This window comes from Polyodon spathula, chromosome 11 (genome assembly GCF_017654505.1).
Source record: "Polyodon spathula isolate WHYD16114869_AA chromosome 11, ASM1765450v1, whole genome shotgun sequence".
Classification (NCBI taxonomy): Eukaryota; Metazoa; Chordata; class Actinopteri; order Acipenseriformes; family Polyodontidae; genus Polyodon; species Polyodon spathula.
In genome coordinates this window covers 28,922,327-29,066,505 of record NC_054544.1, presented here as the reverse complement: position 1 = coordinate 29,066,505, position 144,179 = coordinate 28,922,327, and the positions used below count along the sequence as shown (strand labels likewise).

The 144,179-nt window shown below is 42.0% G+C and overlaps 4 protein-coding genes across 14 annotated transcripts in view; 2 read left to right on the top strand and 2 right to left on the bottom strand.

Moving 5' to 3' along the window:
- Positions 1-3,026, bottom strand: part of LOC121322655 (claudin-16-like) — a 4,375-nt gene extending 1,349 nt beyond the window's left edge. Inside the window, exons 1-3 of the mRNA XM_041262847.1 lie at positions 2,913-3,026; positions 919-1,021; positions 428-592 (exon numbers count right to left, since the gene is read on the bottom strand). Of these exons, the coding sequence (XP_041118781.1) occupies positions 428-592; positions 919-1,021; positions 2,913-3,026 (382 nt within the window). The remainder of the gene's footprint in view (positions 1-427; positions 593-918; positions 1,022-2,912) is intronic.
- A 3,192-nt stretch (positions 3,027-6,218) lies between these two features.
- Positions 6,219-11,930, top strand: LOC121323700 (claudin-1-like). 2 transcript variants are annotated; one of them, XM_041264904.1, is made up of 5 exons: positions 6,219-6,316; positions 7,544-7,808; positions 9,639-9,803; positions 10,487-10,571; positions 10,824-11,930. In XM_041264904.1, exons 2-5 carry the CDS (start codon positions 7,586-7,588, stop codon positions 10,987-10,989), a joined length of 639 nt encoding a protein of 212 aa, XP_041120838.1. In that variant the 5' UTR covers positions 6,219-6,316; positions 7,544-7,585; the 3' UTR covers positions 10,990-11,930. The 2 variants fall into 2 exon arrangements, with proteins under 2 accessions (XP_041120838.1, XP_041120837.1); XM_041264903.1 differs by lacking the exon at positions 6,219-6,316 and having other exon boundaries at positions 7,330-7,808.
- A 16,506-nt stretch (positions 11,931-28,436) lies between these two features.
- LOC121323343 (prolyl 3-hydroxylase 2-like) lies at positions 28,437-74,590 on the top strand. Of its 2 annotated transcripts, none has more exons than XM_041264349.1 (15): positions 28,437-29,084; positions 56,520-56,672; positions 59,162-59,351; positions 62,414-62,545; positions 65,266-65,408; positions 65,930-66,019; positions 68,920-68,960; positions 69,197-69,288; positions 69,441-69,568; positions 69,766-69,861; positions 70,263-70,413; positions 70,802-70,919; positions 71,394-71,469; positions 71,696-71,836; positions 72,323-74,590. In XM_041264349.1, exons 1-15 carry the CDS (start codon positions 28,659-28,661, stop codon positions 72,404-72,406), a joined length of 2,061 nt encoding a protein of 686 aa, XP_041120283.1. In that variant the 5' UTR covers positions 28,437-28,658; the 3' UTR covers positions 72,407-74,590. The 2 variants fall into 2 exon arrangements, with proteins under 2 accessions (XP_041120283.1, XP_041120284.1); XM_041264350.1 differs by lacking the exon at positions 28,437-29,084 and adding an exon at positions 56,231-56,399.
- Positions 74,591-78,926: 4,336 nt separating this feature from the next.
- On the bottom strand, positions 78,927-120,527 carry tp63 (tumor protein p63). Of its 9 annotated transcripts, none has more exons than XM_041263724.1 (13): positions 120,502-120,527; positions 119,865-120,000; positions 96,172-96,429; positions 87,077-87,263; positions 86,688-86,803; positions 86,462-86,571; positions 85,808-85,944; positions 85,481-85,563; positions 85,226-85,350; positions 81,191-81,399; positions 80,591-80,741; positions 80,081-80,174; positions 78,927-79,741 (listed from the first exon to the last, which is right to left on the bottom strand). In XM_041263724.1, the coding sequence occupies exons 1-13, from the start codon at positions 120,510-120,512 to the stop codon at positions 79,445-79,447; spliced, it is 1,914 nt and encodes a 637-aa protein (XP_041119658.1). In that variant the 5' UTR covers positions 120,513-120,527; the 3' UTR covers positions 78,927-79,444. The 9 variants fall into 9 exon arrangements, with proteins under 9 accessions (XP_041119658.1, XP_041119659.1, XP_041119660.1 ...); XM_041263725.1 differs by having other exon boundaries at positions 85,820-85,944; XM_041263726.1 differs by having other exon boundaries at positions 78,928-79,741; positions 81,191-81,345.
- Between the last annotated feature and the right edge of the window lie 23,652 nt (positions 120,528-144,179).

The following is a 144,179-nucleotide window of genomic DNA, read 5'->3' as shown; positions in this document are numbered from 1 at the left end:
TCACATGTACTGCTGTATTAAACATGCAGGGATCAATGCGGGAAACAGACAGTCAGCAATCACATGTACTGATGTATTAAACATGCAGGGATCAACGCAGGAAACAGCCAGTCAGCAATCACACGTACTGCTGTATTACACATGCAGGGATCAATGCAGGAAACAGCCAGTCAGCAATCACACATACTGCTGTATTAAACAGGGGCCCGTGTATCAGCTAAACGTATACTAAGATGACATTTATTTTAATGAGTCGGTTACAATATTTATCACAGTGTAAATGTTTATGATCTAGACAATATATAATGTTGTTTTTTTAGAGTTCAATCGAACATTCCACGAGTACCAGTCATTAACCACACTGCTCTCTCTGCACAACTTAACAGCACAAAACCGATCTGAAAACGATAATAACTAAAAGCCATACCTGCCAGCAGTAATATTATTCCAGCAACTAAGCAGATCCGGATCTTAATATTTGGTTCTTCCTCCAGAAATTTTATGCAGTCCAGTCCGAGGAGCAGGATAACAAAGCCGAACCCAGACAGGATATCAGCCATAATCATCAGAGCTCGGGTCACCACCAGCTTCACTGGAAACACACACACAGTTAGCAACGCATTGGCATCTCAGCATATTGAACTGAATGGACAGGCAAAAGCTGGACAGGAACTGCAAGCCATAGGGTTCAAAAAGGAACGTCTCAGCATTCAACTGAAGAGCAAGCTCTGGAGTGGAGAGGCAAGTCCAGGTCTTATGCTGATGTCAGTGTTATTAACTCATCAGCTGCTAGGAGGAGATCTATCACAAGTTACTGCAACGGTCCCCAGAATGTTACTGAACTAGGGGGATTAAAAGGGGGATGCCAAACCTTTCTTGGGTTCCACTACAAAGCTTGCAAATAAGCTGCATACTCACAGGAGAGGTCAGCCAATATGGAGTCGTATTCGTCGCAGGTCGTGACCCCATCGAAGACGTGGGTCACACACTCCCACCACAGACCTCGGCAGCTGGAGCTGAACTGAGCACAGGAGCGCAGGTGAGAACAGACATAGGTAATACAGCTGTACAGGAGAATGACATTCTGCCATTTCTCCCCACAGGAGAAATACAAATAGCAAAGCTTTAGTTTGGCACGAGGAAAGCAAGGAAAGCGACACAAAGGGCCCAAGGCCGATTCATCGATTAATGAATGCTGAATCGAGGCTTGCAGAAATAAAAGCCACTTTGATCAATAATTGATTAATCAATTCATTGTTGCATCTCATTTTCCCCCAATCTTCCGCAGGGAGTCCCTTTCAACGCTTTCTCTACAACTTTTCCCTCTGAGTGTCACCTTAGCTGGCTCGAAAGAAGGTCCTGCCAACTACCGCCAGTATCACCGGAAACAGGGCTAAGAGAAACAATTATTCCAGCGCACTGAGAGACGAACTGAGGGAGTTGTATCCTGAACACAAGGCAAGCTGTTAAACACCTCATCACAAACCCAGAGAGCTCATGCATATCAACTAGACTTAGTGGCAAAGAACTAATTGTTGTGGCCTTCCAGGTGCCTGCCCCAAAGGAATCTGTCTCTATTTAGCACAACTAAGAGCACATTAAGCAGCTCATTAGAATTGCTTATAGGCTGTTGGTAGGGTTAATCATTACTTTAAACCCTGATACTTGAGTTTTCAAACTGCACTAATATTGTACATAATTCTATCTGCAGCTATACCTTCTACAGTATATGTTATTACCTATCTCTGTCACCTTGAGGAAAACACTTTGTTAATGTGATAAACTATTGTACACTTCATGACAGAGGATCAGGTATGAAAGGGAGCAGAGCACTGCAGGCTATGCTGGAGCACAGTGTGAATGTCTGACCAGTGGAAAGGCTGGTGTTAATATCAAGCTGCTCATTCCAATGGGCTTTCAGTTAGCAGCTCCACTGGTTTCAAATGATTTGTGGCTCTCAACATGCAGAGAATGGATGAAAAGCTGAGTGAAGTCAAGTGACCGGAGGCACTGTATTGTTATATAATATTAATGCCGCTGCACGGGAGGGAGGTGGGCATCGTTGCCACACTGACCCTGCCCGAAGCTTTTGTTTGAGTGCCAGCAGAATATAGAAAAAGAGCAAACATTTTACAAATATATCAACATGAGGCAACATGGACCTACAGTCAGCAACAATAGGAGAGACAATGGATGTACATTCAAAGTAGCAGCACTCTGACAGTGTTGAAGGATAGAAGCAGACCTCTGAAACAGCAGGATGCAGAAGCAATTCCGACGGATTTCATTGGTGACGCGACCATCTCGAAATCTCTTTCTATCAGAGTGTATTCGATGGACATTGCTAAACATCAAGATTAACTATACTGTTCACTTATTCCTATTTATGTACATTTTACAAAAGATGCTCGAGGGCTGTCTGAAAGCTGATTTTATTGAACTGCCCGAAAGCCCACAGCAGCTCTGAGCTCTCATGGGACTAACAGCTTGAACAGCACCCTATACCATGATATTCCACACCTATCTCCAGACTGTCATCAGTATTCACCATCCAGCAGCTCTGAGCTCTCATGGGACTAACAGCTTGAACAGCACCCTATACCATGATATTCCACACCTATCTCCAGACTGTCATCAGTACTGACCATCCAGCAGCTCTGAGCTCTCATGGGACTAATAGCTTGAACAGCACCCTATACCATGATATTCCACACCTATCTCCAGACTGTCATCAGTACTGACCATCCAGCAGCTCTGAGCTCTCATGGGACTAACAGCTTGAACAGCACCCTATACCATGATATTCCACACCTATCTCCAGACTGTCATCAGTATTGACCATCCAGCAGCTCTGAGCTCTCATGGGACTAATAGCTTGAACAGCACCCTATACCATGATATTCCACTCCTACCTCCAGACTATCATCAGCATTGACCATCCAGCAGTCCGTCCAGGTGGCCACAATGAGAAAGCCGGACGACACCAGAGCGAAGAAAAAGGCGCCGTACTCGAGTAGAGTCCTCATACTGCAGTAGAGGCAAGTGCAGGATCAAAGCTGTGCTGCTGCCACTCAGGGACTGAATCTCCCTACCCCACTGAGCTCAGATTCCTCCTGCAGCCACTGTCACCACACTACTCAGCAGCCGTGAGATACATAGGTGTAGAGAGGCTGGCTCCCAGGCAGGCAGGCTCCCTGGGTCTGGGGTCAGGGGGAGGGTCCTTCATCAGAGATCAGGCCCAGGAAACTCAAGGTGACCTGGAAGGATCTCCATAGACGTGTAACTGCAGTTAGTCTCTCGAATATGCTAATGTCGGGCTGATGCACAGTAGTGTGGTTCGGTGAGGTGCAAAGTGTTTTTGCATGCACTTGTTGAAACCTCTGGTAGTAAAAAAAAGTTTTGAACTGAAACCAAGGCTATGATATAAAAAAAAAATTCGAAAAGTACTAACACAAAACAGGCGTTTCATTTTGCCAATTCATTTTACACCAAAACCAGGTGATCCTTTCAAACGGGAGCCACCCTGGTGAGCCTGCACGCAGCCAGTCTTGTTTGTATCGCCACTCCTGATAAATGTTTCCTTAAAACTATGTCATAATTGTGCAGTATTGAACCATTGGAAGTCTCTTTTCTGATGAGTGTCTCTCTCCTGGTTGGAATTACAGCTTAATTATGTACAATTGGTTTGCATGATGATGATGATTGCTATTATTATTAGTGGTGGTAGTAGTAGTGGCAGCAGCAGTAGTCGTAGTATACATAGTGACTCCTGTACCTTATATATATTTTTTATGATATAGTGTTATTTTTTAGAGAATGCCTATATGCAGGTGAAACCCTTGCTGCCCCTGTCATGACTCTCTCTTTTCAGTGATGGAAATAAGACTCCTCTTGCATAGCAGTTTCACCCATTCCAGGTTTACTATGAGATTGACCAGCCACAGTGTACAGGTAACAAGCTCAGAAGCATATGATTAAAATCCTAATAAAACCAGGAATGGATCAAGCTACTTTGCAATGGGAGTCTCATTTCCATCCCTGCTCTTTGTCTGTGAGCTCAGTGATTTGCAATGGGAGTCTCATTTCCATCCCTGCTCTTTGTCTGTGAGCTCAGTGATTTGCAATGGGAGTCTCATGTCCATCCCTGCCCTTTCTTTTCCTTTCCTTTGGAGTCCGAATGTTATATTTCGATGTTCTAATCACAATCAGAACATTCCAATTTTATTTATGCATTCTATCAAAACCAAGCTAGACACTTTTTTTATGCAGAACTAGGGACTGAATATATCTATATATACACATACACAAACACAAACACACACACACGCACACACACAAACATTAGATTGTTTCCAGTCTATATTGATGGAGCTGCACTGTGCTGTATCAGTTTGTGAATCTCATTATGAGATTGTTCCAGTCTATAATGACAGAGCTGCACTGTGTTGTATCAGTTTGTTACTCTCATTATTAGATTGATTCCAGCCTATATTGATGGAGCTGCACTGTTCTATATCATTTTGTGACTCTGATTATTAGATTGGTTCCAGTCTATATTGATGTAGTTGTGCTGTGCTGTAACAGTTTATGACTCTCATTAGATTGTTTCCAGTCTATATTGATGGAGCTGCACTGTGCTGTATCAGTTTGTGACTCTCATTATTAGATTGGTTCCAGTCTATATTAATTGAGCTGCACTATGCTGTATCGGTTTGTGGCTCTTATTAATCACTCTGTATTGTCTATAGGTCTCTCGGCTCTGGTGGCTACATCCTGGTACGGTGACAGAATTTCACAGGATTTCAACAAACAAGCAAGGACATGACATCGGTGTCCCCCCCCCAGCCGAAACCCATGAGAAAGGAACAGACTACTCTTGCAGAACAATTCAGAACATGAAGCACACCGGGAAGTTTCGGTTGCTGGAGTGCAAATATTCCAGTTATGGCTTTCTGTTCCCAATGACACAGGTGCTATTCTTAAAATAAATGATGCCTGATCTTTCATAAATGAATAACAGGCTATTTTTAAACTAATCAACCGATCCCCATAGGTGCCCTCTACTGTTAAACCACCCAAAATGTCAATAAACTGTAGAAACCACTCATTAATTATTTCAATAAAAGGTGAAATACATAATTGTCACATTTAGGCTGTATAATATGACATAGGTATGAAAGTATGTATGTGTGTGGATAATTGATATGTGAGTGTGTATATAATTATATATTGTATATCTATCTATGTACATATCTATACATTTATGTGACTTTGGAAAATAAATTAATCAATGTATTTATGTTATTATCAATAATATGTTATTTTACATTTGTACATTAACTGAATATTTTACTGGAGAATTCGAATTCAAAAAAAAATAATTAAAAAGAAATCAAAAGAAAAACCATAAGAAACTGTCAAATAAACACAGGGTTCATTTCTTTAAATTTCCAAATCCTTTCAATTATTCAGTAGAAACTTTAAAAACCTCATGTTAGTTTTTAGAAGTCATTTGAGTGCTTTTATACACTGTGTAGGCACTTTTATTGCCCAACCCTACATTGATCCTAGCCACATGCTGGTCAATAAATACAGTATATAACCTCTGAAACATTAGCTATGCTAATATATTTCCAATCAACAAGAAAGAATGCAAAGCAATCGCACAACATTGAACAGAACGAACTGTCTGACTAACGAATTTGACAAATGTATGTGTATGCAGTGTTGAACTCATAACGAAGAGGCAGATACCCCTCCAAGAAAAGAACTTCACATAAAAAGTCTACATGACGTGATTGTGTATAGAACTGGGAAATTCCACAAGCTGACTGTACTTGCCTCGGCAGCCCGATCAGGACTGAACCAGTTTTCAAATCACACTACCTAAGTCTCGTTTTGCATTTGGCAACTTTAATTGCACAACATTGCACAAAAACAAGCTTCGTTTCCATTCCAAGCAGTGGTTTCTTCTTCACCAGAAAACAGTGTTAACAAATGCTTCCCATAATAAGAATTACCCTCAGTGTACTGTAATTTGAGGTTTGCCGCTGAGAAGTTGACAGCGCCATTACGTGTCATTAATTCAGTGGTTGTTTGAAGTTGCCGGTGACACAAGAAAGCATTAGATTGTTTTGTTGTTGATGATGTAACTGTTATTTACAGAGGCGTCCTGTGTATGAATCTACATTGTCTTCATTATGTATGTATGTATGTATGAATGAATTTATTTATTTATTTATTTTTGTGTACAGTGTGTTTTGCCTTCTCTCCCTCGGCGTTTCTGCTTGCTTGGCTCCAGTGAGTTTCTGCACAGGTGAGTTTTGGGTCCAGAACACCTGTGGATAGTATTTAATTCATTTTTTTTTTTTTTTGGTAAATAGTAGTTACAAGTTAAAAATAAACAGCAGTGTAGCCCGATCTAAAAGGGGAGTGTGTAGTGAGTATGGAATTGGGAGTAGAACAAATATCTGTGATTATATATATATATATATATATATATATATATATATATATATATATATATATATATATATATATATATAGAGAGAGAGAGAGAGAGAGAGAGAGAGAGAGAGAGAGAGAGAGAGAGAGAGAGAGAGAGAGAGAGAGAGATAGATAGATATACAATTTATTGTTTTTATTTGGTGTAAGTGTATTTGTAAATAATGTGCCATGTAACAATACATTACAAATGAAATATGTATTAATAATTAATATCCTTAACAAATGTTTTGAGATAATCATATACAATAACAATGGGTTTTTAATTTGTGTCCACACAGGGAATAGGTCTATAATAATAATAATAATAATAATATAATAATAATAATAATAATAATAATAGCTTAATTCAGATGGTGGTGTGTTTTCTTTAATCAATTAACCACAGCAAAAACCCTTTTTGGGTTCTTATGCATAAATAAAAATTTTATTTGTTTGTGAGGCAATGGAGCAATTTAGTGCATAAACTTGACTGGCGTAACAGTATTTTCATAAAAACTGTTGTGGTGAAGTAGTTTTGACACTACGGTGAGTTTAAAAAAAAAAGGAAAACACGTGCACGTTAAATGTTACAACGTCGTATATATATATATATATATATATATATATATATATATATATATATATATATATCACAACACCATTTATGTTTTTTTTTCGTTTATATCCATTAAAAATTAAAACTATATTTTTAATGTTGTGTAGATATACAAAACATCTATACTTTTGTGAAGACGTTTTGAGGTGTCTGTGGACTTTTTGGATGAAACCACCAGAGGGCGGTAGTGAGCGCTATCCGCCAGTTTAAATTTGGGAGCGAGATGTGGGACAGTCATTCATTCAGGGAATCTTCATTCACCAACTGCAGAGAGACACTATTTAAATTTGGAAAAAAAAGACATTTCTTTCCTTCATTAGGAAAACACAACTTTCAGGAATTACATCTTTATAGAAGCTCATTTCTGAGAATTTGTGTTAACTTTTTACTTTTCATTTCATCGAAATTGTGTTTCTTTTTTTTTTTGTCCCCCCCCACAAGAAAACCGCTTTTCCTTTTTGGGACCAGCACTTATCAAGAAAGATGGCAAACTCGGGACTGCAGTTGCTTGGGTTTGTCCTGGCCTTCGTTGGCTTTGTCGGTCTGATTGCATCCACGTCGATGCCGGAATGGAAGGCATCATCGTATGCGGGGGACAATATCGTGACAGCTTTGGCGATATACGAGGGGCTGTGGATGTCGTGCGCGTCACAGAGTACTGGACAGGTACAATGCAAATGGTTTGACTCGCTACTGCAACTGAGCGGTAAGTAAAAACACTCATATTTACAATGAGAATACTGCTTCACAGGACTCTGCACTATGCAGTGATTGCGAGTCGTGCTCAATGTTTTTTTTTTTTTCTTGTCTGAAATTGGAGAAAGTAAGCACATTTGTAGCATAGTATGTGGACAGAATTTGAAAAGTCTCTTATATAATAAGAATGGGTCAGCTGGCTCATGAGACTAACAAAGATTATTAACTACAAAATTCTATACTACTAATACTACTATCAATCAATTAATCTTTCTTTTATATAGCGCCTTTCAAAGTGGACCACCTTCACAAAGCTCTTTACAAGATGCAGTAACAACAAGAAAATTCATAATACTTTAAATACAGAGAAATGCATAATACAAAAAGAAAATACATACACTCTTTACATAATGTATTAAATTTTACGTATTATGTACTACATGACTTACAGTGATGATACTATGATGATACTATGATTATACTATTATTAATCTATATAACTACTACTACGAATAATAATAACAGTTATGTTCATGCTACTTGCTGCAGTAGGAGATTATCATCTCCAGCACAGTGAGCTGTTTTTTGTCCAAGGGGTGTGTTTTTGTTATACTGATAACATTTTACAGGAAACAATTCCATTGTCTTCCGACAGCTGTTTTTTCAACCCGGTTCAACAGTCTTCTTAAATACGTACCAAAAATTAAGAACACAAACAACAGTTTTTTTCTGGACGCATGCGTGTGCGTGTGATTGAACGCTGCCTCCTGCTGCTGAGAGGGAATAGGCTTAGGGAACAGGAGCCGAGTGAGAAGGGGTGTGTAAGTCCAGGCAGTGGCTTTTCCAGATGCCTGTCTCCAATGGATTCCTCATCACATTCAGGAATGTACTCTTCAAGTTCAGCCTTGCCATAAAATATCAACCAGAGACATGTTCAGTGAGACAAAGGCTGACTAGATTTTTTTTTTTTGACAATTTATATAGCATCTCCTCTCTCAGCCTATCCTGCCAGAAGCAGTGTTATAAACCAGAAGCAGTCATGAATAGCAGAGTCAGAACCGCGTGTTCTGTAATAAAAGGAGACCGGAAGGCTGTTGAATACCCAATCTTGAGCTGGAAGTGGGTGTTCTGGACCCACATAGTGATAAGCACAGTCTTCTTAGCAGCCTTGTTTGTCTCCATGCGATTTATTGTTTGCAGAAATGTGATTTGTTGATGTTCCGGTACCCCACTAGGTTCCCCTATCCCATTGCATGTGTCTACCTGTCCAGGACACGTCTGCTGTAACTACGCCCAACCGAAACCACCTGACACCCTCTCACGAGGCAGTTACATACCCCCCCCCCCCCCCCCCCCCCACTTGACTTGCACATGAGGATCTGATCTACTGTACACCTCCATCAGATATGAATCACCTTGTTTAACTTGCTGGAGAGTAAATGTAGCAGAACACACTTTCAGTCAGTGGGGAAACTGAACAGTTGTGATCCCAGAGTATGTTTCATCACTGGCATGTCCCAGGGCCCTATCGCTAGCTTCAAACCAAAAAGTAACCTGTCATAAAGCTGCATTGCATCTATTGCTAATTTTGGATCAACATAAATCCAGATGCTGCAGGTCAGGAAAACATAAGCAAAACCACTTAATGGCACCCCTGACTAAATCAGGCAGGGTTGTTCATTGGCACAGTGCCTCCAAGTGATCTTATATTGCAGTTGCAGTGGTTATTGTTTTAAAGGGAACTTCAGCGTTCAGCATCGCACCGCTTCTCCGCTAAATGATCTTCAGTGGAATTCCATTTGGCTTCTTTGTGATCATGTGTTTTGCTCCTGTCTTGTAGCCAGTGTCCAGACCACAAGGGCTCTGATGATCTTGGGCATCTTCCTGGGGTTCTTTGCCATTCTCATTGCGTCGCTGGGTATGAAGTGCACCACCTGCTTCGCCGACGACAAGCAGAAAAAATCACGCATTGCCACGACCGGGGGAGCCGTCTTCATCACGGCAGGTACAGAGTCAGGGGACTGACAGTATAATTGAGGGCAGCACTAACAGAACTGTAGCTATAGACCTATAAACCCCAATATGTTTTTTACTGTGGGCTTTGAGGAGTTAAACGTCACTCAGGAGGTTCCATTGCTCTTGCACAAGACTGGGTCCAGTATTGCATTGATTAGATTGTAGGTCATTATTTAGTGGCTGTTTTGCAGATGCCTTGCCCTTACACAAGTTCACCACAGTGAAGTGCAGTGAAGAATAGTGAAAGTAAGGGTAAGCTATTGTAAATGTATCGTATAACTATGGGAAAAGCATAGCCAAAACAGCCAAAGAACTGTTCAAAAATACTGTGGTAAACGTTTATTAGATTGACGGAGCTGCGCTGTGCTGTATCAGTTTGTGGCTCTCATTATTTGATTGGTTCCAGTCTATATTGATGGAGCTGCACTGTGCTGTATCAGTTATTGACTCTCATTATTAGATTGGTTCCAGTCTATATTGATGGAGCTGCACTGTACTGTATCAGTTTGTGGCTCTCATTATTTGATTGGTTCCAGTCTATATTGATGGAGCTGCGCTGTACTGTATCAGTTTGTGACTCCCATTATGAGATTGGTTCCAGTCTATATTGATGTAGCTGCACTGAGCTGTGTCAGTTTATGGCTCTTATTAACCACTCTGTATTGTCCACAGGTCTCTCGGCTCTGGTGGCTACATCCTGGTATGGTCACAGAATTTCACAGGATTTCTACAACCCATTTACTCCGACCAACACAAAGTAAATGATTCTATTAAAAGTCCTGTACTACGTGTGGAGTTTTACTGTGACATGCCGGTTTAGTAATGTGGCTGCATGCATTATGTGGATTACCATGCTGTATGCCACAACACAAATCTAGTGATTCAAATACTGTATTGCTGTTGTTCATGTTTAAATGGTGGAATCGCACCCCTCAAAATGAATTTCTGATTCAGCTCAGGGTGGCTCTGATGTTTCTGACCTGTTTCCCCTCATTGTTCTGTTCTGCAGATACGAGTTTGGCATGGCTCTCTTTATTGGCTGGGGGGCCGCAACACTCTGTATCCTGGGGGGGGCCTTCCTCTGCAGCTCCTCGTGTTCCAAGGGGGGGCAGGCAGGCTCTCAGAAGTACCCTAAGACTAGATCCATGCCCTCAGGAGGCAAGGACTATGTGTAGAGCCCCGAGGAAATCAACCTGAGTGTGAGCAGGGCTCGATTACAGTGAACTGGACATTCAGCATTCAGTATCCCACCATCCGAAGAGACAGCGTCCAGTTTATAGACTCTTTGAGATTCAGAAACCAGACCTTTACTACATATTCACACTTGTGCACGCTGGCGCAGCGTACATTCTGATAGGATAATCACTCTTCACACGAACAAATCATGCAAAAAGCACACCATTGTATCTGCTATTAACTGTTCTTTGTATGGATGTATGTTGATTTTAGACAGGTAGGGGTCTGCAGTGTGTGCAATTAAAACTCATTTCAAATATAGTCTGTATATTTAATATGTGCTTTTTTTTTTTTTTTTTTGTACACAGAATTTTTTGATAACTGTTAGGTCATTTTTAATGTTTTCCGCTGGGTAAAAGCAACTGCCAATGAGGAGGAAAGCTCAGGTAAAGTGGCTAGTGTGTATGTTGATACAAGTTGCCGTTTATGTTAGTTAAGAAATATGTGGACTGTAACAGTTAACAGAGCAGCACTGAACCTCTCTACCAGACTATATTATTGTGTACAATACTTGGGAGTGTTTGTATTTTTGCAATAATGTATTATACTGTAGTATTTTGTCATGAGATGGTTTTCTTTCTTGTATTTGAAATGTTGCAACGTGCAGTTGAAATGCCAGCCTGCATGATCATGGCTTGGAACCTGCCATTAAAAACGCCTGCAGAGCACAGGTGTTGGATTGGGATACACCTCTGTGAGACAGAGACGCCAGAGTCATTCCAACAGATGTGCATTTGTAAACAAGGTTGAGGTCCAGTCCTGTTTTTCCATCTCAATTCCCAATTCCAATCCTCGAACGACGCAGCGTGTCAGTGTCGGACTGAAAATGACTTTTGTTAATTTCATTTTTTAAATAAATGGGAAACACTTTTGTAAAGATCATGTGGTGTTGATTTTTTTTTTCAAATTTCTTTGTGTTTATTTTAAAATATCTGTGTTTTTTTCCACGCGTAACACACATTTCTATTTTCAGTTCCCAATAACCATTATCAGTGCAATTTCTCGTTTCTATTTCAGAATAATTTTCTGAAAGAAACTGGGCAGTATTACTGTAGCTAAAATCTTTTTAAGGGATGTAATAAAGAATTCATTTCCCCTTCATTCGCCATTTTATTATTGAAGTTGTAGATTTTTTAAAACTCGTTATGTGAACTCTATGGAGTACGAGAAGTTCTGCAGTACAGACAGAGTCCAAAGAAATCTATATCTTCAAATTATTTACAATTTAAAGGTGACACCAAAGGTTACCATAGGTTGTTACCTTCGTGCTTTCCTGTATAAAGTTATCAGTGGAAGAGGACATTTTGAACAATAGAACAGGGCTGCAATTTAACACCCTGTCTTTCTGTAGTAAAGACAATGAATTGGTTGTGATGCAAGGCAGATGAGGGGCACGTTGAAGCATGACAAAAAACGCTCGCAAATTCCTTTCACTCAGGTAATGTTGGGTTAATGTGGATTTGAAACAGTGAGTGTCGAAGGTTACCTGATTTTTTTTGCATTATTATTTAAATGTATGCCTACCTTGAAAAACAACTCCAAATCCTCACAATTCACAAGTTCCTGTTACAACCAGCCCATTCATCACAGCACCTTATTAACTGTTAGTTCTTTATATATATATATATATATATATATATATATATATATATATATATATATATATATATATATATATATATATATCCTTCACATCTCACGTCGTCTGAGACTTTAGACTTGTGTGATCTTGTATTGAGAAGTCATGTATTTGCTTATTAGTAGCTGTTTTGACTCAACAGCACTGAATGAGAGAGAGGCAAGGAATTGGTTACCAGCACAATGTTAGGTCTGCATACTGTATATATGGTAAATGTTTGCCATTTGCCTGGTAAACAGTTTTTAAAAGCAGTTTGTCACATTACAAAATTTAGTTTAGCAGATAAGCTGATCGAAGACTGCGTTGAGTCCAGTACAATACTTTAACCCTATATTGCCATTGAAAAAACATATTTTTATGTTATTACATTTGTCTGTAACATGCCCAGAAGCCAATCAGATACCAACGTTTGAGGAATAACATAATTGCAAGCAAATATGGTCAGTGTGCCATAAAAATACTAATTCTTTCATGCGTGCGAGTGTTGTAGTGTTGGAGTTTATTTGCATTTTGTAGCACAGAATGATTTGTTTTTCCTATAGGCTGAAGTAAACAGGACCATAATTATACAATGCCCCCCCCCCCCCCCCCCCCCCCCCTTTCTTTTACATGCTTGTGTGACTAACATAATTACAGTGACAGCGGCGAACCCAAAGTGCTACATACATCTCTGTGCAAGAAGGGCTTGAACTGCGATAACAAGCCCCACGCAGATATCTGTGTTGCGTAATGTTTTTTCACATGTCTAATTGCAGGCTTGTCTGTATAATCCTCCATATCATTTTAGTTTTTTGGCCAGTAGCTAACACCCACTGATACAATTGTTTTTGTGTATTAAACTAAGAACAGACCTGTGTTGTTTGGAGTCTAGACATTCATCACAGTTAGCTGGTACGATTGTAAGCATGCTTGTATGTTAAGATAGATTTTTTTGAAAGAAAATCCTTCAAAACTTGCCTTGAAACCAGGTTGCATTGCGGAGTTTCAAGCAGCGAGTGATCATTTTTCCGAAAAGAATCCTGTTTCACTGATTAATCTATATTATCTTTTTTTTTTTTTTTTCGAACTGGCTAATATGAATACAAAATAAAACAGCCTAACCAAATTTTTCTAGCATAGGTAAATCAGGCTTCTCTAAAAATGAAAGACCAGGTTTTGAAATGTATTTGCTACAATGTGTTATTTGCACATTTATAGTTCTAAATCTTTTAATTTATGACTAAGTTTTTTTTTTTGTTGTTGTTTTTTTCTAGAGTGTTAAACATTATTGGGGGTGTTTTTTTTCCTTCCTTTATTAAGACCTAGATTCTTAAAACTTTTTACTCCAAATGTTCATTAGCACAATGTCTGCACAAGTAAAAAACACCCAGTGAAGCTACCAATCCAGAGATAAGCACCGCAGGCATTACATGAAAAGATGTGTAAGTTGTCAAGTTTGTTCTTCGTTTTAGAATTTCAATGAGCATTCTGTTTTGTTTCTGGCACAAAAGAATGTGCTAATGATAAGCTGGAGTAAACAACTCTGATAATGCATCTCACCCCAGGGAATGGACTCCATGAAAACATTTTCAAAATGATATGATCAGCAGATAATGAAAACAATAAGGTCATTAAGCTAAAAACTATGAACTCTGTGACTCTTGACTATAATGTATGCAGCGCCCCTCTCAGCACTGTGCGTTTCTTTTTGAAATATGCCTGGATTTCACACAGTGGCTCTTCAGAAGGTGGTGCTGGAAGCCATGGTCATGGTCCTTATCCACTGCACTCGGGAACATATCCCACACACTGAGAAACAGGAACCTACACACTGAGGAACAGTATCCCACACATTGAGGAACAGAATCCCACACACTGAGGAACAGGATCCTACACACTGAGGAACAGTATCCCACACACTGAGGAACAGTATCCCACACACTGAGGAACAGGATCCTACACACTGAGGAACAGTAGCCCACACACCGAGGAACAGGATCCTACAGACTGAGATACAGGATCATATACACTGAGGGACAGTATCCCACACACCGAGGAACAGGATCATACACACTGAGGAACAGTATCCCACACACTGAGGAACAGTATCCCACACACTGAGGAACAGTATCCCACACACCAAGGAACAGGATCCTACACACTGAGGAACAGTATCCCACACACTGAGGAACAGTATCCCACACACTGAGGAACAGGATCCTACACACTGAGGAACAGTATCCCACACACTGAGGAACAGTATCCCACACACTGAGGAACAGTATCCCACACACCAGGAACAGGATCCTACACACTGAGGAACAGTATCCCACACACTGAGGAACAGTATCCCACACACTGAGGAACAGGATCCCACACACTGAGGAACAGTATCCCACACACTGAGGAACAGTATCCCACACACTGAGGAACAGTATCCTACACACTGAGGAACAGTATCCCACACACTGAGGAACAGTATCCCACACACTGAGGAACAGGATCCTACACACTGAGGAACAGTATCCCACACACTGAGGAACAGTATCCTACACACTGAGGAACAGGACACACTGAGGAACAGTATCCCACACTGAGGAACAGTATCCCACACACCGAGGAACAGTATCCTACACACTGAGGTACTTTTCCTAGGATGTCGTTGTGACTACTTTAGCAGTATCCCACACACTGAGGAACAGGATCCTACACACTGAGGAACAGGATCCTACACACTGAGGAACAGTATCCCACACACTGAGGAACAGTATCCCACACACTGAGGAACAGTATCCTACACACTGAGGAACAGTATCCCACACACTGAGGAACAGTATCCCACACACTGAGGAACAGTATCCCACACACAGAGGAACAGTATCCCACACACCGAGGAACAGTATCCCACACACTGAGGAACAGTATCCCACACACTGAGGAACAGTATCCCACACACAGAGGAACAGTATCCCACACACCGAGGAACAGTATCCCACACACTGAGGAACAGTATCCCACACACTGAGGAACAGTATCCTACACACTGAGGAACAGTATCCCACACACTGAGGAACAGTATCCTACACACTGAGGAACAGTATCCTACACACTGAGGAACAGGATCCTACACACTGAGGAACAGTATCCTATCCCGCACACTGAGGAACAGGATCCTATACACACTGAGGAACAGTATCCCGCACACTGAGGAACAGTATCCTACACACTGAGGAACAGGATCATACACACTGAGAACAGTATCCCGCACACTGAGGAACAGTATCCTACACACTGAGGAACAGTATCCCGCACACTGAGGAACAGTATCCTACACACTGAGGAACAGTATCCTACACACTGAGGAACAGGATCCCACACACTGAGGAACAGTATCCCACACACTGAGGAACAGTACTGAGGAACAGTCAGTATCCCACACACTGAGGAACAGTATCCCACACACTGAGGAACAGTATCCTACACACTGAGGAACAGTATCCCACACACTGAGGAACAGTATCCCACACACTGAGGAACAGTATCCCACACACTGAGGAACAGGATCCCACACACTGAGGAACAGTCCCACACACTGAGGAACAGTATCCCACACACTGAGGAACAGGATCCTACACACCAAGGAACAGAGGATCCTACACACTGAGGAACAGTATCCCGCACACTGAGGAACAGGATCCTACACACTGAGGAACAGGATCATACACACTGAGGAGCAATATCCCACACACTGAGGAACAGTATCCTACACACTGAGGAACAGGATCCTACACACTGAGGAACAGTATCCCACACACTGAGGAACAGTATCCCACACACTGATCCCACACACCGAGGAACAGTATCCCACACACTGAGGAACAGTATCCCACACACCGAGGAACAGTATCCCACACACAGAGGAACACACTGAGGAACAGTATCCCACACACTGAGGAACAGTATCCCATCAGTATCCTACACACTGAGGAACAGTATCACACTGAGGAACAGTATCCCACACACTGAGGAACAGTATCCCACACACTGAGGAACAGTATCCCACACACTGAGGAACAGGATCCTACACACTGAGGAACAGATCCTACACACTGAGGAACAGTATCCCGCACACTGAGGAACAGGATCCCACACACCGAGGAACAGTATCCCACACACTGAGGAACAGTATCCCACACACTGAGGAACAGGATCCCACACACTGAGGAACAGTATCCCACACACCGAGGAACAGTATCCTACACACAGGAACAGGATCCTACACACTGAGGAACAGTATCCCGCACACTGAGGAACAGTATCCCACACACAGGATCATACACACTAGGAACAGTATCCTACACACAGGAACAGGATCATACACACTGAGGAACAGTATCCCACACACTGAGAGGAACTGAGGAACAGTATCCCACACACCGAGGAAACAGTATCCCACACACTGAGGAACAGTATCCCACACACCGAGGAACAGTATCCCACACACTGAGGAACAGTATCCCACACACTGAGGAACAGTATCCCACACACTGAGGAACAGTATCCCACACACCGAGGAACAGTATCCCACACACAGAACAGGAGGAACAGTATCCCACACACTGAGGAACAGTATCCTACACACTGAGGAACAGTATCCCACACACTGAGGAACAGTATCCCACACACTGAGGAACAGTATCCCACACACCGAGGAACAGGCACTAAGGATGAGTGACTACTGGCCATAGATGTCGTGACTCCTTGAGGAAACATAGTACATGTGGTGACTACAGTGTTGAGGAACAGTGACCACTGTCATAGGGTGTGTGACTCCTTGTCATAGGGTGTGTGACACACCTGTCATAGGATCCTTGTCCTAGGATGTGTGACTCCTTGTCATAGGTGGTGATTCCTTGTCATAGGGTGTGAGCTCCTTGTCACTAGGATGTGACCCACTCCTTGTCATAGGGTATCGTGACCTTGTCATAGGGTACCACACTGGAACAGCTTGTCATAGGAGGTTACTGACACGGATGGGCCTACACACACTGAGGAACAGGATCCTACACACTGAGGAACAGTATCCCACACACTGAGGAACAGGATCCCACACACTGAGGAACAGTATCCCACACACTGAGGAACAGGATCCTACACACTGAGGAACAGTATCCCACACACTGAGGAACAGTATCCCACACACTGAGGAACAGGATCCTACACACTGAGGAACAGTATCCCACACACTGAGGAACAGTATCCCACACACTGAGGAACAGTATCCCACACACTGAGGAACAGGATCCTACACACTGAGGAACAGTATCCCACACACTGAGGAACAGTATCCCACACACTGAGGAACAGGATCCTACACACTGAGGAACAGTATCCCACACACTGAGGAACAGTATCCTACACACTGAGGAACAGGATCCTACACACTGAGGAACAGTATCCCACACACTGAGGAACAGTATCCCACACACTGAGGAACAGGATCCTACACACTGAGGAACAGTATCCCACACACTGAGGAACAGTATCCCACACACTGAGGAACAGGATCCTACACACTGAGGAACAGTATCACACACTGAGGAACAGTATCCCACACACTGAGGAACAGTATCCCACACACTGAGGAACAGGATCCTACACACTGAGGAACAGTATCCCACACACTGAGGAACAGGATCCTACACACTGAGGAACAGGATCCCACACACTAGGAACACCCACACACTGAGGAACAGTATCCCACACACTGAGGAACAGGAGGAACAGTATCCCACACACTGAGGAACAGTATCCTACACACTGAGGAACAGGATCCTACACACTGAGGAACAGTATCCCACACACTGAGGAACAGTATCCCACACTGAGGAACAGGATCATACACACTGAGGAACACCCACACACTGAGGAACAGTCCTACACACTGAGGAACAGTATCCCACACACTGAGGAACAGTATCCTACACACTGAGGAACAGATCCCGCACACTGAGGAACAGTCCTACACACTGAGGAACAGGATCACACACTGAGGAACAGTATCCCGCACACTGAGGAACAGTATCCTACACACTGAGGAACAGTATCCCACACACTGAGGAACAGTATCCCGCACACTGAGGAACAGGATCCTACACACTGAGGAACAGGATCCCACACACTGAGGAACAGGAGGAACAGTATCCTACACACTGAGGAACAGGATCCTACACACTGAGGAACAGTATCCCACACACTGAGGAACAGTATCCTACACACTGAGGAACAGTATCCCACACACTGAGGAACAGTATCCCACACACTGAGGAACAGGATCCCACACACTAGGAACAGTATCCCACACACTGAGGAACAGTATCCCACACACTGAGGAACAGTATCCCACACACTGAGGAACAGTATCCCACACACTGAGGAACAGTATCCCACACACTGAGGAACAGTATCCCACACACTGAGGAACAGTATCCCACACACTGAGGAACAGTATCCCAGTATCCCACACACTGAGGAACACACACACTGAGGAACAGTATCCTACACACTGAGGAACAGTATCCCACACACTGAGGAACAGTATCCCACACACTGAGGAACAGTATCCTACACACTGAGGAACAGTATCCCACACACTGAGGAACAGTATCCCACACACTGAGGAACAGTATCCCGCACACTGAGGAACAGTATCCTACACACTGAGGAACAGTATCCCACACACTGAGGAACAGTATCCCACACACTGAGGACACCTACACACCGAGGAACAGTATCCCACACACAGGAACTATCCCACACACTGAGGAACAGTATCCTACACACTGAGGAACAGTATCCCACACACTGAGGAACAGTATCCCACACACTGAGGAACAGGATCCTACACACTGAGGAACAGTATCCTACACACTGAGGAACAGTATCCCGCACAGGAACTGACACTGAGGAACAGGATCCTACACACTGAGGAACAGTATCCTACACACTGAGGAACAGGATCATACACACTGAGGAACAGTATCCCACACACTGAGGAACAGTATCCTACACACTGAGGAACAGGATCCTACACACTGAGGAACAGTATCCCACACACTGAGGAACAGTATCCTACACACTGAGGAACAGGATCATACACACTGAGGAACAGTATCCCACACACTGAGGAACAGTATCCTACACACTGAGGAACAGGATCCACACACTGAGGAACAGTATCCCACACACTGAGGAACAGTATCCCACACACCGAGGAACAGTATCCCACACACTGAGGAACAGTATCCCGCACACTGAGGAACAGGATCCTACACACTGAGGAACAGTATCCCACACACTGAGGAACAGGATCCTACACACTGAGGAACAGTATCCCACACACTGAGGAACAGGATTATACACACTGAGGAACTGGATCCTAAACGCTGAGGAACAGTATCCTATGAAGAGAACCCCTCACTCTCTGCCACACTCTCGAAGATCTATCACCAATTGACTGGGTCGAGGGTATTGTTTATTCCCACAAGGATATTTCAGTTCCCATTTCCAGCTCTGATAAGCGAGTCGTACAATTATGATTGGAAGGGAATACCTTGTGAAAACTCATTACCCTGCTTCCCATAGCGTTTCCCAAGTCACCATGGTCAAATATTGTTATTACGGAAACACCAATGTAATTATAACACACACAGGCCCACAGTCGGTTTGCAGCGCTGTAAACAGCTTCTTAATGCATCCAGCATTCATCACATTCACTTCCCAAGACTAGGGAGTGCCAGCCCATGTAACACAAACAGATCCTGAACGCGGACGTGGGTTTTAAAGCTGAGTTCCTAAAAAAACAAACAAAAAACAAACCAAAAAAAAAGTGTATTTCTTATTTTATTCCATTTATATATTTGCCTTTTTGTCATGATAGTTGTTCATCTATATCAGCTAATGCAAGTCCTCTGAGTCAATCTTACCAGTGACACATGTCAAAACCAAGTCATTGTTTATCCTGTGACCTCCAGTGTTTACAGACAAAGACTTTGAAATCAGACAAGTTTTGTTTGAATTCAGTTGCAGAACATATAGCACATCTACCACAGTGGACTTCAAAATGTCAAGAGAGCAGTCCTACTGTTGCACAGTTCAAGGCCATGTTGATATAATTTAACAAATGTGTAGCGCTCATCAAACTAGAGCCTGGGCAGCCACACTGCTCTGACATGAGCATACAGCACACAGTACTGGCATTCAGCACCACAGGGAACCTGCTTGGGCTATCTGGACAGTGCTGCAGACCAGATCAAAACAGAGAGGGGCCCGGGATCACCACTGACATACAATATCATTGTGAAGCACTTTGAAATAGGAGAGTCTACCCCAAACTCACTATAGCAAGTGCCAAGAAAGCTTTTATGACTATCAAATCTGGTTTCAGTAATCAGAGCATTGTTTAAATACAGTGAAGCCATTCACAGCCCTTCTCCTCTTACTAAACATCTAAACAAGAAGACACCTGTCACATTCACCAAGTGAGGCACATTTACACCTGGAATTATGATTAAGGGTTAATCAAACTTTCCATGATTGACTGACGTCAACGACCTAAGGTATGATGTGTCAAAACAAGCACGTTGAGTTTTGGTTCACTAACCACCTACTAAGGTCACCAACATTGACACGTGACTGGCCAGCGTGTGCCTTGGCTAGTAACTCTCCCATACATGCTGCAGACTGCTCTTTAGAAAGAACTTGGTAAGGAAACCTCCTGCCACGCTGCTCTAAATAGATTTAGCCCGGTGCTGGGGTGATGGCTCAACACGGCAGTGAGCCACGTTGAATTCCTCTACAGTCCACTGTTGTGTTGCAAGCTCTGGGGCAGTCTGGGGCAGCGTGACTCCACAGAGGGCTGGATTAAGGCCTTCCTCTTTCTCTTACACACTGAAATAACTTTACCACAGCAATGGAAAACACTTTCCCATAGTTTTCTTGAACTGAAATAAATACATTTGCGTGAGACGATATGTAAGTTGATAAAAGTATGATGAGTAATTAATACAAAGAGGAATCGTTGCTGTGTCTCTCTCCACTCTTCACAAACCAGCCTTGAGGGGACACTGAGTTCTTTATCAAGGAGAAGCTTCAAAAGCTCCAGGAAGGTAAAGGATCCAGGTGTGGCAGAGTGAAGCACATTTCTTCTATCCCCACTACCTGTAGCTACATGTCCAGGTGGGAATATGGAGACTAAAAACTGTCCTCACCTGTCTTAATGCTTAACTCCCAGATACTCCTACAACCTCACTCTAAAACCTCACTACAATCTCACTCTATAACCTCACTACAATCTCACTCTAAACCATCATTCTACAACCTCACTCTAAAACCTCACTCTAAAACCTCACTACAATCTCACTCTAAACCCTCACTCTACAACCTCACTCTACAAACTCACTTTAAAACCTCACTCTACAACCTCACTCTAAAACCTCACTTTAAAACCTCACTCTACAAACTCACTCTAAAACCTCACTTTAAAACCTCACTCTACAACCTCACTATAATCTCACGCTACAACCTCTCTTGTTTAAAACTCAGCTGAACTTTCTAAAACAGGCATTTATATTTGGAAAATATGACGATGGAATTCAGGTATTATTATTATTATTATTATTATTATTATTATTATTATTATTATTATTATTATTATTATTTTGTTATTATTATTATTATTATTATTATTATTATTTATTATTATTATTATTAGTAGTAGTAGTAGTAGTAGTAATATGATTATTATTTGCACAAATGCACAATTGGCATTTACTTGTATACAAGGTTTGCACTTTTTCTTTCTTGCTTTTTTTGTAAAAGGTAAACAAACTGGTATTGCTGACTAAAGAACTACAATGAAACAACCAATGCTGGCTAAATGCTAGGATATTATGGAAAGCTTAGAATGAGACAAGTTAAATCAAGGTTTATTTTCAGTAATCTATGTGTTAAATAATTATACACAGTGGTTTAGACAATATATAATACTGTTACAAAATTCAAGATCATTATTTTCTTTTATTTCTATTCTAGTCTTTATATGAGACATATGGAAGATGCAAATGTATCCCCAGACTAGGAGACAGTGTTAAAATTTTTTTTTTTGTTTGTTTGTTTGTTTATTTTATAACTCAATGTATAAATATATTTATTATAAGCCGAAGGGCGTTATAGCGAGGGTGTACTGTATGTGCAAAACTATTTCAAATGTTGTTTATTTATCAGCTATTTTTAACATTTATTTAGTTCTTAGCAGACATATGTCATGTATGAAAGGGTTAAACCGATAAAAACAACTTTAAGGATTTATAGAAAGTTGTTCCTATAGCGCCATCTACTGTATAGCAACAAAGACTTAAATGTTGATAGCTGCATCAGTGGCCATTCTTGTAAAAGTAGTTTGCAGATTACCACTGTAAATAAAGCACACCAGGGTCTGGTCTAAAGACAAATACATTACCAGAACACAGCCTTCAAGAAAGCAACTGATCATTCTGTGCCTCTGATAAAAACAGGACTTGTGTTTAATTTGAACAAATATAATAATAAAATATATACAGGTTAGGTATAGACAAAGTCCTGGAACTACGCTGGCTGTAACGTTAAGCAACAAAGTGGTACTTTGGCGTCTACAAGAACTGTGATCACCGCCGTTGCCGATTTAAGATCTTTCTCGTATGTATCTGCGCTAGGAATAAATGTACAGCGCCATCTGGTGGCTTTACAAGGCAATGCTGTTTGATCATGGCTCTGCAGCACCGATAGAGGGTAACAAAACCACAATGCTTACAAAAAGAAAGATAACTTTACCTGGGAGCAAACTCTTAGAACATCTAAGGTTAACCAGTGTCAAGTATTTTAATAAACATGAATACATAATTACAGGAAATTTATTTTAGAAATGAAGAATTGTGCCTTATAGTAATTAAAAAAATCAAAAAGTCAAAAGTTTAATAATAATAATAATAATAATAATAATAATAATAATAATAATAATAATAATAATCTTCGTTTTTATGTAGTGCCTTTCATAGTGGACCGCCATCACAAAGCTCTTTACAAGATACGAGACTAGGGTGTGTGAACTATGTATCAGCTGCAGAGTCACTTATAACAACGTCTCACCCGATAGACGGAGCACAATGTGGTTAAATGACTTGCTCAGGGTCATACAATGCGTCAGTGACTGAGTTGGGATTTGAGCCCATTTCTTTAATGACTGTACCATACAGCCTCCTTAATGTAAAGTCCAGCCTATTTGTACAGTACTATAACATTATAGACATTGTTGTTTTTCTTTTTTCACATAGATATTTTCTGTGCTTACATGTTTGGGACTGGCGTAGTTATTAATATTGCCACTAGAGGACTCCAATAGCTTTGTTAACAAAAGCGATAGCAGCTACAGGATGACAGCAGCCCAAACTGTATGTATTTTCAAGCTGTATCCATGTATTTCAACCACCAGGGGACACTATTACAACTTTCACCGTCTCTAACACATTCAGTGCAAAACATCCTCAGTTATTTATCTTGCAGAAAAAAAAAAAAAACAACCCCCCCCCCCCCCCCCCCCCCCCCCCCCCCCCCAAAAAAACAACAACTATATGTATCAATTTCCAACATCTTGGCTTCTTGGCATGTTTATGACTTTGGATACTTAACAACTCAGATCTGCATCCCAGACTGCATCTGTAATCAGGGATCCAAGCACCAAACGTTATCTGTCTTTAGGACCGATTGGAAAGATGATGGCTGCAGAGGCAACATTTAAACCTTGTCAAATAGAAACTGGCACCAAGTACTGTACTGTACACTATTTTCAAGCCAGTGGGAAGCAACAATATTGAATTGTTCACTGTTTCAGCAGCTTGCTAGACATCTGAACAGAGCAGAGTTCCTTCTTCCAAGCCTGGCGGACAAAGACCTCACTCACACTCTATAATTGGTAGCAAATGGTCCTCTATTTTTGGTAATTAGCTCCCACGTACAGTACAAATAAAACAGTGTTTCACTGTCAGAGTAAGCTACTGGACATCCACACGTCTCTGGTATGATTATGAACCAAATACAATTTCGGGAAACACCGCCTGCACTATTTAAGAAGTCTGGGTTTTAACTTGGCACACATTTCTTTGTTTTGTTCTTTTTTAAAAAATTTTAAAATCTTATTTTATTTGTTATACCCTGAACAATTTCATGTCGTTTACTGATTCTTCAAAATTAAACTGAATTGATACAGCAAGTATTAGGACTGCAACTTACTCAGCACAGACCCCCTACACACATTCACCATAGTAAAAACTCAGCACAGACTCTCTATACACCTTTACCATAGTAAAAACTCAGCACAGACCCTCTATACACCTTTACCATAGTAAAAACTCAGCACAGACTCTCTATACACCTTTACCACAGTAAAAACTCAGCAAAGACCCCCTACACACGTTCACCATAGTACAAACTCAGCACAGACTCTCTATACACCTTTACCATAGTAAAAACTCAGCACAGACCCCCTATACACCTTTACCATAGTAAAAACTCAGCACAGACCCCCTACACTCATTCACCATAGTAAAAACTCAGCACAGACTCTCTATACACCTTTACCATAGTAAAAACTCAGCACAGACTCTCTATACACCTTTACCATAGTAAAAACTCAGCACAGACTCTCTATACACCTTTACCATAGTAAAAACTCAGCACAGACCCCCTACACTCATTCACCATAGTAAAAACTCAGCACAGACTCTCTATACACCTTTACCATAGTAAAAACTCAGCACAGACTCTCTATACACCTTTACCATAGTAAAAACTCAGCACAGACCCCCTACACTCATTCACCATAGTAAAAACTCAGCACAGACTCTCTATACACCTTTACCATAGTAAAAACTCAGCACAGACTCTCTATACACCTTTACCATAGTAAAAACTCAGCACAGACCCTCTACACACATTCACCATAGTAAAAACTCAGCACAGACTCTCTATACACCTTTACCATAGTAAAAACTCAGCACAGACCCCCTACACTCATTCACCATAGTAAAAACTCAGCACAGACTCTCTATACACCTTTACCATAGTAAAAACTCAGCACAGACTCTCTATACACCTTTACCATAGTAAAAACTCAGCACAGACTCTCTATACACCTTTACCATAGTAAAAACTCAGCACAGACCCTCTATACACCTTTACCATAGTAAAAACTCAGCACAGACTCTCTATACACCTTTACCATAGTAAAAACTCAGCACAGACCCTCTATACACCTTTACCATAGTAAAAACTCAGCACAGACTCTCTATACACCTTTACCATAGTAAAAACTCAGCATAGACCCTCTATACACCTTTACCATAGTATAAACTCAGCACAGACTCTCTGTACACCTTTACCGTAGTAAAAACTCAGCACAGATTCTCTATACACCTTTACCATAGTAAAAACTCAGCACAGACCCCCTACACTCATTCACCATAGTAAAAACTCAGCACAGACTCTCTATACACCTTTACCATAGTGAAAACTCAGCACAAAGTACTAAAGCATCAATCAATCAATCAATCACATCATTTGTATACAGTGCCTTCATGGCAAAGTCATATCAAAGAGCGCACTAAAAGCCTTGTACAGCTCACAGGTATGGAAAAACCAATTTGAAAACATGGCACACAAAGGTCAACTATGGTAAATGCATAATATAACCATGGGAAAAACTTATTTACTGCAGTAAATGTTTATAAGGGCAGTCTTTAGCCTAACATACATAGTCCTAATACCTGTTGCAAATATTTCTGTTATGAAAATAAAGTCTAAGAAAGTAAATGGCAGAAGAGAAATTGGGTTGAAAGCTTTGGTTAGTTATTTGGTTCTTACAGAATTATGTACATTACAAAATGCATGCCAAAGAAAACTCATGCCTGATAAGGTTATTTATACCTCAGTCAGCCTAAAACTATTGTGATTTTCTAGCATGCCGAAACCCATAGAACCTTATCTCTGAGATATTACCACAGGGTAGCAGCGCCCCTGATCTGTGAGGTATTACCACAGGGCAGCAGCGCCCCTGATCTGTGAGGAATTACCACAGGGCAGCTGCGCCCCTGATCTGTGAGGTATTACCACAGGGCAGCAGCGCCCCTGATCTGTGAGGTATTACCACAGGGCAGCAGCGTCCCTGATCTGTGAGGTATTACCACAGGGCAGCCGCGCCCCTGATCTGTGAGGTATTACCACAGGGCAGCCGCGCCCCTGATCTATGAGGTATTACCACAGGGCAGCCACAGCGCCCCTGATCTGTGAGGTATTACCACAGGGCAGCCGCGCCCCTGATCTGTGAGGTATTACCACAGGGCAGCCGCGCCCCTGATCTGTGAGGTATTACCACAGGGCAGCCGCGCCCCTGATCTGTGAGGTATTACCACAGGGCAGCCGCGCTGTGAGGTATTACCACAGGGCAGCAGCCTGATCTGTGAGGTATTACCACAGGGCAGCCGCGCCCCTGATCTTTGAGGTATTACCACAGGGCACCTGCGCCCCTGATCTGTGAGATATTACCACAGGGCAGCTGTGCCCCTGATCTGTGAGGTATTACCACAGGGCAGCAGCGCCCCTGATCTGTGAGGTATCACCACAGGGCAACAGCACCCCTGATCTGTGAGCTGTTACCACAGGGCAGCAGTGTGTGGTGGTGCTGCGTCCACTCCTTTAGTTTCCAGACTTTCACTCTGCAGAAACTTGATATCCACTGCACCCCCACGCCATGCAAGCCCTTTCCTTGCAGCAGTGAGCCCAGACTGAGCTGTGTGCTTCTGTAGCCCTGAGCACCTCACAATGGGCTTGCCAGGTAACTCCAGGACTACATTGTTCTCTATGATGGTGTAAATACTGGACTAATCTACTGTGGCGCCAAGTCCTCTTCCCAAGGATGGAGGCTTTCTTTCACAATTATCATCTATTTGTGATATACTAGCCAGTTGAGAGGTAAGATAGCCTGGGCATTTTTTTTGTTGTCTTGCATTGATGTAAACTTCCAGTTTTTATTAGAGTAATGTTTCTACATGTAATGTTAATTACCTGATGATGTTAGGCAACCAGTCAGTGCTTATTCCTGCCCTACCCAGGATACTATATATATATATATATATATATATATATATATATATATATATATATATATATATATATATATATGTGTGTGTGTGTGTGTGTGTGTGTGATTACATCACCTACAAGCCCTGCTGCTGCCTTCCCTGTGTGCGCCTGCGCGGACGGACGCATTTTGGATCTAAGATATATATTATATATATATATATATATAGATATATATATATATATATAGATATATAATATATTATATATATTATATAATTTGTTATCATTTCGTATTTAATATAAGGAAATCTCAATTATTTTTAGTACCCAATATCCTTGGCTTTTTGGTCTGTGTGATGTGCGTCTCCAATGGGAGACACAAGGATGTCTGTGTTCCTACCAAAGACTACCTCCTGATGGAGGAATTGGGAAAATGAACTGGGGGCTACTTGGCAACAACCCCCCCCCCCCCCCCCCCCCCCCCCTTCTCAGAAAACTGCAAAACAAGTTGTGTAAGGATTCCTATTTGACGTTGGCTGTTTTTTGCTGGGGAAAAAAAAAAAAAAAAAAACTCAATGGAAAATAACCTTCTTTCCACCTCAAAGCAAATGCCACTCAATCGTACCTATGCGTTTATGACTGCTGGCAGTAGCGGCCCGGTTTCAGTCCGTCAGTTTTGAGTTTCACGTTTTCCTCAATTCATTGTAATCTCCCACTCGGGACTCCGCTGATCAGCCTGGCTCGCACTGAAAACAGGGTTTAGTGAGAGTCACACTGCGAGCGAGTGAGTGCGTAGCAGCAAACCAACTAATGTAAAAGATGGATTTTAACTTTCCCCAGTCTGCGATTTTCGCCGGAATCTGTGTATTGCTCCAGACACTTGTGTGCACAACCGCAGCAAGTTTGGAACCGTACGACCTGCTGTACGCAAGTGGCGTTGAGGCATTTTATAGACACGATTATGAGAATGTGGCGCTGTACATGGAGAAAGCCCTCTCAAGCTACACTGAGCTCCGGCAGACCAAGGTCCGGTGCAGACTCGGGTGCAATGATCAGCATCCATTTGATGCATCCTTTTCAGACTTGGCGTTCTTCAGTACGGTGCTCAAAAGGGCAGCTTGCTTTAACGAATGCATGGAGAGTAAAGTGGGGAAACAGCTGTCTATGCACCTGATCAGTGGGGATGTTGTTCAAGACTTCAACAGAAGGGTCCCTTATAACTATCTCCAGCTAGCTTACTATAAGGTAAGTCCCTCGGTACCGTATTCGTGTGGTACAGCCTGTGAACTTGTTAGGTAAAGTGTTTTACAAGGTATTAATTAACAGGCGAAGACTGTCACCGGTGCGGCAGTGACAGGACCATTAAACGTTTCTCTGTTGGTAAAAGTTGACACAAACTAGAAGGAACATGCGAAATGCGGCTGCGCATGTGATGTTACAATGAAATACAGATTATGTTTAATTACATTGAAACAGACATGTATTACGTTGTGGTTTGCCAATTTAAATGATTGTGCTGTATGGTGAGAGTGTGTATTTATGTATGTATGTATTTGTTTCCCTGGACTGGACAGCAAATAGCCCAATTTTGTGTGTATTCCCACAAAGCGCTCAGTCTGCAAGGAGAAGGACGCGTAACTGTTTCGACTCACCAGCGACGGCGCAGGAGAGAAACTTCCAGCAATATCTGCGTGGTCCTTAGAAACTTCCAGCTATAGGAGAGATGCTGGCTACAGTATTTCTATCAGCTGCTTGCAGCTGTAGCAGTACAATGTATGCTAATGGTGGTTGAAGTTGCAGCAAAGTGCTTGCCAAGGAAATTAGTGATTCTTAGACATTTTTAGGAAAGTCTACACACAGGCTCATCTGAGGTCTCAAGAGAGGGGTCCTGGCGGATGATCGGGCAGTTACCCCTGTCATGCAGTCCATTACCACAGGACGCAAGGTGATGCTGGTAAGTTTTAGTGTGCATTGGTAGTTCAACTTTCCAGGACTAAACTATCTGCACTTTTTCTCTTCAGTGTCCTTTCTGCATTGCCCCTGCACCTGATGCTCCACGCCCCTTCTCACCTGCGCCACAAAATGCTGCCTTTTTTGGGCGGGGGCAGGTTCTAGGAACTTTCTAGCTAACAGTGCGGGGAGGATAAGAGACGGATACCCTCTTTGTTTTCTTGCCAAGGAATTTGATATTTGTATTCCACCTGAAGAACTATTTATTATGTATCTGTGCCAAGCCTTGGCAGAACCTTGGAAATTGTTGCACGTTTTGGCCTCGCCACGCTGCCAAATCCAGGATTCTGGTGTACTGACCCAGTGAACAAACACACTTGCCTTGTGTCAAATACCAGGCAAGGGGATTTGAAAATGGGGAGAAAAACCTTGGTTTCCCTACAGTGTACGTCCCATAGCATTGATGGAAATGTCAAGTTCACTTGAGTATTGTTTCTGCATGTCACATTAATTACTTGATGATCCCAGGCAACTAGATAATAGTTATTCCTGCCCAACTGTGCATGCTAATATTACAGTAATTAAAAACAATTCCAGCATCTATTTATTCCACAGTGACTGGAAATAGATTGCAGGCGGCTTTATGATCAAAGTGGCTTATTAATGAGTCGAAAGCTGTACTCGTTCAAAAGGGTAACATTGATAGATGGCCCTGAAGGCTTTGACTGGAATTAGACCCAACCTGCCACCTCCCAGTCCAGAGGCATTGGAAACAAAAGCCACTAGACCCTTTGCTTGGCACAGAACACACTCTCTTAGGTGAAACTTACCAGAATATCTTCTGTGCCAGACAGTTATTTTAAGTGATAGATTTTCCCGTGAAAAAATAGAGGTGTTACTTTAATTAAATTGTTATAGAACATATAATCGCCATTGAGTGTTTTCTTGCTCTGTTTTAAAAACGGTTGTAAATGATCTTTCACTGTCAGCTGCAACTACTGTTGAGTTTCTCAATGTAATAAAAAAATAAACACAAAGTGAAGAAGACTGTCTTCGAGCAGCCTGATGGAGTCCCAGTTAAAGCAGAACCCATGCTGGATATGATATTCTGGTAGCAACGCAACATTTAAAGTGGTTTAAAGTGAAAACCACACCCAAACGATCTGCACTAGAACGCCAGCTTTGCTGTCCTGTGTAAAGCAGTAGTAGCTGCAGTCTAGTCTTACTCTAGAGCTTCCAGTTGCTGTACTGGATCCTGTGCAACCCTTTGGAGAGGAGGTACAGTACAGGGAGATGAATGCGAGCGTAATCTGTAAGAGTTTGATCACAAGGTCCCCATGTAATGTAGATTTAAAATAAAAAAATATAAAAATGAAATAAATCAGACTGTGTCTATAGCAAACTAGTTACCGAAAAAACCCACAGCGTTCCTTCTCTGTTTAAAAGTTACAGTGCTGGACTCGGGCTCGAGGGCACAGGCACGGACTGTTTTAGAAGGGAGGTCCTTTCAAGTTTGGCTGTCGTTTTATTTGGACAAATATTTTGTTTTCCTGCCACTGCTCGAATAAAAGCTCCTTGTGAATGTTTGAAAGGGCAGTATTATGTGGGCCGGAAGCCCCCCAATTATCTGATCACCTGGTCACCTCTCCAGCCCGCAGCCAGCATCAAAGGGTCTTGTTAGCCAAATCCAATGTGACCAATTATAGATGTTGTATAGGAGGCTGTTCATTGGAATGCTCTGAACCCAATTGAAAAAATATTTATTTTCTGTAAATTAGTTGGATGTTCACAGCAGTACTGCGTCCTACCAGTTAATTCTCAAAGTTCCTTCAATTGTTGCTTCATTTTGGTTAGCTTTTTCTTTCGATTTAATACAATGAACTCTCTTGTGACCTTTTTGTTTGTCAGTTTGTAAACTGTAGCCTGGTTCAATAAGAGAGCTGGCAGTTGATTACAGCGGCATGCAAATTGCAATTATGTCCAATCCTCATCAGGAATGTTTCAAGTTTGAGTTAGAAAGCTGGATGCTGCCGGAAATCTTTTACTCGAAGCCTGTAGACTGCAGAGGTTGACGTGGCCCAGGATCCCATATGACATGTAGCATTGATGCAATTGGCTGTAACGCATACGTCTGGAAACCAAATGTATTCTCATTGGTTGCTACCATGCTGTGTGACCTCCGACTTTATGAAAAGGCTAAGACAGTGTTGGTGTTAATTCTGCACAGTCCCTTTACATGTCTGCATGCTTGGGTTTTAGTGGATTATCGCACAGTAGCAATGCACTTTTGTATTATTTTTTTTAATGTAACATTAATTTGAGAGTTATTTGTTGGCAAATAATGAAATAAATACATAAAACAAATAAATTGGGTGTATTTATTCAGCTGATCACAAAAAAACACCTTCCTTGTAAATCGTGTATGTTGACAAGCAAGACATGTCATTCTGAACAGCCAAGAACACTATGATGGTTCTATGTGAAGCAGCATTGTTATGATGTGTGTGTATTCACATGAGGGTTGGATCAGCTCTTATGACACCTATTGTGTCCTCTGTGGGATGTGAATGAGTATTCGGGTCATTGTGTTCCCATAGAGACCCTTGTAGTTTGGAGCAGAGGTGACCTTCTCACTTTAACACTGTATTGTCAGGCATAGTATCCTGAAACAACCATTCCTTTGCTGCACCATCCAGCTTCCTGTATAGACTTGATCGTGAAGTGTGTACCCGGGTATGTTGCATTGAACCAGCATGCTTTCATTTAGTACAAGGGGATGGATTAGCAGGGACCGGAAGGATATTGTTTGAGGAATAAGACCACTCGAGTGTCCAGAAGTGAATACAAGTGACTGCCAAAAACACGTGGGTTTAATTTGAAAAAAAACAAAAAGCAAACCTGCAGCCTACAATATGTTGGATTAAAAAAAATAACTAACTCGTACGAACACATGCACACACACGTGCAGACACACGCACACACAACCATCCAGCATTATTGTGCATCTCTATTTTTATACTCTGACATCAATGTAAGTGGTTTGATAACTTGGGGAAATGTAAGGACTGGCAAAATCACACAGTGATTAATCATTACTTCAGTAAGCACAAACTCACTTGAACTTGATTTACACAGGAGAAATAACATGTAAACACGGCAGTAGTAATACAAAGAAGACTAAGAATAAGAGTACAAAACGTCTGGGAATGAAATAGACACTGGTAGTGTTTAGCAGGTGTTCCAGACAGGATGCGTCACTGTTTGTGTGTGTGTGTGTGTGTGTGTGCGGGGGGGGGGTGCTGCAGCATCCCCCAGGTCTGACACTGGGATGAGAGAAACCTCTAGAGAACAGCCAGGGCCTGCTGGTTTCATGTTCCAGACCGCAAACGAAGAGCAGCTGGAGGGAAACAGTGGGATGAGGAAAGGGGGGTGGGGGGGCTGTGTCTCGCTGTGTCTCGCAGGTGTGCTCCGAGAATATCACTCTACTGCAGAGGAGGAACATGTGTACAGTACAGCCCTATCAGCACTGCTTTCATTAGAGCGCAGCACGGAGCACTTGGATCTGCAGTGCTTTGCTCAAACTGCAGTGACATGTACCTGATCTCTAACCGGTTTTGAGTGACTGTTTTCAGGCAGTGGGCTAGGGGCTGTCTGAATTAAAGATTTAGTTTGTAATGTGATACACATGAGGTTAAAAGCTTGGCTCTCTTGCATTGTGGTTAAGAAGCTCGCATATGGTGCACAGGGTCACTGGTTCGCTCACAGCCTCGTTCCTGTATCCTATTGCCAACACGGGCCTCCAGCTAATGCAAACAAGATATCCTATGTGGGGATCTGAGCGTGTTGTATTTGCATGTACCATATTGCGTCTTCACACAGATTGTGGAAATAGGGCATTTCCTAGGGCTTGCAAATTGGGATGTTGGCTCACTATGGACCTCTCTGTCTGGGCAGTCTGTTTTCAGATCATACAGTACTCCATCTATTCATCATTCACAAAAAGTGCTATATGGTTGCTTTTGCTACTCCTTTTAGCCAGTCTCGTTGACTCAATAGCATAGCTGATCTCCCTTTAATTCATGGTATCTAACTGTTAATTAGAGTTTACAGTTTTTAAACAGCAACAACAGTCACAATGTTTTCATATCTTGCTAATGGCTGTTGAGTAAATGTGCTCTCATCATTTTCTATAGTATACATCTGCTTTGCTGTTGTTTTTCAGCAAATAAGCAAACGTGAGAAATATGATTTGGTTTTCTTAGTTTTTTTTATTTGTCAGAGATTCACTGTGAACATGTTTACCCAAGGTGTGGGGTTTATTCGGTAGACTGAGGGAAGGATGTGGTAAAGCAGTACTGTGGTATTGTTGCTTGGTTCAGTAGAAAATAATCTAATGAGCTCCGGAATTCGAGTCTCTTATCAACCACAGGCCAGGTCTGTTCAATCAAGTTGACTTTTATCATGAAAACATCGCAGGTAAGCGCCTGCTTAAAAAGCATTTTCTCCTTTCTCCACGCACTCACCACTTTATCAGCTTACTTGCTGTACTGTACTGTAGCCAACATCAAATTTAGTCATTATCACTGTCCAGACTCTACCGTTGGCCTGCTCATCACCCTTTCTCTCTCCTGATGTCAGTACCAGGTAAACTGTCGCTTTTACTAGAATCTAGATCTTCAACAGCATCCACGCCAAGCCCCTTCCTTCTCTAAACACAAGTGCTAGACTGCGGTCCCAGTCAGGTTGAACATACCTGAGTTCTCAGGTTACCCAATGGACTCCATATCCGGCTGGACTGCCCTTGTATTCACTCTAAAAGTAAAAAAAGAAAATCGGAAAACAATGTACTATTGTCTAGTCACTCTAGTGGTTTAAATTGGACAACACTTTTGAATCCTGCAGTAGCTTCCTAGATAGGCAGATGTCTACTGGTGAAGCTGGTGCTTTTTTAAAATGTTATAATTTTTTAATTTTTTAACTTGCATAGCAGAGCTGTAGGGTTAATATAGGTTAATTTGGGTAATGAACAGCTGCATCTGCTCTGTGATTTTCCCTAGCAGCTCCAATTCTTACTGCATTTATGCCAGTATATTAGGAAGAGATTTCTGTTTTGAATATCAGCTAATCCTTTTATTTGTCTTTCAAGTAAAAGCATGTGCTACAGTATGCTGCCAAACAGAATCCGTCATTTTGTTTGGGCTCTGGATTGAACCCCTGATTGAAGCAATGTGAGCTGCTGATAATGGCTTTGCCAGCCAAGGTTGGCTTGCTGAGATTTATATTTCTTCACAACGAAGGCTCTGAAAGGAGTAATAGGCAGATTTTGGCAGCCACACCACAGTGAAATAGATGCTATTGAATTGTCCTAATGGACTGTGTTTTTTGATTGGATGCTGATTGATCGGTGGCAGCGACAGGATCCTTCTTTTTGGCAGTGCTCCTATTCTGGCAGTGCATCGTTGCTAACCTCCACTCCCCTCCGCTGATCACAGACTGGAGTCTCCTAACTTTCTTTTCCAGCCTCCTCTGGGTGAATGATGAGGATTATTGCTCATTCCTGCTCTACGTTTTTCAGGGTCTTAATGCTCTGTAGCACAATTCCATTGCAGGTCTGGTTCTTGTTCTATTTCCGATTCCTTGTTAAACTCTGTGTATTCCCTACTGTACTTTCTACTCCGCATAAGTTGAGTTGCTGTTCGGAAGCTGTTGAATGACCTGTTTCATTGCCCCCCCCACCACCACCATCACCCACACATACACGCATCCTTTTTCTGGAAGCTTCTACTGTTTTATAAGAATGATCTACTGTATGCAGTGACTCTCCCCATTAAAAATATTCCACTCAAAAATAATGGCGGTACCAGCTTACTGCACAGAGTTATCTGGGTCCTAGTTCCTTTAATACTTCTGCTTAAGTAAAATAAATGATGCTTTCTAACAGGGACTTTAACTTAAGTAGACTCCTTGTAACCCAATATACATGCATAATTGTGTGGCATGAATTTGCTTTATCTCTTACAGATCTGAAGGGGGGGCAGGATAAGCCTTGCTGTGAATGATGGGGCTCCCTTACACAAGGCCGTGAACCCTGCAGTCCAGGCCGTCAGGAAATTCTGCCATTTATACTGGTTTTGAGACATGCTCATTGTAAATCTGCTTCAGTTAGGAAATACATGAAGGGCTGTTTTACATTTCAGTTTACTGTGTTCTCCGGTGCTAAATCAGGCTGATCTAGAAAGTGTGTCAGTGCTATTTCTCCAGTGGTTCAATGGCAGGGACAGGACGATTATTTTGCAGTAAAAAAATAAAAAGCCGGAGTTGTCGTCTACTAAAGTATGTGCACACTTGTTTTTTTTTAAATTGCTCACAGTGGTTGTTTGGTGGTTTTTGTTTTGTTTTTGTTGTAACTTTTGGCTTGTTTTCAGAAGATTATTTTGACTGCAGGAAGCTGATACTCGGCCACGAGTTGAAGGGGTTCCCAAGGAAAACAAAGTAATTTACCCTTGCAGCTATGGGGGCTTGTTGTACTGTACAGTAACTGAATTAGGTACTGCTTCCCCCTGCATTCCTGCATTCAGTGACACAGAACATTGGTTTGGCATGCTACACAGTGTCATTAAACTGAAGGAACACAAAGCCACTGTTTCAGGGACAATGGCTTGAAACCTACTACCAGGAGACCTAGTTTGGCACGATTTACCAAGAGTCATCTGGCAGCTGTTAACAATGGTAAATGATGGCCATGGATTAGTGTTGACCACGTAGTTCATATATCATAATGAAAACGTAATGATTACAGTATGTTACAAAATTAGCACCGGTACTTAACCCTTTCATGCATGAAATATTGCTTTTCACAATGGGGGGGGGGGGGGGGGGGGGGGCTACCATGCACCCGCGTCTTCTCTATATTCCCATATAAAGACAAGAAGAGAGTTTTGAGGTCACTGGGCATGGAAGGTCATTTTACAAGCGGTAACCAACGACTCTCTTTGAGTTCCGAAATGAACCTTTTGACTTCTTGCATTCTCCAATATGTTACAAAGGTCACTTTGCGAGTAAAGACCTTCGTAAATCTGGCCACAACGTAGCTCAATCTAAAGCAATTTTGAAATTTCTGAGGCTGTTATATTTAACGCCTTCTTGCTGTGAAGAAGATATTGGATTTTGTGAGACGAGCCTGACTATTTTTTAAGTGTATGTTGGGTACCGTCTAAAGTTCAGAAGCCTCATAGGCTGACTGTAATTGCCATGCATGTTTGTCCCCTTCATTTAGTGTAGCAGTCCGATTCCTGAGATCTAATCACACCCCTCTGCTTAAACACTCGCCACATGTGAATGCTGGCGAGTCTTGAGCCAGCACAGTACTACAGGAAAGGGATTGTAGCCAATGCTTGCAGATTCATTTGAAGCTTCGTTGTTCCAGTGATGACCTCTACCTTTTCATCTTGTGTTGCTGTAGTTATGATATACAGCTTGGGGCTGCCATGTCTCTGTGGTGACACCTCCTGCCTGTTTTGCATTAGTTAAAACTAATGCTGTCATCATCCTCTGTGTGGTTATAAGTTATGACTCAGGTATTCTGGGCGGGCAGCTGTGGCCAAAAGTTTGGCATCACCCTGTAAAATGAACTCGTTTGGCTTCATAAAGTTGAATGAAATCTGCTGAATAATGTTACTTTAATATTTAGTTACATACCACGTTGTATTTTTCCATTTACTTAATGAAAAAACTGACAAATAGAAAAATGTGACAAAATCTAACATGAAATATTGTACTTCTATTGTGGCTTCCGGTAGAGTTTAGACTTTATCCACTTTTTGACCTGTACTCCCCACCACCACCACGTTAAGCACCGTGATTGCCGCACACTTGGATACATGTTACAGAATTTGGACTGAAGTTTTTTCCCCTTTGTCAATGTGGTTCTTACCTATTGGTTGCAATGTTGCTTAGCAATACATCTAAATTGTGGGGGTGGTGGTGGTGGTGGGGGCTTTTGAAAGTGTGATCATGAGTGGAAATGCAGTGACTTCAGGCAGCGTGTCACCAGAGAGGAATTTTTACAGACTGAGACCAGCAGATGTTTGCCAACTGTTGATGTCTGGAGAGGAAAAATAGTTTGGGCTGAGAGGGTTGTGGGACCACAGACTGTCTGGATCTCGCTGTGGGATTCACTTGCCCCCCTTCCCCTAGCTGGGCATGTTTTTATTTAAGTGCTGCCTTCTTACAACAAAACAAACACATTCTCAAACTGTTGGCTATCGACTGAACACATTTTACAAGCTGAACTCTTCAGAACAGATGGTCTGACGTGAAAAAAAGCCTTGGCACAGCTGTTTGGTTCTGTATGTGTAGGGAAAAGACAGAGTATATCTCACAGAGCTGGACATACAGTGCAGTTAGACACCTGGGTGTGAGATTTGACCTCCCCTGAGTGGCCAATGTGTTTTAAGTTTTTAAATTTTTAATACTGCATATACTTATAATTTTTTTATTTTTTTATACTGCATATACTTTACTACTTTCCGTTTCAATTCCTGCTTGGTTAAACCTCGAACCCTAGACTATTTCAGATGCATTGCATGTATGTTTGTGTGTGCCATTTCCTTGCCTGCCAAGCTAGGATAGTGTATCTGAGCCCTTTCAGTCTGTCCTCGAGTGGACCTGCACTGCAGTGTGGCAGCTTGGAATGGAACGCGTTGCTCCTTTGAACCTGCTGTGCTGATAGGACAGGAAGAGTCTTGTTGAAGGAACGCCCACCAGCAGGGGGAGGGGCAGGGGGAGCAATAGTTCTGATCTTATCTCCTTGTGCTTATTGGGCTCTGATATTTTGGCAGGGATGTGTTGCCATATATGGTTTGTGAAAGGATCCTATTATCCCACCTCACCGCGCCCTCCTGCTCTAAACTTGATACCTTCCTTTTCTTTATGGAGCCTGGTTTAAATCAGCCAGATTCACATTGCGGAGGTGTTTGGTTGACTACAGGAAAATTAATCACGTTATTAATCACATTTCCAGCTTGTATATTTGCCTTTGTTTTACACTCTCCACAAATTCCACTCAGGAATTCAGAATTCACAATATAAGGCTGGTAAGAATATACAGTAGTGTTTTAAATGCCATCAGACCTCTTCCACTCCCGCAGAAGCTTCTGTGTTGACAGTCTATAGAAGCAGCTCCTGACACGTAAGCAGGAGTGCTGATTTGTGTGGTTCTACAATAGTGCTGTGTTGTGTGGCTGCAGCAGGCAGGCACAGAGTAACGCAGATCAGTACGGTTCACCATGCTTTTGTGGGGGTGTGCATGTTGAGGGCGGCTTTCCTGCTTGGTTTTATTTATCATTTTTGATGCACCTCTTTTAAAGCATTGCATGTCCACAAAATAAACTGTCGTGCATACTGTTGTATAGACACAAGAATGTCATCATCACCGGGGGAAAGGAAAACAAACACACCTGTCCAATTGCATTTGCTTTCAGTAAGAGATGAATTCTGCTGTATAGGTACAGTACATGATTGTGCAGTTACAGGCCTTGGTCCATAAAAAGCATCTGCTTTGAATGACTGTAGAACCTCAGACAATGGCTGATGCTTTTTGAATGGGGCCAGCTCCTGCAGCTTACTTACTTACTTACACCTGATGCCCCGTCTGGGGTATAGGCCGCCAACAAACGCTCTCCAGCCATCCCGGTCCCGAGCCAATCGCTCCAGCTGTCCCCAGGTGTGGCCTGTCCTCTTCATGTCTGCCTTCAGGTCACGGCACCATGTATTCCTTGGGCAACCTCTTTTTTTTTCCCCCTGCTGGTTCCAGGTGAGGGCTTGCCTTGTGGTGCTGGATGCAGGCTTGCGAAGCGTGTGGCCGATCCATCTCCAGCGTCTTTGGAGGATCTCTTCTTCTGCAGGCTGCTGTCTTGTCCGCTGCCACAGTTGTTCATTACTAATTCTGTCTGGCCAGCGAATTCGCAGAATCCTTCTGAGGCAGGTGTTGATAAAAGTCTGGATTTTCTTCATGGTGGTGATGGTGGTTCTCCAGGTCTCGGCTCCGTAAAGTAAGACAGGCTTTACGATGGTGTTAAAGATCCTGATCTTGGTGTTGACTGTCAGGTCTGTGGATCTCCAGACGTTCTTCAGTTGTTGGAAACCCGCCCTTGCCTTGCCAGTTCGGGTTCTAACATCAGCATCTGTCCCACCCTGTTTGTCAATGATGCTGCCAAGGTAGGTGAAGCTTTCCACCTCTTCTAGCGCCATACGTTCCAGCCTGATGGGTGTGGTATTTGCTGTGTTGACCTTGAGGATCTTGTTCTTCCCCCTGTGGATGTTGAGGCCCAACATCCGCAACAGTGCTGGTCTTTTCCTGTATCTGTTGCTGGGTGTGGGAGGGAAGGGCCAGATCGTCTGCGAAATCAAGGTCGTCCAACTGTGTCCAGAGAGTCCATTGGATGCCATTCCGCTTTTGGGTTGTTGTTGACTTCATAACCCAGTCTATCGCGAGCAGGAACAGGAAAGGCAACAGCAAACATCCTTGTCTCACTCCTGTCCTTACTTGGAAGGCGTCGGTGAGTTGCCGGCCATGGACCACCCTGCAGGTCATCCCCTCGTGGGAGTTTTGGATGATGTTCATGATCTTCTCCGGCACACCGTAGTGTCTCAGCAGCTTCCAGAGGGTCTGTCTGTTTACACTGTCAAATGCCTTTTCATAGTCAATAAAGTTGACATAGAGGGGCGAGTTCCACTCCAGTGACTGTTCCAAGATGATGCACAGTGTCACTATCTGGTCAGTGCAGGATCTATCCTTGCGAAAGCCAGCCTGCTGATCTCGGAGCTGGGGGTCGACAGTGTCCTTCATCCTGTTCAGTAGGACTCGGTTGAACACCTTTCCTGGGATGGACAGCAGCGTTATCCCTCTGTAGTTGGAGCAAGAGCTGAGGTCGCCTTTTTTCGGGAACTTGATGAGGTAGCCCTCTTTCCACTCTGAAAGAACTTGCTCCTCTTCCCTCCTCTGGCTGAAGAGTGGGTAAAGCATCTCCATGCTGGTCTCTGTGTCAGTCTTCAGCGCCTCTGCCGGAATGCTGTCTGGTCCTGCAGACTTGCTGTTCCTTAGTTGCTTGATGGCCATACGGATCTCCTCCTTAGTAGGTATACTGCAGTCGATCGGCAGGTCGCTATCAGCCAGCTGGATATCCGGTGGTTCCTGTCTGGTCTGTTCAGCAAATCCTCAAAATGCTCCACCCATCTGTTTCTCTGCCCCTCTTAATCTGGTATTGTCCTCCCTTCCTTGTCCTTCACGGGTCTTTCTGGTTTGCTGAACTTTCCTGACAGCTTCTTGATGGTGGCGTACAGATCCTGCATGTTTCCCTGGTGTGCTGCTTCCTCTGCTTCTGTTGCCAGCAACTCCATGTAGTTGCTCTTGTCTTTCTTGATGCTTCTCTTGATGCTCTTGTTCACTAATGCTCTTCCTGTGCCTTGGCTTTTCCAGCTCGCGTGCGACTGTTGTTGACTGCCGCCTTCTTCATTTTCCTCTTCCTCTAGCAGATCTTGTAGGACCTGAAACTTGTTGGAGAGTGAGATGGTGAACTCTTATAACTTGGTTGGGTCTTTCAGGAGCGTGGTGTTGTAACGCTGGCGTTGGTTGGTCCCTCCTATCCAATTCCTCTTTAACTTAAGCAGGAACCAGGCAACAAGGAGATGATGGTCCGAAGCAACGTCTGCACCTCGTTTGACACGTACATCCTGAAGAGATCTTCTGAACTTCTTCTCCTTGCACACATGGTCAATCTGGTTCTCCATCAACAGGTCTGGTGATACCCAAGTTGCCTTGTGTATCCTTCTGTGATGGAAGAAGCTTCCTCCGATGACCAGGTTGCCTGTGGCGCATAGGTCAGCGAATCACTCCCCGTTGTCATTCATCTCACCCAGCCCCTGCTGCCCCATGACCTCCTCATAGTCCCTATTGTTGCTGCCGATCTTGATGTTGAAGTCTCCCATGACGATGATGACATTCCGTCCTGTACAATGGTAAGCAGTCTGTTGTAAAAGTCCTCCTTGTCCTCCTCTTCACTGTCATTCGTTAGTGCGTAACATTGGATGACGTCCATGTTGATCCTCCTGTTTTTGGTATGGAAGGAGGCTGTGACGATCTGTGGGCCGTGTGCCTCCCACCCAATGAGTGCTCCCTGGGCTGTCTTGGATAACATCAAGGCGACTCCCTGGGTGTGCAGCGCGTCTTCTTCCTCATGCCCCGAGAACAGCAGCAACTCCCCTGTGGCAAGCCTCCTCTGACCGGAACCAGTCCATCTTGACTCACTGATTCCAAGGATGGCAAGGTTGTAATTCCTCATCTCGGCAGCCACTTGTGCAGTCTTTCCTGTTTCGTACATGGTGCGCACGTTCCATGTTCCGATGGTGATGGTGGTCCTGGTGGAGATGATGGTCATCGGCCTGGCAGCTTCCAGAGACTGGCTTTCACTACCCGGTGTCATAAAACCTCCAGCTGGAGATTCATCCTCTCCTAGTACCGAAATGTTTGTTGATGTATCTGTTGGCGTTTCTGTAGCAGTTGGTTTTTCTACGGGGAGGGGTCGCTAGCCCCTCGCCCAACCCTCCTCCTTTCTCATCACGGGCTTGGGACCGGCAATGGCGGAGTTAGCTCCTACAGCAGCAGAGGTTATTTATAGTTCCCTGTGTTTTGCAATTCGGCATTTAAAGCTAAAACATTGGATTTGTGACAAGGAACACCTAATACTCGTCTTAATGAAGTCATAAGTCATTTTTATTTTCTACTTTGCTTTTCTGCTGATTGCCAACATATATTATTGGAAGATAAATTTAGTGGAAACAAAGCAAACCATTACACAGTGAAGCAGTGCATATTTGTAATGGGGTGTATTTAAAAACAAAGTCATTTATGTTAATTTCACTTAGTATATTTAAACTGTTGACAGAGTTGACTGAAATGGATCTTGTGAAATCTTTGTGGCAGGTGAGCAGGGCTAAGCAGACAGTGGTTGAAAGTGTAACACAAGACATCATGGGGGGCATGTGAAGCTCAGAGTAGGGACTTGCTGCAGTTTTAAAATGGGAGGTAAAGTGGCTAAGGAACTAAGTTCAGTAGGCAAATGTGTCTAATTCTAATGCTTTAAGGTAAAAAGACAACCTGTTTTGCTAGGGCCTCATCTGTGTACAGATGGATATATTGGGAGTTGAGAAGGGGTTAAACTACACTGGAGATGAGGGGTACAAGATGGCTATTTTTTGAATACCTATCCGCCCATTTACTGTGAATAATTGAAGCTGTCCAATGTTTCAACCACGTAGGATCTGAGACATTGGGGTCGCCCTTGAACAATGAAAACCATGGGTTTTAGGTGGTCTCTCGGGAATGTCTTTAACTCCAGTTTCCTCCACGCCGTTACATCATGACCCATGTGTGCAGACTCCGCAGTGAGTGTTTTTTCCAGGGCTGTGTGGATCAGAGGCTCTGCTGCCAGTTAGGATGTAAACAAACGTAGAAGTTACAGGTTTGAACCCCCTGTCCTGCTGGCTTGACCGGTGCAGCGCCTGGGAAATCAATTTGATTTTAGTTCCCAGTTTCAGACGTGGATATCTTGTCTTTGTCTGGCCTGCGCTGATTGATTGTAATGCAAGGCAGATGGAGAAATGATTAGTTGTCTGCCTGCCTGGTTTCTCTGTTCTTTACAGTGCCGGCATGTGTTGTAGCCAAGAGAAGCAGGCCTTGTTCCACAGTACAGTAGAGTCAAGGTCGAAAATGAATGCTAAGCATTAATACAGCCCATCAGTACCACCTATGATCTGTTGTGTGCATCATCTGTCTCGTCTGTTTTCCTCTTTGTCAGCACATCTGTTTTATCCATTATCTGTTCTATTTATTTTGTGTCTGGTAAACCCATCTATCTGTGTTGTTGTTGTTTATTTTATAGATTCATATTTTACTGTTGGGATTTGGGGGAGATTGTTTGATGTGCAAGTAATTGTTGTTAAAAAGGTCTGGATTCAAAAAGGCTTCTCTTAGATTTATTTAATGGTCTCATTTACATTGTTTTGGAAACGTATTCAAAGCTGATGTGATGCTTGATAATGATTGTGTTTCCTGTGTTTGTTTTGTCTGTTTGCAGGGTGTGTGAACTTGCTTTAAACCCTGTGTGGCTCATTCTTGTTGTGTGTTTAGCTATTGGAACTGACCTAAATGCCAAGCCTATCGCGTAATGCTTCGTATGTGAAGTGTATATTGTAGTGGGCTCCCTGCTGCTAAAGTGCAAACCTCATCATACACAACTACTGTGCTGAGCACTCTATTACCAGTCTTGGCAGACACCGCTGCAGAAATCCCTTTATTGTAGTAAATACGCCAACTGGGTGACCTAACTAGGAATTGTTGAAGCGTAAAATTACAAAAACACTGTCTATTTGAATCAGTTCCAACACATCACTGATCAAAATTGCAATTAGCAGTATTCTGTTAAAATTAGCTTTTCACAGTGGCAACAAATTACTTGAATTTAATTCACTGTTGTTCAAGTTACGTTCAAATGCAGTTGAGCAATCATAGCAGTGATGATGTTTACAAAATAGCAACTCTAATTGCAATTCCTTTGAATAAACTGGAATTGGGAATTGATTAAAAAAAATAAAATAAAATAAAATAAAAAGGAATTGATCTCAACCCTGGATTCAAACTGGAATGTTGAATCTGCTTCCCTGCTGAAAGGTGCTGTTTGCAAGTCGGATCGGAGAACTTGCTGGTGAAGCAGAATCTCTGGTTTCCTTTACTGTTTACTGTTTGTTTAGATGACAGTCACTTGTTTACATGAAGGAATAAACAGAAAAAAGAACAGTTCCTATTTATGGGCACTTTTCTAAGTACGGTGTGATCTAGAAGTGTACTTTGTTGTATAAATAACTACATGAGGCAAGCTTTAGATCATGGTGCCTCCCTTTTAAAAAGCTATATGGTGATGGATGTTACAGGGCTGAAATAAACCTCAGATAGAGGGGTGTAGTTGTAATATGAGAGGTTTGGTCTTTTTTGTGGTGGAATAATGATACGACTAAGACTGTTCAAGAGAAGAGGCCTTCGGGCCAGGGACTGATGAGGATGATGTAAGAAGGTTTAATGTCTTAGTCAGACGCATGTTTAACTTCAAAGCTAGAAAGGCGGGTATGTCTAGGATTACTGTGAGGTTATGTGCTTGCTTTCCCTTCCTGCAGTAACAGAGCGGTTTCAGTGATAAGCCTTTTATTATCACCTTTCTTTTTTTCTTTTTTTGTTTGCGAGTTCTACGCAATATTGCAATAGGAAATTGACACGTTTTGGGATATACCTGCAGAACTGTGAATTTTACCTAATTTACCTAAATGCCACCTGATAATTCTACCACTGCTCTAAAAATCTACCCGGATCTCTTTGCTCTTTTTAAAATAAGTGGGTTTTGACGATGGAAAGCAGTAAAAGACTGATCAGTCCTAAGGATAACCGGTAGCTAATTCTACCACGGGAGCGAGGGAAGAGAAGGAGCGAGCATGGGAGGAAGGAGAGTGAAGAGAAGGCATAGCAAGTCGGCCAGTAGAGGATGAGTGGAGTGGGCGAGAGGAATATAAGGAGACGCGGGATAAGAGCTATTGAATTGCCATCAGTCACTGGTCGTGCGGGGCTCTGTGTGCAATGGGTGGTCCCCACACCCCCACCCTCCCGGGCTTCAACTCCACAGCTCTGATGGGAGAACACATATCCCTGCTAGAGGCTTCTCAGTGGCACTGCTTTCAGTGCTCAGCAATCCCAGGAATCCCTGCTAATGCTCACTTTGGACAGGCTGCTTGTGGTTGTCTGTTTATCGTCAACGATTGCTTGCTGTCTTCTGTTTTTCCTTCTCTTAGGAGAAAATGTGCCTTTTCGATGCCAGAACACAATCTTGGCCCCTTTTGATATACAAATATAAAAATAGCCTGACATAGAAAAGAAGTGATGAAACCAGAAAATGTGGAATATATCTATATATTATGTCACGTTTTCTGGTTTTATAGTTTATTTTGATTTGCACTTTTCTGTACAAAATGATTCTTTGTCTAGCTACAATAGATTATACAGCAGGTTATGTACAGTATAGTTACTGCTAGTTAATATTACCTGTGCATTTCTTGCAATTGGTGTCTGCGAGATCCATATTGTAAAACACATGAATGGCATTTCAATGTACAGAAATGAGTCAATGTCGCTGAAATGTGCCACCTGGTCTAAATGCCAACTCCATACTTTGTTGTATTCACAGTTTCATTAATGTAGCCTAAGGGCTGCAGACAGATCAGTGATGGATAAAAAAAAAAGACTAGGCTACTATACTGTATAAGCTGAATGCTTTTTATATATATATACAGTACAGCAATGACAGTGTCTAGGTAGGATTGTTTCTAACTTTTTATTTATTTATTTTTGCGATCCTGCCTTTCAAACGCTGTTATAGAGTATTTAATATATGTATTTTGTAAAAGTGAAGAACTGACTACTGTGTATCTCAATCTTCCTTTATAGTCAGTGGCCCCTATGTCGTCATTTTGTTAAGACACGCCTTCTCTTCTGTGATAAGGCACGTCTTAATATGCTAACGATTTCCATAGCACGCATCTTAATAAGCGGCATTCACATTAGTAAATACCAACTTATTTATAGTTTCAAGACGCGCGTCATATGGCTACTTTTAAGAACCTTTAGTAAATGAGGCCCTAATGTTCTTTTAAATAGGAACATCTGTTTTCTACTGGTGATTAATCATTTGGTATTTTGTTTAGTCATCTTATTTACAGACATACTTCCCCATCATTGGGGATATTCCTTTAATGCCTAAAATGACTAGAAGAGTTTGAAGGTATTAGTCTGGGCTAGCAGTCTGGCACACCCTTGTGGTGGCTAGCCTTGTGTTTCAGAGGCTCTGTTCGATCCTCCACCACTAGCCTGCCCAAGGAGCCCCCCTGTAACGGATACAAAAATTCCTGGAAACCATGCAGGAGTTTCCTTTTTTTCTAGGAAATTAACTTAAGAATTCGTGGGGGCCCCCCTGACCCCCCCCCCCCCCCCACACACCACACACACCCCCCCCCTCCCTCCCTCCTCGCCCCATCTCTTAATAGGCTTGCTAAAGATCTCCTTTGTAGTAGAATGGTTAGGCAGCTCAGGCCTTGCAGAGCTGCGACTATGTTGGGAGAACCACTGTGAAGTCTCTTTTCACAGGCCTGGAAACCCTTGAGGCTACACGCTATTATATCACCCCCTTGAGGCTACACTGCTCACTATTAAATCATCGCAATGAGGTGGTAAATCAAACGCTTGCCCTGAGGGCCAATTGCTACGAAAAGGAAGAAAAGGAAATGTAACTACAGTACAAGGTACCTCTGTGCCCCGGGCCCCCAGCTGTTTGTTATCTTAAGAAGAGAGGGGGGTGGGGGAGAAAAAAGTGTTAGGTAAGTCTGAAGCAAGGGACTGCAGTATCGGTTGTAGTGTTGTAGTGAATTGTCCATATAAATTCAGATGTACTGTATTCCATATTACACAGCGTGAGGATGAATGTTCTGCAATATCATAGCCATCTGTTTCAGAAATGGCCCGGACAATCCCTCTGTTTTTCAGTGCACTGCACAGTCTCTCTTCTCCAGTGACATCCATGGTTCTTATGCAGCTAACACACTGATTACAATGGCCACCTGTAGCATTAGTATAAACTCTTCTAGAGAGACACATCAGACCATCCCTGCATTTATTTTACTCTGACTTCAGTCAAGGGCAGTGGAAAGCCCTGGCACAGGACCGAGCAAGCAGCCTTTCCGAGCCCAGTCCTATGTTAACGAAAGGTTTCTTCCTGTGAAGACGGCCTAAACCCGTAAACGCACTGCAGGCCTGTTCCTGTAATCTGCTTAAAGTATGAAGAGTTAGCTGTTTGTGTCGAAAGGTTTCTTCCTGTGAAGACGGCCTAAACCCGTAAACGCACTGCAGGCCTGTTCCTGTAATCTGCTTAAAGTATGAAGAGTTCTGGATTTTCAGCCTGAGAGACCCTATAGTTCCACAGAGCAGGGATAACAAAAAAACTACTGGTATAACGACACGCTAGTGAGTCTGTGTCACATTCATTCGTCAGTGTGATGGGACCGAGTCTACACCAATTAATTAAGCAACACTTTTGCGGGGTGAATTTCTGTACACCACTCTGCTCTACTCTGTCAGGCATATAATGAAGCTGTTTCTGGTCCTCAACCAAAAAAAATAAAAAAAATGCATGAAATAACTAGCATAGCAAAGCAATCAAGCAGCTACTGGAAACATATTTAAAAGTATTCAAATCACTTCCTTAGTTATCGTTTTACTCTTGATGTGCCCCTGTTTTTTCGCTTTGCATTTCTTTTTTAATGAAGTGCCTTTGGCTGTTTTATGCTGTATTAACTTTGAAGGGCTGTAGGAGGTCAGTGTGTTGGGACAGTGTTCTGGAAAAAGAAACATTCCAGTTAACTCTTTCTTGCAAATGTCCTGTCCTCGTGAACTATAGGCTACTTCTTATATAGTTCTGGCTCCCAGAGAGTCCCTGCACGTTTTTTCCCCCTTTTTGTGGGAGACTTTCTGGTTTGGGATTTCTTCATATTTTTAATGCTAACTGCTGCCAATAAAAAAAAAAAAAAGCAATAAATAAGAGTTTCTGCCAACAAGCTGTATTATATTATATTGTATTATATACATACACACAGCTCTGGAAAAAATTAAGAGACCACTGCAACATTATCAGTTTCTCTGGTTTTACTATTTATAGGTATGTGTTTGGGTAAAATTAACATTTTTGTTTTATTCTATAAACTACTGACAACATTTCTCCCAAATTCCAAATTAAAATGTTGTCATTTAGAGCATTTATTTGCAGAAAATGACAACTGGTCAAAATAACAAAAAAGATGCAGTGTTGTCAGACCACGAATAATGCAAAGAAAATAAGTTCAGATTCATTTTTAAACAACACAATACTAATGTTTTAACTTAGGAAGAGTTCAGAAATCAGTATTTGGTGGAATAACCCTGATTTTCAAGTACAGCTTTCATACGTCTTGGCATGCTCTCCACCAGTCTTTCACATTGATGTTGGGTGACTTTATGCCAATCCTGGCACAAAAATTCAAGCAGCTCGGCTTTGTTTGATGGCTTGTGACCATCCATCTTCCTCTTGATCACATTCCAGAGGTTTTCAGTGGGGTTCAGCTCTGGAGATTGGGCTGGCCATGACAAGGTGTTGATCTGGTGGTCCTCCATCCACACCTTGATTGACCTGGCTGTGTGGCATGGATCATTGTCCTGCTGGAAAAACCAATCCTCAGAGTTGGGGAACATTGTCAGAGCAGAAGGAAGCAAGTTTTCTTCCAGGACAACCTTGTACTGATTATTGATCCAACCGTGCTCACTGGGATATCCAAACATTTGGATATTATTTTGTACCCTTTCCCTAATCTATGCATTTATATTACTTTATCTCTAACTTCTGTAGAATGCTCTTTGGTCTTCATTTTCCTTCAGATTCACAGCCTTACCAATGATCCTTCAACAGTGGGGTTTTTATCCAGAAAATGTGACAGCAACTTTAATGGTTCACAGGTGGAGGCCAATGGTAAGGTAATTGTGTCATCGTTAGGGCAATTTCTTTCATCGGTGCAAACTGGGAGCTTCCACAGCACAGGGGTTGAATAGCAAAATATTTCAGTTTTTTATTTTTCTTAAAAATATTTCCCAACATAAAACCAATGTCACCTTACAATAATTGAGTCTGAGTTTCAGTGTTTAAAAATAAAATATCAAACAGAACGAAATTTCAATGTACCATTTGTAATTTGGTAATATGAGAAAATTGGTCAGGAGTCTGAATACTTTTGCAAGCCACTATATATATATATATATATATATATATATATATATATATATATATATATATATATATATATATATATTATTGACACCACAAACACATGAGTCAGAGGCCTGTTTTCATTAAGCACTAAATGATAAGACTGATTGGTCTTGAATGATATGTAATACATTGCAAAGTAGTGCATTGGAATTGCAGAAAATTGTGTTGGATTGGTTTGTGCTGTGTTTAGAGCCTGGGAGTGAGAGTTGACCTCACAGCCTCTCTCCACAATACTAAAGGAGAATTGCATCCTAAAACCTCTGCTGGTAGGTACCGCAAATGATGAGCAAACAAAACCAAGTATAACAAAAAGTCGCTTTTTACCAAACACCTTAAATCACTTTGAATACATTTTTGCTGAAACGGCTGTCTGTGTTTTCAGAGCTGTAAATGTTAATGCAAAGGTTATATTATGCCTAATATGTATAAGGAGACAGGACTTGGTTTGGCGTGCAGAGTACACAGTACAATCAACAATGCGCCTTTCATCCTCCAATTCTTTTTTTTCTATTAATCTTCCACGTCTTCAGACACATTGGGGCTAATTGCTCCTGTGGGGTTCTCATTCACCAGGGTGCAAATTGCTCTGTGGTTCAGGAGCACTGTGCCAAGGTACAGCCTGCAGCCTAGGGCTGTTAACAGTAGCTGCCAGCAATGCTTGCAGTAAGGTAGCGGGGCAAATTGAGGTTGGGCTTCACTGCCAGAACCCTGGTTTGGATTACAGCCTTTTTATGTCTGTAATGTAAAACCCAGCTGAGGCAAATTTAGTTGCACAAAAAAAGTCTGCTTCTGAGATGACATTCTGCATTATGGTAGAGTAGTTTACTTTTAATGAAATCTGGCATTTTAAACGTAATCTATGTCAGCTACCACCTTGTGTTATAAACAGACAGGGTTTTCAGTGCTTGTATGCAGTTTACTTTTTTCTTTACACCAGTTAAAGGAGAAATGGTAAACAGGTTCTTGAATATTGCTTTCCGTCTACGCTGTTTGATTAGTATGTGCAGCACAGCACAGCCATCTGATTTCTTTAAAGTGCACCAAAGCACCTTCAGTGCTCTGTGCTCTTCTACAGACTTTGCATCTCACGGCAGGCAGTGTCATCATCATAGTCTAACAAGGCATGGGCTGTTACATGTTTGGCACCAGTGTCTGACAATGGGTGAGTGTCTCAAATATTAAAATGCTGTTTGCAAGGGGAAACTAGCCTTCTTTTCTCAGCCTCCTGTGCTTGCCAGTGGTTTAATGCAGAGGCAGTTCAGACATTTTAAGTGTATTAAAATATTCCTACTGCATCTATAAAAACCGAGGCTATAGGCATGCAGTGTGCAAAACCAAACAGAAACCTCTTGGAATCCAGGCAAATTGATTGCGCTGTTCAGTTTTAATGCGTACATTTTACATTTCCCCAGAGAAGGGCTAGTGAGTAGAATATGGTTCGCAGTATGAATAGTGGCATTGTCTGGGTATGGAAAGTGCAGTATCTCCTTTGTAGCTTTTTAAAGGCCGGTTGTGTGTGTGAACAAAACTGCTTTGGAGCCACCCGAGACCTGGTCACTTGGGGCCTTTTTTAAGTTCTCATTTTTAGCTGTCTTAATCCATGTGTTTTTTTAAAAAGATACCGGCTTGTTTGCAATTGATTGAGTCAGAGTTTGATCTTAATCCCTCAATGAGGGCTCTTTTTTTAATGGCAACTCGCATCTCTTACAGTGCAATATGCCTATTTAGTGTATTTCATTCTGTACAATATAACATTTCAGGGAATAGTTTTTTTTTTTTTAAATTTTCTGCATGGCAATGTTAGAGGATGGTTACAGAGTCAGTTGACCATTTTTTATTGAGGGATCCCATGATGAGGTCAATGCACAGTAGGTTGTATAGTGACACATTGTACAGTATTATACAGTGTGCTGCATTACATTTATCCTTGATCTCGTGCTAGTTGGTAGACCATGGGGAGAACCTCTAAACACCTTGGAAAAGGTTAAGAATCAGCTTTCTGATTGCACCCTGGCTTGGGACTGCTGTACGTACAGTGAGCCACAGCGATCTTCATCTTTACATCATCACACAGAGGGCAGGGCTAGTAAAGCTTGTCTGTGTGGTAGAACGCAATCATGTTCGACCTTTATGTGGGCTGAAGGGACAATGTATCCTAAATATAAATAAAGGATCATGTGTGGTTGTGCTGACGGTTCACTGTGAGGATAAAGAGAGAGAATCCAGTGGAGGGCGTGTCCCTTGTGGGAGGACCTCATTCCTCATCGTGAGAAGGTTGTGTAGGAGCTGGATCTGAGCCATGGATGCTGTCTTTGTTGGTATGGATACAGATTGAGGGATTGTGGGTACAGACAGTGATTGGGTACAGGGAGGTGGGGTGGGTTAGATTTGTGAATGATCCTGATGTTTGTCCGTTCTCCATATTTAATAAAGAAGTTGCTTTGGGAGATGGAACAGTCACCATCCTATTACTGGGTAGCTTTACATAGCTGTATACTGTAACTTTCCAATGTAGACAATTTCTGTGTCCAAGACATCTTCCCATAATCATGTGAAATCTGGAGATATGGCAGTGGCGGATGCCCTTCTTATCACATGTCAGGTTCTCCTAATTGTACTCTAGGAGGAAAGGATACAAAAATCCCTGATACAATTGTGCTATTTCTAGATTAGTACCTTTTTTGGATCTAGCTTAAACTGTGTGCTTCTTATGAACAGCTGGGGTGGCTGTTGTGATTCTGATAGAGTGGAGAGAGACATAGGGGGAGAGAGAGAGCCTGCAGGCTTGCTTCAGCTTCCCAGCGGTGCTCCCGCTGTGGGAGGCTGGTGAGGTGTCTGGCTTTGTGCCCTCCCAGCTGTGTGGCTGTGACAGCCAGACTATGGCACTAGAACTCTGACAGTTTTTATTTTATTTTCTTTAATTGCGGTTATAATTTGTTTACTACAATTGCGCACATTTTGCAAACTTTAACTAATCATGTAGTTTGTAAATTACTTTTCTCCTTGTGCACTACAAGAGCTCTGCTATTCAAGACAGCACTGTCTGGAAAGCGTGCCTCTCAGGGCTTACCTTTACTTTTCAAGTTTGAATAGTCCAGAATCATGATTTCTAACTGCTTTTATTATATAATGTATTGTCTCGTCTCTGCCTACTGCAGCGTAGCTGGTGCGTGAGGCTTTCTTTTGCCAGGTCAGAGTTAGTTTGCTGTGTGTTTTAATTAGAACCAGAACTTCAGGAAATGAATTACACGTGCTTACTAAATTACCTGTTGGACAGCCAAGCAAAACTCATTTTCCAGCTCCAATTGCAGGCCTGCTCCCCCTAGGTCTGGAGCTGAGGTGGGGCCCGGGCGCTTCTGGATTCTGAGTCCTCGATAAAGACAAAGTTTCACCTGTGGAGGCCTGGGTTCAAGTCTGACTTGTCCTGTTTGAACATGTGTATTTACAGATAATTAATTGGACTGTAGAAAACTGTGCCAGTCCTGTGAGCATAACAAATTAAACATAATTAAATACATAATCAAAGTTTATGGACAAATTTGTGTCTTCAGTGTTTTTAGTGCCACTGTTGTGACAAGCTCATTTGAACAGAATACTGCTAATTGAATTGTGATCAGCAAGGAGCTGGAATTGATTAAAAGTGAATTGGAATGTCTGGATATTAGACACGCCATTGCAGTGCAAAAGTGTTGGATTGCATGTTTGTGTAAGACAGCTACAGCCAATAAATCACACACAGGATTCTTTTGCCAGCTTGTACTCTACGTGGATCTCCATGTGGTTGGTGGTGCGTGATGAAGAATGCTGCGCTGGTGTAAGTGTTATAGCAATGTGGAAAGCGGTCAGGTTTTAAGCCACTGCTTGTTTAGAGAGGTGTAGGTCGCTAGCTTGGTTTCAGCCAATGTTTCATGAATTACTTTGGCTTTTTTCTGTTCTTGAACGGAACTGTCAATTCAGCAGTACTGTGTAATTGGAAACAGCACAACCTGACCTGGCCATAGCACAGGAGAAAGCAGCAGGGAAATGGAGAGTATTTCTGTGTATGTATGGAGAGGAGATGCAGGGGGGTTTATCATAGTGAATGTGAGTCATAAACCAAGAGGAAAGAGCAGCTCTCGGGTGGTGCTGGGCAACCTGCAGAGTTAGCAAAGAAAGGCAAATGGCTCCTTCTGAGCCAGAGCTTTTAATACATATATCCCCTCTTTTGCAATTTAAGCTCTGCTAGTTGTAGACTTTTTGGATGCTGAACTACTTCCAGTATGTGTACCCTTCCATAGCAGGAGCAGTAGTAGTGGTCAGGGCGGGGGGCAGCGCGTTGCTTTAAGGCCGTGGCGCCTACCTGTAATTCTGTATAGCCTTACTATCGTCTGCTCCTCTGTGCACACAGGCTCCTTGTTTGGCAGCTGGACAGAGTATTTCACAAATCTCACCTAGAGAGCTTCCTGTCGCTGTTTCTCTTAAAGGAAAGACAGTTTTTGCTACTAAATGGGGGGTGTGGAAAATTATGAATTTGGAAAGTGACAGACAAAACAATACTGTGGATTAATACTTGTTTTCACCTCAAGGGTTATTGAGGTGAAAGTAATCTATACAGAACTTGAAAACATTTTATGCATTCATTCCGGATGGAACATTTAGAATGTTTAACAAGCTTGAGTGGTTGTGAATGATTACCTTGGCTTGCAGTTTTGAGTTGATTACAAGGGCTTCCTTCATTGCTTTGATGAAGATGACCCCTTAAGTATGATTCAAGTGCCAAGCTAGAGGAGTTTTAGGACTTTACCCTTTAGATATGGCTGCTTCACCAATGGACATTGTTTCATGGTTCAAATATATTGATAAAAATTAGAAAGCAGGGTTGACAAACTGGTCCCCCACAGAGCCCCACACAAACAGATACCCTCCTAAGGATTTGCCTGGAAAATTCCCAAACCACCAGGTCACCAAGTCAAACTACTTTTTTTTTTAATTAATTTTTTTATAAAGGGTTGTTGCTATGACAACCTTGAGGCTATTAAGATAAACACATAAAAACATTAGGGTTGATGGGTCAAAGCCTAACCCAACCAGCACAACAATACAGGGCTATGACTATGCAGATAAAGTATGTGCTTTTCTGGAAGTAAAACATTCATTGTGCTTTTTTCATTTTTATTACCTCTGCTTTCATAGTTCTAGCTCCAATCTTGGGCTACCTTACCTAAAGAATCATTCATAGTTCAAGATTCGTGCTAATCATTAATGGCTGGTTTCACAGACCCCGATTTGCCTTGTGAACTCCGACCAGAGCCTCAGATATACAGAACAATGAAGCAGTGCGGTTTTGGAAATGGTGGCATCAGTCTGGATACAAATTCGACAGCTTTAAGGAAAGTGAAGAAGTCAGGAATGCCAGGTTCCACTTGGATGGGGCACAAAAGTGCCTGACGCCAGCTGTGTTTCTTTCAGAGGCAACCGCGCATATGCCCCGGAGCTTCATTGTTCTGCTCCTGTGGAGGAGATAAAAGAAGAATCTTGGCCTGGCTGCAGATGAGGGAGAGGGAGAGGGAGAGCGAGCCTAGGCTTATCTTTCTGTGCTACTATTGCTACTGGTTAATGGTTCTTGCTGCACTGTTAACAGATTACCTCAATTTGTAATGCAATATTTAATCTTGCACTCCTAGGAAACAAAGTCAAGTGGACAAACGTTTTGCCTCCTGTGTACACAAAGGCAGTAGCCCAAACGTTTGTACTTAGTAGTATTTTCTGAAGTTATGGATTTAACCAAACTAATGAAAGTGGAAAGCAAAACGAAGCAGAACATGAAACATATAAATTCTTACCTTCCATCCTGCTTTATCTTTTTATTACATATTAACATGAAAACCAGCACCTTGCTTGCTTGCTTGTTTACTTGCTTGTTTGTTTTTTTGTTTTTATACCGGTCCTGTATGTCCCTGGCACCATCTGTATTATGTGCTTGTGTGAGAATATTCCTATATGCTTGTGAACCAGCTTGTAGAGGTGAGCAAGTACTGTAGAGGTTATGAGGTTTATGAGGTCCATAAACCTAGGCTGCACCCGCTGTACCATAACCATGAAATGAACTTGTAAGCTATGAGAATCCCCCGCGTTCTGCGCGCCCCTGGGGCACAGAGACATCCTTTCAAGATGGAGGATGGCAGGAGAAGTGCACTTCTTGTGGGGTGAACTTTAAGGCATAGCTATGGTGTTTTACTGGCTCTTTTTGTATGAGAACTGTAAGAGGTTCAATTTCTTCTCAAAAATAATTAATCTTCTGAGGGGGTCCTGAGTGGCACATCCGGTAAAGGTGCTCCACGTGGAGTGCAGGATGAGCCCTATAGTCTGGATGCTGTAAATGTCAGGCAGCCTACTGAGGCTGTGGACTGCTTCTAGAACATCTTTTTGTCTGGTTTTGTCTTTTTTGAGAACTAGCAAGATGAGAAAGTGTTCCCTTTTAGCATCTGCTTATTTATTTTGTGTTCTGTCTAGTGATTTACCAAGAGAGTTTTGCGAAGATATGCGTGAGAATATGTCCAGATAACAATACAATAGCAGAGCTTTTGGTACTCGGGTAAAAGATGGCTTGACATTTGGTCTCTCTTTTCTCATTAGGTTGACTGGACCCTTTGGAATTGACAGCCCTACGTGGGGCTCATCCATAGTGAGTGTGTGTCTGTGCCTGTGTGTGTGTTATAGAAGATAAAGGTTTCTGTCCTTCCTGTATCTGCTGTGAGTGCTGTGCCTGCTCCTCAGTGTAACCAGTCCTCTCTTGTCTCCCCAGTTGAATCAGTTGGACGAGGCATCAGCGGCAGCCCACACGTTCTTCCTGGCCAACCCTGAGCACATGGAGATGTGGCAGAACCTGGAGCACTACAAGCTGCTGGAGGGGGTGCAGGAGAGCCACTTCCAGGACAGGGAGGCTCGGCCACACCAGGTATGGGTGGTTACCATAACGCTTTTAATTTTTAAAGTAAACTAGTCACAGTAATGACACCAAGAGCTATTTGCTTACAAAGGCGGATAAACAGTCGACAGCGTTGATGGGAAACATGCAGTGCAGTCAATCTCTAACCTTGGATAGATGACGGCAGTAGTTGCCTCGTTGCCAGGAGGAGGAGGAGGAGGAGGCTGTTCTCTGGCACAGACAGGACCTTTATTCTAGTTTCATTGTAAATCTCCAAAGGGCTGACTGAGTGATTCCAGGTCATGCTTTTATTTTAAGAGCCGTTGTTTTAGTTTATTAACTGTTTTGGTGTATTAACTGTTAACAAACGAACATTAAGTCATTGTCGTTGATTTAAACTTGTAGTAAAACCAGGAATGGATCAAACTGTCATGCACAACCACAGCCTACCCAGAAAGAGAAAAGAAACACACATGTCAGTAATCTAGGTCAGGTTCTCTCATGCTTCCACATGAACATTTGTCTTCCATCACATGGACCTCCTTGATTGATAACTTGGCTGGGCTGTGTGCTGTACATGGCCATAGCTGCAGACTGTGTACCAGTCACCGATTTAGCACTCAACTCTTTTGACTGCAGGTTTTGAATCCTCAACTATGTTGTCCTTGGACAGCATGCCTTCCATGTTGGGCAACACACATGCAGCTGCGTTAATTTATTCATCAAAGGGTTGGTTATGGAGAACATGTGTTGTAAACATCTACCAAAACACTTCCTGCAAAGCTTTAGCAATTAATTATTACTCAGGACAGAGCTTTAATTAATATACTCATATAGATAATATATATATATATATATATATATATATATATATATATATATATATATATATATATATATATATACACACATACACACACAGTGGCTCTCAAAAGTATTCACCTTCCTTGGACTTTTCCACATTTTATTGTGTATGACACACCTAAATAAGCTGTGGTGCAACAGATTGTCTTTAGAAGTCACATAATTAGTTGAATGGAGTCCACCTGTGTACAGTTAAGGTGTTTCATATGATTTCAGGTTAAATACACCTGTCTCTGGGAGATCCCACAGTTGGTTAGTACATTTCCTAACAAAAACTACATCATGAAGACGAAGGAACATTCAAAGCAAATCCAGAATAAGGTTCTTCAAAAGCACCAATCAAGGGTAGGATATAAGAACATTTCCAAGGCATTGAATATCCCCTGGAGTACAGTAAAGTCCATTATTAAGTAATGGAGAGAATATGGCACAACTGTTAATCTGTCTAGAACAGGCCATCCTCAAAAACCGAATATCTGTGTGAGAAGGCCACCAAGAGGCCTATTTCAACTCTAAAGGAGTTACAGTCTTCCACGGCTGAGCTGGGAGACACTGTACATACGGCAACAGTAGCCTGGGTGCTTCACATAACTGGCCTTTATGGGAGATAGGCAAAAAGAAAGCCATTGTTGAAAAAAACTCACATCAGATCTCGGCTAGAGTTTGCCAGAAGGCATGTGGGAGACCCTGAGACTAAATGGAAGAAGATTCTATGGTCTAATGAGACCACAATAGAGCTTTTTGGCCTCAACTCTAAGCACTATGTTTGGCGCAAGCCTAACACTGCACATCATCCTGAGAATACCATCCCTACCATGAAGCATGGTGATGGCAGCATCGTGCTATGGGGATGCTTCTCTGCGTCAGGGCCTGGAAAGCTTGTGAAGATAGAAGGCAAAATGGATGCAGCAAAGTACAGAGAAATCCTGGAGGAAAACCTGCTGAAGTCTGCAAGAGACCTGGGACTTGGGAGAAGATTCATCTTCCAGCAGGACAATGACCCCAAACATGCAGCCAAAGCCACACTGGAGTGGCTTAAAAACAAAAAGGTCAATGTCCTGGAGTGGCCCAGTCAAAGCCCGGACCTCAATTCAACTGAGAATGTGGAAAGAGTTGAAAATTGCTGTTCACCAAAGGTCCCCATCCAACTTGATGGAGCTTGAGCAATTTTGCAAAGAAGAATGGGCAAAAATTGCAGAGTCCAGATGTGCAAAGCTAGTAGAGACTTATCCAAAAAGTTACCTCTACCAAATATTGACTCAAGGGGGTGAATACAATCAATTGTTTTCTGTTTTGTATTTGTAATTAATTTAGAACAATTTGTAGATTTTGTTTTTCACTTTGACATTATGGACTTTTTTGTGTTGATCAGTGGCAAAAACCTAACTAAATCCATTTTGATTCAATTTTATAACACATTAAAATGTGGAAAAGTCCAAGGGGGTGAATACTTTTGAGAGCCACTGTGTGTGTGTGTGTGTGTGTGTATATATATATATATATATATATATATATATATATATATATATATATATATATATATATATAATAAAGATTGAATAGAAAGCAGCCTGCATGTCTCTGGGGACCTCCTCTGGCTCTTCTGCTGGAATGCAGTCCAGTAACCTCCCCCTTTTTGTGTTGTGCTATTACAGCAAGCCTTCACGTCTGGAGTAAAGCACTACGATGCAGGGGACTATGAGGAGGCTATCTCATTCTTCGAGGAGGCCCTGCTGGAGTATGGCAAGGCGGACATGGAGTGCAGGGCGCTGTGCGAGGGCCCACAGAAGTTCGAAGAGTATGAGTACCTGGATTATTACCCCAGCCTGTACAAGGCAATCTCAGGTAACTGTTTCTAAAAACACCACATGCTACCCCATGAAAATGGTGTGATTATAACACTGGCAAGTCATTCAGATAGAGATCAAAGGCAAGGCCATCATTTTTGTGGTGATGATCAATGCAAAAGTTTGACAACTGAAGTCTTTCCATTGGTCTTCTATAGTAGAGCCAGTCAGGTCAGCATTGAGTAGCTGGAAGTACTCCTAGCAGTTTCTATCCTGACGCCTCTGGGTTCGTTTTCTATATGATGGTCTGACTTGCTTGCACTGATGCATGTTACAGGAATGCTTGTCTTCTTGATTTTGCAGACTAAATTGTGAAACCAGCCAACCAATTTCTACCTTTTTGACTGTATGTGCTGTTCACTGGCGAACACTCCCTCCCTAATAAAGGGGTCAGATCTTTTTGAAAAGCGAGCTGCTGCATGATCTATGTGGATCTGACCTGAGAACTGTAGCTGTGTGTGCTAGGTCAGATCCGGAGCGCAGAGAGCACATTGACAACTGTAGCTGTGTGTGCTGGTTTGGATCCCGTTACTTCATTGTGACGCTGGATACCTGGGGCCTCACAAATAGTTTGTTATGGCTCGGTGGCCGAGAGTTCTTATTGTTTGCCAAGGAGCAGCCTGTGGATCCAATACTTGTTACAGCCCAAGAAAAACATGCAGCATGCTCCCTTTTGGAGAACGGGAGCATTAGGAGCCCAATCCCTTTATTTGGTTAGGGATCAGAGCTGCTTGTTTTTAGATTAAGGAGCTGAGGCAGCAACTTGCCTTTGTGTTATTACAAAGCAGGGCCAATACTTAAAAAAAAAAAAAAAAAAAAAAAAAAAGATTTCTGAAAAAAATGTACTAATGACGATTTGAAGTAAAAACTGTTGCTTTGAGATTGTAGATGTATAGCACTAAAAAGAAATGTAATACAATCCGAGAGAAACGTTTTAGTTGACCTAGATAAAGACTTTTGGCCACTTAGTTTTCATTAGTAGTTTAGTAACTTTTACACATATACTAAACTATGAGATTTTATTTTTTTCACAAGTGTAGTCAATTCTGTGACTGAACCAGCTCCTTGTGCAGCCCTTTCTCCGTGTGTTTCATCGAGACAGTGAGTGCTGCAGAGCTGTTTGCTTTAGAATCGCACCATCAGAACACTAGATCACTCTCCATCTTCTTAAAATAAAATACTGACCAAATGAGCTTAGTGCTCCAATTAGTGCTCCAACTTTTGGGGAACCAGGTTTAAAGCCACTGTGTCGTGGCTTGTTTTCCCTTAGCTTTACACTAGCTCCCAGTTTAGGATTTATTTCAAGGCTTTTATTGTCTACCTCCTGTATAAATAACCCCTTAGGCGTAAGTAAAGGCATTTGGTGTCTTGGGAAGTCTTTTTAATGCTATTTTATTGTCTTTTTGTTTTATTCTGTGTAGAAATGACCCATAAAACAAATACTATGTTAAGTAGCCAGCAGTATTTTGGCAAGCTGCAGATAAACATTAGTAATAGTTTCCTGAGCACACCAGGTCTCGTGTCTGTAAGAAGAGATCATCCCAACTCAGAGGTATGCAAGGCCGTGGTGCTGGAGCGGGACCAGTATAAATCAGCCTAGCGCATGGGAATTCTGTAAACGCGGCCCTATGTTCATAAGTCTGTAGAGTTCATTGTGCCATCTCTGGTAGTCCTGATTCTTGGGTGCTGAAGTAGGCAGAATTATACTGTATATCCCTTTTGCCACTTAAACCTGCCTTCCAAAACTGCTGAGCGGCCGACTGCATGAAGCTTTCCCCAATCCCCTGAAGAGAAATTAAAACACGCAATAAAAGGATCAGCCTTTGAGAAGAGCACTCCCAAGAACACCAAGAAAAATCTGCGTTTAACATTCGCTCTGGGATATCGATGGGCAAGGCAATTACTGGCATTACTGTGCTTGGAAAGTACTTCCATGATGATGAAACAGGATCGTATTCTATTGTATTATATTAATCAAGGGCAAACAAAAGATAGTGCTGCCAAACACTGCTTTGCTAGAGAATCCAGTCAATGTTGCAGGAACCCTTCTATTGTTCTAGTCTTTCTGAAAGAGTACAAATAGATCTCTTTGTTTTAAAGAAAACAAAAAAAAGCAAAAACACACCTTTACATTTTGAAATCCATGTCCAATAAAAAATACTGTTTGTCATTTCTGAAACACACTCTGTGGATGAACAGGAACAATACTGTAGTTAGAAATCCTGGTGAAAGTGATCTAAGCAGAATGGTTATGGTAACACACATAATAGAATTGTAGACAGGTAAGAGCGAAGCCGGTGTAAGGAATCCTTTCATACGCTCTGCTTGCTGGTGTAAGGAACTCCTTCATACTCTCTGCTTGCTGGTGAAAGGAACTCCTTCATACTTTCTGATTGCTGGTGTAAGGAACTCCTTCATACTTTCTGATTGCTGGTGTAAGGAACTCCTTCATACTTTCTGATTGCTGGTGTAAGGAACTCCTTCATACTTTCTGATTGCTGGTGTAAGGAACTCTTTCATACTTTCTGATTGCTGGTGTAAGGAACTCCTTCATACTCTCTGCTTGCTGGTCTAAGGAACTCCTTCATACTTTCTGATTGCTGGTGTAAGGAACTCCATACTTTCTGATTGGTGGTGTAAGGAACTCCTTCATACTTTCTGATTGCTGGTGTAAGGAACTCCTTCATACTTTCTGATTGCTGGTGTAAGGAACTCCTTCATACTTTCTGATTGCTGGTGTAAGGAACTCTTTCATACTTTCTGATTGCTGGTGTAAGGAACTCCTTCATACTCTCTGCTTGCTGGTCTAAGGAACTCCTTCATACTTTCTGATTGCTGGTGTAAGGAACTCCATACTTTCTGATTGGTGGTGTAAGGAACTCCTTCATACTTTCTGATTGCTGGTGTAAGGAACTCCTTCATACTCTCTGCTTGCTGGTGTAAGGAACTCCTTCATACTCGTTGCTTGCTCAGTGACCTTGTCTTCCTCTCTGCTTGCCTAGCGACCCTGTCTTCCTCTCTGCTTACTCAGTGACCTTGTCTTCCTCTCTGCTGTTTCAGATCACTACATGCAGGTCCTGATTTGTGAGCATGAGTGTGTGCGTGACCTGGCCACTCGCCCCGGCCGGATGTCCCCGATGGAGAACTACCTGCCCCTGCATTACGACTACCTGCAGTATGCCTACTTCAAGGGTAAAGACGGGCCTCTGACTCCTACAAGCATTCGCACTTTCTGTGCATGGTCCTCACTTTTTTACTCCCCCTCTCTCTCCCTCACCTGCACCCCACCTCCCTCTCTTTCACTCCCTCTCTTCCTATCTCTCTGTCCCTTACCCCAACTGTCTCTCCCCCTCTCTCTCTCCCTTTCACTTCCCCTCTTCCTATCTGTCTGTCCCTTACCCCACCTGTCTCTCCCCCTCTCTCCCTCACCTTCACCCACCTCCCTCCCTTTCACTCCCCCTCTTCCTATCCCGCTCTCCCTCACCCCACCTGTCTCTCTCCCCCTCTCCCCTGACCTTCACCCGACCTCCCTCCCTTTCATTCCCCCTCTTCCTATCCTTCTGTCATTCACCTCACCTCTCTTTCCCCCTCACCCCACCTCGCTTTCTTTCATTCCCCCTCTTCTTATCCTTCTCTCCCTCACCCCACCTCTCTCTCCCCCTCACCCCACCTCCCTCCCTTTCATTCCCCCTCTTCCTATCCCTCTCTCTCCACCCCACTTGTCTCGCTACCTCTCTCGCTCTCCCTCTGTCTCTCTTTCTACCTCTTCTCCACACCTGTCTCCCTCCTTCCAGCTCTATCGTTCTCGTCAGTTTCACCATAGAATTGAATAGCTGGTAAAGTTTGTCTTTTCCTTTTCTGAAATTGCAGTGAAAGCCCACACACAATCATGGGATGGGCAGAAACCCCAGAGTGCGCTCGATTTTGAAATAGAAAATTTGTAGTGGAGGGATCACTCATGCTTAAATATGCATTCATAAATTATAAACACGTGGAGCCAATTGCTACATTCTTTTCATCGTAAATCCATGTGCATCAAAGAACTGTAGAGATATGCAGCAATTATCCTGCAATAAAAGGACATCCCGTGGCTCAGGTTTCATTATTATACAGCTATGGCCACAAGTTTTACATCACCCTATAGAATTAACAAATTTCGCTTCATAAAGTAGAATGAAACCTACTGAATAATGTTATGTTAACATATTGAATTACACACCGTTTGCAGTTTTCCATATACTAAAACAAAAATTGAAAAATGTAACATTTCAAAATCTAACATGAGATATTGTAGTACTGTTATGGCTTTTAGTAGAATTTAGCTTTAAATATGTCTCAGTCCTGAAATTCTAGGATGTGCAAAACTTATGGCCACAGCTATATAATACACACGTACATGCGTCTGTACTTTTTTAAGCAGGAATGGTTTTCAGGCTTTTCAATCTAAGCAGGCCTGTCTGTGCCTTAAGTGAGTTTTCCTGGAGAGTGCGTAGAAGCGCATAGAAGCTAAAATCAAAGGCTCTGAGACTTATTGATGCGAGGAAGGGACAGTTTTTAAAAGCCAGCTCTCCTAGACCAGTTGGACCAGATCAAGTAAGTAGTCTGGTGGCAGGTCATGGAAAAGTCCCAAGTCACTCACTTTAAAATTAATTTTGAATTGTGACGCTGCTTTCCTTTCATAGCAGATTCTAAAAAGGCACACAATAACTACGATACCCATGCGCAATTCTCTAATGCTGTTACTTTGCAAAATACTAAAAATCATCTTCTGTTTTTGTCACAGCTGGAGTTTGTTTTACTCGGTATGCTTTAAAAGCTACTAAAAGGAAAGCGACAGCACAATTCTAATTTAATCCTCTGCCTTTTTATGTGTCAGTTGGCTAAACGATATGGAGGACCTTTTATGCCAAAATGAAAAAGAAAGGAATAAATATTAAATAAATAAATACATACTGAAATAATAAAATACATGTCTTTATATTTATTTATTTCAATATTTATGTACTCACTTATTTATGCATGTATTTATTTCAACATTATTTATTTATTAATTAATGTATTTGTTTATTTTAAATTTTCATAAAATATCCTTTGTAAAAAGGAGAATGAATGAGGAAAGAGGAAAGTATTTTTTTTTTTCATCCCAGCAGAGGAGTACAAACCTAAATAAATCTACCAATAACAAACAAACAAACAAACAAACAAACAAAATTGACGATACAAGAGCAACAACACCACCCACATTCATGTGAATGACGGACCGGATTGATTTTGTCTCAAACTAGACCCTAATCGCTGGGATGCAGCTTTTGCAGAGAGCATCATTGCTTTAGTATTGTAGTGGACCCCTAGGGCTGGGGGGGAGGGGGGTGCTGTCATGTCAGTAAAGCTGAGGGGTCTAGGGGGGAGGGGGGTGCTGTCAAGTCAAGCCTTTTTAAACCACGGCCAAATCTGATATTTCACTTTGGAACTGGGATTAGAAATGTGCTTTTTTTTAATTTATATTTGTTCCACTAGGTCAACAAGTTTGCACTGCTCACTTTGTTTTGAATGCAAGCCTGGAATTTCATTCTGGATATTATTGGGTAATGTGCTGAGGAATGTGTTATCTCATCTGTGTGTTGAAGAACTAAATAAATACATATCCAAACAGTATACTGTCTCGCTGTTCTGGGGGGGGGCTGCAGATGTGTAAGTGTGGAGCCCTGTGTTGGTGTCGCCAATCCTGCAGTGGAAATGTTTAAGCAGGGGAGCCCTGTGCTGGTGTCTCTAATCCTGCAGTGGAGATGTGTAAGCAGGAGAGCCCTGTCTTGGTGTCTCCAATCCTGTAATAGAGATGTGTAAGCAGGGGAGCCCTGTGTTGCCATGGTGTTTGTTTAAAGATAAATTGAGTTCTGGTTTCCCTCCTGCAGTGAATGAGATTGAGAAAGCATTGGAATGTGCCTGGACCTACTTGCTCTTTCATGAAGGAGATGAGTTTATTACCAATAACATCGAGTTCTACAAGGAGGTTCTAGCTGAGAACAATAGGCCCCAGGACATTAGACCACGCCAGGTAGGGGCTTTGAACACAGAGAGCTACATTTTCAATGCAGGGTCTCCAGTCTTTAATTAGCTCATATCATTTTGAAAGGAGAGAAAAAAATCATGTTAATGTTACAAATAAAAACAAAAAAAACACCCTATGAATCCTTAAGAGAACTTGATGTGTATAACTTAGATGTTTGGTTCTAGTTTTGTAAAAATGAATTAAGCGTTTTCCGTCTTTCAAAAAAAAAAAAAAAAAAAAAAGGAGTCAAGTACAGACCTTAATTACACCCCTTAAACAGTTACAGATGCAACTATCAAGAGGCCACATTCTGACAGAATAATGCCAGGGGAAGAAACGATCAGTCTGATTTGATTGGGAGTGGGTTTCAAACCAAGCGTTCATACTGGAATTAAAAGCTGTTAGAAGACGCTGGAGAGCACAGCTGAAGCTTGATGTATTCTAATGATTCTCTGAGTACAGCACCAGGCCCGGCCTCCGCTGAGTGCTTGTCTCATCGTGTGTCTCCTGTGTGTTTGTGTTCACAGGATGCTGAGAGGTATGTGAGGCGTCATCAGCAGGAACTGAAGGTCCTTCTAGTGGGGAGTGACAGCCTGGATTTCGTTTACTCCGAGTCGGTATGTGCGAATTGTTTCACAGGATCTCTGCTCATTTCTGCAGGCATGCTCTTTACTTACACTGTACAAGACCAATGTGCACAAATGTTAGATGCGGTCACAGAAGATTATTAGATACCTGGCAGACTAGACATGGTAACTATTTTGTTTAGCTGTTTTTGGAAAGATTTGTAAGTGTTTTTGTAGTGGTCTCTCTCACTGAGCGCGCTGTACAAACTGATGGAGTGCTGTAGTACTGCATTTCAGTTTCCTGCATGATAACACTACTGACCACACTCTGCTGCCACTAATACCAACCCAGTTCTGTAAATCACATTCGGCTTTACTCGCGAGCCAATGTACAAGCACAGTTCAAAGCCCGGGGAGTTCCCTGTGAACATGCCAGCTCTGAAGGGCATGTCCGCGTACTGTGCTGGGAATCACAGGCTGTAAGAGAAGAGGCTTGGATTGCACCCAGCCCCAGAGCTAAGAAGAGGGCTTTAAAACACAAACATGGACACATGTGAAGTGTCAGGCATTGCAGCAGGTTGTGTCACTGCAAGTGCATGTGGGATAGCGTTCTCCTGTGGTTTAAATGGTTGAATAATAACAAAGGGGAAAGGTGTTTGGGGGAGAAGGAAAAAAAAGATGATTGTTAGCTTCCATGTAAGTGTCTTGCAGGGAACATATTGGAAGTTTCTGTAGGTGCTCACTGCAGCTGTCAGCATGCTTGGATGCCTGCTGCTGTATACCAGCTGTCTGTCTGTATCCTTTGAATGGGGCACTGTAGAGCCAGATCATCACATACACTGTTAAATTGCTTGTATACAGTTATTTCACCCTTGTCATGTTTTTGATTGCACTGCCATCTAGTGGTAAAAAAGTAGAACAGCAAAACCGCTCCTGTTACAGACCATGCATCTCAAGAATAATTCCATGGGATTCTATTCATAAAATCTTTTTTTTTTTATATTATTTAAATAATTTATTTATTATTATTTATCTTTATATCGTATCTATATAAGTATATATAATATATATATATATATATATATATATATATATATAAATATATATATATAATATATATATATATATATATATATGTATAAAGAAGGTAGTAAAAAGAAGTGTAGCAAGAGCAAAGGAAAGAGCCTGGAAAGAATGGTATGAGAAACTTGAAACAAAGGAAGGAGAGGACCAAATCTACAAGATTGCTAAACATAGAGCGAGACAGAAAAAAGATGGCTGGAGTACTTCAAAAACCTGTTAAATGTAGAAAACGAGAGGGAGAACCTAATGGAGGCAGAAGTAGTGTGTGGACCAATCCAAGAAATCTCAGTAAAGGAAGTGACAGAAGCTGATGAAAGTAGGCAAAGCAACTGGACCATCAGGAATAGCAACAGAACACTTTAAGAACCTCGATGAAGAGGGGATTCAGTGGCTGACAAGATTGCTAAACAATATTGCAAAGGAAGAGAGAATTCCAGAAGAATGGACAAAAAGCAGTATGGTTACCATCTACAATGAGAAAGGAGACCCAATGGAGTGTAAAAACTATAGAGGAATAAAACTTCTGGAACATGGATTGAAAATCCTGGAAAAAATTCTGGACAAGAGACTCAGGAAGATAGTCAGGATCCACAACTCACAATTTGGATTCTCAGTGGGGAAAAGCACAACAGATGCCATTTTTGTGATGAGACAGTTACAGCAGAAGACACTAGAGAAAGGGAAAAAGATGTATGTGGCCTTTCTGGACTTGGAGAAGGCATATGACCGTGTGCCCAGAGAGGTGGTGTATTGGTGCTTCAGGAAGAAAGGAGTACCAGAAAGCATGGTGAAGTTAGTTCAAGCAACCTATAGAGATGCAACTACGAAGGTGATCACACAATGGGGAGAGACAAAAGAGTTTGAAATCACAGTTGGAGTACACCAAGGATCAGCACTAAGTCCTTTCCTTTTTATAAACATTATTGACACACTGACAGAGGAGGCAAGAACAGAAGTGCCTTGTGAACTCCTCTTTGCTGATGATGTGGCACTGATGCCAGATTCAAAAGTAGAACTACAGGAGAAAGTGTTCAAATGGCAGAGGAGTCTGGAAAAGGGTGGACTGAAAATGAATGCAGAAAATAATGAAATAATGGTAATGGAGAAAAGAGGAGATACTATGACTAATGTTGAGGAGACAAATGGAGGAAAACTGAAACAGGTTGATGGCTTTAAATACCTTGTATCAGAACAGGTAAAGGGAGGAGAAACACTAGAGGCAGTAAAACAAAGAGTGAAAGCTGGATGGAACAAGTAGAGAGAAATAACTGGAATAATCTGTGACAGGAAAATTCCCAGAAAGTTAAAGTGCAAAATGTACAAGACTGTGATTAGACCTGTACTACTATATGGAGCTGAATGCTGGGCAGTTGGAAAGAGGGAAGAGAACCTGATGAGAAGAACTAAAATGAGGATGTTGAGATGGATTCTGCAGATTTCAGTGATTTAAGATCAGAAATTAAGAAATCCGTAGACGATGTAGGGTGGTGGATGTGGTTGAGAAGATGCGAGAGGCAAGGTTACGGTGGTATGGACATATCATGAGGAGGGACGTTGAGGAAGTAACAAAGAGGGTAATGGAATTTGTGGTGGAAGGTAACAGGGGAAGAGGCAGGCCTAGAAAGAGATGGATAGATTGTGTGAGAAAAGATATGGAGGTATGTGAAGTGAATGAGGAAGATGTGCTCGACAGAGACAAGTGGAGGAGAGCAACCAAAGCAGCTGACCCCAGGACAGTCTGGGACTAAGGCTGTGAAAAAGAAGAAAATTATATTATATATTATATATATATATATATATATCATATATATTGTAAATATAAAACCATGAATATTTGAAATGCATTGTTTATTTGTTTTTCTTTACAGAATTACTGGAGCACCACATTTGGCAGAGAGGATATAAACAGGTAAGAAGTTTTTCTTTTCTAGCAAAGCTCTCATCTGTTCCTTTAATATCTGAAATACAAGCCAAGAAGACATAGTTTTAAAAAACTGTATCTCCTTGTAAATGATTTCAATGATATACACCTGCCACAGCTGAACAATCGATTCAACTAATATTATTATTTTGTGTTTTGAGTTTCCAAGGCAGACTCTTCTTGTTCTTGGAGAATTGACTAGTTGTGTTCTTTTTGCTGAAAAGGGTCCCTTCGGGAACTGCCATTGGTGTTGTCTCCAGCTCTCCATCAGAGAAGAGAAACCTGGCTTCAGAAACGGACTCAGGGCTGCGTGAAGGTAAGCGTGCACAGCAGCATGCTGGGATTGACAGCGGCATGCGTACAGTACAGCGGGCTGTGCTCTAGTGTTTGTGTGATGACTCTGTGAATCCAGCTGCACGACAGGTTTTCTAAGAAGGTAAAGTAGTGTCGATTGTTTTGCCCCTGCAGGTGGGCTGGTGCCCTATGATGAGGTGCAGATAGTTTTGGGTTCCGAGGCGCTCAACGGTTCCCAGCGAGTCCTGCTCAACGGAGTGCTCTCGGAGCAGGAGTGCAGGGATCTCAAGAGCGCAGCGCAGGTGAGTCCTCAGAGTGCTTTCAGTAACTCTAGAGCAGAGATTTATATTACCCTGCCTGAACGGACTCCTAATTGCCCACGTTTTTAGATTGTGTCCTTCGAAAGTGTTTTACCTTGTGCAGTACAGTGTGTCTGTGCTTGCAGTCTGCCTGTGCAGCCTGTGTGTTTCCCTGTTTCTTTATCTGTTGTTTTTTTCAGACAATCACTATGGCTGGGGATGGATACAGTGGGAAGATGTCTCCCCACACGCCCAATGAGAAATTCGAAGGGGCAACGGTACTGAAAGCCCTGCAGGTAAACACTACTGGTACAAGAGGAAGAGCAGCTGTGAGCACTATGTGCTGTGCACCTCTGTGCGTGTCGCTGTGTGTGTCTGTGCCTCTGTGTGTGTGTGTGAGTGCCTCTGTGCATGTTCCTGTTTGTGTATGTGCCTCTGCATGTTCCTGTGCGTGTGTGTGTGTGTGTGCTTCTGTGCGTGTTGCTGTGTGTGTGTGTCTGTGCCTCTGTGCGTGTCCCTGTCTGTGTGTGAGTGCCTCTGTGCATGTTCCTGTGTGTGTGCCTCTGCATGTCTGTGTGTGTGTGTGTGTGTGTGTGTGTGTGTGTGTGCATGTCCCAGTGTGTGTGTGTGTGTGTGTGTTTGTGTGTGCGCGTGCAGGTATTTGTTGTTTTCCACTGCTCTCTGTGTTTTATTCCAGTATGGCTATGATGGGCGGATCCCATTGAAAAGTGCCCAGTTGTTTTACGAGGTCAGTGAGAAGGCACGGAGGACCATCGAGTCCTATTTCATGCTGAACTCCACCCTGTATTTCTCATACACCCACCTGGTGTGCAGGACTGCAATCCAAGGTAAGGAGGGAGCAGTGAGGCCCAGCATCTCACACAGACACTGCACAGATGAGCTGCAAAGAAGAGCCCCATTGCATCGCACTTTGATCCATTCATGGTTTTACTGTGAGTTTAATAAGACACCTGAGCTTGTTACCTATACAGGTTACTGTGACTAATCAAGCTCATATTAAAACCTGGATTATTTCCACCCTTGTACTGCTAGCTTTAATAAAAAACAAAAATGAGTATACAAAGCTCAATATTCAGTTTTTCTTTATTTCTTTGGAACATTTTCCTTTATTATTATTATTATTTCACAGATTTTTGCATGTTGCTAAATGATCAGTAGAGTTTCTGTTGTAACCTGGGTCAGAGTGTACACTGATGAGTTGCCCTTGTTTTAAAGGCCAGCAAAGCCATCGGAACGACCTGAGCCACCCGATACACGCAGATAACTGCTTACTGGACACTGAGGCCTACGAATGCTGGAAGGAGCCCCCTGCATACACCTACAGAGATTACAGGTGACTCACCCCTGTCTGATATCGAAAAGACATCTGCTCATGTAACAGGGTAGAGGCTGGGCGCGAACCGACGACCCCACACACCGCTTGCGAGCATCTCAATCACAGTGCAAGGGCCGGGCTCGTCTGCGTTTGTGGATTTAGAGCTTTTTACCTCCTCTCATCTCACTCACGGGACAGAATCCGTATTGGCAGTGCCTCACACAGCACTGCCTGTTACTGTCGCTTTGTTTATTGCATGTCTTTATATTCTTCTCCAGGGCGGCACTGTTCAAGGGAACATCATTTTCACAGGCATCCAAACTTGCTGTGTTTATTGTTGGGTGTTTTGTTTTTTTTCCTTGTTAAAATATAATTGAATTGGGCCCTCAAGCCGACTTGGTGCTGCTTACAGTAATGTGCAGGACCAGCGTTCTGAATGAGCTGCAGTAAGTCCATCCCGATACTAACGCATGTCTTCTTCCTTTACCTTAGTGCTATTTTATACCTGAATGGAGATTTTGATGGCGGGGAGTTTATCTTCACTGAGATGGATGCCAAAACAGTCACTGTGAGTCATTGTCTTTACTTATGAAAACATAATTGAATCAAACAAAAACAACAGGGAAAGCGGACTAATCTGGAGTAATTTACAATTATTTAGGCGCTAGAGTTCATGTGTTGTTTCTAGTCGGTCCTCTTGAAGGTTAAGGGCAGGGGTGTCTGTAGAGCTCTATATGGGCTCATTCCCCATAGCTGTGAATTCTCATAGTTTCTGTTCTGTACTTGCTCTTCAGGCCTCAGTGAAGCCCAGTTGCGGGCGGATGGTGGGCTTCTCATCAGGTGGTGAGAACCCGCATGGTGTGAAGGCCGTCACCAGGGGGCAGCGCTGCGCTGTAGCCATGTGGTTTACACTAGATCCACTCTACAGAGAACTGGTGAGCTCCCAGCATGCATGCACACAACAATACATTTGCTTGCTTTGGACACCTGTTAAGAAGTGCTTTTCTTTATATATATATATATGCTGTAGGAGTGATGACTCTGTTAAAAAGAAATGCATACATAAATACATTAGTGAAAGAATATTCAGTGTAGTAATTGATTGTGTTTAGTTTATTGTTTGTAAATCCCCCAACCTTAATTCAGGTTTCTGGTCTATGACCCTTCATGGTGCACTGTTAATAAATGCACAATTGCTCCCATGGTTGTTAAGCAATTGGTTAGTGTTCCATTTATACAGCATCCCCCTCTAGTGGCCTTAAAGTATATTGCTTCTTTTTAATTTTTTTTTTTCCAGGCTACCACTGTAGTAGCTGGCTTTATTTTAGGATTAGGGTTGAAGTTGGGGTAGGGTTACTTTTTTTTTTTTTTTTTTTTTTTTTTTTAATGAACCTTGATGTTTTTTTTCCCCATTTTCGCAGGAGAGGCTACAGGCCGACGAGGTGATGCAGTCTCTGGATGATGAACATCGACTGGACATTCTCAACCCAAGGGACGAGTTATAAGCGCATTCAGAATGACATGGAACGTTATGTTAATTAATATCTATTTATTTAAGAATGTTAATTTTAACGTTTTATTTTTGTACCATGTGCCAATATAGTGTGTAAGTGTGAAAAATGTTTTTTTGAGGCGACCTAATGGATAACGTGGCATGGCGCTACTTGAATGTTTTTTTTGTTTGGTTTATTGGTTCTTGTGTTGCCTATTCTGTAGCACTGTTTGCCTTCCATGCCACCCAAAGCAAACCTAAACTTCAGCCCGTTTCTTGATAGTTTAATGAGTTTATCGGACAGGTGTGGCTTCACACATGAGTTTTGTGCTGGTCATACCAAGGAGGACAATGTAGCATTGCCTTTCCCTTAAAGTCTCCTGTGCCTATTGCGGTGGGGTCGTTGGAGTGGAATTCAATTTGTAATATCTCTCTCTGTCTCTCTCTCTCTCTCTCTCTCTGTCTCTCATACGTGTTTGTTGTGTTCATGTATGTATTTGTATTGTGCTGTGTTTTGTCTGTTGACTGATTAGAATGCAAATGAACTCCCAGTATTGTATAAAGGATGCATTTTCTAGGTGCTAGGCTGCATGTATAGCGATGATCTGGGCAGCGCAGCTGAGACACAGAGCTGGAGGGTCTGAATCGAAGCAGGGCTGTTAAAATGACCCAATGAAGACAGCAGTCCAAAGGGATGGGTCTGCAGAGCAGGTCACTCGCAGCACTTTAAACCCCTGCAAACTCCTCATTTGGAGTCCAGGCTTCCTCTGTTCATTTTGTCCAACCTGTGCAGGCTTGTGATTTAATAATGACTTCAGTACGATATGCATTTACAGTTTGTTGTGTCTCTCTGTGAAGAAGCCCAGGCCTTGATAATCCCTCTTTCATTGCATGTAACACGTCTTTGTTTCTTGTGTTGGGTGTCATTTTTCGGGACAGACTGCTTTGGTGTAACAGTGAATCTCTCTCCATTTCAAAGCTCCTATGGGGTAGTATGTAAGTTAGCATGGAGCAGTTCCTGTTTATAATGAGGCTTCCTTCTCATTGTTTGTCCTGCGTAGGAGTTTTGGAGATGCCAGTAATGGGATTAAAATGTTACAAAGCCAGTCTGCTTAGTCATATGGGCTGATGCAAGCCACATCCGCAGTACAAAGGGCAGTTTTCATATTTTACATTCAAACTTTGCGGTGCTAAAATGTTAATAGCGTTTGTGTTGAGGATCCAGCTCCACCACTTCTCTGCAGAGCCTCATTTTGAATAAAAGCATTTAAAAACAGAGAAGTAAATTCATATCTGTTTTTCAAGCTATGTTATGTAAAGGGCGCTCATGAAACCAGCTAATTAAATGGCGGTACAGTACATGTCTTTGTTACATAGCTGCTATTTTAACTGTCAAAATTGATAGTCAAAGATCGTTTTTTATGTTGTTACTTTTCTTTGTTTTTTTTTTTTTTTTTTTCTACAACGTGGTATTTAATTGATTTCCTGTTCCAAGGAATTTCTCGCCTATGTTTTATTGTTCTGTGGATGGTTCATGACAAAGAGCTCTGTGTTCTGTACCCTATGGCCACTGCATAGACTGTATATGCTGGAGGGCTCCCGAGTGGCGCATCCAGTAAAGGCGCTCCACGTAGAGTGCAGGATGAGCCCTATACCATGGAGATCGCAAATTCAAATCCAGTGTATGTCATTGCCGGGGGTTCCTAGGGGGAGGGCTTAGGTCAGCAGGGCAATCCACGTCTGTAGGTCTGCTGTTGTTCAGATCTTTGTTGTCCTCCAGCACTATAGGTCTGGTGGCTTCACTGTGGATCTACAGTGTGAAAAAAGGCTTGGCAGGGACATGTTTCGGAGGACATGTGTGTCAGACACCATTTCCCTGAGTCGAGAGAGGGGGGGGTTGCAGTGGTGAACTGGGATTAATAAAAACTTCTAAATTAGGGAGAAAACTCATTGGCAATAAAAAAAACTATACAGTGGGAGCACTGGCATATTCGCAATATTGTTCTCAAGTCTTTATCTGAAGCATCCACTACATTTGGTTGTTTTTAGATTAACTTTTTTTTTTAGGACATTACTTGTTGGGAAGGGCCACTTGTTTTGTTTTCTGTTCTTTGCAAATGTATTTTGAAGGCAGGACTTCTGTAGTTGAAAATGATTAGCTTCCCGCAAGCAATGAAGGTGTCTGATTTTTTTTTTTTTTTTTTTTTTACCTTTTTAGATGTCATTGTTTTTAATGAAAATTAAAAATGGTCTTTCTTATGTATTATTATAATTATTATTTAATTTATTGTTCAACTACAGATTAATTTTTAGCTATTAAAGCAATATTTTCTTGCATCTATTTACTGTTTGTTTTGTGTCTGGGTGATTTTAATATGTGTCTGGTTAACCAGACACATAGAAAGCTTTCTCCTGGGACACATGCATTGGAGTCTTAGAATCTAGGGGTATAGGGAACCCTGTCACATGTCAACCTGATACAAGCATTCAAAATTCTAAAAGGTATTGACAATGTCGACCCAAGGGACTTTTTCGACCTGAAAAAAGAACCAAGGACCAGGGGTCACAAATGGAGATTAGACAAAGGGGCACTCAGAACAGAAAATAGGAGGCACTTTTTTACACAGAGAATTGTGAGGGTCTGGAACCAACTCCCCAGTAATGTTGTTGAAGGTGACACCCTGGGATCCTTCAAGAAGCTGCTTGATGAGACTAGCCAACTGTTACAAGAAGCCAGGTAGTGCAGTGGGCTAGTTTACTAGTCTGCATTGCTGTTCTCCCTCGAGGACTGGATTCAAATCCAGAGGAGTTCCATGTTTTATTTTCAAAGACACTGTTAATTTACCTTTATAGTAAATGAAAGGGCAAGATCTTCCATGGAAGTGAGATGGCACAGTGGGCTAATTTGCTAGTATGTTTTGCATGCACATCTTTTTCTAAAAATTCTTGTGCGCATTCAATAATAGAACAAAGATTGAATAATTATTGAATTCACACATTAAGAATCTTAAAAAGGAAAGATGCGTGCATGCACAAGTGGATAGTTTGCCACTTTTCTCTCAAGCAGCAACACCCTTGCCTTTTACGCTCCTCCCTAATTATCTTCTCCTCCATGCCTCAGGAACCAGATTTGAACTGCTGTCTTCAGGGAGAGAAGGCTATGGGATCAGTCCACTGCACTACCAGCTCCCATGGGAAAGCTTTGGTTCACACTGTCTATAAGGTAAATTAACCAATTATTTGAAAATAAAGGAAAGATGCAGGCAGATTTGAACCCAGTCCCTCCCAGGAAAACAACGCAACATCATAGCAAATTAGCCCACTGTGCCATCTTACTTCCATGAAAGAGCTTGCTTTTTCATGTACTATAAGGTAAATTAACAAAGTCTTTGAAAATGCAGGAAGGAACTCCCCTGGATGTCAACTCAGTCACCCAAGGAGAACAGCGCAGCATGCTAGTGAATTATCACACTGCGCCACTTGCCACCATACAAATGTCTTACATTGCATATGAGATCTTATAGCAACATCTTTGTATTATTATTTTTATGCTTAAGACTGCTGTGACACTGTGTCCCGTTTTGTAAAACTGAGTCTGTCAAAAAGGGCAAATCCTTTGAAAATGAAAGGAAAACATGTCCCTAACATAGGGCTTGAACCCACTAACTTGGAAATCCCATGCTTTCACAACAGAGCTAGTCAGCCAGCCAACTGGCTTACCTGCTGTGTAAAACACATTATTACATTGTCTGATTCGCAACTTAGTTTAAACTGACTTGAACTGGATTCAAAGCCAGACCTTATATGTATACAAGGTAAACTAAACAATATTTATGAAAATGAGAGATTAACATTTGTGCCTTATGTGGGACCAGATCCTATTACCCTGGGAATCAGAATGCAATGTTCTCCCAACTAAGTCAGTTAGAGAACAGCTTTGCACCCTTGTACAATACCAACTAGGGCTTGAATTAATTCTTTGTACACTAGGGGCAGATTGAGAATATTTTCAGTACACAAGGCAAGGCTTGAATCACAGCTATGATGTTTATTTATCAATGTCTTTCTTTTTGATCTAAGCAGAGAACACTAGTGTTTGTGCTGTTTTGGTTGGTTGTCATGTCATTTCTTTTGGTGTCATGGCAACCAGAGTTGGGTAGGGTCCTGTGGCATGGGCATCTTTTTTCGCCAGCCAGCCAAAAAACTATTCTATACCTTATAGAGAGGTGGGTAATGAATATAGTGGAATCTTATAAAGTCATAATAATGCATCAGGCAAAACAGAGCCGGAGCCAGCCTGGAACTGGAGCAGGGGCTCTCCATCAGCTCTGGAGCAAGCCTGAAGCTGAGCACAGCCAACCCTAACATACAGTGTACAGGATAGTTCTCTTATCCGGCCTTCCAGAATGTTTAAAGGTGCAGTTTTAAATGTGCTCGTAAATTGTTAAATGTCTTGACAACTAATGAAAGGGAGGTCTACACCCTATAAATCTCTCTGTTTACCTTTGTTCAAAAATCTCCCCAGGTAATAAACTCAGTAAATCTTCACCAGGGAATCCTACTGCAGAACATAATTGTGTTCTCTGCTGTTCCACCCTCTGTGCAATGCAATTTAGAAGTCTTGACTGGTTTAACAGGTTCATTGTAACTGACACACATATATACTGGTTCCACATTAATAACAATAAAAAAAACAAACAAAAAAACAAGCATTTGAGCAATGCCACTTTTCATTTTATTTTTTTATTCGAGTAACAATCTGAATCCAGATTCTCCCAAATACAGCACTGTTGTTTATAATCAAAATTACACACATATAAAAAAAAAAAAAAAAATGTAAGTTTATAAATCTGAACTGTAACATATATACACATCATTTTACAACAACGAACAAGGAACAAGAACCCAGTTGAAACGGGCTTTGTTAATGGCATTCTTGCACAAACATTTCAGTATTTGAAGAAAACACACAAAGGTTTTTCAAAATGTTTAGTAAAATATTCCCCACTTACTACAACATGGCCTTTTCACTGTTATGCACTAGCAAGACTTTATATACAAACAGTAATGGATTTCTGTACTGCTCAAGAAGCTCTTGTTGCCTGGTTTCTGAAATTGAGGACACTAAACAATATACAAATACAAATTGAAATGACTGATTCCCAGACGGCCAAGACAATGTCCTGGTCGCTGAAATAGTGAAAGGGTGTAGAAATATAATACATGCACTAAAACATTTCCGTAGACGAGCGTCTTCAACGATCATGAAGTACAGTTAGCCCAGTGAATCTTACTTCAATAACACTGACAAAGACATTTACAGAGACTCACAGCTGTCTGCTTGACATGGTTCCTTTGTTAGTTTTACTCGCTCAGAAGACATACAGTTTTATTAATAAAGAATAATTCAGCGTTTACTAGTGTGATTCCTATGTTTTGGTCGAGTGTTATGGATGAACACGTTACTTCATATTCTCACAGTATCTTGTGTACAGTTCTGTCATTTTATCACAACCCATTGCATTTCCATTAGCATACAGTTGAGATGTTCAAGTTGTTATACATTCCTGGGCTGCAAGTACAAATGTGAATGTAGTCTTCTAGATAGAAATGTACAGTATATACAGCATTAAATTGTAGATTTTTTTATTGTTCTGCTGTTTATGTTGCACAATTCTGAGAATTGCAAGCCATACCAAGGGACAAAATATAGGAAACATCTGTATTAATAACCAGGGATGGAAATAAGACTCCTATTGCATAAAACCCATTCCAGGTTTTACTACCAGCTAGATTAGCCACAGTGTATAGTCAGCAAGCTCAGATGTGTCTTATTAAAGTCATAGTAAAAGCAGGAATGGATCAGACTGCTATGCAATGGGATTCTTATTTCCATCCATGTTTTAATAAACCATATGAAAAGAAAATATAACCTCGATATATCTTTTTAACATGGTGGATATGTGTCAGCCTACAATTCAAAACGTTATGTCTTCAACATACACATGAAGAAATCTAGATTTATACGAAACAAATGCTTTGAACATATATACATTTTTAAATCATAAAAAAAATCTTTTCATATGAAAGACAACAAAAACAACAACACATATTTTCTGCTAAATGACCTTTGAAGATTGCAGAAATGTGACGCGACTACATATTAAAGAAGAAAACAGCTGTTCAACATTATAAAGGGCACATTGTGACATCAGCTCTCCATTGGTTCAGTCTACTGATTGTACATGGTAGGCCACAATCCAATACTGTAACAGCCCAGTGAAGCAATACTGGACTTGAAAATTAGGGTCAGGGGGTTGGGTAATACAAGGCTGTTACTAAACAATACTTAATCTTGTAATTACTGATCGGAAAACCAATGTTAAGTGATTGAACTTTAAAGATGACATAATACTTTGTGTGTGTGTGTGTATATATATATATATATATATATATATATATATATATATAATTTAAAGAATCAGTGGCAGAACATTTGGCTACCATGGCAGAACATTTGGCTACCATTTAATTACACTTGGGATCTTAAAAGGTCATCCAGAACCCCAAAAAGCAAGGATTTATCAGTCAGTAACCCCAGAACACAGGGAGCAGAGTACATTTTAAACCAAATAACCGAGTCAGCACCGACAAGGCCTTTTTGCAACACACTAACCTTTCTTTAATAATTAATATATATTATAAAATATTATTATTAATAAATGATCCTAAAACAAGAATGCAAACCTTTTTTTTTTGTACTGCAAGTGCTGTGTCACAAAAAAAAAAAACGCAATTAGAATTTATAACCACCACTCGCCATCCACCCAACCTGCAAAAACCAGGGCCAAGATATAGGGAGAAGAAAAAATAAACAAAGCATATTAAGTGCAACATTCTCTTATACCTTTTCTTTTTTTGTTTCAAAAAGTTTTCAAAAGTCAAATAAAAATAAAGTTTGAAGAATGAAGATGGGTTGCGTTTCCAGTCGGTACGCACCATGGTTGTGGGTCTCAGGTGTCACAGGAGAGTCGTGTCCATTGAGGGGACCTCACTCGCCTTCCTCCTTGATGCGTTGCTGTTTGTTCCGGCGGGAGTCCATGTCAAACGAGAAATCACTCCAGTCGTCGCGCGGGGGGAAGGAGATGGTCTGCCGCAGGGTGAAGCGGACAGCGTCGATGACCCGCTCGCCCCGCGCCTCTGACGAGCCCACGCTCACGGTGGAGGCTCCATTGGCTGAGCGCATGAGGTGCTGGGAAGGGGAGTACTCCAGGGTCTGCCGGTGATCCACGATCCCCTTCCAGATGGCATGCTGGAACTGCTCCGGGATCTTCAGGCGGGACAGGTCCTGCAGCAATCAAGTCCAATCAAGACTTTAAAATAACAATTCGCGCATTGTCAGGAAACCACCACCTTCATTTGACATCTAACATTTAACATTTCTGGAACCCACAAGGAGTAATTGGATCTACAGCATCAATACCTAAAATGTCAATATCATGTTTTCTGTTGAGTGGTGATATTGCCTAAGCCTTTTGTCCTCTACTGGGGAACACTATCTAAAAGGTATCAGTGTCACATGCAGATGTTTAAATGAACACTGAAGGAAAGACTAGGCTTGTAAAAACTGAGACAGATGTTTGGCTTACTACATTATACTGAGGTTTAACACACTTAAGGCGCTTACCTCCATGTTGTAATGCTCGATCTGGTAAATGCTGGTGAGCCCCTGGGTAGTGAAATAGTCCAGACACGACGAGCAGCCGAGCCTCAGCAGGAAACTAGAAACACAACAGGAACGTGAGGGTTATTGGACAAAACACAGAATCATGCTGTAGGGCTGCTACTGTGTTTTCATGGCAGCATAAAAAAAATAAAATAAAAACAGGTATTTCATTAAGCTAACAGTTCAAAAAGCAGGATCTTAATCAGTGGCTTACAGTACAATACAGAGATCAAGGCATTTAGTAGAAAGATGCTTCCTAGCCAAGGGAAGGGTGGTTTGCACATTTAATAATAATAATAATAATAATAATAATAATAATAATAATAATAATAATAATAATATCAGAACTAACTCTAGGAATGTTTTCAAGGTTACTAGAATAAGGCTTGGCAGTGGCTGGATTCTTATCTAAACTAACAAGTCACACTCTCCTGGCTGTATGCAGATGCCTTGCTCAGGGCGTTTGCTCACCTGGAGATGCTGCTGTCGGTGGGGTAGGGGGGCGGAGGGGTGCAGTGTGACGACAGCGGCTGCATGGGCAGCTGGGACTGCACAGCCTGCGTGGGGCTGAGCGCGCTCATATCACTGCCCATGGGGATGTGTGAGCCCATTATCGGAGCCACTGCGGGCACAAGAAACAGAGCAAACACATTCAAGATCCAAACTTCCCCAGCATCCAACCAACTGAGGACTCAATATACATTATGAGTAAACACACAAATAGAAGAAATCAGAAGCGCTAGATTACAGCTTCTTTGTGATACAAAATAGTCTGGGGTTTGCCTTTTGATTGCAATACACACGGTCAAAACCCAGCTACCTCTCCGCTTTACAGATCATCTACTAACATTTCTGTAACCAAACTCGTAACACGATTTGTGGCGTCAATACTAATGATCACCCGTGTACGTGGTTATTTCCAATTCACTCGCACAATGTGTTTGCTGGCAGTATGTAAACCGAGCTGACGGATAGAGATTGCATGGTAAAGCAAACTGTTTCACTGTGGTTCATACTGTCCTCCAGTGGCTCCGCAGCTGTGTGCCTGAGCCAGGTGTCGAGAGTACTTACTGTCGGCTAGGCCCCCGGACATGCCGGAGGGGGTGAGCGCGTTGCGCTGCTGGGGGTTGATGAGCTGACTGACGGAGGGCAGTTTGTTGATGATTGGCATTTTGTTGAGTGGGGGTGAGCTGGAGCCGTAGGATGACGGTGATTGCATGGAAGTCCTGGGGCACGGAAAAGCATACATGCCGTTACTCTCGTCGTCGAAGACACCGAATCTTCAACAACACAAAGCCCAGTTTAATCAATCAGTCACAATGTACAGCACTCTGCACACAGACAACAGCAGGAGCTACTGCTCCTCTCAATTTCTCCCTTTCAGCTTACACATATCCCTCCAACTTGATTCTGTGTTGGGAAACAAATTATAGAACCTTGAGTAAACACTGGAAAAGTAGATGAACTCATTTATGCCTGCATTTAGGTTGTATGGGAATTGCATCCAGGTATGATAATGCATTTCTATGGTTAATGTATGCTTGTCCAGCATTTGGTATTTGTAAGTGTTGCACAACATTCATGGTGTTGAACAAAGTGCTGTAGTGTTCGAGTGTGCTTTCTTTACCACGGCTCTAATGCTGCTGCTTGTACCAATATCACACTGTTTTTAAGTGCTGGATCTGGTGTTTTAACGAGGTACAGTAACAGACTGTGTTCCACCGGAAAGTTAAGGAACTTTGCATGCACTGCAGTCCACCTTTCTGGACCTGTTTATAATGGGGTGCACTGTACCATGAAGGAAGGAATGCCTTCCAAGTCATTTTAAAAGTGTTACTGTATATGTTCTTCCTATAACCTTTTATCACATGGAGCATCATGCGATGTCTTTCGATGTAGTGAGATAGGTGTAGGTGGGCCAGTGCTGAGATCAGATCTATATTAGGGCCAATTCAAATCAGTGAGAAGTAAGATAAAGCAAGTGACAGAAAAAGACTCAGAAACAGAGAAAAATGAGACATTTATTGAAAAAACAAAACAAAAACAAAAAAGTGCAAGTAGAGCTTCAAACAACTGAACAATAAAATCTGTTTCAAACAGACTCAACACGAACACGGATTCTACAAATATCATGTTGCTCTGCGTATGATGATTGCACATTCGTTGTAACAACTGTTCCAGCTGTTTCCTTAGAAAATCAACCTGTCCAGCAGTATGTTGTAAATTAGCTTGTAATCATTTTAACATGACCAGCATTATTATTATTATTATTATTATTATTATTATTATTATTATTATTATTATTATTATTATTATTCATTGTATCTTACAGAAATAACAGAAACACATTGAGCCCAGCTCCAAGGGAACAAGTTTAAAACACCATAATAAAAACGAAAGCACCAAAAAAATATAAGCAAGCATTTCAAAAGAAGTTTACAAACATGATCAGTTTAAAAGATGTGCACAAATACATCCAGCCAATACACTGCACTACATCAGCAATGTAATCTCTGCCCTGTTCTCAGGGAATGTGCAATACAAGCAATATAGACCCTCAAACCATCATGTTGGTTCCTATTTTAAGTGTAATGTTCAAATGCGTTCAATTGCCAATCAACAAGATAAAAGCATGCATGTACAAAAGGGTGTCTCATTTAGGATTCGCCCCAGAACTTTTGGAAGTTGACTTTACAGAAGGAGCAATACATTTCTAGTGTACTGGGACATTAATCCAATGAAGGAGTCATTAGAGATATTCATGTTCCATATGCAACAACTTCTGCAATGAGGCATGCAATAGAATCGTCACAATCTGGTGTAGAGATCTGGTAAAACAAGAATCTACGGCCGTGTAAATGTTTTTGGAAATTGGACTGGAAAAGAATAACTGTTGTTGTTTGTCTTTTAAACTAACTGAGGAATGTTTAAGGTGGTCTCAGTCTGTGCTGGAGAGATTCTCCTTGCCATGCTTGGACTCCAAGAGTTCAGTTCGGAGGCAGGCCTTAAGCCGACTGTAAAGAAGGAACCAAAGAAAAAGAAAGAGCAGATAAGGGCAGGGGGATTGTCATTGGTAACGGACATCTTCGTGACCACGGCGAGGGCAGTGAGACAGGAGTGAAGTTCAGGGAGTTCAGAGAAATATAACTTGTTCTGCTAGAAGATAAATCACTAAACACAAGAGCACCTGTACTACATGTCACTCAGCGCAGCTGTCACTGAGATGTGTCTTGTGTATTAGTTCAGTGTAAAACTGCTTGCAAACTGCGGGTCAGTCTGGACAGCAAGATTAACAGTTCAGATATTCTACATGTTCCGAATTGAGTTAATACTTTCTCTTAACATTTCATAGCTACCAAAAGAAATGAATACCTATGTAAGAAACACAAGTTTCAGCTAAGGCATGAAGATGCAAGGGACTCCCAGACAACCCCCTAGTGGATCAGACACAGACAGACAGCTACAGTCCCACCTCTTTCCAGCAGGTGTCACTGTTAAGCAGTGGTGCAGTTTTTTTTTTTTTTTTTTTTTTTTTTTTTACAAAAGGTGAAGTGAAAAACAATGTATTTAAATGTAATAATGTGAACCCCCTGGTAAAATAGGAGACACAAACACATGAATAAGGTGTGTGGGGGGATGGGATGGGTATTTCAAGAATAAAAGAAAGAAAACAGAAAACACTCAAATCTTCTTAAAGGAAACCAGGTCTTTTATTTATGTAAACTAATCAATGTCCCTTCAAAGAGAGCTTGAAATAAAACAAAGATACAGAATCCACGACCACGAAGATGCTCTAATCTAATGAACAGAAGAGAAGGAAAAAAGAGAAGGTACAAGACTGAACAAACAGCATGCAAGTATAGTGACAGCAGCACAGAGAGAGCGAGAGAGAAGAGATACTTTCTAAACTACTCAACAGGTGGGGTGAAGGGAGTGCTACTCTAGAAAAACTACTTGAAATGCATCATTTTTTTAATTTAATTTTTTTCTTCCCTGTCGGCAGATAGACAATGACAACAGCACAGTGAATTATGATTTTGGATTATAATAACGAAACTGCCAGATTCCTGGTAATGTTGTTACACTGTCGTGAATTCACCCTCTTCCCTTTACCCCACTCCTCTTGCAATATATTTTCTTAGGAAAAAAAAAACAAAACATCAAGCCGAAAGGATGTGGTTGGAGGAATGGTCCAGGGGTGACAAACCATTTCAATAAGCGTTACCTAGCCCATCTTTACCGAGTTATTTGCAAATGACTAGACGATGACATAAACCAGTGCTCTGAATTTGTTCTGGAAGATGGAAAAAGGGTGAAGCCTTCTAATCTTCTTTTATTAGTATTTTTTATTAAAGATTATTTCTAAAAAAACAAACTGGGGGAGAAAAACCTGTAAAAAAAAAAAAAAAAAAAACTGGCAGGGTTCCTAAACTAAACGCAAAATGCACAATTTAACACAAACACATCATAGCACCGCCAGGAATCTGTCAGTTCGTTAATTAAAAACAATAGATAAAACAATAATTACTACGGGCGTCGCTGCCAAGAAATCTAAACTATAATTTGCATCTCTCTCTCTCTCGTTTTCTTATTTTGCCTACATAAGCTAGCGCTAGAGTACAGATTTTTTATGTGTGGTTGTGAGAAGCTGTGTGTGTGTGTGTGTGTGTGTGTGTGTGTTTGTTATGGGTTTGTGATGTTAAGCCATAATTGTTTAACTCAGGGATCAGATCCTTGTTTACACCTATGCTGAATGACCTACACACTTGATTGTAGTCTGCTCAATTGTTGTTGGCAATTAGTTACGTGTTCAATTAACGGCAACCTACTTTTCCCCTCCCTCCATAAAATGCATGTGAAAAGTATAACAATTAAAAACTTTTTTGAAGCAGGTCATTTTGAAAAGCAGGTAAACAGTACTGTCTCAAATTACAGAACAAGGGGAATTGTTATTAGAATCAGCTCAGCTGAACAAAGCTTGTGAACTGTAGCTCAGATAGATCTGAGCCATGGAGCTGGACAAGTGTATGTGTGATGGACGGAGCAGTGTGTTTTGTCCTTGTGCTCTAGCGCTGTATTGGCAGGCTGCTGTGGAGTGATACTCACTGTTTCTGGAGCAGGTGCTGCTGCTGCTGCCTGTATGTTTCGATAGTGTGCTGTGGCAAGAACTGCATGAGCTCCAAAGACTCTTTAATTTTCACCAAAATCTCATAAATTTCACGGCCTTTTATCTGCAAAGAAAAGAAAAATCTGATTGGTGTGTGTTCCGCGAGTGACAAATTTGAAAGCGAATACACCAGATGACTCATTTTCTGAAGAACAAAACATAGGAGGTATAATAATGCAGTGATAAAAACTTACAGATAGACAAAATAATTCATCGTCCGTGTTTCTTCTCTTCTTAATCGATGTCATCTGTATTCCATGGGATGTCGGGCGGAAAGCTACAAAACAAACAAACAAAAATTAATGCTTTGAGAAATTGAAAAGAAAGAAAGAAAGAAAGAAAGAAAGAAAAAAGAAAGAAAGAAAGAAAGAAAGAAAGAAAGAAAGAACTACACTATATATTGAAAAGGCAGCTTAGGCCAGAGCAGAGGTCCTCGAATAAAAAAGCATGCAGGTGAGCGACATGCTGCGTCCACGCTCCTGCACTCAAGAGTCCCAACACCAGCACCAATAGTTACTTACGGCGTTTCGTACCATCACCATTTTTTGTTCCATCTGTGACCTGCTGTTTTCGGATGCTGTCCTCATCTGCCTTGCGGTCTCGGCCCGGGCAGGCGCAGATTCGGGCCTCGAAGCAGCGGCGACCCAGGACCTGACCACTAGAATGCAACAGAAAAGAACCACAGGTTACAGGTCCAGCTAAAATTGGATCCCTTTTAACGATAATAGGGCTCAGCTGCACCAGTGGTGGTCAAGTATCTTAATGCATTATTATTTTTGAAAAAATCCAGTGTTTCCCTGGAATTCGGATGACTGTATTCTTTTAACCTATTCCTAAGTAGTAAATATGTTTGGATTAATAGATTTTATAATTCTTCTGCCTCGCTTTTGACCAGGGCTCTTCTGGGCTTCATTTTAGTCAAGCTCTCAGTTACTTAAATTGAGCCAATTGGCTTAATTAGTCAAGATTAACTTGTCTTCCAGATCTTTAGCCATTGATGACATAAGACCCCTATAAACCCTGCAGGACTGGGCATCTCCAGGACCAGGGTTGAAGACCCCTGCTTTAGACAGAGATGTCCCAGTCTACCCAAGCAGCGACACCACGTCTGTACATGACAGACTGCTGTGAATATGAAACAGGGCCTGTATTCCAGGTGCTACTCTGAGACTTACTCTCTGGTCTCCAGTGTGACAATGATGAGGATGGGGCGCCGGTTCATTCCCCCGACACAGCTACTGTTGCACATGAAGTTGTAAAGGATGGTGGTAAACTCAGTGCCCACCTGTACAGAAAACAGAGGAACAAATTATTTGCGTTTCCAAATCCCATTACTACTCCCAATTAATTCTATAGAGTCAGATAGCAAAACAACAAGCAATAAAGAGCAATGATTTTTACCTGGGGTGGTTCATAGGGCACCAGAACGCTCTGCCGGCCGGTGATTGGGTCCTCCACATACTGGGCATGGTTATTTCCTTCCACTCGGATCAGGTGACTGGGCGGTGCTACCTGGCCTAGAAGACAATAAGTCCAGAAATACATTACAAGCAATAGCAAATAGTCTAAATAGGAGATGCTGGTGGATTAAATCTGATCATAGCTAATGCCTGGACTTTTCACTTATGCCCGGACACAGGTTGTGTCAATGGTTTATTTTTTTCCCCCATTAATAGGGGCTGAAGTAAATCCAAAGCAGGGGAGTAAAGATCTTGATGCAGAATGTACACGTGTCATTTTAGTATTGTTGATGTTTTTATGAGTGCGCTGGACAGCGAGCGGCGCCTCACCATCGTTGAACTCGCGACTCAGCTCATGGTTGGGACAGCGTTTCACCACCTCTGTGACGTGCTCCGCCTTCTTGTACACCGGCATCGCCCGGATCACCGCGCCCTGAGGAGGAGGGGTCATCATCTTGATCTGAATCGGGCAGGTCTTGGCAATCTGACAGTACAGTTTCTTCAGATCTGTCGAGTACTGCATGGGTTAAACACAAGAGGGGAATAGTTAGTGAACAGTCAGCAGCATGAAGTTGCAATCAAAAAACACCTACCTACAACATCAATACTAAATACTAAGTCAGTACAGTGCAGATAGCAGGCAATTTAGTTAGTGAATAAATATAAATAACAATTAGCTCAGGTGCTGATAATCAGGTTGGCATCACTGATATTCATTGGATTAATCTACCATTCGAAGTGAAACAAGTGATGAAACAGCTTCTTGGACTTGTGTGGATTGCTTTTCTTACTGTGGAGAAAAGCGATCCACACGTTTCTTCGGCGGAGAGCTCAATATGAATAATCTGTTTGCGCAGCTCCAACCAGCTCAGATAAATGCGGTTTACAGTTTATTATTATTATTATTTGACATGAGTCATAATGAACATACTTCTCCTGTGAAGGAATAAATCCAAGGGGTTTGGCAGTCCTATTCATTTCACTATTCACAAATACATGTCCTGTTATTAACATCACCATGGTGACACATCATCACTGAAGTATCTGGTACGACTGCGGTTTTATTTCGGAATGAAACATCCCGTATCACCGGAGCACCAGCTGGCTGAGGCAGTGAGAAATGAACGTTCAGTTAACACAGCAGTACAAAATTGTTAGCAACAACACTTCAATGTTGGACTAAGTGAATAACTGTTACCTTACCAACTTTTCACTGTCATGGTAACTGTTCTGAAGCATGTGTCAGTTTGACTCAGACGCTAACGACAGACACATTTGTATCATCAGGGAACACTTCAGATTCCTACAGGATGACTGCGCTGAGTGACTCGACGGAGTGAACTGCATCTCTACACCGGTACATGTGTGCTCGAGTATGAAACCTACAGGGTTTCTAACAGTTAAACCATTAAACCCAAAGGATACCCTCCACAGCACAAAATAACACTTTAGAAGCACGTGGAAACAGATTCATGTTCTGGTACAGGCTTGCCTGCAGGGCTGAGATTCAACAGCACCTTCCGAAACCCAGAGCTGTCAGACACAACGCCAAGCATTTCAAAAACACGGATACACCACAGCTCGCAAACTGCAAGAAGCCAAGAAAGGAAAAAAAAAGCAAGTAAGAAATAGACTATGCCCTGCATGAAGTCCTATAAGAATTTAAGCTAATTCGTGAGCGATTTGACTGATCTCCCACTATACAGTATAGAGTGAGGGTTTAGAGGGTCCCTTTCAAACTAAAAGTGCTTTAAACTGATGCACCCAACTCAGGCTTATTTTCATGTTTTCATTTACCTAAATTACCTTTACTAGGAATACAGTATTCAAGTGTAAAAAAAAAAAAAAAAAATGTGAGGAACCATCCGTGCCACTAATTCCCTTAAAGCTGCATGTTTTATAAAGTGGCTCACAACTCTACAGAAGCTTCAGCCTTACAGTAATGCAGGAGAGGCTAAATAACTTAATTTAAAATTGACTGGTTCTAGAAAAGGTTAAATCAGTTTCCAAACTACTGAAGATTATTTTTACACAGAAAAAAATGAGCTTTCTAAGGAATCAATTCCATGTTTTTATAAGAATTAAGGCAGAGCTTCCCACTAGACAACCATTTTATTTAATTTAATCCTCTCTCTCAGATTTTGTAAGAGTGTTTGGGGCTATTCCCTGGAACAATGGTACATTAAATTCCATTTCTATGAATATTTTATAATCTGTTCCAGTGAATGAAGCCCTACCCTTCCAGCCACCTGCCTATGCGGAGATAGTGTTACATAAACTTGGCACTGTATTCAGCAGTACCATAAGAGCCCCCCCTGAACCAAAACACACACGTGCCAACTATTGTAAGCCAGAACACCTGCCTCACCTCACCAACCTCCCCATCACGGACTGGCAAACTGTTTTGTTGTTTCTCTGAACCAATTATCACCAACACAACTTGGCAACTTTGTTCATACAGGAAACGTAGTATTTCAATTGCAAACTTATAGCCAGCAGCTAATTGTGTTCATACTGTCTTGTCCACACATCTTGGAAGTTTGTAGCCAGAACATTAAGGTGTTCAGATTGAATTTAACTTTATTGTAAGTTTGAATGCAGGTCTATTTTTGGGAGGAGGGGGGACGATAGCTGTGTTTACTGTGGAACTTCTAACTAAGAGCAAAACATTTGAATTAATTCACTCCCTTTATACGTACATACACATACACACACACACACAGCCAATCTGCTATCGCCTGTCGGACTAATTACCCAATAAAGGGCTAGAAAGCAGGCGTGTGGGCCTGGGGTCTCTCTACAGACAGGATGGAAGCATTCACTCATTTACACAGACAAAACCGCATTCAAACTTACCGAAAGAAACAAAGAATGTGTCTCAGTAATTCTCCACTCCCTTGGGGCTGACACATCCTTAAAACACTCATAATACCGGACTCAGAAAAGCAGCTGTGCCCAGCTAAGAGGTAGGGATTCGCCAATTAACTACAACAAAATATTTCTGCCTCCAAGGCGCGTTTTCTTTTTTGCTGAGCTCTCTGGGTTACAATCTTCCAACAGAAAGTGGACTCCTTTAGTTCAGGACTGTTTAGGCTCCTGCAATGTCGAAACAGTGTTCAGTTTGTAACTAGAAGAGGACCTAACCCTGCAATGGTTAATTCGTGCAGCATTAAAAGACAACACTGAAAATCTGATGCTTGGCTACGTGATTCGACTATGTCTTGGTTCAGTCTCTCTCCTTGGTGGGATCCTAAATTTCACACTGAGAGGCCTGTGGTCTAGTTAGTGTTAGACACATGCTTGCAAATATCCCTGTAGTTCATTCCCCATTAGGGTTGGAAAATGGAGACGGCTATTACAGGCACACACAGTTAACTGCAATCGTGCCACTGTGACTTGTAGCACACCCTGAGGTTTTGGGCCACGTTCCAGCCACGCTGCCTGAGCTAATCAAGAATGCCGACATTGTCTCCACCTTCACCTCTAGTCAAATAGTTCAATTTACACAGATATAAAGAGAATTAAACACACACACGCACACACAAACACAGAGCGCTTTAACAGCCCTTGTCATCCCAGCCCCGAGGCTACAAACTCTCAAGCACAAATATGCATTCATTCAATTTTGTTTGCTCGCTGGAAATCTCAATGGAAAGAACTTTGAAAGGCAACGGGTGACACTGAGGGCTAGTTTGATTTTGTTGATTTGGGGAGGGGGGGTGGTACCTTTTTTTTAATAACCTCTTTGTGAAAATGTTCAGTTTTGAGTCAAGTATTGCGATGTAGGGGTCTCCAAAGTTGCACATCCGATAAAGGTGCTCTGCATGGAGTGCAGGATGCGCCCTATAGCCTGGAAGTCACTGCCGAGAGTGGATGAGAGCTCCCAGGGGTCTACGCACAATTGGCCAAGCGGCACCCAGGGTAGAGAGCTTAGGTGGGCCAGGGTGTCCTCGGCTCACTGCACACCAGCGACCCCTGTAGACTGGCCAGGTGCCTGCAAGATTGCCTGTAAGCTGCCCAGAGGTGTGTCGTCCTCCGACGTTGTAGCTCTGGGTTAGCTGTATGGCAGGCCTGCAGAGTGAAAAGAAGCGGTTGGCTGACGGCACACGCTTCAGAGTCAGCACGGTGTGGTAATGGTGAGCTGAGCCTAAAATACAACTGGACATTTCAAACTGGGAGAAAAATGGGGTAAAATCAATTGGTGACTACTAAATAAAAAAAAAACTAAAGGGAACTAGTAATACTGGCTTCTGTAGCTTTATATCTAGCCCCATGCCACTGAACTTGCAGTATTAAACAGGCTGGAAGAGGCAGGAGAGTATCCCAATCCCCAGAGGCCGCTGTACTGAGCCATTTTAAAGTTCTGCCCAGAAGTCAAAACACCAAAAACATAATTAATTAATAGAGCCCCCACCCCACCCCACCCCACCCCACCCCTGGGACCCTGGATTCTAGATTCTAAGATTTAAACCTGACTAGATGCAAACCTCAAGTCCTCCCCTCTCCCCCAAGTGAAAGGGTGTGTGTAGCACCCCAGCGTACCTGATCAGATTATCAAAGCTCAGTGACTGCCAGTAAAACACATCATTAAGGTGAGTAATTTTCCTGTTTACATCAAACGCCCCCCCCCCCCCCCCCCCCCCCCCCACCACACTCAGACAGGTCTGCTCTTGCGGAGTATTGGAACGAGTTGCAGCATTCCCTTTTTCCAGACGAACGCTGTGGGCACTGGGCCTAGGCAAGTCCCAACAGCAGCCCAGGCATTGAGCAAGCTCATTTGGCGCCCCTGGTCTTGTCTTATTCATACCTTACAAGTAGTGTCATGTCTATAGCCTCTCCGAAATCGTATTTCATCTGCCACACACAAAAGTGGGTCTGTGTTGTTTTTTAAATTGCAAAAAAACCACCAAAAAAAACACACCTGCCTACGGACATTAAAAACCACACGACAAGCACATTATTTTGATGTTTCCAGGTAATCTTATTTTTTAGACATCTGTAACTTCTCGAAAAAGAAAAAAAAAAAAAAAGTACTGCACAAGTGTTTCCACTCTAGGACCCCCTGAAAGATTTAGGTAAGGTGGGGTGGTGGAGTACATACTCCTGTGGACACAATCTGTTCAGCAAAATACTTGAAATATTCCCCCCCCCCCCCCACCACACACACACACACACACACACACACAAACAACACCATAGCAGTGCACTTGACAAGATTTCCTAGAGAACCAAGAGCGCACTTCAAGCATGGTACAGCAGCACTTCACAAGCTATGGCTTGAACACATTCTGCATTCTAACACAACACAAGCACACACAAGCCAGCTCATGAGCACTGATAAGCTTCCCAGTGCCATGTCATGCATGTGTCACTTATTACAATTAATCTCTTTGAAAACTATTAGAATTCCTGCACAGCAGTTCCTGATGTAGGACTGTGTTGATGAAAGGGAATAATAATAAGAGAAACTATAAAAAAAAACAAATGCGCAGGAGTTGCAGAGTACAATATATCTTAACCCTCTCCTCCTCTTCAACCCGCTTCAAATCCTGTAACTATGACATCAGAAGGGGAAGGTGCACTGTGGACTGAAGTTAAGTGGATGTTAGGGTGGATTTTTACCACCATGCCTTAACATACAGAGTCTCTATTAAGGGCTCTATCTGGCTGCTCTTTTCTGGCTGTATTCTTCTAAGGGAGTCTTATTCGAACCTATAGACTCTTCTGTCTGGTGTTCTACTACCTAATTTTTCAACTACTCAGATCAGCTGCTATACATTCAGCATGGTATTCGTTTATGCAGAATAAAGGGCACCCTTTTTTTCTACATTGTAATGGAATGTAACGCAACGCAGTATCTTGAGAGTCCAAAATAAGATCAAGAATGTCCTAATTGATTGCGATCATTGTAATAAAAATGCCCAACCCCAAAATAATGGATTCAAATATTTTAGTGCAAAACGACAACAGCAAGAGTGGTTTCATGTACTGAAATAAAATACAGCACACCATTTATAAATGAGGGTTTATTAGTTCTTAAACGTCCTTGCTTGGAAGTATGCTATTTAGTGTATACATTATAGTCTGTATACATTATAGTCTGTTGCTTATATAAATGAATCACTTTAAAATGTATTCTTTTTTTTTTTTTTTTTAATCCCAAGTAATTTTTCCAAATTCTTCAGTAGTGCTGTGCAGCAACGGTAATCTTACCTATTAAAAGTTTCAGGTTTATAATAACCTGTTTGAAAACCGGCTTTTCAAAAGAATTACCAAGGAAAACATGTCCCTATCAGTGCAGCATATCTCCTGGAGCTCTCCCCGCGACTGTGTGGATTGAGCTCATTCTTCTGCGGCTAACAAGCTGGGACAGGCTTCTTGACACAAACAAGTCTCAGCCCCATCTCGTGCGGAATGGGATGGGTGCAGATGTTCCCCTGCAAGCTCCATCTTGCCTCTTGCAAGAGCATTCATCTCCAAACACATTATTCTACCCACTGCGCCTGCGGTGAAATCCACCAAGGATTCTCTTAGACTTAACCCATTAACAGCATGCAGTTGCAAAATGCAGACTGTTTCAGAACAGGCAATGAACCTGACCAATTACTGTGTGTTTAACCACCCCCCACCTTATCTCCCACCCATCCCAAAAAAACTTTAGTGGTCAATTACATTTTTTTTTCTTTTTCTGTTGGAAGGGCCCTAAAGTAGAATCGTGCACACAATCAGGACCCTATATAACCTATTTTAGTAGAAGTCTAGTAGACTAGCATTTCAATTCATGGTTGAAACACTAGTTTAAAACCAAGCGTCTCTTACCACATCACAAACGGGACGTAAACAGTTTTCAAACAGCCGTGCAAAAACAAACTGCAAGGCGGGTAACATGAAACCTCTTCTACACTGAATTGTTGCCAATGTATACACTGTGTTTGTTATTTTAAACCCTGTGATTTTTTCTTTTTGTATGCAATTGGACAGGGGAGTGGGCCCTGTGGGTGTGGTCAGTGTGCTGTGACAGTCTCACACTGGAGAAGGTAGAAGTGGGAGAAGGATTAAATTCAAACAGAAAAACAAGGAGGAGAGCATCAATTCACTACACTGCACTGCACTACAGCCCTGCTGCTCTTTCATCATCAGAGCTGAGGAAGTGACATCCCCCTAAGCAGCCCACCAGTAAGGAATAACAGGGACAGGAATAACCGCAGCCCTCTTTTGGGTAAAAATAGTCAATTCTGACATTTTCATATGCTGGCTGATTCAGAACTCACAGGACACATCTATTAAATGGATGATGTAAAAAAGTTACAGATACTATAACTTACTCACTTGTCCAGTCACCTTTTGTATAACCCTATATATAATAATAATAATAATAATAATAATATAATAATAATAATAATAATAATAATAATAATAATAATAATATCTTTTTTTATTCTAAAACAGAAATCCAGCTAACTAAAAAGGAATTATGTTGGCAATGTTGGATCGCACTGGATTTTATATCTCCCATTATTACTTTTTAAATTAAAAAACATTCTAAAAACACTGTATAACCAATATAATGTCACAACAAAAACAAAAACAAAACAAAAAACCCACACATGGAGGCAGCTAGAAGGTTAAGATAATAAAAACAAAGCACCAACTGTACAGAACCTGGGTGTATCCAGCAATGCTATCATTGTCATTATACATTTCAGTGACACAAACACCCTAGCAAGGCTTCAGAAAAGGGACAGCGCACCCGAGAGCAGCCAGGCTTGGCTGTTCACACCTCTTCTGGAAACAATCACAGGTTTGACAGCACTTTGTTTTTTTGGAAGTAAAAACGAAAGGATGGGTGAGTGTTTGTGTGTGTGTGGGAATTGGGTGAATGTCACTATCCCACACTGAGCACTGATGATGATTGCAATATCGTCCGGAACTTCCTCTCACCTAATCCCTCTGTTCATTCAATGTGTATTATCTTAGAGCTTTCAACTGTGCAATATGCGAAGGGCTCTTTCAACAATAGCTTTCGGAACAATTACAGAACATTAAATAGGAAAATCTAATGATTAAAAATGCATTTCCCATGAATGACCAACCAAAAAACAAAAACAGACAATGATAACAAAACTTTTTTATTTTTAAATTTTTAAGGTTGTGAGCTGGAGTGCCATTTGTGCCAACTATCCAGCTATTCATTTGTCAATTTGTTTGTCAGTTCATAAATTGATCTATTTGTCCAGCAATTTGCATGCAGTGAGACGGAAGTCTCCATTGAAAATCAGCAGAGTCGAGTATTTTGTTAAATAGAATATCTTTTGAAATGCCCTTTCTAATAAACTGCAATATTATTGGCTGAAGCAGCTTTGAGTGAGGCTGGATTTTCATTGGATAAAATGTTAGTGTGCTCCCATTGGCTAGAAAGGTTGCAGTGTTTTCGGCACAGTGCAAGATTGACATTTGGAAGTTTGTCTGTTTGTTGTGAAGTTTGCAGGGAAGTTTGTTTGCTTGATTGGAAATTTGCAGGTCCGTACAGCCTTTCGTATTAACGAATTGGCAAAATAATGAATTAATTATTAGATTAATTAACAAATAAGTTTATGAATTACTGTATGAACTGACAAATTTATGGAAAAGTTGCTGGACAAATAGACCAATTCATAAATTGACAAATTAATTGACAAACAAATTGACAAATGAATGGCTGGATAGTTTTGGCACAAATGGCGCTCCATAGTGGGCTCTGATCTGTAGATTGCCTTGCAGCCTCGGCAACAACGCTGAGTATGCCTTTAACAGTAGGGGGCACTGTAGAGCAAAGACATCCTTCTAGATTTTGTTTTTATTTACAGTAAGTGCATGCGGTTATCTCTCTGCTTCCTTTGGTTCACAGATCAATCAAAATCAACCAACAAACAATTGTCAACAAAAGAGCAATGCATTTCAGCTGCAATTTGTATTAGTGAAGTTTACGGAAATATTCCTAAATTCATCAGTGAGAACGATGCTATAGAAACATGCTTATCGAGGCCACTGGAGAAGCCTGCTTCGCCTGTTTCTCGAACCGCAGCTGCGTGGCGTCTTTCCAAAAACTGTCACACACAGACAACCGGTCCCTTCTCAGTGCTGTGCTGACAATCAGTCATCCCTTCCACTCCCTCCTTTAACCTAACATGCCAGCTCAACAAGTAGAATGAACAACTCTCAGCCCTGGCGAAGAGCAGAGACTTTCACAGGTATATATAACCCCACTATGCGTCACTACAGTGCTCTCATTCTAGGCTGTAAATGTACGCGAGTGAGGTCTCTCAGAGCTCCTTTTTAATAAAGCCATTGAATAATAATAATAATAATAATAATAATAATAATAATAATAATAATAATAATAATAATAATAATAATGTGTTATAAAGCACGGCTTGGGCACTTACCGTCCAGGTGGCAGACTTGGCGGTGCTGGACTGCTGGAAGGAGACGTCGAAGGTGTGTGGCCCGGGGTAGTCTGTGTTGGAAGGGATGGCTGGCGATGGGGAGAGCGCATCGAAGGTGGAGCTGGGCTGGGCGTAGGGAGAGGGGGCCGTCACGTTGTTCTGGGCGTGCTCGTTGTTGTAGGGGCTAGTGGAGGAGGAGCCCCCATTCTGCATCTGCTGGTCCATGCTGTTTAGGAGCCCCAGGTTTGTGTACTGAGACTGGAGTGCCAACATGGAGAGCGAGAGAGAGAGAGAGGGAGGGAGAGAGGGAGGGAGAGAGGGGGAATTGATTACAAACCAGCAGAATATAGAACAGGGGCTGAAACAGGACCAACGGGATTTCGAACACAATGAAAAAGAGTAAGTGGCTAAAGTGACTAAACTGGGTAGGAGAAGCATCACTTACAGTAGCTGCATCAAATCTGCATAAACCATCAACTTGCTGGCGGTTTCACAGTAGCGCTCATCACTGGCATGTGGGCTTTTGTTAATCTCGCTTTGGTATCAGAACCAGTTATTTTATGTCAGCAGGTGACACTTCAGTGCTGCCTTGCAGGTGAACAGGAGTTTGCAGTAAGCTCTTCAAGTTTAAAGATCCATCGGTTTCCACCGAGAAACCTTGAGTAATGATTATGAAGATAAGGAAGACATCTTAAATGTGTCTGTATACATCCTGACTGTAAACAGGGATACATTCAAGGAAATCAACCCAACTTGCGTTTCATGGTCTTTAAACTATTAGGCTCAAGTTCAGAACAGATTAAAATCATAAACAAAACTGGTTGATCAACTTAGCTATTGTGTTCCATTGAAATACTTATAAAAACATGTACCTGCAATTTGACACTTGTTTTTCTAATAGAAAACTAAAGAGGCATTACTAGAGCTATATACTACATGTTCTCTACAAGATGAGAAAACCAACCCCAAGGATTCTTTCAGGTTTATTAATACCAAATCTGGAGTAAAGGTCACCTAATTCTCAAAGGCAAATAGCTACAGTGCAGTATCTCCCATCAACTACATACAGTACAGTGAACCCATTCCCTTTGCATTGCTGACACATGGCAACACACTGTGACGGCATATAATCAAATCTTCAATTATGGTCTCTTGACGTTTCAAAAAAATTAGCCTGCACACACAGACTCTAATCTTGCCTCTGATTCGATAACGTTTTTTTTGCAATGATTTTTCGTTGCAATATTTCTTTCATAGCCAATTACTGTTCAAGTATGCCCAACGTAAATGTTCTTTGTGCTGACAGCAAACGGAAGATTGCCAACTTAAGATGCCTTAATGGAGTTTGTGAATTCTTTCAAGTTGCCAACAGTGCTTTGTGACACAATCCGGCTGTTTAACTTGTGGCATTCAGAAAATACAGCACAAGAGGTGAAACCTTATTGAATCTACAGTATCCATACAGCGATTCCACCAATTTGTCTTGCAATGCACATTCAAAAGGAACAGGAGCCGTTAACCAAGATGGCAACCATTTCATCAGAGGAATCAAGCATGTGGACGTCTGCCAAGAGCATAACCCCTGCTACCAGTCATTCCATTCCATTTATAAGAACACAATCCTGAGCTCGGTGTCCTGTTTCTGTGGCCCTTCGAACAGCTATTCATCTCTTTAGCCTCGGTTCAGCACCGACAACCTCCAGCTGTCCAGTCCAGGCCACACCCAGGCAAGGTGCTGACTCTGCCAGGTGACACAGACACACCTGAGTGTCTAGAAACCCACCACTACCAAGGCAATGCCAGATGCTTGCAGACACAGTTTTGTATTCTTTAGAGATTAGGGTCAGTGAGTGTGTGCGCGCCACGAGCCAAGAGCCAGCTCCCCCCCCACAACCCCACTCCTTGAACAAAAGCACAAAGCTTTTAGACTCCAATAAGAAACAATGCAACAAGGATAAGTACTGTGTGTGTGTGTGTGTGTGCGTGTGTGTGTGCTACTGAGGAGACACAATCCCTGCACCAGCACCCGCCACCTTCACGGCCCGCTCCCAGTCAGAAGATCATGCTTTCAGAGGCACAAGCTCCCAGACAATGTCTCAATTAGGGAAACAATGCGGCACTTCAGAAGGGAAGGCATTGGAATTTCTTGTCTGTGGGCATGTGCCTTGTGGCTGTCACTGGAGAAGGCACAGCTTATGCCTTCATGCATTTTGCAATGATTTAAAGTGAGTCCCCAAAGTGTGACAGGCAGCTTTACCATGTCTACAGAAGAGTGAATGCGTGCATGTCTCACATCTATGATGGAGCGTGGGGGTCCCACTCAGGCAACGTTAAACAATTATGCTTGCAATGCAAATAAAATAAAATGTAAAGGTTACTTGCACAGAATACCAGCGCTTCTTATGCTCAGACCAAAACTAACATACTTTTAATCCCAGCAAAAGAAGTTCATTCTTATGGAACATAGCTGCATTCTCTTCACATGGCAGTTTAATAGCCCTACAGGTTCCATCCACTCCACTCTGCTGTGCCAGTGCTATGATCATGCACTGTCCTCTGCTCCAAAGAAACAAAAAGCAAAGAATACGCTATGTATGTATTTTAACAGGTGCTGAAAATGTGAACATGTGGACAGTATGTGTATTGTCACATTATTCTCTTGTTAAGGAGTTGATGGGAATGTCAGTTTTTTCGGATTAAACAATACAATATACAGGTACAACAAGTTATACCTGTGTATTAAATTGTATGTATAATGAACTTTTTACGTATTACTGATAGCTTGCATGCATTTAATGACAGCAGCACATACATATCAAAAGCCTGATGATATTAAAGGTGAACCCACTTTACACTCAGTACAACAATAAAGGAAGGTAGCACCTCAGACATCCCTCTATTAATATTAAAAATAATGCTTGTTAATATACAATGTCCAGATCCCCTGCTATTGTCTCAACATAATTTTCCCATAGTTACAGCTTTTATTTTGCACACAAACCTGCATATTAGATTGTGGCATCAAAAGATAATTGTACTAACATTACAATGGCAACACGTTCATGTGATTCCTGTTTTGATATACTGGTACCTCCAGAAAAGCCAGATGTCAGTGAATATACTGTATAATCTATCGAGATGCTTCTCCTGTAAAGAAGAGGCCGCGTCACATAGTATTCCTCTACAGTACAGCTGCTCTATTAAGAGCACCCTGGCTTTCAGATATCTGTTTATAGTTTATAGTTGCCTTGCAGCAAAGATCAATCCACAGCCCGTCTGCTTTGCAGAGCTTTGATAAATCAGATGTACTGTGAAGGGTATGGGGGCAGTTCCCAGCGGTTAGCCTTGCTATGTTTTGATACAGTGTGTGCTCTATAGCTTAAAACCCTTTGCCTCGGAACCTCAGAAACAAAGACGATTCTGTTAAATAAATAAATCAAAACAAACAAAAAAAACAACATCCTGCCAGTAAGCCATTGAAAGAGTGACCAGTTCCCAGGGCCAGTCTGTGAATTGTAGATCAGCGTTACGGGAGGAGTGGGGGGGTATTGAGAGAGGGTAAATGATGTGTGTTGAAACCCTGCAAACACCCAGAGAGAGAGAGAGAGAGGCAGAGAGTGAGAAAGAGAAAAAACCCAAAGCTCCTCTTTACTGCAGTGTCATGGTATAAGAGTAAATGGACTCTTGCTGGATGGTGCATGAGGAAGTTCAGCAGCACTGAACATGTATCCAAACTGCAATGGCGCTGACACTGTCAATGCTGCCGCCCTTCTACCGCAGCTGGATCTCAAGGACAGAATGGAGGTGAGCTTTGCCTGTTTCCACCGTTGTAGTAAAACTAAGTTTTCATGTAATACTGTGTACAGTAGCTTAGGACCACCCTAGTCAAGCACAGAAACCCACCACATGCTCCTCAGGCTGGGGGCTAGGTTTCATTTGTAATTATAGGGATGTTATTTATTTCATTTTCCTTGCCAGGATAACAATTACCGTATGTAATACTGAAACTACTAATAAAATGCAAGTTAAACTACACCAACCAGTTGCTATGTGAAATAATTTGATTATTAAAAAAAAAAGAAAAAAGGTGTAGGGAGTTCTTGGAATAACCCACACCTTTTCCAGCAGCATCACATGGAAAGAATGTAAACGCTGGAGGGGAAAGGCAGGAAGGAACAGCCAATTTTCATTTCTCATTTCTTTGAAATGGTATAAAACACATATGAAAATTACATTAAACATTGATTTGTTTCCTTATAGTCAGATTACACTTGTATCAAGGAACTTAAGAAAGTGGTGACACAAAGATACATAATCCACTGAACCGAGGGAAATGCACATTGGTAGGCAAAGGGACAAGGGACTGTAGATATTTATAGCACCTTACTACCAATAATTACAATTGTGCAAATACAAAATGTGCAAATAAATCATGGATACACTACAATAGAACACACTGCATTTGTTTACGTATTTCTATATTTAAAGTGGTTTAAAATGACTAAAAAAAACAAAAAACTAAACAAAAAAAACCCCAAAAAACAACACACAAGTTTCAATTCTACATGAAACTTTTCCAAGGTCTTAAAAGCAGTTAGTGACTGTAAAACCACCTGGAACTGTGCAAGACCCTGGGGGATAAATTCCATGGTGATCCATCCTATGCATTGTATAATGAGGGTAGAGTGCCTCTGTTCTGCTCTGTGTATATGTGTGGTAGTACTGGGGGGTTTGGATGGATCACCAGCATTAATAACCAAAACTACAAATAAGGTCCATTACCTAAAACATTATACCCAGTCAAGACAGCAGAACAAATGAAAAATCAAATGCCTTTGGTAGCATCACGTTATTTACAGTTTTACTTAAAAAATACCTTAAGCAGCTTGTTCTGATCACTATTCTGACCTGTCCCCCTTTACTTTACCCACAATCAAACTGGGGAGGTTTATCATGAATAAAATCAGCTTTTTAAAAAGGCTGGTTATCAAGTTAACAAGACTGCAATACTAGTCTGTAAAATACTAAAGTGAGTAACTGACGTTGGGGAAACACATGTCGTGCGTTCGGATCTCTCTCTGCTCCACTGACTGGCTCACCTACCCCAGTGTGCCGATCTCACTCTGTAGTTACTAGGGGGTGTTTTGGAAAACAAGAGACTAAACATAGCTAGCTGTAATAAAGAACAGTGCTGAACACTGATAAGAATGTGATCCTGTATGTCTGCCATTGTATTACAGGGTCAAGGATGGGCTGAACTAAAGGTACCCCTACATACTGTACTATCACCATGGCAACACTCAAGTTTTTAGCCCAGTATTGTTGTTGTGTTTTCTTGTTTATTTTAACTCTTGTTCTCGGAACAGTTTGATCAGACATCATGAAACATGATGGGCAAATAATGTTAAAGGAAGAGCCAAGGGCCAATGCCTTAAAAGTGAAGTGACTGCTCATGGCTCCACCTATCAAGTCTCACCGAATTTAACTGTGTTAAAATGATCACGCCCTCCTATTGAAGACAATCACAGCCCAGATCCGCACCTGTTTAAATGGCTGAGAAACAATGCAGATTGTAATAAGAAACAGCAAAGGTAGTAATTAGCAAGTTCACAGCAATTTACTTTTCCCAGGGGTGCGGCAAGAATGCCTGGATTCAGGCCAATGATTAGGCCATCAGCATTATGGCCTACATTATCTGCATGATCTCTTCTTTTAATGTCTTAGATACAGTATTGTCCACCGATATGTTTTAAATATGACTTTTTGCTCCGATTGCAGCCTTGCATCCCTCATAAGGGCCACTATAAATTCAGGAAAGCTCTTTACAATATCACTTTGAGATGGCACCCTTAAAAGTCAAATGGTGCCCATTCTAAAAGATACAGGTTCCTATACAGGTCTTTGTAAAACAAATAAATTAATTCATTAATTAATTAAAAAAAACCCACACAATGGTACACTTCCATTGCTTTTTATACCTACCAGTTCTCTGCAATTTACTGCACAGGGTGGGACTCATCCTAGACTCAAACCCCAGGTCTATGCCCAGGCTCCTCAAACAGAGGTTCATGCATCGTATCCCGACATTTTGGAATGAGCGCTTCCCAGAATGCACTGCATCCCTTTACTGTCAACTTCGTGCATTTCACATTGTAGCTACTTCACAGCTCAAAACAACCTAGTTAAGAGAACCTAGTTGATAAAAACACAAAACCACAATATTGGCCTTCATCACTCTCCATTCACTTTGGTCACCAAATGTAGTGTCAAGTAAAGTCAAACGAGACCAGTATGCTGGAAGAATTGCAAGCTTTCTCCTACTTTAGGACACAGTTCAATGACAACCAAACTACCATAACCTTTCAGTTCAAAATGTGGGAGACAGGTTGCCCCCCTTTTTTAATTTGTATTTTTTTTTTGCACTTCCAATTCTCCCTGTTAACCATAGTAAAAAATCACAGCAGGGCACTCCATTCATTCCAACAAGCAAATAGCATCTTCAGCGATCTCTGAAACCGCAGTATTTGCCTACCTGTATTCCGCTTTACAATCAAATACTGTAACAATATATTAGGGTCCAAACAACCTGAACAAAAAGCACAGCTCATCTCTCAAAGTCTTTGAACTTTCTAAAGTTCATTTCCGATGCTTCAGATCCACTTTATAGAGCAGTCACAGCTACTCTAGTTCTGGATCCAAGGTAATCTGGCAGCAAAACATATATTGTTTAAGAGTACAGTTAGGGTTTCATATAACAAGAGGTCTGGGGCTCAAAAACTACTATGATCAAAACATACCAAAACACAAATAATCCACCCAATATAAAAGATTTAAACATTATTATAGAATATAGGATTCTAATATACTAAGCGAAGCCAAAGCCACATAAAGAAAAAAAATCAATAAATAAACCAAATCACAAAGTACAATAAAATCAACAAGTAGTACATTCAAAATATCAATGACTATCATGTCAATAAATTGCAATAAAACAAACAAATAGAATGAAGCAACAGCTGTTGGGTTCTCCAGCAAGAGCCCCATGTTAATGCCTAGCCTCCATTTCAAGACCAGACAGCTTTTCTTTGTCAGTTGTTTTGCTGAGCACGTCACCAGTTTGGTAATGGGCTCTACTGTAAATGCCCTCAGCTTTCCAGGTCTACCCTGGAGTTGCACCTTTTTCCAGAAGATTCTGATCACCATTGTTTGTTGTCAACAGCTTTGATTTCTTCTGCAGATTGCCTATCTGATTTAATGAGACAGGCCAGTGGGGACTGGTGTACATGGACACCGTTCCATTCCAGGTGTTTACATCTAGTCTATGCAACAGAGCATTATTAAAAGGTAATGCCTCTACAAAAGCATAAAGTATAACGTACTTTTACATGCATTATCTGTATGGTCCGAAGCAATACGTCTGTTTGTGAACTGCTCTGTTATTTATAAAAGCACATATTTCTAGTGTTAGGTTTCTTTTACATACATTTGTTAAAACTGTAAGACACACATTAAATGGAAATGTTCTCCACACATTGCTTCAGAATTTTTTCACAAAAGCATGTATACAGTTAAATTATGAGGCTCATGCTTGTGAAGCCACACATACAACTTTAAATATCCATGCTTTCATGCTTTCTATATATATATATATATATATATATATATATATATATATATATATATATATATATATATATATATATATATATAGAGAGAGAGCAGAGAGAGAGAGATAGAGAGAGAGAGTGAGACACAAAATTACAACACACTTTCAGCTAAAATTCTAATAGTGTCTCAACCAGTTTTAAGAGTCTAATCTTCCTAGTAGGGCCTCAGCTTTATTTGCAAATTCCATCCAGCTTTGGAGTCACAATCCACATTGAGAATAAACACAATCCCCTGAAACACTGCGTCCCCTGAATCCCCCACTGGGAGCAGCACTGAACCCCCTTTTCTTACCTCACTATACTGCGTTGGAGCGGAGTTTTCCAGGTACAACATGTTAGCTCTTAGGTTGAGCAGGGCAGCTGCTGTTTGCTCCTCTGGCTCCAGGGTTCAGTTCCTGTAGTCCCCTGTTTATCAAGTTATATCAGTGTCTCTGGGTGTGTGATCTACAGAGGTGCAATGGAACTAGTAAAGTATTTCTATAGAGCATTTAAAGAGATTCCTTTATATAGCCTACCCAAGGTAGAGGTAAGGGGAGGGACTAGCTCTTCTTTACCTGTCCAATCTCTCACCTGCCTCCGCACTGCACATTAGGCCTCTCCCATATTGTTAAAAGTTTAGAATGTCCTGCCACTAAAAAACACCACTCCAATTTTTGTCCCTATCCACCACCTCCCAGTTTTTCTCCATACGCAATATGAATATGCATTGAGAAGTGGTTCAAAGCTGTGAACAACTACAGTTCAACCATTTACCTTGTAATCGAAAGAGGTTACATTTTCCAGAGCAATGCTCACCTGGATTTAAGTTTATGAAGTTGAACTGCAATAGCAATACATCTTGCCTGATTCTTGCAATCAATACTTTTTGTAAGCTTTACACTTTGCAAAGTTTTTAAACTTTTATAAGAGGCATGCTTACTCTTTTAAATAACAATACTTTTTGTATTCATCAAAATGTATCTTTGCTTATTTAAAGAAACGTGCAATGAAAATCAAAGGAAGAAAAATGAGAGTGGCAACTTTCCGTCTGAACGCCTCAGCCTGTTTGTTTGAATAAAGAGGTCTCTGTGATTGAGTCCAGTAAATAAATAAAAGCAAAACACAAACAAACAAAACAAATACGTTCCTAGGGCCCTGTTTTGAATCAAGTGAGCGCAGATGAAATATGTGAACAATCAACTATCTAGGAACAATAACTGCAGTGCTCCTTCATTGCAGCAAAGTAAAAAAAAAAAAATCTTGTTCTCAGAAAACATGCTTATGCTTTCGAAAGATGAACCTTAGCTTCTCCTATCGCGAAGACACTTGGAAGATTATGAACTGGTTACCTAACCTTAATGATCTTTAAAATATTTAGGGCTAGGGCTAGGGCTAGGGCTAGGGCTAGGGCGGCCACCCCCCCCACCCCCCCCACCCCCCCACCCCCAAGGATATTGGAGCGGCTCAGCAATAACACCATCTTGCCCTTTAAGCACAACACAGGCTACAGATAACATTCTTCTGCTCCCCAGATCCCTCCTTGCTGAAACACCATTCCCCAGGGCATCACTTTATCTGCTGGCTTCGCCTTTTTCTTAACTGATGGTCTAACCAGCAACAAACTAAACAAGCACCTCTTTCGCATATTGCAATGACTTCTTCCTCGGCGACCTCCTGCGAACAACATAAATCAATAGGCCTCCGCAATCAACTGGCATGCCCAGTGGCTTTACAGACTTAATATACAATATCCACTATATATATATATATATATATATATATATATATCTATATATATACACACACACACACACACACACACACACACACACACACACACAGTGCCTATAGAAAGTGTACAACTTCTTGAACTTTTTTCACATTTTGTTGTGTTAGTGCCTCAGAGTTTCATGCATTTAAATGAGGATTTTTTTCCACTTATCTACACACCATACACAACACTGTTAATGGAAAAAACGTTTTTATTGAGAAAAAAATTATATATTAAAAATGCAAAACTGAAAGATCATAATTGGTTAAGTCTCCAATATAGATTTGGCAATATTTGACCATTCTTCTTTACAAAACTGTTCAAGCTCTGTCAAGTTCCTTGGGGAGAGTTGATGGACAACAATCTTCAAGTCATGCCAGAAATTTAAGATTGGATTTAGGTCGGGGCTATGACTGGGCCACTCAAGGACATTTACCTTTTTGTTCCTTAGCCACTTCAGTGTAGCTTTGGCTGTGTGCTTTGGGTCGTTGCCATACTGAATGGTGAACTTCCGAACCAGTTTCAGCTTCCTTGCAGAGGGCAACAGGTTTTCCACAAGGACTCTCTATACTTTACTCCACTCATTTCCCTTCTATTCTGACAAGTGCCCCAGTCCCCATTACATGATGCTGCCACCACTATGCTTCACAGTAGGGATGGTGTTCTTTGGGTGATGCGCTGTGTTGGGTTAGTGCCAAACATAACACTTTGCATTTAGGCCAAAAAGTTCAATTTTTGCCACATGGTTACAGAATCTCCTGAGTATTCTTTTGCATACTTCAAAACAGGATTCAAGGTGGGCTTTCTTGAGTAATGGCTTCCTTCTTGCCACCCTACCATATAGGCAAGATTTGTGGAGTACTTGGGATATTGTTGTCACATGCACACTTTGACCAATCTTGGCCATAAAAGCCTGTAGCTCTTGCAAAGTTGCCATTGGCCTCTTGGAAGCCTCTCTGATCAGTCTTCTTGCTCGGTCATCCAGTCTGGAGGGACAGCCTGATCTAGGCAGGGTCTTGGTGGTGCCATACACCTTCCACTTCTTAATAATCGTCTTGACCGTGCTCCAAGGGATATTTAAGGCCTTTGATATTTTTTTATACCCTCCTCTGATCTGTACCTTTCAACAATTTGTACCGGAGTTCTCTTTAAAGCGCCTTGGTGCTCATGGTTGAATCTTTGCTTTGAATTGGATTACCCAGCAGAAATTACAGGAACTGCTGAATTTATCCTGAAATCATGTGAATCACTATAATTTAACAGAGGTGGAGGCTACTGAACTTGGTGTGCGATTTTGAAGGCGATTGGTTACACCTGAGCTAATTTGGGATTGATATTACAAGGGGGGTGGACACTTATCCAACCAAGCTATTTCAGTTTTTATTTTTATGAAGTTGTGGGGTAGGATGTATAGATAATTGAAAAAAAAAAAAAAAAAACATTTTAATGCATTTTAATTCCAGGCTATAAGGCAACAAAAAGGTGAAAAAGGGGGTGTAGACTTTCTATAGGCACTGTATATAAAAGGGTGCTTAAAACTTAGTTTATTTGGAGATAAAAAAAAAAAAAAAAGATTAGAAATTTAGCAGGCCCATGTAGTTTTTCTAAAAAGTTGCTAACAATTAAATATAATTAGCTGATTTTATTGAAATGCTTTATAGATTGATAATGTAACTAATAAACACACCCAAACAGACAACTAATGGGCTTTATCCAACAAAGTACCTACTTATTTAGTTTAATCAAATGAAAAACCTCAACATTCCAGCGTGTGCTTCTTTAAACATACGCTTGTTTTTGTTTTTATTTTCCCAAGATGGAAAGAGGAAGACAAAGCAGGAAAGTGGGGTGACATTCATGACTTTAATAATGCAAATAAAGAGTTCCTTTGGACAAAAGAATCCAGTTATAAACGTTAACGGCATCTCAGCCCCAGATTCCACACTGTGGCGTGTGCTTGCCAAGCTCTGGCCCTGCCAGGTGTCCTGCATTTGAGTTTCAGAGGAACCTGGAGATGCACCCCTCCCTGCGAAGAAGTGTGTCTTCAACCAGGCAAGGCTCTCTCCCTGCCTGACCTGCGATCTCTGAAGAATGTGCCCACACGCCAGATCCATGTGTGTGTTAAGCCTTGTGTCTATACAGCGGCCCTCAGGGTTAAAGAGCTAATATCTCCCCCCTCCCAATACCTCAGGTAGTGCTGAAGAAACAGAGGAAGAGAGTGGAAACAGAACTGAATCAATCCACTCCTCTTTCAGATCTGCCGAGCTGTCTCGGGCAGCTGCCACTGGAGGATTAATACTGTCTCGGGTCTAAAATAACCTCTCCTCTTTGACCAAGGCATCAGTCAGTTTTTCAGAGGCGGCAGTAGAGAGTTTAGTCTAAACAGTGGTACATACTGAAGGGGCAAAGGGCATTGCTGACACTACAGCTGCGGTTCGTTTAACACACACACACACACACACACACACACACACACACACACACTTTCTAGAGCAAACTGTGGTGTTACACCATTCAGAGATCTGCTGTGTCACCCAAAATAGCGAGAACTGGCTTTCACCACAATGCAGAGGACTTGTTGATATGGCTGCGTTAGCAGGCTGGTGGGTGGAGCAAAATAAAGAAACGACAAAGTTCCCATTAGAACGTGCATCACCTGCTGGAAAACAAACTAACACAAACAAGCTTGGATATCCTGAGGCCAGGAGTCACAAACCTCAATCCCCCAGCACACCACACCCTACCCCTCCAGGTATGTATTCCTAAAACCAGTTTTTTTGGCCCTCTCCTTTATAATATACAGCAGCCTAACAGAGGAAGGACTGAGGTAAGACCCTTAAAGGATAATGAAAGGACTTATAAAAATCTGAATGCTTCCTCCTGCTCACCAAAGGCTTTCAATACATGCTATTAATGTGCTGCTTTCAGTTTCTCCATTAATCAATTCCAAATAGCATTACCTTAATCTCTTTAGAGCCATTTCACAGAGAGACAAACATTAAGCCCAAAGGCACTTGTCTTTGTGTGCGTGTTAGGATACCTAAATGCACATAGTATTGAAAGTATCTATTTTAATAAACAATTATCCCACATACACACAAATTTTCCTAAAACAGGCAGCTGTAATGAAGCTTTTCATGGAACATATATTATTTCCAATTTAATAAAATTGGTTGATTTCATAAATGTACCTTATACTGCAAACAAACCAGGTCAAGCTAATTCGTTCCAAATACATCACAATGTCATCTATAGTTTGTGAATTCATCAGCGCAATACTATGGCAACGTATCAACAAAGCCCAATAAACCTGGCCTCAATGGCACGCTTTTTGGCAGAGTTCCAGAATCCCCTCTGGTGGCATGTGGCTCAGCCTGTGCAGATGCACACATACATACAGCAGGGGACACGTTCACAAAGGTGTTTTTTTTCCCTCCCCGTCTCTGTGTTCTATAGTGTTGGAAACAAGTGCCAAACTAAATTCAAAATGAAGTGCCCTTGCTTTTGTTGTTGTGCAGCTTCAATGAAGCCATAAAGATTTCTACATCATGGACAAAACAGAGCGAGAGGGACATTGTCAGCATGTGACTATAAAGGGGGCCCCGCACCCCAATATTGATACGCAATCAGCGATTTCATCTTACGCCTGCAGAGTGTCACAGTGACATCAGGATCCACTGGTTCCCTTTCCTAAGCTCTGAATGTCAGGTCTTTCTTTCCCCTGCACTCCTGCATGAATGTCTGCTGGTATCACTTCCCCCACCATCACGAGCAGAGGAGCAGGAGCTGCCTATCCCTTCACCAGAAGGAAAAGGACTAGATGCTGGCGGTCCTCAGCTGCCCTTGCATAGGCTGCTGAGGGAAGCACGGGGAAGAGTCGCAGTGGCCGAGAAGAGGGCCAAAACCCGCACCCCAGCTTGTCTTGACTCCCCACACATCATCGCTCGGGGGGATGTCTGCACGACACCACCCAAGGATGCCTTCACATCATCACTCGGGGATGCCTGCCTCTCTTTGCCCGGGCTTGCCTGCTGCTCCGCATCACCAGGGGCTGCCTCTGTCTCCACATTGCCTGTGGAGCCACCAGTGGCAGGGTACGAGGGAGAAGTGGAACTCCTGCTGCCGCCTCTATGGCCAGGGACTCCCCTCCCGAGTTCTTCTCCCGAGGGTCCACTGCTGCCTTCGCCTCGGGCAGCCGGCAGGGGGTCAGTGTGGCCGGAGTCCCACCAGAGGGAGCTGCCGGCTATGAAGAAGGGGGAAGAGGTCAGGAGACCACCTTCCTCAGCAGCCTTTTCGCTGCCAGGACTGCCCCGGCTGAATGAGTCAGCCTGGAAGCTGTCAGCAGACCTGTTTTACAAAACTTCCTCAGCAGTTTTTCCGCTGCCAGGGGTGCAACGAGACAAAACAGCTTTTCCGCTGCGGGAGTGGACCACCATGCTGTCAGCCATGCCACTACTGGCAGGGGAGCTGACAGCATTTTCAGCCATGGGCCAGTTGAAGCCTTCCTTCCCGGCCCAAGACTTTGACCTCTACTGCTGGGTTTTTAAGGGGGGAGGTGGCCGTTGAGGCCAGGTGTGCTTTGCATTTATTTGTGTTGTATGTTATGTATAGAGTGTTAATGTTGGTGTATGGGATATAAATGGGTCTGTGTAACACAAGTGGTTTAAAATGTATATTTGTATTTAAACACAAGGATTGCACAGCACTTCATGTGCAGGTACAATGTAATAATATGCGAGCACAGGGAATTGCACTTTATTAATTCACGTGCAGTTGTACCGAGACTCCAATTGAATGATATATTAGCAATCGAGTCTCGGTACAGCTGCATTAAAGCAACATGTTTTCACTCACTCGGGGTTGTGTGTTCGGTGAGTGGAGAACGGGATTGGAGACGGAAGTAACAATAATAAGAATAGTTAAAATATCAGCTCGTCGTGTTTGCCTGTGTAGTCCGTTGTTTGTCTCTATGGCGAAAGTACCGTGTCCTGTGTTTTGTTTGTCTTTACAACCTTTTATTTTCTGTCTGTTCAATTATTAAATGCTGAGCAAAAACAATCACTCAGCTTCACCAAATTCCACCTCTCTGTTGTTTATTTCTTTGTTCCTGGTTCTGGTCTGATGTCACCTACTACAGCCGTCTTTGTGACAACTCCATACACCCTCGTGATGACACACACACACCAGATTGTGATCCCGATTCATGCTACTCAAGCTTGAAAACCACATTCTACAGCCACAGGAGCTTCCGACCAGCACTGACAGACGCTACAAATGCTTTGAAGAAGCATGCATTTGAAACTTTACTGATAACTTCTTGGTTTTGAGTGACACGATGCTATCTGCAGTACCTGTTGCTGGTCCTATAAGTGCAGACAGGCTCGGGGTCACTTTAATTACCACAGCATGAAGTTCTCCTGCAGGAAATGCATCATTCCAATTGGCAAGTGATGAGAGACTGACTAAATAATAAAACAATGCAGGTAAATAAAAAAAAAAAAAAAAAAAAAAAAAACACAGTTGTGGTTTTGCCAAATACCAAGTTCTCATACTGTGTTATGCAACCATGAATGCAGCAACAATTCGTAATAAAAGTTAAATTGGCAGGTTGAACTTCTGTCAACAGTTTTCCTGGTGAGAACTTTTGTTTAAGGTTTAGTGATGCTATCAAGAGTTGCTGGAGGGCAACTGGCAGAAAGCACTGTGTGAAAAAAGCCTGGCCCGAAACGCTATGGGTGACAGTCCCATGGGACACTTCTGCTCTTTAAAAACAACGCCATCCCTGAGAAAATCCAGCACTGGCACATAAACAGGGTTTCACACACATTCCTTAACCTCAGGACAGTAGCAATCATGAAATCCACGCACAAGGAATTAAACACAGCCTACACTGAGCCAACTACACCTTTATTATTCTAACCGTTTTTACTTGTTTTGGAATGTAAAATAAATAAAACGCAATACTGTGTCCACTGCATCACTTCAGGCCCTACTAAAGAATACTTTTTTTCTGAAAAGTGCTTGGATATTTTACAATTAGCTGTGTACAGAGATCTTGCATGATGAAGATAAATGCTTGTAAAAAGGTGTCAAAATGGACCCAAAGCCACGCGGTCTATCATAAGAACTTAAGAAAGTTTACAAACTAGAGGGGGCCATTCGGCCCATCTTGCTCATTTGGTTGTTAGTAGCTTATTGATCCCAGAATCTCATCAAAAGCTTCTTGAAGGATCCCAGGCTTCAACAGCATTACTGGGGAGTTGGTTCCAGACTCCCATAATTCTCTTTGTAAAAAAAGTGCCTCCTATTTTCTGTTCTGAATGCCCCTTTATCTAATCTCCATTTGTGACCCCTGGTCCTTGTTTCTTTTTTTTCAGGTTGAAAAAGTCCCTTGGTTCAAGAATTTTGAATGATTGAATCAGATTGCCGTGTCATCATCTTTCTTCAAGACTGAATAGATTCCATTCTTCTAGCCTGTCTGCATATGCCATGCCGTTTAAACTAAGAATAATTCTGATATATAACGGCCTTTTTTACAGCTTCCCCACATTGTCCAAATGAAATCATTTCTGAGTCAACATAAACTCCTAGGTCTTTTTCATAGATTCCTTCTTCAATTTCAGTAACTCCCATACGATATTTAAAATGCACATTTTTATTGCCTGCGTTCAGTATGTTACACTTGTCTCTATTAAATGTCATTTGCCATGTGTCTGCCCAGTTCTGAATGTTGTCTAGATCATTTTGAAGTTTTGAAGTTGTCTAGATCAGTTTATCCTCTAATCAGTACTTTCTGTTTTCTACATGTTAACCACTCCCTAATCCATATGCATGCATTTCCTTGAATCCCTACTGTGTTCCGTTTGAGAATTAATCTTTTATGCAGGACTTTGTCAAACGTTTTCTGGAAATCTATCACATACAGTAAGGCACAATGCTGAGCCACCTTCTGCAGAATACTGTGTTTAGAAATCCAGGCTCAAAAGCCAACACATACATGGGAAACACATTTCCATTGCGAATATCTCTAATTTTGTATTTGGTACCAGGACTGGTGACTATTTACTGTACATCAAACACAGAAGATTTTCTCCATACTAAACTGCTAGGGCATTACCGGGTTAAAACAGATAATTCATCTTTTGTATTTTTGTCCAGTGTTTGCCAATTTTTTTAAACAGCAACTGCCAATTCATGGTAACCACATGTGCAGCTTTGTGAAAATTTGACAGATGATCATTTATTAAAATGTCAAGCTGAAAAAGCATGGACTAGATCGGTCTAGGAAACACACACACACACACACACACACACACATATATAAACTCAAGCTACTATTTCAAAAGAACAGTCTATCAGTAAACAATATGTTGAGAGTTTGTGGCTACAACCCCATTACTGTAGCTCTCAGGTAAGTCGTTTGGCTTTATACCAACTCAACCAGTCTCAAAGACCAACTCGATTTCATACTCAAAACTAAGAAACACTAAACCAAAACTTATGGGCAAGGCTTTGTCATGTATGATATAGAATGACAGAACGGGTAATTAAATATGATCTCAGCTCAGTTTTTTAAACTTCAAAAGGAAATAATAAATAGTCATTACTTGCACACTCTTTAACTCCTCCAGTGCCATGAACAGGACGAAAGAATCAGTTATCCCTCAAAGAGTTGCATATCGCTGCCAGCAATGTATAATGCAGGCTCTTGTTTGAATGTCCTTACACTGATAAGAGATATGACCAGTCCTTGGTGTTACTCGAGAGATGTTCATAATTAAGTCGAGTCTGAGAAAGCTGACAGTGGTTTTAGTTGTGTTGAATGGATACAGGTTTATGACCACCAGAAATCCTTTTCACATGTCTCCAACACCCACTCATCTGAAAACTGCATTTGATCCCTAATGACATGGTATCAGATTTCCTTTCTCAGGAAAGACACCCCAATCAACATCTAATAGGGCGACGAGAGAGAAAAACTGAGGGTGGTCCAACAAGTGGATTACTTGCTATGCAATAATTAAAAACACATCAATATGTGGCTCTCTGCACGCTGCACCTGAACAAACTGCTCACATTATACTGGTGGAGTTTATTGCAGGGATGTAGTTTGTAAGTTAATTGCAAGTTGAGGGTTTCAGGAACACCTCTGAAAAGCACAGCGAGTGAGGAGCACAGCAAAAAAGGACAAACCTGCTGCAATGCTGGAATTCTATTCTATGTTAAAAGGTGCAAAAATTGAATAATAAAATTCAAGAATAGTAAAGCAGACACAGGTTTAGAAAAAAAAGGTATCTTTCCAATGTCTGATCCATTCACCCATAAATCGTCAGCTTTGAAGCAGATAAAGAGTATATACGGAAATATATGCTGATTTAAATAAACAAACAATTCTTTCTTTAGATCATAAAATGAAAAACAAAGAAACTTTAGAATACTTAAGAATGCAGTTAAAAAAAGAGGTAATGAATGATTAAAGAAAATCTGGTCTTGGTGTTTCTTTCAATTTATTCATATTTGTAATTGATTGTTTGATGTTATGGTAAAAGTTAACAGTTCCACCTGCACAGACTAATAAAAGTATTTATTTATTTCGACTGCTTTTTTAGACAGGCTAATGCGCCCTTTTAGTGGTTTAAGCCACTAAAAGTCAGCTGTAACAAAATACAGCAGCTCTGTGATCTGAAATAACAAGGTAGCCTTGAAGACTTCCAAGAAGGAAAAAATAAAATAAAAACACACACAGTACCTAATAACACTGTGTAACAATTTATTTATTTATTTATTGTTCCTGGGTAGTAAGTGTTATTTCCTAATTGCTTATGCCTCAAAAGTATAGAAAATGGCTATTATTCCCCACAAACTTTGCTTTTGTGACCAGGACAGTGTTATTTCAAAATATCACTATTTCCAATGGGAAAACGGGCAAATGTGTGTCTTTTCGTTCACATAAAGTCAGAAAAAAACAACATATGAATCCAAATTAACATGTATTTATACTAAAGTAATACAAAATTGACTACAAAAGATTTAGAAGTGAGTAGTTTTTCGAGATTTACGATTATACTGTAAAAGCTCAGTAAAATGCAGGTTGACAATAATTGTCAAAACCCCAACATTCCATTGAAATGCACTATTTAGATAGTTTTTTGAATGTTTAACTATAATTAAAACTCACTGGGCTATTTTTTAAGCTTTTACCAGTACAACATTCTTTAAAAGGGGTAAAACATTGATTGATTTTACAAGTAATAGAGTATAATCCAAGTTCTCCTTTAAAAAAAAAAAAAAAAAAAAAACAAGAGTTAAAAAGTGGAGAAAAAACTGCAGCACTTTGAAACGCTGTGAATAACACAAGATGCATGGCCCCAAGACCCTGGATATGAAGCGGTTCCACCTGTCTCTCTATTTTCCTTACCTCCCCCCATCGCTCCACCCCCATGTCCGGGGAGGTCCCTGTTCTGACAGTTCTCAGACAGACATTGAGGTTTTAAACTTGAGGGGAGATATATTACCTTACAACATAACCTGACATTTCTCACAACACCGAACCAGGAAACAGGTTAAGGGTAACAAAAGCTTTTTGCCCTGGCTGTTATTGAGAGGTAGCTCTGTGACGACTTCTCCAATGAACCGGGCTGCAAGCACGGTAAAAAAGAGGAATCCACTTCCTCGCCCAGTTTCCATCGAAACTCAGAAAACATGAATGTAAAACCAGTTAGCGTGTGATGGGGGCATAGGGGCTTGGCCTCCGTTATGAGCTATTTGAGAAACCTTTTAGTCCATTTACTACGATATGCTTTTACATATATAACTTACCCAGAATTTACCCACAAGGATCATTATTTCATCACAGTTGCTTCATTATGATCATTATTAGTAAAGCTAAAATTACATCTGTTAAAATGATGAGGAGTAATTAATTTATTGAAGAACTATTCATAATCCAGGATACACCTTCAGTTGTAGCAGGTGATCTGTCCAGGAAACATTATTAAAAGTTAAAGGGACAAAAGGAAACTGAGCAGTACTGTACAGCATTGACATACTTTTAGAAATACAAAAAAAACCACAACAAAGTTACAAATTCAATCACCAACACTTTGACTAATAGTTTGTCTATGTTCCTTCAGTATTTGTAAATGTAACTCTACTGAATGTTTAATCGTTACGAATGAGTAGTGACATACTGCAACACTATAGACTGTAGAAAACAAAACTGCTACCAAATGAAAGGTTTTCACCTGCTGTGCTTTACCTTTTGCTGGGGCGGTGGGGGTCAGCGAGGTTCAGCCCAGGTCATTCATGCTGCAAGGAAAAGCATTTTCCACACCCCGATGGTTCATGGCTAATTAACATGACAGAAGAAATGTTTGGGAACGAGAAAAGGCCCATCAAGGCTCACCCCTTCCCAGCACACCAGTCTCCCCACTAAGGGGATCTAACTGGGAATGGAGACTTAAATCAGGCCAGTGGTTTTGAACCATGTGACTGCGGTTGTAATGGCTTCCCACAACAGCAACCAGGTATAGCATCATGTTAATCTAAAATCTAAATAATTCAAAAAATAAACATGCATTCCCTTAATTGGTTTACAAGAAAATTAACTAAACTAAAAACGCTTATTTCTATAATAATTACTATTATTAGGATTGAAAGGTTCTTATGGGGGAATTTTAAAACAGAGAGTTTTTTTGATTTTAGTTTTAAATATCAGAGTTGTTTTTTTGGGGGGGTGGGTGTGTTAGTATGCATCTTTTTAGAAGGCAACATCTACTCTTTGAACTCTACATACCCGGCTACAGGTAGACAGATAGCTGCACTCAGGTCAGCAGGTCAATAAACTAATGTTTTGTGTGCCTGTCTACATTTGTTTTCCAGTGAAACTCATGAATTTGCTCTTTTAGAGTTATCTTAGTGCTGAAAGGGTTAAGCCTTTCACCTCTTCTGAAAACAAGAGTCTCACCTGAACCCATGCAGGTCTGTTTCTATTACAACCTGCTCACACAAGAAGCGTGCCCATTGAATGCATGTCTTACTGAGCACTAAAAGCACAAGGGACTTCACTTGATAAGCAAAACCAAGTGACTGGTCAGAGCAGCACCCACAGAAAGGGGGACCAAACAGCTTTTTTTGAAAGCTGTTTGCAGAAAAGGAAAGCTACAAAATACACATACACACACTCACACACTCACGACTCCCAAGTCAGGTCTTCAAGTTAGGCTTGTCAGTGTAATTCAAAGTGTTCAGAACACTCCAGAACACACAGAAGCATTAACAGCCATAAGCAATGAGGCTCCCCCAGTCATACTGCCTGATTGCAACTGGGCAAGCTTATTACAAACCATTTCCACATCTCCGCTCTAGCTATTTACAGTACAGTTCCTTTGCTCTTTACTGTTCTGGTATATTTCTTTTTGGATAGCTGGGACTATATTTTATTAGTTAAAAAACCCTATTTATAATTGATCACATGCAACTATGTCTACCAGAATAGTGTACCAAGCCACAGCTCAGTGTCATAGACTTCCCTAAAAATGTTACAAAATAAATATACGGCACAGGAAGAGTTCTGGGACACAGTGCGGGTAACCTGTCAAAGCTTTTCTCCAGTGTTATCAGCATGATTGCTGCTAAAGGAGGACAAAAAAAATATTAAGATTCTAAATATCAGCACAGCACCTGCAATAAATACCTATGGTGTTTTTGTAAGGTAACATTATAGGGTATATAAGCTCTAAGGATGTCGTAATCACTGTTGGAGGGCAGTGTGTGTGTACTGGGAGGGGAGATTCCTATCTCAAGTGGAATTGTAGCCCGAGATAACTGCTTCTTCACTTTGTCAGTGAAAAGCACAATCTAAGCTATGAAACTATTTGAAAGGACAGTAACAGTCTCACTAACAGAGGGGCGAATGAACGTCCCTGCATTCTCCGAGCCCCACACACCAGCTGATTTGCCCTTTATCTTTCTATAAAATCAGCTGTTTGTAGAAGATATTATGTTTCCCCTGCCACCGTTTCTGCTAAATTCCTTCATGTTATTCTGCCCTGTGCACCTCTCCTCCTCCTCCTTCTCCTCCAGTAAGCAGACACCCAGTGACAGACGAGCGCTGAAATCCCAGCAGGGCGGCAGGTGCTGCTTTAAATTGCTGCCCCGCGGCCATGAAAAACAAGAGAAGGCATTTCAGATTGAACATAAACCCCACACAATACAAACATGTCCCCTGTGGCACTGAACTGCAAGCTGTATTCTAATGAGCAATAAAGAGGCACGCCTATTGCAAAAAAAAAGGAAAGGGCTATGCCCAGTTAAAGGTTTGTTCAAAAGGATGCTCGTCAGCTCATGTGCTGTAATAATCATACTGTGAGAGCAAGGCTGTTTCTGCACTTGCAAACAGCCAACTCACAGTTACTGTGCTTGCTGCTGCTGCTAACTGCTGGCATGCTCCCTGGATAACGCCTTACTGCTGGAGGGCAGGAGAGGGGGTGGGGGCGGAGTGGATTAATGGGTCGGCTTCATCATACCGATATGCCTCACCTGCAGGGAGAATGCTTCAAATCTTGCTTAGATCAGTGGTTCTCTGCCTCTTCTATAGGGGTTTGCTGTACTTAATGGTGCCTAGTTTACAGTACAGCCCTTTCCATAAAGTCTGATACTAGACTTTTCAGATTCTCATTTGTTTAACAAAGATGGTGTATTAAGCCTTCCGCAAGATTTTACATCTATTTTAGCTGCCACTGAGGTTGAAATCGGCAGGAAATCAGAAGGTAGAATCGGTACGTGTCCTGTAATGTACAGGGCCCTCATTATCAGCTCCCAAGCCTGCCCTTGCTAAACAGGCTATTTTCCACATGGTGTTCACATCAATTATGCTTCACAGGAAATGCCTACATATATTCTGATTGAGCTCACATGGTAAATAACCTTCAAACTACATCAGATACTCAACCTTTAAAATATTAAACACACTGAACAAAACTATTTTTTAAAATCCTGGAATACCCAGTATTTTTTGCTCCCCTCCCAGTTTAGATTTTAGATATATGCAGAAGATGTGTTCCTCTTTATCCAAACCTCTGTTAAAAACTGCAGACACTTTGTGCTTTTCCCCTATACACTAACCATTACAGTTTATAAAATAGAAATTATAAAAATTGACTTAGATTACTCTTTAGAAAGACAAAAAGTAAAACTTACACCGACATGTCCCATCTCCTTTTCTGTTGCAGGTCCCCAAACCATTCCTATATCTCCAAGCCAAACGTTTATACTTCAGTTGTATGGCCTCCAGAAGTAGTATGCCTTGTAAGGAGAGAAGGGCTCAAACAAGCTCCAGTCTATCCAAGGCTCCTGACTGCGTTTCTACTCTTTCTTCCTCCGTTCACCATTGCTGGAGGCTGCGAGATGTTAGCATCATGACCCAAACTAGTAGCCCAAAACCTGTTCCTCTTTCAGCAACTTGCTTGTACTGTTTCTGGAGAAAGCTTTAATTCGGAAAGATGTAACAACGTTCACGCTCTGATTGGTCTGAAGCACAGTCGGTGACGGTGGTAACGCTAATAGAAAAGGCACCTGGGCTGGCTGAGTGAATGCATGAACAGGGGAACCCCACGATCTGCACTGCAGAACTGTGAAGCTTCATTATGAAATTCCAACGGACACTTTATCTGCAGGGACTTACCAACATGTTTGGGTTGTATTCGAAAAGTTAATCCCCTTTAAATGTACTTGCTATGGTTAAAAACAGAAAGAGTTCCAACTAAAAGGCAAACGATTCTAAGCAAGCGGTTCAGATGCAGTGGGTGGGGTGGCATCTAAGTAATGTTTGAAGACTAGAGAAGTCACATGCTTGAATTTTGTCATGTAAAATGATACTGCTATCTCCAGTAGGCAAATTAGTACTGAAGGAACCTACTCTTGTTTTCCATGGTGGTGCAACAACATCTCAACCTGTTGCATCAGTTTATACAGTATCTACTCTTATTGCATGCATTCAAATTGAGAAAAACAACCATGCAACACTTCTTAGAAAATTACAAGCATGTTTGTTTTATTTATTTTTTACCAACGATAAAGCATAATATATATATATATATATATATATATATATATATATATATATATATATCATTTTTATTATATTTAACTTGAGTGTCATTTATTGGAAAGAGTCTCAGAGCCAGAATAGATTCTCCACCCCACCCCCCTTGTTAATTTTCGGTTTCTAAATGACGCAGGGTTTGGGGCAGGCTGGTGCTGTGGCACTTACTCACCCACAGGGGGTCTGCCTCTTCCCGGTCCTGCATGGTTATGCAGTCCATGCTGATCTGAATCGTGTTCCCGGGATAGTCACTCTCAGGAGTCTCACTGAAGTCCAGCTCGATCGGCTGAACCGAGTGAAAGGAGGTTCTGAGAAACAAGGGACGGCAAAACAACTGGACTTGAATCACTGCAGAATTCACATTTAAAAGAGTGACAATAACCAAGCTTTGAAAATCCATGTTCTTACCTTCTGTAAGATATATTGCTGTAATTATCACTTAAGGTTGTTCGGTTATTGTCTTGATTGTGTCTCTTTCAGTCCATTCCAGTGCAATTCTATATTTTAAATTCAATGTTCCAGAACCTGGTTGTAACAAAGTCCAGAACTGGAAAGGATTGAAAGAGCCTACTGCTGTAGATGAAAAAGGTTGCTCCTACTTCAATGAGAACAAATAAACTTGATTTGCAAAAATGAATTTTTTTTTTTTTAAAACTACTCACTCAAATTTTTTTTTAGTAAAACCAGTACGGAAATTAGCCTAATTAAAAGGTGGAATGTCTGAAACAGCTATGTAACCAGAATCTTGATTCCATCTGTGATACATACTGTACAGGAGGTGTGCATTAAGAGACTGGTATTGTACTCACTGGTCCAGCATTCCCAGTAGCTGGTTAAAGACTTGACTTGTGTGCGGCGACTGTGACATTGCAGAACGGTAGACCCCCGACGAATCTAAGTAGTTAGATTTTTTTTTTTCTCTGTGAGACACATTTATATATATATATATATATATATTATATATATATATATATATATATATATATATAATCGTTTTGCACAAAGTCTATTACCATCTGAGATTTCAGAAATCGTGTAACTATTTGTCCTCATTTATACCGTTAACATGTTATCAAAGGTACTATTTTGTTAGTGTGCATCAAACCTATTTGCTGTAAAACACTGACTTGAATGAATTAAGTACAGAACTGTGGCAATGTTGCCCTGTCCCTGTGTGTATTTCTGTTTTAAATGTTGCGTGTGTTGTGTTAATGTTGGTGTATTGTAGTTGGTACATGGGATATAATATGGGTTATGCGCACAAGTGTTTAAAATGCATATTAGTATTTAGGCACAAGGACTGCACAGCACTTCACGTGCAGGTAAAATTTAATTATATGTGAGCACCGGGAATTGCACTTTATTAATTCATGTGCAATTGTTCTGAGACTCCAATAGAATGATTGATTAGCAATCAAATCTCGGTACAGCTGCATAAAAGCAGCATGTTTTCACTCACTCGGGGTAGTGTGTTCGTGAGTGGAGAACAGGTGTGGAGATGAGGTAAAAACTAAAAGATTAACAATTACTACGTGCTGCACGATACTTATTTGTTCATCCACCGTTTGTCTGTCTGTCTGTTCGTTTTGGCTACTGTGCCGATTTATTTTACAAAGTGTTTTTCGTTTGTTCAGCCTTTTATTTTCTGTTTATTGATTAAACTGCGGCAACAGCGCAATTCACATTTCATCTGGCAGTACTGAGTGTTTCTTCCGGGTCTGACGTCCCCACACACACCATCCTGTTACGAGAGCACACCCAGCTGTGAAGTTCAACTACTTCAAGGTAAGAGATGATTATACAAGTCAGTCATTCTCTACAAATCAGAAAACCAATATTTCCATCCAACCCCATATCAACAACTGTAGAAGTCATGGGCTCCATCTGCAGTATGTCGGGAGTACCTTCTTTTGCCTGTAGAGGTCAGCCTCCATATCACAAGATCAAAGTTGAGAAATCAGCCATAGTCTTTGCTGTGACATGGAATGGGGTAAATGGCTCTGTATGCAGCACCTCTCATGAACTTCTGCAAAGCAGTCAGTTGCAATATTCTGAAAGCTGCATGCAGTTAAAAGGAAGAACTAGTAAAAAACTAAAGGAGACTGGCTGCTGCTTGCACTCAAGAGCTCAGATTACAACAGCTTCCAGGTTTGTGCACACAGCAGTCTTTCTTTTGCCTAGTGTAAAGATTTCTTTCAAGAAAATGAGCACGCAAAACCAATTAAACCGCTGAGTAAAATAAACGTAGGGTGGGTAAAAATCGAGTTTTCAAAAGCTTTAGGGAGCAGGAAATACAAAACATGAACTGTATTGTATGTTTCACTTGCAGAAGATTTCAGCTTACAGAGCTTCAAGTGATTCTTCATTATCACCGTCCTGCTATTACACCTCTATATCCTGTTATGTGTGTTCAGTATGATTATCTAATGGTTCTGCTTTGTTCTTTTTTCTATGCTTACTAACCATTTCAGCAAAGATGCCTCTGAAAAGACTCCTCATGAGGAAACATGTTTAGCGGTGCGATCCGCTCTGAAGCTCATAGCTGAAGCATTGTGCATTGGACCCTTACAAAAGTTTACTATAGTACATTTTCATTGTGATTCTGCAGCTTTGCCATGCATTTCCCATGGTTATACTATTCCTTTACCATAGTTTGTTATGCTTTTAAATATGCTTCACCAAACCTCTTTGGGCTTTACGTAAGAAAATGTACAAACGAGAGGAGGCCAAGCTCGTCCATCAGGTTGGTGATTTTTTTTAATTAATTTTTTTATTTAAATCAAATTTTTGGATTTTTTTTCTTTTTTTAATTAAGGATTTTTTTTTTTTTGCAGTACCGTAGTTGTAGCTCCACAGGACCCCAAAATTGTAAATGTAACTATGTTGGAAATAGTGGTTTGTAAATAGTTACATACCAAACTAAATTACTCAATCTTAAATGAATACATAAAGCAAATTATTTATCATTGTGGCATCCTCGAAATGTGAACGACAATATGTCAACTACAAGAATTTAGCGATGGAGTACACCGGAGAAAAATCCCCCTCACTCATCCCAGTCATTCTTTTCTTTTACTTTTCTTTCTTTGATTTCCTCTTTCTGTGTAAGTCCAAACACACACAGTTGTTACTTAGGACTACTTTGCTTTTTATAGTGTGTTCAATTGTTAAAGTTCCTGATTGCACCACTAAATAAACCTGGTTCCCTTTCAATGTAATGACAACAATTACTGAATGGGAAGAGCCCTCTCTGACCATCAATCACTGAGCATATATAAACAAGCTGCCCTATCAGGGCCCTGCCCTCCCACCTCCTGCTGAAGAGGGTCATCCTCACAGTAGCATATCGCCATTTTCTCTCACACTTCACTGAGACAGGTCACAAATTTCCTCATGCTTTCTTGGTCCAAATTTGGCTGATTTGTCGGTTCCTACCTTCAAATTTAAAATATTAATGGTAAATTATGCTTCCAAGCGTTTTATCAAGAGTGCTCCTGCCTTATTCCCCTGTCAGTTTACTGACTAGAGCTGGTTTCTTTGAGATTGACCAGCAGCCATTACTCTCTTTTCCACTTCGTTGTGCAGTTTTTCTACCGTGTTTTGAGCTGTTGTGGTGCTGTAGGATGCTGTCGTCCTCTACGCCAATTTAAATTGGCCACAGCGACCAAAAAAAACAAAAACCAAAAAAAAAAAAAAACCCAGCTCAGGCCTAGCGTCCCTCTCAAGCCTCAGGGTTTCCTAGCAGGGCTGCGCTTGCCCTCGGCGACCACGCCAACTGAATCGGCAACATCAGCCCGGCATCAACCGCACTTGTCCTCGACGACTTTGGGCTTGCAACATCCTCGAGCGCCTACCCCGGCCCTGATTGACTCGGCACTGACCGCGCTTACTCGGCGCCAATGCCATTACACTCGGCACCGATCGCAGTCAGCCCTGCCTACGCATGCGTCATTTCAGTGCAATCCACTGGGATTCAGCAGTGCAATCAATGAGCGACTAAGCTGCCCAGACAGGACGAGCACTTTTTCTGCGCCAGATGCTTGGGGCCAGACCACGTGGCCAAAGCACTGGAGGCTGAGTTGGACTGCTTTCCATACAGGAAGTTCTCCAAAAGAACTAAGCACAGGAGAGCAGCCCTATCCCGAACTGAGTCTTTCTCCCCGAACCAAGGGAGAATGAGTAGACAATGCTGGAGACTTAAATCGCAGTTTAGACTGCCCCCTACCACCGGGCAGCCCCAACTTCCACAAACTCGCTCCCCATCCCCAGCACCTAGACCTGCTAGCCCAGGCAAGCTGTCCTTTACAGCGTTAAGGTCAGTCGTGTCTGACCCAGCCACATCCATCGGGCAAGCCATAGTGGGCGGCTCCCTACCGCCCTTGCTGCATGTATCGCAAAGGAAAGAGTTGAGGGCACTCATGCAGCTGCAGCCACGGATGTTCCCTGGCAGGCAGAACAGGAGGGAAAGTGGAACAGTTTTCTACAACAGAAAGGACACCCACAGCAGGCCCTCCCCTTGTGCCAGGATTTCCTGGTATTGGTGCACGCCTCCTGGAGCAACCCAGCGTCTGCACCTTCAGATTCCAAAACAGCAGAGTCCCTGCTGCACAATGCAGGAGCCCAAGAAATGGGCCTAGGCACATTCCCCACTATCGGGGACACAGTCATGGTATTGGTGCAAGGTTCCACCTTCACCAGGGGAGATAAGGACCTGACCCGCCTGTCCAAGCCTTGCAGGACAACTGATGTGATGCTGAAGAAGGCATACGCGTCAGCAGCGCTGTCAGTTTGAGCAGCGAACACCATGGCTATACTGGTGCTCTACCAGACCCAGTTAGCAGAGAGGCTGCAGGAAAGGGCGACTGAAGCAGACAAAGGGGAGCTTCGGGCGGTAGCAAAGGCGATGACTGACCTAATGGGGGAGTTGGGTCAGACATCAGGGAGGTCGCTGGTGGTGATGGTTGCTTTCGTGGGCTTTACTTCATGGCGCTTCCTTGGATGAGCTATGCAATGCTGCTACATGGACAGGTAGTCAGACATTTGCGCATTTCTACTGCCTTGATGTTGCAAACCGAGCTAGACCCTCAATGGGCAGGCGGCATGCCCTTAGGCGTCATGTGAGCTCTGAGGCTATCGCCGTGAGACCGTACTGTCGGTAATCTGGAGCCACGACACCTTTGGTACAGCTTCCCATTTGGTAATTGTTGTCATTCCATTGAAAGGAAACGTTAGGTTATTACTATAACCCTGGGTCCCCGAAAAATAAAGACAACCATTACCCTTTGGGGTCGTGTCCCCAGCTGACCTCCAATTTCGAAAGAAAATGGCAATATGTTACTGTGAGGACGACCCTCTTCAGCAAGAGGTGGGAGAGACTTCCTCCTCACAGGCGGACCCTGATAGGGCAGCTTTTTTATATATACTGAGTGGTTGACGTTCAGAAAGGGCTCTTCCCATTCGTTAATGGTTGTCATTCTTTTTCAGCGGGTCTTAACACAGTGCTCAATTGTCTATTTGGGACCCACTACACTGTTATCAGAATCACTTTGGTGAATATGTTAATGATGGGGCAGGCGCTCTATAATGGGGCAAGACATGTCTTCATAATATCATTTCAGTGCAGTATTTTAATTTTTTTTTACATCTTGCTTCATTTTTGCACCACAGAATCAGAGGCAAGCGCTGTTCGCGGTTGCACTCGCATTTGCGCTGTGATCACAATACAGCCCTAAGAATTTTAGTTTATAGACAGTAAAAGCTTAAGATGTTTGTATTAATAAAAGGTTTTTAAAACATAATTTTCATGTATTTTCCTTGAGAAAATATATAAAATAGGTAGTAAATCAAATTATTTAAATCAGTGATTTTAAAAAAAAATCAAGTGATTAAAAAAAAATCAAGTGATTAAAACCTGATTTAAATCATGGTTTAAATCAGTGATTTAAATTGACGATTTAAAATCAGCCAACTTGGCGAAGTTGGGTCTTAATGCTTACCTGCACTTTCCCATGTTTTCAGTATGCTTTATTGGGGAAAACTTCTATAGGGGTTTGCAACAATCAGTGTCACCTCATTTCACACTTTTTTTCCATAGCAATTTGTTGCTGGAATAGTAAGTAAGCAGAAACAATAGAGGATTATACAGCACACACACACACACAGGCAAATGATATATTAGGACAATGCATATGATGTGAAGTATCTCTTTCACTTGCTTCTCAAACAGGAATCATATTAAATTAGACCCACACCCCAGGTTTTTTCAGTTTAACCAACACATCTGACACAAGCTTTTGCTTCAGTGCTAGTAACATTTGGTACATACAGGAGCCACTAAATTAACAATACAAGTTTATTTCTTACAAGTTTTGAAATATGCACCATTTCATTTGCATCCAGAAATAATACCATGCTGGCATGTAGCATTACAAAAATCTATGTGTTTTGGACAGATGAAAAAACTTCAAGTTGTTTGAAGTTTTACCTTTTAAAAAATAAACCATGTTTGAGGAACACTTGTCAAAAAACATGCCAAATCAAATGATCTGAAAACAGTTTCTTTTTTATATACGGAAATGTCTTTCTGGCAGGTTGAAATAAAACTATCTGGAGTAGTTTCTGTTCCAAGATATGCTGTGAGAATACATACCTACAGCTTTAGCTGCCTCACCTGCAGGGATCTGTCAGGATCAAAGGGGCTTGGAGTTTTACAAAGTGAAGCAAACCAGAAATATCCGAATGACAGATTTATAACCCTTGTTGCAAAATGCTGCTGGAGGCCATGCAAACTTCACTCACATGTTAATAATTTAGTTACCAGGAACACTAATTGGCCAGCAGCAGCTTCAGTAGAAAATAAACCAGTGCTATTGCCATGTGAGGTTTGACCAGGTTGGTTTAAGGAGTCAGAAATGCTTAATAAAACAAGTATGTAAGTAACATATATCCAACTCCACAGCTGTAAATGCAAGCTATCATTAAAATAATAAGTATCTTATGTTGGGCACATGTAAAAACAGGGGTTTGACATTCACGCGCCCAACTCTTAAACTGCCCATACATCCTGACACTGAAGCTTTGTGTAAATCGAAAAAATAGTACTTAACGAACTTCTCAAAAGGTTTTAAAATCCTATCTCTAACAGGCATCATTAACATTATCACTGTCCCCCTCTAACCAGCATTATTAACATTATCACTGGTGTCACACTAGCCAGCATTATTAATATTATCACTGGTGACCCTCCCTTTTCTTGTGTTTTTTTCTATACTTTGGCATATGCACTTATCCTGAATTACTTAAAAGAACAAAACAATGTATAGAATCATCAGCACATTGAAAGGGGGACCACAGTAGACATTTTAAATTCAATTTTTAATTAAAATTGCACCAATAAGTTTAAAAATCCTAGGAAATGCGAGTAACATTCCTGGGCACAATTGTGGAGAATAGGTACATGAAATGCTGTTTGCAGTGTAAAGCTGGCTTGTCCAGCTAACAGCCCTGGTTCCTGTGTCTGTCTGGACACTGGAATTCCCCCATGCTACCTGATTATTCTGCAGGGCTTTGCAAATTCTTGGTATGTGTTGATGTTCAGCTGTATAGAGGCTGGAGGAGGGGTTTGGCAGTCAGGAGCTGGCATTAAACTGCAGTCGGAATTTCCCCAAACTCTCTCTACAGCGAGATATTAATACCCGACTCTCCAACATAAACATCTTTGATGAAGCACAACCACTGCATTTCAGAAGCTTGTTTTATAATAAAAACAACAAAATCAGAATGATGCCACTGTGTCATGTGTTACTGACAATCCTAACAGATGAGTGTACACAGCACAGCAGCTCTTACCAAATCAGTTAGTTATCCTAACTTTTAAAAGTAGAACGCAGAATAGTACAGTTGAGTAGCCTCTGTAATAGGTTGACAAAAAAACTAAATTTCCAATTTTTAAATTGGCAGGGATGGGGTTAATTTCCCCTACCTGCCTGGGTTTATTATGTTCAGGTGGCTGGGGTTGATTAGCTGATTAGGTTAATTAACGATCAATCAGCACCCAGCCACCTGACATAAAAGGAGGCTTCTGCTTCTCATTTGAAAAGAGGGAGCTGAGGAAGCAGGTTAGTGTTTGTGGGTTTTTGTATTTGTGAATCCAGTGAAGGCATTGCCCAGCCTGGAAACCTTAATTTTGCAAGTTTTGTTTTTATATTGCTTTATTTGTGTTTAAATCCCTTTATTTTGCCCTTGTGCACGTTTATTTTGTGTTTATTTATAATAAGAGTTATTTTTTTGAACTGCAGTCTGTCTCTGGGCCTCTATACTCACCAGCCTCCCACACCAATATAAAAAAAATTCACTCACTAGAATGCACACCAGTTTCTTAAAATGAAGAGATAATAGTTCCAATAAAGGTGTAAAGTTAAAAAAAGTCAACCATTGAGAAAAATAGTGCTTTTTACAGTGAGCTGGCAAAAGCTTTGACTATAATTAGGGCTTCTATTTTAATTAACTTCATTTTTCTGTGCTTATTTTTAGTTATTTACAAGTTTTATGTAAATCTTTTTTTTTTTGGGGGGGGGCCTTCCACTTTGTATATACTGTATGAAATTATTGTTTTCATTTACTTTCCACAATGCTTGGGCATTTTATTCTGTCACAATATGTATAGTAGCAACTTGACAGTACTTACAGTTAAGTTGTACCTTCTTTCCTTCGCTGTCTTCTGCAACGAAATCCTTATAGTCACACGAACATTCTTCTGGGTTTTTATGTGTAGGCATTTTTTTTACATTTCGTCACATCTTAACTGTAATACAGCTTCAAATCCTGCTAACAAGCCTCCATTCCTAATTGTACTCTAATTTTAAATCTCGCAAGTGCAGTCTCCAATAGACATGTAGGAATGTGCTACCACTCAGTAGTAGGGGTGAGTTTAAAGTATTCAGAACGAATCACTGATAGTCAGGAAATCAGGAAGGAAGGACATTGCCCAGCTGCACTGGGAAATGTAGGTTTTTTGTTTGTTTGTTCTTTTAAATGGAAAAGTGTTTTTTCTGGTGTTTAATGGCTATTCTCCAATTTCATTTTTTCTGTATCAGGGGTGTTTGATCGGTAAAAAACAGAAGCCCCAATTATAATCCAGTGTTTATGGGTTTACAAAACCCTGTCACACACAGACACCACGCTGCAATGGGGCCAATGACAAGATCAAGACACGCGTGGTCACTTGGCAAGGACGACAGCGTAGTCATGCCAAAAACTCATAAGCAGAAAATCACCAATTATTATTTTTAACTTTCCTTTCTTAAAGGTCACTTTGGTTTATGCATCCTAAAGAGAATTAAAGACACTGCAAGGAAGCCTACTTCTGTATATGCCTGTATCAAGGTGTGGAAGGGATGTGGGTAATTCACTAACTAGGAGACAGACAGGTGTACTTGAAAACACCACACAGGTGCCCAGTTTTATTTTCAGATAGTTCTTGCTTTTTCCGGCAGAGGGCACTGTTGACCGTGGGCTGCCTATCAACGATGATAGTCAGCACCACGGAAATACCACAGCTGGTACGTGAACAGCACGGGCACTCGCAGGTGCTCAAAGAAATAGTAATGAAAACAGAAGGCGAAAATAAAACAGTAATAAAACTACAAATAAAAGGTGCTGCACTCGGCAGCGTTATCCCGGTCGCCGCTACCCGCACGACCCGGATCACCGTCCTATTCTATCGGCTATCGAGCCTGCTCTTTCACAATACGCCGGGGTCTGCCCAAGGATTCCCCGCTCTCTCTCTCTGTCTCGCTGTGAATCTTTATTTTTCTCCCTGCTGATTCCCGGTCCCGAATCAAAGCTTCCACACTCTTAGCGCGTCTAAGTGGGCAGACCTGAGGAAACAACAGAGCGTTATTTTATAGGACCAACAATCACCCAAGACCCTCCTCTCAGCCATTCAGAGAAGGGGAAAGTCCACACACCCACTTTCCCACCTCCCTGTGTCACTGCCATGACTCACAGGCGGTTGTTGGGCGCCCTCTTCCTGCAGCCCGTGAACACGCCAGAGTCAGCACAGATCTCTACCTGTTACATATCCTTCCCCTCAGAATGACACCACCGGTTCATTCGAAAATCTTACACCCCCATGCCTTCCCGAGAGAAAAAGTCTGCGTTTTGATGCAGCTTTCCTGCTCGGTGGACTACCCTGAAGGCATAGGGCTGCAAGGCCAAGTACCACCGTGTGATTCGTACCGGAGTGACTCGACTGCCCATTTTACCGCGAGACACTCCTTCTCGATGGTGTTATAATTTTTCTCGCGGGGAAGGAGCTTCCTGCCGATATACAGGACCGGGTGGTCGCTTCCCCGAACCTCCTGAGACAACACTGCCCCGAGACCTGTCTCTGACGCATCCGTCTGCAGGGTGAACCTCTTACCAAAATCCGGGCTGCATAGTACTGGCTTACTACACAGCCTCCGCTTCAAGGCGAGAAAGGCCCTCTGGCACGACTCCGTCCACTGAACCGTATTTGGGGCAGCCTTCCGGGTGAGGTCTGTCAAGGGAGCAGCGAGCGTAGCGAAACTCGGGATGAACTTTCTATAATAGCCCGCTAGTCCCAAGAAAGAGCGCACCTGGGTTTTGGTTGTAGGAACCGGCCAGTCAGCCAAGGCTTTCACCTTAGCAACTAGCGGTCTGATCTGGCCACCCCCTACTCGATACCCCAAATACTCCGACTCACTCTTCCCAATGGCACACTTCTTTGGGTTAGCAGTGAGCCCCGCCTCCCGCAAGGATTGCAGCACCGCCGCTACCTTACACAGATGACTCGGCCAATCCTCACTGTGGATAACCACGTCATCTATGTAAGCAGCGGCGTACTGCTGATGGGGCCGCAAGATGCGATCCATCATCAGCTGGAAAGTGGCGGGGGCTCCGTGCAACCCAAAGGGCATGGTCCTGAATTGGTACAACCCGAAGGGAGTCGAAAACGCCGTCCTCTCTCTAGATTCCGGGGTCAGGGGTATCTGCCAGTACCCCTTCGTTAAATCCAGTGTCGTCATAAAATGAGCCGTGCCTAGACGCTCCAGCAACTCATCTACTCGGGGCATTGGATAAGCATCAAATTTCGATTTCTCATTGATTCGTCTGAAATCAACGCAAAATGGAGTTGACCCGTCTGGCTTATCGACTAAAACGATTGGACTGTTCCAGTCACTTTGGAACTCTTCTATTACCCCCAGTCTTTTCATCAATTACCCCAGGCATTTCATCAATTTCCGCTTTTATTACCTGTCTTTTACGCTCAGGTATACGGTACGGCCTCTGGCAAACTAGCGCCCCCGGCTCAATATCAATGTGATGATGGGCTACTCGAGTCTGCCCCAGGACGGAAGAGAACACGTCAGGAAACTCCGCCACCAGACCGCAAGCCTGACATTTCTGCGTTGGTGTCAGATTCTCAGCAATCTGTACCGATCCTTTTCTTCCCAACACAGAAAGATCAGGTCCTAGGTCCGTGATGTCATCTGCATGCGCCATTAACAACGCCTCTGGTTGTAACCAAGGCTTTAAGAGATTGATATGGTAAATGTGTTTCTCTGTCCGTCGCTCTGGCTGGCAGATCTCATAGTCCACCTTCCCAACCTGGCGTATAACCTCAAAGGGTCCTTGCCACTTAGCCAAGAGTTTCGACTCAGAACTGGGTAATAACAGAAGTACCTTATCCCCCGGCTGAAATGTGCGCAACCGGGCTCCTCGGTTATATTGTGTCTCCTGTCTGTGCTGCGCCTGCTGCAAATTGTCATGCGCCCATTTTCCAACAGACTCAAGACGTTTGCGCAGGTCCAACACATACCGGACGGTATTGGTCGAATTGTCCTGCTGCTCCTCCCACATCTCTCTGACCAGGTCGAGCACGCCCCGGGGTCTCCGCCCATACATCAGCTCGAATGGTGAAAACCCCATAGAAGCCTGGGGAACCTCTCTGATCACAAAGAGAAGAGGAGGAATCAGCTGGTCCCAGTAACGCACATCACTATGAATAAATCTGCGCAACATGTTCTTAAGGGTCTTATTAAAGCGTTCCACCAAACCGTCGGTCTGAGGATGAAACACCGAGGTCCTAATGGTCTTAATTCCCAAAAGCTTACATGTTCCGCGGATTAGCCGGGACATAAAATTGGTGCCTTGATCGGTTAGTATCTCCTTGGGAATCCCCACCCGGGAGAAAACCTTCACAAGCTCGTTGGCAACAGACTTAGCGGACATAGATCGGAGGGGAATTGCCTCTGGATAACGCGTAGCGTAATCCAGAATGACAAGTAGGTGGGTGTATCCTGCCGCACTCCTTTCTAGTGGCCCAATTATGTCCATCCCAATACGCTCAAACGGAGCTTCCACTAGGGGCAAAGGCACCAGAGGGGCTCGTGGAACGGCTCTAGGGCTGGCCTTCTGACATTCCCCACAACGCTCACAAAACCGCTTAACATCGCCATCCAGCCCCAGCCAGAAGAACCGTGACACAAGCCTTGCTTTAGTTTTATCCCTTCCCAAATGACCAGACAGGGGAATAGCGTGAGCCAGCTGCAACAAATCCTCCTTAAAGGGCTGAGGAATGAGCAACTGATGACGCACTTCACCGGTCTGGGGTAATTTATCAACACGGTACAGTAGGTCTCGATCAATTTCAAAGTGGGGGTACGTGGCGGCGCGTCTGGGCTCGACCACCCGACCATTAACCACCGCTGCTTGGTCAAAGAGCCTGCCCAGCACGTCGTCACGCCCTTGCTCGAGTCGGAAGTCACGGGAGCGAGCTAAGAAATCAGCTCCCATGGCTTCCAACTCGGGGTCAGGTTGGTCCCGAGCAGAGGCAGCCGAGCCAGACCCCTGCGCTGGCTCCGCGACCTCCCCCCCGGACTCTTCACCAACCGCCCTCACCTGAAACTTCTCCGACTCCCTCCATTGCCAGCCCTCATTCTTAGCGATCTGACGCTCCCGTTTAGTTTTACGGGGTTTAAATCTATGGCAAAACCATTCTGGATCGCAAAAGGGAAAAATCTCTCCAATTAATTCCTCTTTCTTAGCCAATAAAGAAGACGGGGCTGTCAGAGCAGCCAACCAATCTTTAAACTGCTCACAGTCCCGTCCCAGAACTACTGGCACCGGCAATCGAGGACATAATCCTACCTGCACCTGCGTCACCTGCTGGCCAATAGTCATACACACATTTATCTTGGGATAGGAGCGGACATCCCCATGAATACATTTAATATGCGCCTGTCCCAATATACGTTTATGCCCCGGTGAGATTAGGCTCTCCTGTACTAGAGACTGACTACACCCTGAGTCCAGGAGAGCCTGGGTTTTTGTACCATCCACTGTCACAGGAATAAAAACCCGTGTGCTGAAGTGACTGAGGTAATTGAACGCGCCTACCTGGTCAGCTGAGGTCACACTCCATCACAGGGCAGTCCCGGGAGAGGTGGCCCACCTCCCTGCACGTCCAACACCTCGGTGGGCTGGTTTCTCTCCCCGAAGTTTTGAAAAGAGGGGGAAACACTGGAGCCATAAAAGGGGCTCGCCGATAAGGCATCCTGCCGACACCCCCCGACCAAATCCTGGACTACCACTTCCCCCCAGTCCCTTCGCCCTTTCTGGGGCCAGTTGAGGGGACGATCCAGTAGCCGCACTCCTCCCGGGCAGTTTCGTGGGCGTTGGTTCCGCTGCCTGGTACCGCTCGGCAAGTTCGACCGCTCGGTCCAGCGTGTCTGGTGCCTGCCGCTGGACCCACAGCCGAGGTTCCGGGGCTAAACATTCCAGGAAGCGCTCCACCACGATCAACTCCACCACCCTGGCTTTGGTGTTCAGCTCCGGGTTCAACCAACCCAGTGCGTAATCCTTCAGACGGTGGGCGATGGCTCGTGGGTGCTCCCCTACCGCAAACTGCTCCTCTCGGAATTTCTTCCGATACCCCTCCGGTGTGGCCCCCACGCGACTAAGGATGACGGTTTTCAGCGTGGGGTAATCCATCATCCGATCCGGGGACAGCGTTCTCGCTGCTGCTTGCGCCTCCCCCGTGAGCTGAGGAAGCAGGTAACTAGCCCACTGGGCTGGATCCCACCAGGCCGAGGTCGCCATGGCCTCAAACACCTCTAAATAGGCGTCAGGTCGATCCTCAGCTGTCATTTTTGTGGGGCGTTGTAACTGGGGGTCTGGAGCTGCGGGTCTAGCCGCCCCCTGCACTGCTGCGGTGAGCATCTGGCGCAGGAGGTCCATCATCGCAGCAAATTGTGTGGCATCCATGGCTCGTCTGCTCCTTCTATAGCTGCACTGCTTGGGGCAGTGCCAGTGAATCCCACTTCTGACACCACGTGTGGAAGGGGTGTGGGTAATTCACTGACTAGGAGACAGACAGGTCTACTTGAAAACACCACACAGGTGCCCAGTTTTATTTTCAGATAGTTCTTGCTTTTTCCGGCAGAGGGCACTGTTGACCGTGGGCTGCCTATCAACGATGATAGACAGCACCACGGAAATACCACAGCTGGTACGTGAACAGCACGGGCACTCGCAGGTGCTCAAAGAAATAATGAAAACAGAAGGCGAAAAGAACAAGGGAAAATAAAACAGTAATAAAGCTACAAATAAAAGGTGCTGCACTCGGCAGCGTTATCCCAGTCGCCGCTACCCGCACGACCTGGATCACCGTCCTATTCTATCGGCTATCTAGCCTGCTCTTTCACAATACGCCGGGGTCTGCCCAAGGATTCCCCGCTCTCTCTCTGTCTTGCTGTGAATCTTTATTTTTCTACCGGCTGATTCCCGGTCCCGAATCAAAGCTTCCGCACTCTTAGCGCGTCTAAGTTGGCAGACCTGAGGAAACAACAGAGCGTTATTTTATAGGACCAACAATCACCCAAGACCCACCTCTCAGCCATTCAGAGAGGGGGAAAGTCCACACACCCACTTTCCCACCTCCCCATGTCACTGCCATGACTCACAGGCGGTTGTTGGGCGACTGCCGCCCTCTTCCTGCAGCCCGTGAACACGCCAGTAGAGTCAGCACAGATCTCTCCCTGTTACACAAGGATTGCCAGTGCATTCTCAGCTTGTCTGTATATACAGTACCATGAAAAAGTATTTGCCCCATCTGATTTTCTGCATGCTTGCATATTTTTGACACAATGTCAACCGAAATCTAATATTAGATAAAAGGGACCCTGAGTGAACAAACAATTTTGATATGTATTTCAGTTATTCATTAAAGAAAGTTATGCACACCTAATGCCCCCATAAGAAAAAGTAAATGCCCCCTTAGTCTCAAAAACTGGTTATGCCACCTTTAGCAGCAATAACTGTAACCAAACGCTTGCTGTAATCTCTCACAGCACCCACTGCAAGCAGAACTGCTTCAACTCAGCGACATTTGTGGGTTTTCAAGCATAAACTGCTTGTTTCAGGTCCTGCCACAACGTCTCAATGGGGTTTAAGTCTAGACTTTGACTAGGCCATTCCAAAACTTTAAATTTCTTGTGCGCTTCAGCTTCAGTTCAGAGGGATCTCCTGACATTCTCCAGTAGAATTCTCTGATACAGAGCAGAATTCATGGTTCCTTCAATGATGGCAAGTCGTCCAGATCCTGATGCAGCAAAGCATCCCCAAATCATGACGCTACCACCACCATGCTTGACCGTTGGTATGAGGTTCTTACTGTGGAATGCAGTGTTTGGTCTTCGCCAGATATAACAGGACCATGTTGGCCAAAAAGTTCCACTTTTGAGTCATCTGTCCATAGAATATTGTTCCAGAACTCTTGAGGATCATCCAGGTGCTTTATGGCACACTTGAGACGAGCATTCATGTTCTTCTTAGTGAGCTGTGGTTTCCGCCTTGCTGCTCTGGCATGAATCCCATTTTTGCCCAGTGTCTTTCTGATGGTGGAGTCATGAACACTGACCTTAGCCGAGGCGAGAGAGGCCTGCAGATCACTGGATGTTGTTCTAGGGTTCTTTGTGACTTCCTGGATGATTTTACGCCTTGCTCTTGGAAAGATTTTGGCAGGACGGACACTCCTGGGAAGAGTCACTACTGTTCCAAACTTTCTCCATTTGGACAATATGGCTCTGACTGTGGTTTGGTAGAGCCCCAGAGCCTTAGACATGGCTATGTAACCCTTTCCAGACTGATAGGCATCAACAACTTTTGTTCCGGAGGTCTTCAGAATTTCTTTTGATCGTGGCATGATGTGCCTCTAGAACCTGTGTGCTGACAACTTCACTCTGACGGTAAGGGGCAAAGTTAGTCAGATTTGTATTGGGCAGGGCTGGCCCAAATCAGGCCTGATTGTTAATCAAAGTATTCAAACAGCTGACCCTAATTATGCTTTTAATTGGGTTGAGTTAACTAGGGGGACAATAACTTTTTCACACCTGAAGATTGCAAGTTTGATCACAAAACAAATGAAAGAAGCACCAAACTTTGGTGTCATTTTCTCTCTCAGGCTCCCTCTATATACTACTACAACACACAAAAAGAGCTGACCAAATTCAACGTGAAAAATGTGCAAAAATGCAGAAAATCAGACAGGGGGCAAATACTTTTTCACAGCACTGTACCTGTATCAAGGATTGTCAGTGCATTCTCAGCTTGTCTGTATATACCTGTGTCACAAAGATGGCTGTAGTCGGGGACGTCAGACCAGAAGCAGGAAGAGACAGACAGTAATGATGATGTGGTAAATTGAATTAATGAGCTGCTGCACGGTTTATTATTAGAAAATAAAACAGTTGTATAAAAACAGGACACGGCACTTGAGGCCAAAATAAACAGACAAACAAAACGAATTAACACTAAACGAAACAGACACTAACAGACAACGGACGAACAGACAAACAAACAGTGAGTGAAATCAATTCCTTATTTACAATGACTTTCTCCTCTCCAAACTCGTTCTCCACTCACCGAACACACAACCCAGAGTGAATGAAAATATGCTGCTTTTATGCTACACGTGAATTAATCTAGTGCAATTTCCCATGCTCACATATTATTACATTTTACTGTGCAATCCTCGTGCCTAAATACAAATATACAATTTAAACACTCATGAGCATAACTCATATTATATCCCGTGTACCAACTACAATACACCAACATTAACACACCATACGCAACATATAACACAGAAATACACGCAGGGGCTGGGTAACATTGCCACAACTTGTATCAAGGATTGTCAGTGCATTCTCAGATTGTCTGTATAAACCTGTATCAAGGATTGTCAGTGCATTCTCAGCTTGTGTGTATAAACCTGTATCAAGGATTGTCAATGCATTCTCAGGTTGTAATACTAAGAGTAAAATTGTAAACAACCCTTAAAGAGCACAGGTCTTTAGAAACTAACAAAAAAGCCCCCCCCCATACCTTTAGATTTATTTTTCCCTAAAACACTTCTATCATTTGTGTCCATACAATGTAGCCCACTGCAACTGAATACTGTATACGCAAATGAATGTAGAATCTGAACTAAATACAGTGCAAGTCTATTATAGATTTAGAGCCCTATTTGAATGCAATCTAATGTTAGTGCTACAGTATGAGGCTGGAACCAGGATGGGGGCTCCAATTCAAATACATTTGAAGCCCTGGCTCCTGGGTTACTGTCTCCCTCTTCATGAGAGATGGCAACTTGAGATATGTAAGGTGCTGCTGAACCTGCAGCAGGTACAGACAGGCTCAGGCTATGGAGAAACCTGCTGTTCAGCAGCCCCAGATTTCACCTGTTAGGAACTACAGGTGCTGCACAGAGCAGGAGCAGGGGAGGCTGCACAGCTCCCTCCTTCAAACCCGGGACAGAAGGGTACAGGAGGTGGTCACAACATTTTTAAAAACAAATAAACACAAGTGCTGTGACTGGCCAGCCCCCTCCTCTGCTATATCCAGTAACTAAAACCCATTTAAAGAGAAAAGTTCCTCTGCACAAGAAAAGGGGAGCAGGGAAAGCGCTTGCACACCCTGAGCAGGAACCCCTTTCATTAATCTGTGCTTGTCTTAGAACGAGCAATGATGCTGTGGGGCCGGTGAAAGCTTGCTGCAGTCACCTGCCCCATTCCCTCCCTTTTGTTTGCTTTCATTAGTGCCGCGTGAATGGCCGTAAATGGACTGCACATTCAGACGATGCAAGCACCCTCCCTTTCTGTCTCGCCAAAACAATGTATCCGCACAGAGCTGGGAAGCCAGTGGCATGCTGATAGAAGCCTGAGCTATGTATTGTTAGTATAGTACTAGTACTGTAAACTTTTAGTGTTCCCAAAACCATAATGCACGTAGCTGCCACAAACCAAGAAAAAAGCACACTGCATCCCCTTCAGAGAAATATAAAGTGAGGGACCAGGACAAATGTGTTTAATTTCTATTTTGACAACACCTGTGTATAGGAGCACCTGCCCTGAGATTCAAAGATGAATCCCTGTGTTGATAATTATATGAACGCTGCACCCAGCATGTTTATGGCTTCCACCGGTAATTAAAGAGCTGTTTTTGTTGCCTTGGGTGCTTGGTTAACCCAATGTTTTGTAAACTGCTGATGTTGCTTTAATCAAACTAGGATTACCTCAGACGGCTGAAGAAATCAGCCAGACTTATTCAAACAAATGTTCTCAGGACAGGATGGTAGTTTCTGGAGGTAGTGTGTGCATGGAAAATCAATTGTGGAGCTATTATTCTTTGTATAGCAGAAAACCCATAATTACCACTAATGTCAAGCTAAACTTGTGACCAACCTTGAACAATCACAGTGCTGTAATAAATACAATAAAGTTACTTTTTATATGTTTTAAAGTTACTTTTATAGTGAATAGCCACCTAATAAGAAAACCCCTCACAGATTCGTATTGCTGGACGAAATGAATACCCCAAATTTGACCACCTCTGCTAATAATCAAGCTTCAAAATGTTTACGCATGTTCTTTACATGAAAGGGACTATCATAGTGTCCCCATTTTCTTTACACAGTTTTAACTTGAAACATGACTTACTGAATGTGTACATACAGTAAGCTATTGTTGGTCCTCGTGACACAAACAGACAATTAAACTAGTGTATAGTTAAAAAACAAAGCACACAAAATACAACTAAAATCAATAGAGATCTTCTAAATAAGATTGCACTCCACTGCACAGTTAAAACGATAGGTAACGGATGTAACCCCGGTTCCCTGAAAGAAAAGATGCCCTCCAACAATACTTTTGGGAAAGTATATAAAAGCCGTCGCGAGGGAGAATGAGCGGACAGCATATAACGGATATCTCGCTACCGCCATCTAGTGTTGGTGGTGTGAGCGTGCAACCTTAAGGACCCTGCTGCCAACTGAAGGTATAGAGGGACCAACAACATTAATTCTGTAAAACCAGGTAAATGTATGCGGAGTAGCCCAGCTAGCCGAGAACAAATATCGGTCAACAAGGTACCTCTAAAGAGAGTCCATGACGTAGCCACACCTCTGATAAGAGTGTGCGGCCACCCTTCCAGGTGGGTGTAGGCCGGCATTCGCATACGCAGTTGAAACTGTGTCCACAATCCAATGGGACAGTTGCTGCTCGTTCACCATGACAGATGAAGAGCTGGTCAGACTGACACAGTGCTCTTGTCTTCTTGCAGCATGCACTATTCATTTGTAACAGGAAAATAAACCAGAAAGGTGCAGTTTGGTTCAGTGTAGATCTTGAACTACTACTAAATTGCTTTTTTAAACATTGACGCAAAAGCTTAGAACAGAGGTGTCCAATCATGGTCCTGGAGAGCCATTCCACTCCAGGTTTAACAGGTAAAAGGATATAATGAACTACTTCAGGGTCTGGATGGAGGTTTAGTTGGTTCAGTTAAGCAATTTAGAACAGGGTTGGAACAAAGACCAGGACTGGAAGTACCAGCTGTGGCTACACCTGGCTTAGAATATTGAACACCTAATAATGTCAAGAGAGACATAAAACACTAGTATACTGAAATGAAATAGAAGGTGGTTGGGACAGTTCCATTGTCCCACAATTGTGACATTACAGCCTTTTAGTGCACTGTGGTTTCTCAAGCTTTCCAGCAGCCGGGGTTAATGCAGGTGTCCTGCACACAAGCTCCCCCCCCCCCAAGCACTTTCTCCAAGCAGCAAACAGGAACCCGCAAAAACACAAACAGCTACAGACTAATCAGGTTTTTAAATTCTAGTCAGGCTTTACTGTACATTACAATCAGTCATTCACTATGAACAAGGGTTTTTCAGTGATACTTTTCAAGTCATGCATCTTTCTTGTCGACCTGTTATTTGCTGTATTGATATGTTTTTTAAAGTAGCCAGTTTTTTTTTTTATAGTTTGTAAATACTTTGTAATGAAACTAGTAATTAATCGTGTGACAAAATGTGCATGTTTGTTTTTTTTGTTTTTTTTTTTACTTTTGTATAAACAGATGCAACGTTTGAAAATTCCACAAAGATCATTCTGTCGATTACTTCCTTTATACTGGAACCTCGTGAGAAACAATGAAATAAACGGGAGTAGTACTGAGTGAGGATCAGTGGCCCTGTCCAATCCTGAGGAGAAGGGTTAGCTGCGGGTTACAGATATGCTTTTAAAATACTCATACTTAATGAACCAGGTTTCTCGTGGCGTTCTGATTTTGAAACTCCAGGTATTTATCTTACTTCAAAACACTGAGTCTGAGTTGATAGCAGGTGTTAAATTTCAGGTACCTTTGATCAATTCTGCAGAAAAGATACTAGCCTTTCAGTTAAATCTCTTCATCTCACACCTCTCATTAAAGACTGAATCGTAACAACTGTCTCAGAGTAACTACAATCCCAGCAGACCCATGGACTGGTAAAATTCCATTTAAACCACAGCTTTTCTTTTCCCTGGAAACTCAAGTTTGTTTTATTTTTTTTTTTTTTTTTTTTGTTTTCTCCTAAAAGCTTCTGAAATGGATTATTTTTGTGACTGAAAGAAAGAGAAGGATCTGCTGTATAGGTGCACTCCTCAGAGATTATGAGATTTCGGACTGTTCCAGTTTTCGTCACCTAATGCACACCCCCACCTCTTTCTGTTAGCTTAGTGGAACTTGCCTGGGGGGATAGTAAAGCCTCTCTAAAATGTTTCTAATACCAATGAGGCTGGGAAAGGGAAGAGGGGAGAACAGACAAGCAGTACTGACAAAGTTCCACACTTCTGCAACTCAATCATATTTTGAAGAAAGCAACTATTGTGATTTTGAGAATTTAAGAACCAGGGGGTTTGCCTGGTTAAAGCACAGCTGTGTGGTGGGCAGGGTGAGTCATACAGCGCAGGTTCGTATTATGGCTGCGTGGCCATCAGGGACTGTTTCTCCACATCACGTTACAGCAAACCCTGCCGGCCAGAAGCCCAGTAAGCTCAAAAGCGGACACTTGCAAGCAGAGCTCCAGATAAAGTTTGGGGTCTGGGAATAACTTGCCCTTGAATTTTAACACAGAGTAAAATGTACTTTCAGGGGGTAAAATGCAACATTACCTTGAACTCATGGCTAACTCACGCTAATCTTTAATGGTAAAGGAGTAGGCATTAAAAAAGAGCCTTCCATTTTAACTGCAATGTTACTCTGAACTCCTGTATAACCACGCGTGTGTTCTACAAGGTTCTTTATCGACATTTTTTTCGAGGTGTCACACTGACTCTGCAAATTAATTATATTTTAACATTACATTTTTAAACTCAGTGAACATGTTACAGCTTCAATATAAAGCCATACAGATAAATAAAATACATTAATAAGTTACAAAACAGTTAATTTAATATTTTAGGCATCTTTTTTTAGCGGTTGCCTATGACGATGGTTCCAGTCGGAGTTGTAGGTGAACTGGGGTGTTTACTCTTCAACCCGTGTAGCTTCGAATTTTTCTTATTCTTACTGTGACTGGTTGCAAAGACAACAGGGACAGACAGAGATTGGATAATGTTTGTTGGGTTGATTTTTCTTGTGTAGTTTCCTAGTAACTGAAGTCATTGTATTCTGGGAGATGTAGTTGTTAGTGGAAGTTTTGGGGGAGACAAGACAAGCTGTGCAACACAACTGCTATGCTTATTTTTACAAATTAAAAATTTAGTGTGTATTTATGATTTTTTTTTCAAGTGCAAAAATGGCAGATATGCAGCTTATCTGGACCGATGCTTGCAGGGCTGGCCTTTGTCCTCCAGAGGTCAGTAGCTCTTGAGTTCCTGGCTGTAAAAGAGGAAGCTGGCGCAGTTGTGGAATCAGAGGCCGCCCACTAAACCTTCAGTTCTCCTGAGCTGCGGTGAGGAGAAAAAAGGGCTGGACATTTCAAACTGGTGAGAAAATCAAGATAAAAAAAAAAATTGGGCACATTAAATAATTTTTTTTTTTTAAAAAGTTAATTAATAAAAAATAATTCCAAATCTCGTAATTGTTGTTTAAAAGTATTGTTGACGTTTTTTCAGCATTACCCGACAACAGTTCATAGCCATTTAAAGGATTGTGTCCAATCCAGCCGAGCGAAGTAGCTGTGGGCTTAGATCATGCTATTGCGTATTGAGATGCTGCGCAAGGGCAGGGCTCATTAGAAGAAGTATCGAGTGCCCTGGAGTTTTATTTGTTTTTATACTTAATATAATAAACATTTCAGGCTGGTGAGAACATTGGGATTATATGGGCTCCCGGCAGGTGCTGAGTGGCTGCTAGCTCAGGTCATGCAGTACAGGCATACTCCGAATTCACTGCTGGAGATCGGATAGGCGGAGTGAAAGCCAAGGATAATGACATCACCGACCAGGACAGGCACAGTCCGGTGTAATGAGGGAAGGAGACCGAGAGGGACGTCGGTTTGGAGAAGGGACTGGTTTTGGGTCCAGCTGTGTCAAAAACAAGGGGTTATGCTATCCAGAGGGACTGACAGACAGCATACTCACACCATAAGATTGGAAGAGTGCAGTGCTGCTACTAGGAAGCATTCATGTTTCACTTACTAGAGAAATGAATAAGTCCTGCAAGTCACTATGCTCTTAACCGTACCGTTGAGCAGGATAAACCAAAGCATTGATTCATCACAATAATCTGATAATTTGAACGATAATGTAATGAGTCTTATAGGATCGTTTGGATGCATGGACTACTTCAAACACAGTAAGGCACAGGCACAGTAAACAACGCAAGGCTTGGTGGTCCAGTGGTTAGAGAAAGGGATTTGTCACCAGGTTTCCAGTTCAATCCCAGCTCAGCCACTGACTCATTGTGTGTGACCCTGAGCATTTTACTTAACCTTGTGCTCTGTCCTTCAAATGAGACGTAAAACCAAGGTGCTAAGTGACTCTGCAGCAACAGTTGGATGCATAGTTCACCCTCTAGTCTCTGTAATTTGCTCTGACTAAATAATAATAGTAATAATGAGGTTTTAAAATAAGAATACCTTGAAACACCTTACATTCTGTTAGAACTATGTAAAAACTATTTATTGCAATTTATTCCAAAATATGTCCATCTTATTATTATAATCAGTGGAATCTAGTGAAAGGTGTAATCATTGCAATGTATTTAGTTCAAAGTAAATTACACTTACTCTACGCTCCAATCAGTATTGGGTGAGGTAAATGCCTGGCGTGTGACAGAATGCCTGTCTAGAGTGTTCAGGGATCACTGTTTGCTATCTGCCAAGGGATATGTAGCTCAGAGGCAGGTGAAGGGTGGTGGTAAGCGTGGAGCTGAGGTCAAAGCAAGTTAACACAGTGAATCTTATTCAAAACCCATCGATCATCCTGAACTAACTTCGAAGCCTGGCGTTTCAAACATATTTTTGGGTCTGCATACCTGCAGTTCAGTGGGCGTAAAATGGAGGCGGCAAGATCCTCAACTGAACAAGAGGCAAACATGGCTGGCTAAACTGGCCCAATGTATGCTTGTAATTACTGGCTCCAGTTCACTGCTTGCCATGTATAATCTGACAGCTTCGTGGTATAGCATACTACAGGTCCAGCAATGAAACCAGTCTGCACCTTTATTCTTTGTTTTTGGAGAGAAGTGAGCACAAGGCTTTGCACTCTTGCCACGTGGGTACTTTGAGAGACATGAAAGGCAGTGTGGAGAGAAAGATTGAGAGCCTGGGGGCCAGTTCATTAGTGTTACAGCACTGCTAGTACAACACTGTCAGTGTTCTCTGTTGTGTCTTTGATTGGCTAGATTATGCTCTATGGATCCGGGGACTCTTTTTAAAGCTACTTTGCTCTGAACGTAAAAGCAAACATTAACGTACAAAAAACAAGAAGCAACAAATTTATTGCAGGTAGAATCTGTTGCATTTGTGGTTTTAGACATGTTTTTTTTTTTTTTTTTTAACAAGCAAAAAAAGGAACTATGTTACTTATCCCCAGACCACAAAACTTTAATATGGTGTCAAAAATAATATTCTGTACAACAGTACACATCCTGGAAACTATGCTGTTGTTATTTCAACGCAAAATCATCTGTT

Bases quoted from the DNA above. Each gene is read 5' to 3' on its own strand.
- LOC121323700 (XM_041264904.1), top strand. From the start codon at position 7,586: ATGGCAAACTCGGGACTGCAGTTGCTTGGGTTTGTCCTGGCCTTCGTT. The intron at 7,809-9,638 runs GTAAGTAAAAAC...CCTGTCTTGTAG, and splicing joins CTCGCTACTGCAACTGAGCG to CCAGTGTCCAGACCACAAGG. The intron at 10,572-10,823 runs GTAAATGATTCT...TCTGTTCTGCAG, and splicing joins TTTACTCCGACCAACACAAA to ATACGAGTTTGGCATGGCTC.
- LOC121323343 (XM_041264349.1), top strand. From the start codon at position 28,659: ATGGATTTTAACTTTCCCCAGTCTGCGATTTTCGCCGGAATCTGTGTA. The intron at 29,085-56,519 runs GTAAGTCCCTCG...TTGTCTCCCCAG, and splicing joins TCCAGCTAGCTTACTATAAG to TTGAATCAGTTGGACGAGGC. The intron at 71,837-72,322 runs GTGAGCTCCCAG...CCATTTTCGCAG, and splicing joins ATCCACTCTACAGAGAACTG to GAGAGGCTACAGGCCGACGA.
- tp63 (XM_041263724.1), bottom strand. The intron at 96,430-119,864 runs GTGAGTAAGTGC...TTGGCACTCCAG, and splicing joins AAGAGGCAGACCCCCTGTGG to TCTCAGTACACAAACCTGGG. The intron at 86,572-86,687 runs GTAAAAATCATT...TTTTCTGTACAG, and splicing joins TGCCCTATGAACCACCCCAG to GTGGGCACTGAGTTTACCAC.